Source organism: Dermacentor variabilis, chromosome 3, assembly GCF_050947875.1.
Source record: "Dermacentor variabilis isolate Ectoservices chromosome 3, ASM5094787v1, whole genome shotgun sequence".
Classification (NCBI taxonomy): domain Eukaryota; kingdom Metazoa; phylum Arthropoda; class Arachnida; order Ixodida; family Ixodidae; genus Dermacentor; species Dermacentor variabilis.
This window is the reverse complement of record NC_134570.1, coordinates 5331-149509: the sequence shown is the minus strand read 5'-3', so window position 1 is coordinate 149509 and position 144179 is coordinate 5331. Positions and strand designations below refer to the sequence as shown.

The 144179-nt window shown below is 46.8% G+C and overlaps 1 protein-coding gene and 1 pseudogene across 3 annotated transcripts; one reads left to right on the top strand and one right to left on the bottom strand.

The window, feature by feature from the left end:
- Window positions 1–33815: 33815 nt before the first annotated feature.
- Window positions 33816–112955, top strand: Aldh7A1 (aldehyde dehydrogenase 7 family member A1). 3 transcript variants are annotated; one of them, XR_012826552.1, is made up of 9 exons: window positions 33816–34044; window positions 46414–46659; window positions 47957–48235; window positions 59242–59547; window positions 84194–84370; window positions 97690–97896; window positions 98042–98134; window positions 99471–99552; window positions 112599–112955. XR_012826552.1 is itself a non-coding variant. In XM_075684032.1 (8 exons), the coding sequence occupies exons 1-8, from the start codon at window positions 33859–33861 to the stop codon at window positions 112716–112718; spliced, it is 1614 nt and encodes a 537-aa protein (XP_075540147.1). In that variant the 5' UTR covers window positions 33816–33858; the 3' UTR covers window positions 112719–112955. The 3 variants fall into 3 exon arrangements, 2 of the variants coding, with proteins under 2 accessions (XP_075540147.1, XP_075540148.1); XM_075684032.1 differs by lacking the exon at window positions 99471–99552; XM_075684033.1 differs by lacking the exons at window positions 33816–34044; window positions 99471–99552 and adding an exon at window positions 35053–35100.
- On the bottom strand, window positions 103671–104651 carry LOC142575070 (uncharacterized; annotated as a pseudogene).
- Window positions 112956–144179: the final 31224 nt, after the last annotated feature.

Genomic DNA, 144179 nt, shown 5'->3' with positions numbered 1-144179 from the left:
TCCGCTGTCTGGGGGTCGCCGAACCTTGTGGAATCTTATTTCATGTATGAGCGATGCGAATGGCGTAGAACTTTGTGGAAGACACGCGGGTCCGCTAGCGATTACTCTGGAACATTCGACGACTAATGATTAAAAAGCCGACGCGCTTGACCCGCTGATGAGATTTCCGACGATCGCCGACTGTGTCCGCCCCTACTATTGTGCTTTAAGTGTAACTTGCTTTTTTGGGCACAAGTTCGCCCAATGAAACGCTAGTTTCACCATTCACCGTTTTGCTTTCTTCACCGTCACTACCACGTGACACTATTGACCAGTCGCCTTCCCCCAAAAAAGAACTCACGCACTCTTGACATCTTTGGCAAGTCAGCGTGGAAAAAAGAATGCTTAGCATTGTGAATTGTCGTTAGGTATGTTTTTTCAGCTGTATAACATTTCAGCCACGCGTTTTTATTATCCCGCAGTTTGGCAGAGCAAAAGAGGCGTTTTTTTCTTGTTTTCTAGTCTTTTAAGTGTTTTAGTAAACCATGGTTTTTGAGAGCAGGCAGGAAACTAAATTTAGGGATGAATTTTTCGACTAATATATCTATTTTGTCCTTAAATAACGTCCAGTTTTCATGCACTGAGCGACAATAAAAATTTCCTTGGAATATTGAAAGAAAATGATTTAGTTCGTTATTTATAGCGGTGTAATTTCCCTTATCGTAGAGTCGTATGGACTTTTTGGTAATTTGTCATTTTAGTGGAGTAATTATAAAGTCGGAGTAAAGTTTCGTTCGTTCTCTGTCCTCGCTTCACCGCTGGAACTTGAAGCTTCTCGGACGATGATCGGCAGTTGTTGATCAAACGCAGGCAGGAAGCGATGAGATCAGATGTACAAGAAATATTTATAGGTAAACTTTTCTATATACGTGGCAGGTAAAACAAATACATTACAAACTTGAACAATTGAGAAACAAAGTCTCACACTTCGACTGTCTCAATGACTGTTAGAGCCCAGACTCGTTTTAACGTACATAGTACGGAGGCTCACTGATCTATCAGCAATCCTGATTTCAGCCAAGTCTGAGGGACAGCATGTCGTCCCTATTTTTATAGCCCAATTACACAAAGAAAAAAAAGGCGGTAGGGCCGTTGGCCCATCCCACAGGTTCAGTTGCCAATCAGAGTCAACCGTTTGTTAAGCCACAACCCACATGGATGGGCTTACTCTTCAAAATAAACATATTGGAAAACAAAGCTCTTTTCCTTCTTCCCTAAAACTCCGATGCCCTCTCATTTCTTCGTAGTTAGTGACGGGCTGAGCAAAACACGCCAGGCCCGAACAAGTTATCGCTAGGCCGCCTCAAATCCCAAGGGCGTCTCTGGGCCGCAACTGTCTCGGAAGCAGGGCCATCGATACCACGTAGTGCGGCCGTACTCAAAGTTTGTCCGCGTGGGAGACTGATGGCCCTCCTTGTCCTTCAAACTTATTGTCTACAAGACAAAGTTCTCCGAGTTCTCCGGGGGATTTGGAGCCGGCACGCTGGCTGACGCGCAGCTAACACTACTGTTGGTTATGCAGGTCCTTATTGCAATCGGATCAGCGATCCTGCTCGGTGTGGATGGCGACCGGGCACTGCTCCCACTCTCGCCGAAACCGTCTTCATCAAGCGAAATCGGATGGACCACGACGACAAACAACTTTAACAGCGGATTGCCAGTTATCACCGGTTTACATCACCGTTTGAAAGAGCCGCTCGTCGACGATGAACTACCAGTCCCTGTTGAGCATCGAGGACCACGTGACACCAACCGAACCTACTTAACCGTGCAGCATTTTGGCTTCGTGGGATTTGGAGCCGGCACGCTGGCTGACGCGCAGCTAACACTACTGTTGGTTATGCAGGTTAGTACTTACTATCCAATGCAACTTCATGGTCCGCTATGTGCGTTGCCGGCTCCTCTCACGATAATTGCTACTGCGCACCGTCGCAGACGAATGTGCGCGCGAGTGTCTTGCCGAAATTTCCGCCTCTTTGTGAATAGAGTGTTGTACTTGATTCTTCTTTTGTTGCTATCGGGCGATGTCGAGCTTAATCCTGGACCTCTCACCGAAGCAGCAATGGAGGTACTTAAAAGTTTACAGGCTGGTCAGGCAGCAATCATGAGCAAGCTAGATACCATCGATACCAAGTTAGCCAAACACGAGGCTATGCTGGCGGAGGTAAACAGTAGGCTTGGTGTAACTGAGGAACGGGTTGGAACGGTAAATAAATTAGTGTCAGATCAAGGAAATGCAATAAGATCACTTGAACAACAAGTATCTGCCGTGCGAAAGAAAAACGTCGATCTTGAAAACAGAAGTCGCAGGCTTAATCTTGTCTTCTATGGAATAGATGACGGAAACCATTCTGAAACGTGGATTCAATCAGAAAACTTGGTTAAAGATATTTGCAAAACTAACCTGGGGATCGAACTGAATTCGATACAAAGGGCACACCGAGTAGGTCGTTACAGCGATAGGTTCAAAAGGCCAGTCATAGTAAATTTTTCTTCATATAAGGAAAAACAGGACGTCTTGTCAAATGCCAATAAGTTCAAGGGGTCGCCCTACAGTGTGGATCAGGATTATTCATCCGATACCCGAGAAATACGGAAGCATCTGTGGGAATACGCAAAAGTTAAAAAAGCGGACAGCAATAACAAGGTAAAGCTAAACTTCGACAAACTTATTATTAACGGAAAGACCTTCACGTGGGACAAAGAAAAAAAAGAAGTTGTTCCATTCAGGGAACGATGGCGCAATAGAAAGGAAATGAAACAAGTGTGTCGTAACCTCGTTGCCGTTGTAGTAAACTGTAGGAGTATAATAAACAAAGTCGATGAATTCGCTGGTCTGATAGAGTCTGTCAAGGCTGATATCGTTTTTGGCACAGAATCGTGGCTGAACCCGTCTATCGCGGATAGTGAAGTATTCCCTAAAGAATTCATTACTTATCGGAAGGACAAGCCCCGCCTCGGTGGAGGGGTGTTTTTGTTAATTCACTCTTCTCTTAAATCATTTATGCTAGATCTTGATACCTACGATGTTGAATCAATTTGGTGCTCAGTCACCCTACCTGATAACTCCTCATACGCTGTTGGATCATTCTACAGACCACCGAACTCAAATTTAAAATTGTTGCAATCTTTGTTTGACATCGTTTCGGAGGCATCCCGGCAGCCTATTTTGCTTGCGGGTGATTTTAACTTACCTGACTTGGAATGGCTAGAAGGTGATTGCGTATGCAAAGTTGACAGCCGTATTAACCTAGAAATGAAAGACATTGTAAACACCTTCGGACTGTTACAGTATGTCAATGCTCCAACTCGGAATAGTAACATTCTGGACCTTTTGTTCTGCAGTTCACCTACCCTTATTAGCTCGGTTTATATAATACCAGGAATAAGTGACCATCACGCCGTCATTGCAAACATTAAAACAGATATTAACCGATCAACGTCACCCACTTCAAGGAGAGTTTTTTTCTTCGAAAAAGGTGATTATCCTAGTATCTCCCAGGAGCTCCTCGATTACTTGCCGGTTTTTGAATGTCTTGCTGAGGATTACGACATCCATGATTTATGGCGGGTATTTAAAGATAAACTGCTTGAGCTTACGGACAAGTATGTTCCAAGCATAGACTCCACCAGACTCAAGAAACGTTATTTTAATTTTTAAAATTTTTTTTAAATTAAAAAAAAAAAAAAAATTAAAAAAAAAAAATTTAAAAAAAATAAAATTTTTAAAAAAAATTTTTTAAAAAAAATATTTTTTTTTTTTTTATAAAATAAAAAAAAAAAAAAAAATTATAAAATTTTTAAAATATTTTAATTTTAAAAAAATAAATTAAATTTTTATTTAATAATTTTAAATATAAATAAAAGGATGCGGATCAGATTTTGTAGGAATAAATGAAATTGTTTGTAATCAACAAATAATTGCAGACGATATTGAAAAGGCAACGTGTTTGAATACATATTTTCATCTGTCTTCCTACCTAAATGCAATCATAGCTCTACACCACAAGGAAGCAGATTTCCTTTAATGGAACAAGTTGAATTAAGCGTTAGAGGCATCGAGGCACTCCTAAAGGTCATAGATGAAACCAAAGCAAACGGTCCGGATGGTATATCTCCACGTATACTAAAGCGGTGTGCTGCACCTATCTCGATGTACCTTTATTTAATCTATGTGAAATCGCTATCCACAGGACTCTTACCTAATGATTGGAAAACCGCTCAAGTTGTACCTATTCATAAAGGGGGTTCGAAAAGAGATGTCGCAAATTACAGGCCTATCTCACTAACATCCATCTCGTGCAAGATCATTGAGCATATTATATATGCTGAGATAATGCGTCATATAACAAATAATAATATACTGATCAAAGAACAACATGGGTTTCGGAAAGGTCTATCTTGCACAACACAATTAATTGAATTTTATCATGAATTGGCACTCGATGTTGACGAGGGAGGACAAACAGATTGTGTCTTTTTAGACTTTCGCAAGGCTTTCGACACAGTGTCACATCCACTTCTTCTTATTAGACTTAAGATGTTAAATATTCACTCAAGCGTACTCGCTTGGATTGAAAATTATTTGTCTCAGCGCCGACAATGTGTTGTTTTGAACGGCAAAAGCTCGGCATACGCTGATGTGACGTCAGGAGTCCCACAGGGCTCAGTCTTAGGGCCACTTTTGTTTTTACTTTATATAAATGATATCTCTGTTGGTATTTCTTCATGTATACGGTTGTTTGCCGACGATTGTGTTGTTTAGGAAATTAAGAGTGAACAAGATGCTGCCATGTTACAATCTGACTTAGAATGTATTAATACTTGGTGTTCCACTTGGAAGATGAATTTGAATTTAAAAAAGTGTTCATGTATCTTTTACAAGAAAGAAGAAACGGATTGTAAATCTTTACCAGATAAATAATACCCTGATAAAAAACGAACCTATATACAAGTATCTAGGTGTGACGCTATCATCCGACTGCTCATGGTCTGCTCATGTGGATGACGTCATTGTAAAAGCTGGTAGCGCACTCAATTTTATTCAGAGGAACTTGAAATGTTCACAGCCGAACCTGAAGAAAACTGCTTACCTAACATGTGTTAGACCAATCTTGGAATACGCCTGTGCCGTCTGGGACCCCGCGCAAAGAACTTGATTGATAAGCTGGAAAGAATTCAAAACCGAGCTGCTAGGTTCGTCTGGGGCGGTATGGGCGGAGAGAAAGTTGTACTAAAATGAAACTTGAATTGCATTGGGAACTGCTTTCTTCTAGACGGAAAAAGTTGAGACTGAAGTTTTTATACCTCATATTTAATAATAAGACTGGAATTAGTAGTAAAGCTATTTGAAAGAACCACATTATATTTCTAGGCGTAATGACCATTCACTTAAAATCCGCGAATACCGTGCCAGGGCGTACTTGTTTGCGGATTCCTTTTTTGTCAGAACTATTGTGGAGTGGAATCAGCTGTGTGAAGAGCAAGTGTGCTGTACGAATGAAGATTTGTTTTTTTCCCTGCTGTAACCCCCCCTGCTATAACGCCTTCGGGCAATGCGGGGTAATTCTTGAATAAAGAATAAAGAATAAAGAAAGAGTGCGTGTTTCCAAGACGCCGTCGTCCGAATGCACTCTTTACGTGTGCACCGCATTCCTACAGCGTGCACTGAAAGCTGGCCTTCGACACCACACAGGCAGTCGCACCCAACAACAAGGCTGGCGATTGCGTTCCGGACGCGTAGAAGATTAGGTCCATGCTCACTGCATGCGGCACGGGGTCAGAGTTGCTAAGCCCTTCTTAACCTCGGCGGCGCCTCCACTTAGTCAGGTACTCGGGCGCCAGATCCACAATACCGTGTACAGCGGTCCCTTTCAAGGCTGGTCTGTGTGGACTCGTGTGACTGTCGGCGGACTGCCAACACCGTGCGCACAATACCGACTTCCCGGAATCGGCACTCGCCCTCCTGGCGCCTGCCGCGACGCGTCACCCACACCGCGCGGTCCGTGACCCCACATAACACAGAAACGGTTGCCCCGCTGAAATGGGGGGGGGGAGGAGCGCACCCCCTCTCTATACACACAGCACGTGGCCGATTCGTGACACTTAAGAACACGAACAATCAGAGCGACCTTACACGTCCCTCCTAAAGAGTATACTGGGCTCACAATGTGCCCAGCTATACTACAAGAGCCAAAGGGCGCTGTATCGTAAAATTTAGGCTCTGAAGGTTCCGTCAAAGAAAATTGACATACGCTGCCCAACACGGTGCTGCGGAGCCCGTAAGGAACAGGAAAATGAACTAAAAGGACCACGAAAAAAAAAAACAATTTTCTCACAGCGATAAAAGAAAAGGGCGAAGGCTCAACACATTCATGGCAGTGAGCATGCAAAAGAAATACTCATGTAAGTACAGGAACACTTTCCAACGCGCTGCACTGTACAACAGCAGAAAAAGTGTCATATACAGGGTATATACATAGTATGTGCACAGTCTTATAACCCTCACACACATGGACGACAACAACCATCGAAAGTTCCATCAAGGCTGAACTGTCCCACGCACACTTCCTTCGGTGAACGGGAACATTCACGCCTGTCCTAGCTGGCATGGCTGTTTCTGTCTATCCTCTCTTTTCTGCTGTTTACTCGATTGGCTCCCATGAACGATTCGAGAGCCTTGACAATGCATCAGCATTGGCTTTACATGTTCCTTTCCGGTGACGCACCGTTACATTGTAGCGCTGTTGTGAAAGCGACCATCTTGCTAACTTGGCCCCCTGCGGGGTGCTGGTTGTCAAATATGACAATGGGTTGTGATCAGAGACAACATTCACCACTGCCCCGAAAAGCCAGTAGTCAAATTTCTTGAGTGCCCAAACAATAGCAAAGGCTTCTCTCTCTATAGTCGACGAGCGCGCCTGTGTCGGGTTGAAGCGATGGCTAGCAAAAGCGATCGGCTTTTCTTTTCCGTCCGCTGACATTTGAGCTAAACAGGCACCGGTCGCCGTCGCCGACGCATCAGTGAATAGCCAGTACGGCTGATGAGGCTCAGGAGTGTTCATGGCGACAGCCTGACAGAGAGCTAATTTTTGACTTTCGAACGCGCACTGCGCATCTTCCGACCATGGAATTGAATTAGGAACCCCTCGCCTTGTCAAAGCTGTAAGCGGGCTCGCCACGTCGGCGTAGTTTGAGACATAGTCCCGATAATACCCACAAAGCCCAACAGACTTCGCAACTCTTTCTTTGTGTGAGGTGGCACAAGGCCTTCTATGGCAGCTATCTTGGTTGCCCGATCTGTGTCAAAGAGGAGTACTTGGTCCCGACATCAAATTCTTCAGTCCGTGCCCTCTTATTGTAAACTTCAGCATATTTGCTCTGGCACTCGGTGCTTGTCAACTCAGCTACACTCGCGGCTAGTTCTAGTTGCTCCCGCCGCTGCTGCAAATACTTGGCAGGTTTCTCTCTCAGAGTTGAGAGTACCGCGATTTCACTCGTCCAAGTTTGCTGCAATATTGATAGGGGCCCATTTGGGTTTCTACCGTACAATATCCTGAACGGCGCCACTCCGGTGGTATCATGCGGCACTTCGTGATACGCCCACGGAACAAATGGGATCAGCTTGTCCCACTCTTCGGTCCGTTCCCTTGCATGATACAACTTATTTTTGAGGACTCTGTTCCATCTCTCAACCACTCCATTGCTCTCAGGGTGTTCAGCAGTGGAGAACCTGGGTGAGCAACCCAGTTTTTCCAACATTAGCTGTGTCAGTTGAGCTTTAAAGTTCGTGCCTTGGTCTGAACAGATCGTTTCCGGCACTCCAGTACGGCTGAAAATCTCCAGTAAAGCCTCGCATGTGGCCCTCGCTGTCAGGGATGGGAGCGGCACTACCTCAGGCCATCTCGTGCAAAGATCGACAAGACACAAAGCATATTTGTGGCCCCTCGCAGATGGCACCTCAATAGGCCCAATGATGTCCACATTGACCACCTGAAATGGATGCTCCGGTCGCGTAAGCGGCGTGATGCGGACTTTATCGCTCTGACGGCTATCTGAACGTGTTTGACACGGTGGCACGTCTGACAATGCCCAGCGATTTTCTTCTCCATTTCTGGCCAGAAGAAACTGTACTTTATCCGGAGCTTTGACTTTTTCGCCCTAAGTGTCCACCCCACAATGACTCATGCGCGAGCTGCAATACCTCATTGCACTTTCTTCTGGTGGGACCAGTTCGTCTGACCTTGACTCCCGCTAAGGAATCCCAATGGTACAAAAGTCCATCTGACACGAACATGCCAGCTTTACCGTTTCTCGCATCATTCCAGGCCTTTTTCAGGCTTTCATCGGCAAGCTGAGCAGCTCGAAATTTCTCCCGCTGACTGCGCACCCCTTGACATCTTGTATCAAACTATTCCCTTGCAATTTAGGGATTTCATCTGTCGTTTCTTCGCAACTTAGACCGCAGTCTGGCTCAGTGTTATCGACCATTTCAACTGATCGGACCCCAACGGAATTGGCCACCCGCGGACTATTTTCTCCTCCAAACTCCTCTTTTTCCTGCGCCTGTAGTAGTTCCCAATCTCCCTTTGACAGCAGGCAGTCAACCCCGTTTGCAAGTTCGTCTGTAACCGCGCACACCAGATCGATCCTCTGCGGTTGTATCACAGCCCCCAGGCGATGCATGCCTACGGGCAGCGTAGCTAGGTTAGCTCGAATGGTGTTTCCGAATGCCGACTCGAGTTTTACTGTTCGTGATGGCTCCTGTAAAACGACGGGCAACATACTTTTACGGACCACCGTTATCTCACTACCTGTGTCCAACGCAGCTTCTGTTGCTACATCCCCGCACACGATAGGGATGAGGTCCAGCTTTGACCTCCCCTGAACTAGCATTTGAGCTAAGACTTGTACTCTAGCGCTTAGCACCCTTTCTTGCTCTGGTGGAGGTTCTTCACTTACAACAGCAACCTTCTGTACCCTTTGTTTTTGCACAGTCGGCGCCTTCCCCTGCTGTTCTTTATTTGAAGCTTTTGGGCAGTCTCTGGCTAGGTGACCCTGTACATGACACACGTGGCATTTTAAGTTTGTCCTCTGCGGGCTAGCTAGTTTTGAGTGCTGCAGCAGTGAGGCTGTTGCGGCTGGCTTAGTTGCTCGTCCTTTCCCTTTAGCTTGCTCGAAAGTCTCGAGCACTTTCGCCACCTCCACTGGCTTAAACCAATCTTCGCCCTCCCGCAAAAGAACATATTCAAGGGCTTCTGAGCTTAGACTGGCTTTCATACGGTCAGCGACCATAAGCGGCCGTCATAGCTTCTTTGGAGTTTGCATTTCGAGATTGAAGGTAATAGGCCAAATAAGTTCTCGCGCGGGACGCGAACTGAGCCCAAGTTTCCTCCTTTCGTTTAGATGCCTTTTCAAACCTCTCCAAGTATTTAGCTGGCGTGAGCCTAAGTTCATCTAATACCGCCTTCTTTACAGTCTCATAATCTGTACATTCCTCGTCATTGAGGCCACGCAACAGATAACGAACCCGCTCGGCCAGCGCAGGCGTGATCAAATATACACGGCTATGTGCTGGTACTTGAAAAGATGCAAACAACTTTTCGACCTCATCAAACCATATCGGAACGTCAGCGTCACACGGCAACCGGTATGCCTTAAGCACTTTAGCACATTGTGCTATTCCATCCGTGATGGCACCGCGCCGATCGCTTCCTTCCGATACCGAAGGCGGCCTGCTCGACTGCTCAAGCTCCACTCTTCGTAGAGCAATGCGCTCGCACTCTAGCTGTAGGCGCACCTTTTCCAGCTCCAGCTCCACGCTTCTCACCGCCATGGCTTCTGGATCCGTCGTGCTCGGAGCCTGCGCAGCGCCTTGCGCCTTTTCCATTTCGGTATCCGACGTCTCAGACTCGGTCTCTCCGACGCGTTGCAGCTCCTGCCGTCTCTGACCCTCTGTTTGTTCAGATGCAGTATCAATGTTTACGTCAGCCTCAATCGCATTTGCTGTTCTGCGCGTGAACACCATTAACCTCACTGAACAACAGCCATGCCAACCTAGACAAAACGCAAGGAATCCCGCTCACCCGTTGCTGCTGGGGGCGCCGCCTGACGTCCTTGTCCAGATGAATTGCAACCCTTGCGGAATTCGCTGGTGGCCCTCTGATTCCTTGCGCCTGGCTCGCTGCTCGTTGCTCGTTGTGGGGCTTGCCGATCCTGTCGGCTGCGCCAGTAAAGTTTCGTTCCTTCTCTGTCCTCGCTTCACCGCTGGAACTTGAAGCTCCTCGGACGATGATCGGCAGTTGTTGATCAAACGCAGGCAGGAAGCGATGAGATCAGATGTACAAGAAATATTTATAGGTAAACTTTTCTATATACGTGGCAGGTAAAACAAATACATTACAAACTTGAAGAATTGAGAAACAAAGTCTCACACTTCGACTGTCTCAATGACTGTTAGAGCCCAGACTCGTTTTAACGTACATAGTACGGAGGCTCACTGATCTATCAGCAATCCTGATTTCAGCCAAGTCTGAGGGACAGCATGTCGTCCCGATTTTTATAGCCCAATTGCACAAAGAAAAAAAAGGTGGTAGGGCCGTTAGCCCGTCCCACATGTTCAGTTGCCAATCAGAGTCAACCGTTTGTTAAGCCACAACCCACAGGGATGGGCTTACTCTTCAAAATAAACATATTGGAAAACAAAGCTATTTTCCTTCTTCCCTAAAACTCCGATGCCCTCTCATTTCTTCGTAGTTAGTGACGGGCTCAGCAAAACACGCCAGACCCGAACAAGTTATCGCTAGGCCGCCTCAAATCCCAAGGGCATCTCTGGGCCGCAACTGTCTCGGAAGCAGGGCCATCGATACCACGTAGTGCGGCCGTACTCAAAGTTTGTCCGCGTGGGAGACTGATGGCCCTCCTTGTCCTTCAAACTTATTGTCTACAAGACAAATTTCTCCGAGTGCGTGTTTCCAAGACGCCGTCGTCCGAATGCACTCTTTACGTGTGCACCGCATTCCTACAGCGTGCACTGTAAGCTGGCCTTCGACACCACACAGGCAGTCGCACCCAACAACAAGGCTGGCGATTGCGTTCCGGACGCGTAGGAGATTAGGTCCATGCTCACTGCATGCGGCACGGGGTCAGAGTTGCTAAGCCCTTCTTAACCTCGGCGGCGCCTCCACTTAGTCAGGTACTCGGGCGCCAGATCCACAATACCGTGTACAGCGGTCCCTTTCAAGGCTGGTCTGTGTGGACTCGTGTGACCGTCGGCGGACTGCCAACACCGTGCGCACAATACCGACTTCCCGGAATCGGCACTCGCCCTCCTGGCGCCTGCCGCGACGCGTCACCCAACACCGCGCGGTCCGTGACCCCACATAACACAGAAACGGTTGCCCCGCTGAAATGGGGGGGGGGGAGGAGCGCACCCCCTCTCTATACACACAGCACGTGGCCGATTCGTGACACTTAAGAACACGAACAATCAGAGCGACCTTACAGTCGGCTTGAACTTCTTTGTGGTCACTTATTTCTGGCAAGTATGAGATGGATTTTATGGTTTCAGGGATACTGGTTAGTATTAACTCTAAAATGCTTTCACAATCTTGGGTTACGCGGGTTGGTTTGGATGATTTGAGTAAGGTTAAAATTAAGGCAAACATCTATAAACTCGATTGCCTCGCTGTGGCTTCCTCCGTCAACAGTTAGGTTAGGCCGATCAATGTTAGAAAAATTAAAGTCACCAAACTAGATAATATGTGTATTAGGGTGCTTAGTCCATGCACATATGGAATTTTTGTAGAATTATTTTTGGCATCCGCAACTTCAGGTCCGCTTCTGCTTTCTTGTTTTCTTTTAATCTTCGCTATGATGCCTTCAGCTATGCTGCATAGCATTGACGCGGGTACCTTGCATTTTTCAGCCTACTTAACTGCCGCTGAAAACTTTGTTCCGTTTGATGCTGGCATGATTTCTTTAGTGCTGAACTAAACGCTGCACTCGCTATTCCCTTTTTTACAGTCTTGAAATGGCTTGACATGAAGGGAAGAAATTGTTTCTGTGCTCTGGGCTTGTACCCCCAGCATAAATGTCCCGGTTGGAATTCTAGTAAAATGTCGAAGAACTGCAGGGAACTGTGGTTCTGACGCTCATAAGTGAAGTTCAGCTCTGGGCACGTTGATCGAAAGGACTCCAGTATGGTGTCATTAAGTTTTTGGTAATCGGTTGCATTCTCTGTTTGGCACAGTATCAAGAAGTCGTCCACATATCGATAGATCAGTGGGACGCGCCTTTCCTTGATGGATCCTTGAATTTTCTTATCGCATGCTGCCAAGTACAAGTCACTCAGGATTGGTGTTATTTTTGATCCAATGCAGACCCCTCTTTTTGGACAAGCAAGGTACCATCATGTACAGCTATTGTGGCAGCGAGATAGGTGCTCAACAGCTCCAAGAAGGTTTCCACAGACATTCCTACTGAGTTTTAAAATGGAATGGCTCCTTGCTCTTCGATGGCCTCTTTCAGCACATTCATCAAATCCGTGTGCGGTATTGAATAATACATGTCTTCGATGTCAATCAAGAACCCGTACCAATAATTCATTTCGTACATTCTTATCTCGGAGGTTAGTTCTTCAGAGTTCCTAATCATGAGCGGATCTTCTACCCTAAATTAGGAAAGTTGCCTGAAAAGGTGTGCCGAAAGCAGCGATTGCCACGTGTCTGCTTCCGATAAAATGGCGTGGAAGGGGGTACCATTTTTATGGCTTTTTCCACTGAAGAACACCGACAGCGTGGTAGTTTTTGCTGCTTTAACCTTGTTGCACAGCTGGCTACCATTACTTGTTTCTCCTAGAAGCACCTTGACCTTTCTTTTCGGTTCCTTTAGGCCTTCATTTTCTACCTTGCGGAAGTTCTTGTTGATGGCTTCTAATGCTCTTGTATTGTAGCTGTTGGCATCAAATACTACAAATTCCCCTTCTTTGTCTGAAAGGCACAATATGAAGTTTTCTTTTTTCAATTCCTTTACAGTTTAAACAAAACTGGGCACATGGTGTTTGCATTCTTTTGAACGAGCCAGTGTATTTGCTCCTTCAGCCACACGTCTGCTAGCGTCCTCTTCATTCGCTTTTGCTGCGACTCGTCTGATAATGGCAAGCTTCCCTGCTGCGTGTAGTCTTGGGGGAAGTGCAAATTTTGGACTGAGTTCCAATACTTCCTTAGAAAATTGTGAGAGCTGCACTTGGTCCCAATGTGACCACTGGGTTCTTGCTTATCTTCTCGTACTCTTTTTGACCTTGTATTGTTGACTTCAAAATTGGCAGGAACCACTTATTCCACATGTGTTCAGTGCTAAAACTACCGCTGGCCAAGGGAAGACGACAGAATTTTTTGCCAGAGGATCTCACCTTGAGAAAGTCGGTGAGTAGGCGAATCTGTTTGCACATTGCAGCCCGCATTATCTTCATTATTCTTCTTGTATATCCTTGGGAAGACAATGTGAAGACATTTGTTGCGAGTCAAGCAAATGCGGGAAACAAGTAGTAACGCTCGGAGTGCTGAAAATGAATGTCAAAATGGTGTTTAACTAGGATAATTGGTTCGTTCTTCGAGGATTGTGGCAGCAGAACTTAAAGAACACGGACACAGAAGGAACAACTAGACGAGGACGCAACTGTACTGCCAATTGATTTCTTTATTAAAATTCCCTCTCCTATTTTTTTCGTCGCCATATCTCTTCTCTTATATATCTGAGGCTGTCTCAAAAAGGTGGCTTCCTTTTTTTGTCAAGGCCATTGACGGTGTGTTTACACGTTACGCTCAGCTGTTTTACTTATCTCAAATGCTTCAAGAAACTCCCGAGTTAGTCTATCGTCATTCCTTTTCAGGATTTGCATTTCATGAAATTAGGGGGTGCACATGCTTACTTGGCTATCTTGTCCCTTCTTGTTCATTTCGATTTGACTGCGATTGCGTCAAAGGAGTAGTGTACGCCATCCCCCTGTCCTACGGAAAACAATACATAAGGCAAACAGGAAGGTGCCTTAATGATCGAACAAGAGAGCACACATCATCACTTTCAGGGACCCGTGGCAGCAATCTGGCCTTGCACTGCAAACGTTGCGAAATGAATAAGAAGGGACAAGATAGCCAAGTAAGCACGTGCATCCCCAAATTTCATGAAGTGCAATACCTGAAAAGGAACAACGATAGGCTAACTCAGGAGATTCTTGAGACATTTGAGATAACTAAAACAGGAGTGCAATGTGTAAGCACACCCGTCAGTCGCCTTGACAAGAAAGGAAGTCACCTTTTTGAGACAGCCTCAGATAGATAAGAGAAGAGATATGGTGACGAAATAAATAAGAGTGGGAATTTCAATAAAGAAATCAGTTGACAGTGCAGTTGCGTCCTCGTCTAGTCCTTCCTTCCATGTCCGTGTTCCTTAAGTTCTGCTTCTACAATACTCGAAGGACGAACCAACTAGCCCAGTTAAACACCCTTTTGTCCATATATGATGTACTGTTGGCTGCTGGAGCATGTAGTGTGTACGTAAGCGTCGAAACCATTATTTGAAGCTGTTGATATTGCATAGGGATGTGCGAATATTTGCAACTTTGTAGTAATGCATTGAATAGTGCCCTATTCGATTCGGTGGTCACCTTTTGTAAATGTGAATATTTTTTGCATACCGTTCGGGTATTTCAAATTGCCAACCGCACCCGCATAAACATTACATTGCAGGAAAGTACGGTAAATTTTCACCACGACAGGCATACTATAGCCATAAAACATGAGAACTTGCGTAGTAGAGCAGGCTAGGTCACTCGGGTAGCCACACTTTACAGGCTCTACAGGGATTATTTGCATCCTCTGAAGAGCCCTGTGCATGTGAATAAAGTACTTGTTTGCTAGTAATGCTCAGTTTGGGCTTTTTAAGTACATACTTAAGAAGGTACTATATGATGACAGAAACTTGCTAACTTCAGAAATACTGGGATGTAAACATCAGTTTATATTATGTTAATTGCTATTCATTTTTAGAAAAATATTCGATTCAATTAGCTTCTGGAACTATTCGGTTCCAAAAATCCCTATTTGCTCACCTCTAATATTGCATCTTTTTGCGCTGTCTTTCCCATGTGCATTGCAAACAAGACTCACATAAATGTGCACTCGAGCATGTTATAAATAATTAAAGAAAATTTCCCAGTGGGCTAGTTGGTTCGACATAACACTGTTGCGCAAAGTAACGAAGGGACCGGACTTAAGAGAGAAAAACAATGCACGACACCTGAATGCAAATCAACAACTGTTTTATTTTTCGCAAAATGAGACCTTCATATAGCCTACTCGCATGTGCAGGGATGCTCTTCTCAGTCGACCCATGCCATCTATCGTCAGTCATTAAGGTAATCTCTTTGCTGAGTCATATAGATGACACATGGGGTCATCTTGATGTTGGCTTCCACGATTTCTTTTTCTTTGGTTACTGCATTTCAGCAAGATCCCCATCCTGTGGAAGGTACGGCATGAAGCGCAATATATGGCAAGGTCTCTAGGTGCTTGTATCAGGCTGCCGTTATATCAATGTTCGCACAGTCAATCATTTACGCACCTGTCTGTTTGGCCCACCTTGCAGTCACTTGAATGAACAGCAAGGATGAACGCCCTCATAAATGTTCACTTGCGGCACAGCGTCTGCTCGGCGTCTACTTGCTGGAATGAAAGCAATAATCTTAGGAAATTTAGGAAATTTAGCAATTTAGGAAATAATCTGAAGCTCTATTTTACTAATGGATGGATGGATGGATGGATGGATACAACTTTCTTGTACGTCCGGCAAGGTTTAACGCGACCCGGGCTCAGGTCTCCCACGGGGGAACGTCAAGGCCCTGCCTCAACGCCGCCTTCAAGCTACTGCCTATTGCCTACAAGCTACTGCATGTTGGAATTGGTGTTACAGCAGGCATGACAAATGTTCTCCCTTACTTGTGTCTTGTGCACCATATGAGCCGGCATTTCACTTCATTGTTGCGTACCTGTTTAAGCAGTTACTGATTAAGAAAGGCAAATACAAAACGACGAACTACGTCAACCATTTCACATGCAAGATCACTGCAGTCATTTCAAAGCTTATTAGAGAGTTTTAGATCAGGCGGATGCAATCGTTGGGGCCTCAAGTACTAGGGGGCCTCAACGCTTGCGTTCCCTTAATCTAGATCTCTATAGTCGCTTGATAATCTTGGTTTGCTTTGAGGTGAACTACAGGTACTGTGCACCTGTTTGTTAGCCTATGCACTTCTCTTACTTTTTAATGTGGCTGTGCATTAGCTAACTAGGTTTTCACTACATGAATGACATTTGGGCCATGCCCTACGCAATCAAATAGCATTGATATAGCTCACTGATTTCATGCATGTTGCGCAAGCTTTTTTTTATCTAGGGAAATGAATAAAAAGAGAATGCATGCATAAATGATATTGACAGCATCAAACGGTCTCAAGGCAATCATCCTTGATTGTCGCCATTGTTGAGAGAGTAAGCATGCCTGCATTCACTTTGACCACAGCCTGTACATCGTTTAAATACTGATAGAGGTATGGACAAATAATGAAGGGGCAGCAGATTGGCCACACAGGCCTTTATGCATTGCCGTTGCTGCCTTGCGTGCTCCCGTAAACCTCTGTCATCTCTCAAGGCATGAATGACATAACACTACTTCTATTTGCAGGGAAATGTTTAGCACCAACAAGAAATGGAAACATTACGTGATTTGACGCCTATACGGGGTGTCTTTTCAGCAACATCAATTAATATTTGTTTTCATGCAAACATTCTTCTCTTGAAAACATATCTGACAAGCATCTCTGCCTGAAGAAGTAACTATGATATGTATATATCACTTTTATGTCTGTCGTAATTGTAATCAACTGCTTAAGACGTACTGGTGGGCTTGTTGGTTAGTCATGACGTAATATGGCAGTGCATGTTGAAACAATGACGTAACATAGAATGAACAAATACTATCTCTGTGTGTGTGTGTCGCACAGCGCTCCTGTACGTTCATTCGGTGTTACATTATTGTTTCGAAGTGCGATGCCATATTACATCATGTAATCAATTGTAGACTCACTGTTAACTTGACAGCTACTAAAGAGACCTCAGCAACAAAGTGCAACCAAATCAACAAGCCATTGTAGAAGATTCACACGCGTGCTCGGTGATGAAGGAACTTGTCAATCAACACAGCTGTATTCCGTGATAATAGAACCATCTGAATAGGAGTATGTTAATAGATAACGGTGCGGCGCTTCAGCGTGCTATGCGGTTGCTACGACAGATCCCTTGCACATTGGCTTCGATACACATGTGTGTTCGTGCATGCATATTATTGCAATTTTTTACGTACATGGGCTGGCCCCATCCATGAAAGGAATGCGCATCGGTTGGTGGCGGGAAACAGACCGAGTTTATTTTCTACAAAAGACGCAGATGAGAGCCGCATGTGTTCGAGGTGGGAACCTCTCGGTCCCTGATGGTGGTCGAGACGCTGGGGGTGATGGAGAATTCTTGGCACTCGACTTGGGGTGGGGTCGCTTCCTGTTTCATCCGCACTGGTGCTTTGTCCAGACGAGGAGCGGTGGTGCGTCGTTTGTACACAACAAACACTTTCCTCCCTTCTCAGATGGAGTCGCCGTAGCGATCCGGAGGGCGTCGTTACCGTTGCGGGTATGACTCTGCAGTCGTGTTTGGCACGGTCTCAGGGGCAGTGCCAATCTCTGGTTTGGTGACCGATGATTGCGAAGGCTTCAGCGTTCCTGAGAGAGTGGCCTCCGACGACGTGGAGTTTTCTGCTTTTGTCGCAAGCATAAATGGGAGCGGGACACTGCTCGCGGTTAGCGTACAGCCCTTATCCTGTGTCGCCGAATCTTCTGTGGGGTGTCTTAAAGCGTCGGGCTTGATATGGTCACATTGTCATCGCACTAACCTGTTAGGGCCTTTAATGAGCCACGATCTGGGGCCTATCTTTTCCAAAACCGTTCCCTCCGTCCAGATTGGTTCCCTCCGAAGTTTCGAAAGAAAACTGCTTGTGCGACAGCGAGTATACTCTCGACTTTATGTCCCTGTTGCAGTTGGTGTGGATTTTGTTCGCTTTTGCTTGGGGCTGAATACGCGTGAGAGCTGTATCCAGCTCACGCCCGAACACAAGTGCTGCTGGTATTTCGCCCGTTGATGTGCAGATGGTGGTGTGTTACTTTAGCAAAAACTAGGCCAGCCTACATGCGAATGCTCCGTCCTTGTTTTCGGATAATGCTCGTTTTGTTTCAAAAACCATCCTTTCTGCTTGGCCATTCGTTGTAGGATGATATGGTGCGCTTGTTACATGGGTCACCCCATTCTTCTTTAGGAAGCTCTCAACTTCTACTGAAAAGAAGGATTGTCCGCTGTCAGTCACAAGCTTTTTGGGGAGCCCAAAAGCTGCGAAAAGGTTTCGGAGTTCCTCAATCAATGTGGCAGATTATGTACTGCGCATGGAGCACACTTCCAACCATTTGATCTATGCGTCCACAACAATTAGCAGCATTCTGCCTTCTACTGGACCAAAGAAGTCTGCGCGAACTGTGTCCCAAGGCGTTCTTGTGCGTTCCCATTTGGGCACTGGTGCTTTGGCTGGTGTCCTTTGGTGTTGATAACAAGTTGCAGTTTTTAGCGAGCCGTTCGATATCTGCGTCAATGCCTGGCCACCAAATGTACCTTCGTGCGCATGCCTTCATGGCCACAGTTACGCGGTGGTTTGCAGGTGCGAGCTTAGGAAGGTAACTCCTCGCCTTTGTTGAAGTTATTACCATCCGGCATGATGAAAACTGTTCTTTCGGCAGTTTATGAACTTCACCGTTTGAGACAGCCTCCAGCACTTGGCACAAAACTAAGTCCTCTCGAATCATTCGTGCTAGTTGACGTGGTGAAAGCTCGAAGTTGGGCATGGTAGCCAACATGAGCACGTCTCCCGGGGGATAAGGCTCATCACCTTGTGCCGGTAGTGGAAGTCCGCTTAGAGTGTCCGCATTTTTATGCAGTAGCCCTGGCCAGTACACCAACTTAATTGTAATCGTACGTTGCTAGTTTAAGGCACCATCGCATTATCCTTGATGAAAGAACCTGGGGTACTTGCTTTGTTTCACTCAAAATTCCAATCAATGCCTGGTGATCTGTTATTATGGTACATGCCGGCCAGCTTTGTACTTATGAAAATGACTGATGCCGTAGATTACTGCTACACTTTCTTTTTGAGCTGGGAGTAGTTCTTTCTGGCGCTTCCCAGTGTTCATGAACCGAATGCAGTGGGCACGTCTCGGCAAATAGCATCTTCCTGAGCGAGGACGGCACCAACGCCGTACGGCAATGCGTCCTCGGACAAAAGAAGGGGCTTCGTCTCGTCGTAGCGAGCAAGCACTGTAGATGCATGGATCATCTCCTTAAGCGCCTCAAAAGCGGCTTGATGCTTGCTCTTCCACTTCCAGGGCGTGTTTTTCTCTAGGAGCCTATAAAATTCCACCACGACCATCGCTCTGTTCTCCAAAAGGCAGTCATCAAATGAAATAAGGCCCAGAAAAGCCCTTAGGGATGGCTTGTCAGATGGTTTGGGTGCTTGAACTATAGCCTCAACCTTTTTCTCGGTGTTGTGAACACCATTGGCGTCAATTTGATGTCCCAGAAACTCAACTGACGTAACTCCGAACGTGCACTTTTCTTTCTTGAGGTGTAGGCCTTTCTCAGTTAGCCTCGACAGGACCTGATTCAGACGCTGCGCATGCTCATTTGCACCATTCCCATTGACGATGTCGTCAAGGTGAACACTCACCCCTGGAACTCCAGATAAAATTGTCTCCATCATGCACTGGAAGATAACTGGTGCAGCGGAAATTCAGAACGGGAGGCATTCCACCCTCGGTGTTGTGAACACCAAAATACTCATTTTTGGTGTTCACTGTGAGCAGTGCTGCTGTTTCTTCGTCAACTTTCAGTTGTTGATATGCTTGATAAAGATCCGACATTGAGAAGAGGGTTCCAACATGTAGGTTTGCGAACACTTCATCTGTAGTTGGTAGCGGGTACGATGGCTTCTTCGCTGCTGCATTAACAGTTTTCCTGTAGTCACCACAGACACTGAGTGTCCCGTCGGTCTTCCGAACAAGTACCAATGGGGTTGCCCATTTGGTATGCTGCATTGGTTCTATAGGATGCCTTGGCGCTGTAGACGATCAAGCTCATGTTCCATAAGCGCTTGCAGCGCCACTGAAGGCGGACAACCCTTGAAAAACTTTGCTATCGCACCGTCTTCGAGTTACAGGTGAACTAAAGGACCCGTATATCTGCCAATGTCTTCCTTGAATGCATCTGGGTGTCATCCCAGTACTTCTGTAATTTATGGTGCTGGTCCTCCAACGTATTTGATCCCCTTCACCTGAATGTGAAGTGCCGAAAACTAATCTCTTTCTAGGAGGTTGCACCCGGTGCCCGTCATAACCAACAACGGCAGCAGATAGATCTTTTGATCTCAACCTCACACGAACTGTAATTCTTTACCTGACCATGCGCGCAAATCGAGTGACTTGCTTGAAAGCCGCGGAGTGTTTTTCTTCCCCATTCTGTAGTCGGTGTCCTCGCTTATCAGGGAGCATGCTGTACCTGTGTCCACCTCAAATTGGACTGGTTTTCCCTCCACTCTCAAGTCCACGAGGAACTTGGGGCATTGTGTACGTACACTCACTGTGTGCAGCTTGCAGCAGGACTTACTGACTGGTGGTGGGTTGACACTGTGTGCCCGTAGCTGCTTGTTGTCGGAGCGTGGTTCCATGTTTTTCTTTTTCTTTGAGAGAGATAAAACTTTAGTATGTCCTTGATGGGGTTCAGGGGTGGCGGGGGTCGGGAGACTAACCCCCAATACCCCCCCCTTCCTCAGACGGCGGCCAGTCCTTGCTTTCTGGCGGCGTCTTCGGCCATCCGGACGGCCCAGAGCTGCTCCTCTGGGTCCAAGCTGAGCAGCAATGTCTCCCACTGCTCGGCCGTACTAATGATGCGGGTGTTAGTGCGGGAGGTGTTGGTGGGTGAGGCTTTGGGGCATTGCCAGATAATATGATCGAGGTCAGCGCGGGCCTCGCACGCTTTTTTAAGAATGCGGTTGTAAAGCACGGGGCTCGGAAAACTCCTTCAGACTTTTCCGAACCCCGTGCTTTACAACCGCATTCTTTTTCTTTGAGATGCAGGCACGCTCGACATGACCTTCCTTGGAGCAGAAACGGCACTCTGCTGTCTTTAATTTGCATGTTTCAGGGTCGTGCATGCCGTCGCATCGATAGCGATGTCGTGTCGACGTATGTCGTGTCGACGATGCTTGCCTCCGGGCTTGATTTGCGACATCCTGTTAATTTCCCCTGAGTACTCCCTTGATTCCTCGCTGATGCCTTGACGCACTTTCGGCTGACAGGGCTAAGTCCAGAGCGTGTTGAAATGTCAGGATTTTTCTGCAAACAGTCTCAGCGGAAGATGTTCATCCCAGATGCCGCGGACAAACCTGTCCCGGAGCATCTCATCTTGGGGCAGCATAGTTGGGTTCGCTGCTGAAGCGGTCGTTTGGGTGTCAGGTGGCGTCGTCGATATTGTAGCCGAAGGCAGCGTTCCGAAGTTGGAGTCGGCTGTTGCCATTTCCTCCTCCGAGAACGAGCCGCACGTTCGGCTTGCGCGCTTGTCCTCACCTCTGAGCTCGGGGCACGCCGGATCTGCCCGACTCTCCCTCGGGAGATGGAGGCGACCAGTCGAAGATACCAATAGTGACCTAGGCCGTGACACTGATAACATCGGACCGGTCGTCTTTTCTCGAACTCTCGCGTATCAACCTTCTTTGTCCCCTCTTCTGGAGGGCTGCTAGCTCCATTATCGTTGTTCCCTTCCTGAGTTTTTTTCATCGACTCGGCCCTCTAGGTAGCTTTTAGCTGTGTCTGTTTTTTGTGGTGGATATACCTTCTCGGATTATCCCTTCCATTTGAACGCTCGTCGTCGGTAGCGAGTTTTCGTCGCATCATGTGCTCATCAGATAGCCTAGCCACCTTATCTACCGTGTCTGCGGCATCTCTAGCCTGCACCCAAAACCTCACACTCTGTGGAATGCTGCAGTAGAATTGTTCGAGACAAATACGCTCTATAATTTCGTCTCTACTTTCGTAGACTTTGGTACCCTTAAGCCACTCAACAAGGTTCTTTTTAAACCCGTACGCAAACTCTGAGTAGCCCTCGTCGCTCTTTTTGCTCGCTTCTCTGAATCGCTGCCTAAATGCTTCCGGGAAATTCGGTACCTCCTCAACAGCACTGCCTTTACTTTCCCGTAGTCTTCCGCATCATTCGCCGTTAATCTTGCGGCTACATTCGCTGCCTCACAAGGCAACAAAGTCACCAACCGCTGTGACCAGGTGCCCTGAGCGAAATTACACCTTTTACAAGTTATCTCGTAATTAACCAAAAATAAGGCAACGTCCTTCCAACCTTGTACAATTTCATCCACTGGTCCATCCGACATGGCTCGACCTCGCTTGATCTGCTACGGTTGTCCCCTTCACTGCCCACCGCTAGACGTGATTTCTGAAGTTCAACCTGTAGCTCTACCATTTCTTTCTCGTGCTTTTCCCGTTCTCGCTTACGCTCACTCTCACGTTCTTGACGCTCACGCTCCCGTGTTTGTCATATCACCTCCCAAGCAATTTTAATGCTGTCATCATCATTGCCACTATCTTGAATGCTATTTGGATAGCTGGCATTTTCATCTTTTCGTCCGCCTCAACTCCCAACTCGTCGCACAATGAAGAGGTCAGACTTGTTGGATCTTAGAAGGTTGCAACCTTCTAAGATCCATGGCAGCGGCCCCGACTGATGGTTAGAACTGTTTTCCTTAAATAATTTGTGCAAACACAAAATATGGAACAAATTCCCGATTCCTAGAACCATGAAAATAAACACGCAAAATTTGAAGTCTGGAGAATGAAAAGGAAAAAACCACGCGCTCATTCACGGATGCAGCACCACGCCATCCAGTTCATCGGTCCGCTGTTCCCGGTTCCTCAGGACTCCCTGGGTCGAAGGCTCTTTCTTCTTCGCTGTTCCCAGTTCCTCAGGCCTTCTTTGGACGAAGGTTCTTCCTTACCGCTGCCACCAGTTATTATATATTGCCGTTGAGTGCGGTAGTTGGCCGACGTTGAAGAGGATTTTGAGAACTCAAGGTTTATGTACATTATTTACAGTAATAACACAAAGTAATTAACAGTCATAAAGTCATAGACGGCCGGCAACAAATTGGACGCAGCGGCCCGTGGCAAGAAGAACGAACAAAAAAACTCTTCTCCCTGTATCTCGCTTTTAACCCCTTCGGTCTCTCGGGGTCACGTCATTTTCTGCCAATCGTCGAGCCAGCTCAGGTGTCATCATTTTCCTCCAATGGTAGGCGCCCGTGCAAGTGCCGTCACATTCGGCCTATGGGAACGGTCCAAGGGCTCCCTTGTCCGAGGGTTGACTTGCCTCCGTTCCTTCGGTGGCGCCTCCTCGCCTGGAAGCCCTCAGCTGGAGGAGACGGGTTAATTTCGAATGACCTTCCAGAGCCGCAAAACAGCTTTGCTCAGGACTAGATGAGCTACCTGGAACCGTGCTAGCCTCCCGTTGCACTTTCGGGAAGAGTCAAGCAGAGGGCAGGGGAGAGACAATAACTCGACGTGCGGCGCATGAGGTGGGGGTCGCCAACCTGTTTGATGGGTCCGGTAATGTGGTAGACGCGCCCCGGCGCACCATAATTGGAATGTGACGGCGATTGGATGTGGTCGGGGAACTTGAGTGATTCCAGGAAAAGGATGCGTATCCAACAAAACCAAGTTGGTCATGGAGCTAAAATCGTGCAACAGACCTTTCAAACCAGGTACAAAGTTCGATCATTTACCCAAATGGAGCTGCGCCTACAGCACAGAGAGACACCGTATAGGCGATGCGCGCGCAGAACAAATCCGTTGAACACGTTAAAAAGCGCGGTAGTCAAGCGGATGCAATCCGAATAATGCAATACACGGGAGCATTATTGTATGAAACTCTATGCATGGGTGTGCCAGTGTTGGAAGCGGCCAAGCCACAGTAGCGCACTTATTGTTGGATCATGGCATGTTGTATTAGACATGCTTTTTGCCTCAATTTAACTCACACAAAAAGAAGACACATTAAGACAACACGAGCGGCCTCCCGTGTGTCTTTATGTATTTTCCTTTTGTTTGTATTAAATTGCGCAAAAAACATGTCTTTTAGCAAGCACCAACTAGGCCAACAAGCAGTTCTGTTGCAAAATGTGGTATTAGCTTGTGAAACTTCATTAGAATATTTTTATTAAAACTTCTACAAATTAAATAATAACTTTACACATTTTGAAAGTTTTTGTTGTATTGTGATCAAGGACACACGAAACCTTGGCGTGGCTTTAGTTTCGGATGACGCGGTAAATTTAAATTGGCAGATATTGATATGTGCGCTGTCACCGACAACGGTGTTTGCGAAATAATCTCGTGCATAGGACTTGTAGTACACTTTATGATTATTGTATATTGCGCAGCGCTTTTATATGACGATAACATACCGATGTAATCATTTCACTGATGGTGTTGTCGAACGAATCGTTGCAAGCCAGAGGTAAAAAAAAAATTGGCGTAAATTTTGCTTGTAAGACTTGGAGATCGACTTTAAAAACGTACTAGAGCTTTTACGTCTCCATCAGATCTTACAGCAAAAGTCTTGAAGGCATTTACTATAACCTGTACAGAAGACGTCTAATTTGGAGCTTAACTTAGCACTAGCTGGGCCAAGCTGGGTCAAGCCGAGTCTGTAATGCTTGTAGCCGACTTTTGCTTCCTGGGCAGCTTCTGTATTATAAACGGCTGCTTTCAGTTATCCGGTGCTCTATCACAAGGACAATAATGAAGCATTTAAAGGAGCGGCATGCCTCTCATACACGTAGAGATATTCGTAGATCTGCTGTGTTCGTTGAAAAAGATAAATGTGGTACCACATTAGACACCTAGTTTTGATGGGTTGCAGTTTTGCAGGCATGGTGACAGTGTCAAAAAAAAAAATGTTTTCCTTGCCTGAATCAAGTTTGCAGATTTACAGGCTGTACCAAAACGGGGTGGTTATATTGAATGACAGCTAGTAACTTGTTCAGCTGAACCGATTAGCACCCGTGCGTTATTTCTGTCAGGAACTGATGCGCCTCTGCGCAACAACCACGGCTCTCCAACAGCACAATCACTCGGAATAAGAGTCATCATGCACTTGCGTCAGCCCCTCACCTTCGAGACTTCAAAAGTGCTGTTATTCGTTACATTCGTTGCTGCTATATAGTCATTTTTAATAATAAATTCTTAAGTCGGATACGATCTGAATAGCAAATACCATTCGATTAGACTAATATATGTTTATACTTCATCTCGCCTGCTTGCACGTTGAAGGAGATCGCCAGACAAGCCACGGAGATTACATTGGTAAACAGGGGCGTAGCCAAGGGGGGGGGGGGGGGGGCTTATGGGGCTTCAGACCCCTCCCCCAAATGTTTTCGTGCTGTCCATGCACCGCCGACCAAAGCAACCCCCGCAGCCGGAGATCATTCTGGATTTTGTCCAGAATGTCTTTTTCGCACTTGAAAGAACATTCCACCGCGAACATTGCGAACTCGGGCGTGATTTCGCGACAACACGAAGTTTCAAGGACGTTCTGATGGCGAACGGACTCGCCGCGGCATCTCGCGGAGGCCGAGGAATCTGCGGAACGCATGGATGTCAATTCCGAAACATTATGGATATAAAGTTCTCATAAACTTCTGATGTGAAAGGTGCATTGGCATTTCCAAAGTTGTGCTTTCGATTTTCGATTGCGGAACCTTGTGGGTTTAATGCTGTTATAAACATTTGACGCCAAAGGTGCATTCACTTTTCTAAAGTCGTACATCGGAACGTACAACGCAAGCCAAATCAACACACTATCAGACAAGTTGACAAAGCACGCAGCGAGGTTCGACGAGACGAAGCATTGTGGTGGTTCATTTGTGCCGCCATCTTACACAAAAAATGTCAACATATTCTTCACTTACTCCAAAGCATCCATGTCAAGACACTAAAGCCAGCAAAGGTAGCTACGTTCTTATTTATTTTTCTCTACTTTGACTTTGATTCACGAGGACACATTGAGCCTCTTCAATTCTTTTTTTCTTCTCGCTACCTTACCCGCGGTCTGCCAGAGCCAGCCAGAGCGCATGCGTTGTTCTCGTGTTGCCCCGACAACCGCGCGGCGCACAGAGGTGCGCGTTCGGTTTTCTCTGGCCGAGTGGATTTTCGCCTAGCAGAGTTTTTGGACGCTTCCTGGCTAGCAGACGAGAAAACGAAACAATGGTCGCTCGCCGCCATCACTGTGGGGACTCGACGGATTGCACCGCGTTCGCTTGAGAGCAACATCTCCGGAACGTCTTGTCCAGCCAGTGTAGGATACCGAGCAGTATGCGTATGGTTCTCGGTGGACCGAACGTCTCAGGTTTTCTTCGATATTCCTTCGGTAGCCACATTAGGGGCCCAAAGTAGGCATTCGATTGTGGCCAAGATGTTTTCCTTTGCGTTATTTTTTTTTTCATTTCGGTGGCCCCGCTCCGATAAAAGAAAAAAAAAGAAATTGTTGTGGCGCAGCGAATTGTCGCGTGGTGAAAGTTCGAGTTTGTTACGTCTTCTTTTACGGAAAGGAAAGCTATGGGCCGCGGGACCCTTCACCTGCCGGATACTCTTATTATATTATTGCGATAGCCATTATACGGACACTTCCGGCGCATTCCTGCCGTCGCCCTCATGTTCCGTATAAAGTCCAAGGGCGATAACATCGGGACCACGCACCGCATGCTGTGTGAGCGAGTGAAAGCGTATGGGGGAGGGGGGTGGCATGGGTTGGCCGTCGATGGTGGCTCAGTCTTGTGTGCGCAGAGGAGAAAAAGCTGGGAGGAACCGCACCGCCTTTCATCGCGCACGATACATCGGGGGGAGTGGATGAAATGGGGGCGGGATCTAGGATTCCGTGAATCTGTCATTGCGCAACATGTTTATTTGCCTTACTTGATGCTTTATATACAGTTGGGTTTTTTTCTTAGATACGTAGATTTATTGAAGACTTATACGTATGGTTAAATATATTGGTGCGAGGTTTTATGTATACGCGTGCAGCGAACTTTGTTTCCAGTGACACATTTTGGTCCTTTATCAAGCTGTATCTTCGCATTTGCATATTCCATTGTATCTTCTCATTTCTAATGTACGAAGGCAAGTCAAATGAAAGTGAGCCAACCCACCCTGCGCAATAACGGTTCGGTTCATTATTTGCGAGGCATGCGCGTGGCACAGAGGAATCTCTTATTTACAAAAGTGACACGCAGGTGTCAGGATAAATGTTCTTTATTGCGCTCACACACTGGGTTGAACTTGGTTGCGTGACGTAATGGACGCTCCAGAAGTTGAGCAGAGTGGTGCCGTGAGGTTTTTGACTGCTGAAGGTGTTTCCTAAAAAGAAATTAGTCGCCGTATGACTGCGGTGTACCTTGAACATTGCATTTCATTGGCCACTGTGAAGAGTTGGAGCAAACGGTTCTAAGGAGGACGTGAAAGTTGCAAAGGCAATACAAGACGGGACTAAAGCCATCGTGAAATCACCCTTCACTCACTTCAATCACTCCGACGCGATCTATTCAGATATATGTAAAACACAGAAATGCTTTTCTGAGATAACCCGCGGATCGCATTTAATGAAATTTGTTGCATTTGAGAGAGATAGTTCTACAGGTTTTCCCGCTCAGTTTAATCCAAACGCCATTGAAAATAATCCAGGTGCCAGGCAATTTAATCTGAGCGCCAGTATTTTTAGTCCCAGTGCCAATAATTTAATCCAGGCGCCACCACATTTAATCCCAGCGCCATCCGAATTAATCCGCGTGCCAACTCATTTAATCCTTGCGCCAACCATCTTAATCCAAGTGCCAGACATTTTAATCCCAATGCCAGTCAATTTAATCCTGTTGGAAATTGATTGAGAAACAAATAATTCTTGCAGAAGAGCTCGTAACAGGTTTCATGAATGCCGTATATTCATTGATGTGATAACTATATTGGCGTCAGCACTATAGGAGCACAGTTTCCACGCTACCGGTGTTGTTATGGTTGCTTCAGAAACACTTACGTGTGCTATACCGCTCGCTCATTTCCTCCTTTTCAAGTCGCATTTCCGAGTGACAAGAGACTCACATTGGTGAGGCAGAATCGTGACGGATATTATGCGACTTGGGTTGCGATCATGACATGCGATTTCCTTCCCTATCGTCTTGCATATCGATCGACATTGTTCGCAAGGGTAAAAACTTGCTCATCAATACTCAGGCACTTGGCATAATCACAAAGCGATTCAATATAGCTCACTAATCTTGTATTTTGCATGCACTCTTATGCTTCCGTCATGCATCCCTAATGAAATGCTTCTAAGAATATAACAGCTTATTTTTGAGTGACATGATTAGCTCACTTGTGACTCGCTCGACGCCACCGCCGTCGCACCTCTCCTAACCTGCCTACTAACATAGCAAAGGAAATCGCTTTCAAAGCTCAAAAACATGCTTCCTATCAATGACTCAAGTGACGTGATCACTAGTGACTGGTGTGACGTCACCACGCGTGCGAAAGCGGGGTCCTCCGTTCAAGGATCAAAATAAGCCAGCAAGGAAAAACAACAAACTGTCTGACGTCGACCGATCAAGAATCGTCGATACCTCAAGGCGCGGCGGAGATTTGAGACAACTCGCCGAGACGCTGGGCATAAATCTAAATACTGTAAGGTCGATTGCAGCGACAGACCGTGAAGTGTCTCTGAAAACGGGGGGCTCCATCAGAAAGTTTTGTGCCGACGTTGTCGCCGTCGTAACAAGAACTGTCGACGAGAACCCAGCGTTCATGCTGAAACAGATAAAGCGAACCGTTGAACAAGAAATACCTGGCCTCACAATCACCACCAGTTCTGTTGACCACCTCCTCGACGCACACACATACTCCATCAAATTAGCGACCCAGAGGCCGGTGGACCGCAACCGCTGCGACGTGAAGAAGCGCAAAGAGTATGCGCAATGGTTACAAACCAATGGGCCCCGAGTTTGCCGCTTTTATGTCGACAAAACGAATTACAATATATGGTGCTCAAGAAAATTCGGCCGCGCAAAAAAGGGCACGGCAGCGCTCCAGACGACGACTTCGACGAAAAGCGCGAACATCAACATCATCGCCTGCATGTCGGCAAACGGTGTGCTGCACTGGCGAATTGTCGAAAGAGTCCATTGGATCGTATTCAATGACTTTCTCGCCGACGTTTCCGCCCAGGTTGACTCTGAGGAGCCGGATACAGAGGCCGTATTCATTTTCGACAACGCTCCTGCTCACAATCGCGCAGAACAGGCAAATCTGGTCAGCTCTAACCATTCCATCAAGCGCCTGCCGCCATACAGCCCTTTCTTTAATCCCGTTGAGGAACTTTTCTCCAAGTTTAAATGTTAAGTTAAACAGTACCTTAGTGAGCGGCGCGACGTAGTGCTGGTGACTCCACAAGGAGTCACACAAAAAGGAGCACAGGCGCTCGTTGCTTGTAAATGCTGCACAACATGCAATGGCACTTGTTCAGCGCGTGGATTGCGCTGCATTTGATAGGCACAACTTTTCTTTTGTTCAGGCTGCGCTTAGAGAGGAGGACATGTAGTTGTTCTCGGTTTGTTTCTATAATCCCATTCAGGAAGTGCCCTGGTATCTTGTGAAATTAAATACCGCATCGAATAAATTACATACTTTCGTTCAAAAGGCCTCACAGTATCTTTGTACATCTCGTGCCGAGTGAGATGTCTCATAAAATACATCACGGCGCTGTTTTTTCGGTTGTACTTCTTGCAGTCCATCCTCGAGCTTTAGGAGAAAAGAATGCGCACTCAATCCCACGCATCCGAGATTCAGCTATTCGTCAATTTTCCACTTATATTTGATTAACGCGAGGCAACCATCAAAGTTTAAGCCTATACAAGGATATTTTCTTTCGAGGTCGGTAACATGACAATGTTTCTGGCAATATTAGAACCACCGCTCCATAATGAATAGTTCATTTGTAAGAAAAAGGTGTGACTCAATTCGCATATTTCGCCTTTTAAAAATATTTTTGTATTATTGCAGCCCTTAATGAAGAGTGCGTGCTAAATAGTCTTCATGGTGACGTCATGTGAGTCACCATCATAACACGGTTTGCGCGTGTCGATGCGTCTCTTCTCTAACACGATATCTTGAGCGTGTTCCTCGGAACAGCGCATTGTAAGTCACTAGTGATCACGTCATGTAAATGAGCTATAGTAAGCAGTTACCTGCCCTTTGAAAACCATTTCTTTTGATATACGTACCGGCAGGTAAGGGGAGTTGACGCTCCCGTGCGAATGTAGTGACGTCACGTGAGTCACTAGTGATCACCTCCTTCTACTTTGTGATAATGAGGAGGTTGTTGCTCTTCAAAAGTAATTTCGTTTGATATGCATGTCGGCAGGTTAGGAGAGTGCATGGTTGGGTGAGAAACATGATGATGTCATGGGAGTCACTAGTGATCACGTCATTGGCTGGGTGATAGTGAGCCGGTTATTATCCTTTATAAGCCACTTCGTTTGATATGCATGCCGGCAGATTAGGATAGTGCATGCGTGAGAAGCCTGGTGACGTCACACCAGTCACGAGTGATCACGTCACTTGAGTCATTGATAGGGAGCATGTTTTTGAGCTTTGAAAGCGATTTCCTTTGCTATGTTAGTAGGCAGGTTAGGAGAGGTGCGACGGCGGTGGCGTCGAGCGAGTCACAAGTGAGCTAATCATGTCACTCAAAAATAAGCTGTTATATTCTTAGAAGCATTTCATTTGGTATGCATGACGGAAGCATAAGAGTGCATGCAAAATACAAGATTAGTGAGCTATATTGAATCGCTTTGTGATTATGCCAAGTGCCTGAGTAATGATGAGCAAGTTTTTACCCTTGCGAACAATGTCGATCGATATGCAAGACGATAGGGAAGGAAATCGCATGTCATGATCGCAACCCAAGTCGCATAATATCCGTCACGATTCTGACTCACCAATGTGAGTCTCTTGTCACTCGGAAATGCGACTTGAAAAGGAGGAAATGAGCGAGCGGTATAGCACACGTAAGTGTTTCTGAAGCAACCATAACAACACCAGTAGCGTGGAAACTGTGCTCCTATAGTGCTGACGCCAATATAGTTATCACATCAATGAATATACGGCATTCATGAAGCCTGTTACGAGCTCTTCTGTAAGAATTATTCGTTTCTCAATCAATTTCCAACAGGATTAAAGTGACTGGCATAGGGATTAAAATGTGTGGCACTTGGATTAAAATGGTTGGCGCAAGGATTAAATGAGTTGGCACGCGGATTAATTCGGATGGCGCTAGGATTAAATGTGGTGGCGCCTGGATTAAATTATTGGCGCTGGGATTAAAAATGCTGGCGCTCAGAGTAAATTGGCTGGCACCTGGATTATTTTCAGTGGCGTTTGGATTAAACTGAGCGGGAAAACCTGTAGTGTCTGTTGGAAGCGGACTTTGGATTTAGGGCCTGAATTTTGGTTAAAATATTTTGAAAAATTCGAAAGCTCGAAAAAAATAGAAGCACGATGTTTACAAACTAATAACTCTGCATCAAGAACAGATATCGCGGTTCTGTAAACGGCATCACTATAACAGTCAAAGCGGACAAATTTGATATGTCACTTTGTGCCTTATGTGAATAGGTTACGTTGTGTACAAAGGTTCTGCAAAAGCCGTATTTTCATAATACTAATTTTTTTTAGATTCATGAGTAACATATCAATTTTGTCCGCTGTAGATTTTCTATTAGATGCAATTCATATAATTGTGATATTATTTTTTATTGTTTAGTTACAGAGTTTTAAACTTGATAGTTTCGTTTTCTGAAAATTTGCGTTTTTCGCCAATTTTGATAAAGAATTGACAACCTAAATGAAAAATTCGAAACAAACAGTTACTAGAATTAGCTTTTCTTTTAAATGGAACGAACCTCGTCAAATTTGGTGCAGTGGTTGCCGAGAAAGACGAATTCTCCTTCTACATGTATTTAGATAGGAGCACCCGATCTAAAGCGGTCTCTTAAGGAGGATACCGAGGTGCAACGTGAGCCCCCACCCTCCCCCTCCCCTGAACAAGATTTCTGGCTACGCCACTGTTGGTAAAGGCTCCCCGGTCTCCCCGATTCAGTCTGAGTACACAGACACTCTCTTTTCCCTTGAAATGTTCATGTTAATGTCCAATAATTGCCTTTGGTTCTTTTCTCGGAAAGTCGATTGGTTCACCTGGGGCTGCTGCAGCTTTTAAAGGAAACAATTATTCCAGTCGGGAGTTCTCACTTTTTTCAACCAGTGCATTTAGCATCTTTGATCATTTTTATCTTGAATATATGTCGTGGATATACATTTCTATGTACTCTTAGATTTACCTAGAAGTGCATTGGTCCTCTGCATCTCTTCGCGCCACGCAGTTAATGAACCTGGCTTATTTCACTGTAATATTGTTTTCTTTGATCATTGCCTCTGATCAATATTCCACCAACAAGAAACGCGCGTCAAATGATACGATATCAATAACATTTTCTTACGTAGCTTCATGTTGCAGATTGGCAGCTTCTGTGGCAAAAGTTACGTGTTACCTATAGAAAACGATGTTAAAAGTACGAGTTCACCTGACTAAAACTACAATTGGTACCTGCCGACAAGAATCGTTGGCGCACCAATGCAAGTAAAACCACAAGAAATCTTACTGCAGAGACTTTCTGCGAGAAAAACTGAGCGTCTGCCAGCGTCCGCGCAACGAAGGCGCTCTCGCTAGCAGACGACGCACTTGACAACGGCAGCAAAATTGAATGCGTCATGTTGTATAATCCATGCCTCAAGTATGTGTACGTAGCAAAAGGTGTCAGTATAAATTTGCAATGGAAATAAAGCACGATTATGAGAGCGTACGCGCGCAATCGGTCTCAAGGCCCGCAGCGAAATTACGTTGAATATGCCGCGAAGCGCGTCCCCACCCCAATTCAGTTAGTGTTCCTGTATATGCTCCCGCAGGGAGCATATACAGGAATGTATATGCATATGTATATATATATGCATATGTATATGTATATAGGAATGTATATACATGTATATGCTCCCTGCGGGAGCATATACAGGAACACTAAATTCAGTTTGCTTGCAGCGCCTTGGCAAAATTTTTCCACACGCGGCGCCTCAGCGAGAGTGCCGTTCGGTCCACTCGGATATAGTCGAGTACACTCTAGGCGCAGGTGCAGTGTCTAGGCACTGTAGCGCAGGTGAAGGAAAAGCAGCCGGCAGTTGATTAGAAGAGCCGGCGCGCGCAAATCTTGGAGTCCATGGATCAGTGACCGCCACTGGGACGTGTACTGCAGAATAATTATATTGTATCCAGAACAGTAACGTAACTGCAGCAGACAGCATGATAATTACATTACTTAAAATTTAACGCGTTTTATTTTTTTATCATGTGTGGAAATTCTTGTGAGATGTTTTTGATGCGGCGTTGGTTTCTGCAGTGCTGCCATGCCTCCGCGAATCATTTCGCGGGTTCTGGGGCCTCTTTACGTAGTGTAGTGGGCGTGATGTGGCTGCTGCTAGTCCGTCGTGGCGTTAAGTTTACTGCTGCTTCGAGAGTCATTGGTAGTACTTCGGGTAGGAGAATGGCGTCGTTTCTGATCGACGAAGCCGAGTACTCATTTCTCAAAGACCTCGGCCTGTCGAAGAAGAATTTTGGAGTCTACGACGGGCAGTGGCGAGGTAGCGGTCAGGTGAGCTCACTTGACCTCTCTGGAGGTCGCCTCTGATAAGCGCACGTGCGCTACACGCCGCCGTGAGCGTGGACGTTCTTTAAGGCAGAAACATTGGGTCGTGCATTCCTGCTTATTCTATTTTGCATGCTTCGTCCGTTCTAAGTCTCAAGGTAAAAACTGTTGTAAAAAGTGAGTCACTCTTGCATACGCTGAGAGTATGAAGGCGAGAGCCTGCACGCTCTCGATACATTTATTAAATTACTTCACATTGTCATTCGAATGTGTTGTTACTTTCTGTGACTCGTTTACTCCCACCAGTGGTTGTGGGTGGCACCATCCATATTGGTGCCATTGAATTTTGGTGCCATAACGCCGGACAGTCGATTTTTGTGCCCATGAGCCATTTCGCCTTAATAACCGAACCTACATTGCTTCTGCGAAAAACGTCAGATTACTCGAATCTAAAACCTGATCTAGTGTGTGGCACAGTGCTTTAAATATGTGCTCAGCGTTTTCACACATTAAATTTCCATTGTACTTCCGAGGAAATCCTGGCGTCCGTGCGAGTCCTGCATCCTTCATATTCAGTAGGGCGTCAGTCAGAATTTCTAAGCGGCATTTCAATATAAGCGCAAGTGAATCAACACACGTCGCTGGGAGTGCGTGTGACGAGCAGAGGGTCGAGGAAGAAGCACCAAGTGTTGCCGTTCGGTAGACAAGAAAACGAGCGAAAACTGAAATGAAAAGCAGCCAAGTTGTTTAGTTTCGCGTGAAATTTGTCGCCATTATTAAAGAAGAAAAAAATACTGTCTGAATTACCGAGCATGGTGTCAGCGCGCACAGGCAAACATTAACACTTCCTACTCGATGACTGCGGACACTCGCTGTCAAGGCGCTGGCATGAGGAATCGCGGCAGCAGCCGCGAGCGAAGTGACTTCGTGCAGTCAGAAGACAGCGCACGCAAAGCTAGAGCGGTTGGCCTACCTACACTGTGCCCCCAAAGCAGATCGTATTCAAGATAAAGCCCACACAACTGTGCCATGGAACAGTATGGTGGCACAACTGGCATGGTGGTAAGGGGAGCATTCTCGCATTCTTCCCTCGTGACACCTAGTGCTTTGAGACAATGTCGTTGAGACGCTGTGCCTCTGGTCACAGCATCTGCGATCAAAGGCAGTGGCAGGCGCTGCGTGGTGTTCAGAATGCGCTGCTTGAGTAAGGGCTGCTCAAAGCCAAAGCCGGAAGCCAACCGTACGCGGTTGGCTTCCGCGTACGGGTAAGGCACGGTGGTAAGGGGGAGCACCCCCCATAACAGTGCAATATAGTGCTGCGAATAGCCACCTTGCAGTGCATGGTAAACATATTCATGAATAGTTAGCAAGTTGGTTCTTCATAAATTTTTTTTTTTATTCATTAATAGCAAACACTTCAGCAGTGCATTCAGGCATACAGGTGTCAGACTTTGTCTTCAAAGTGTTAGTTTAAAGAGTGTGATGCTTAACAATTTTTATCCTCGAATTTCTGCATTTTCGTTGCCCATAGTGCTAATTAAATGCACAGACGAAACTTGCGGACCAATCAGAGCCAGCACGGAGGCCCCGGCGCCTTCCTCATTCGCTTGCTTTGGGGATTCAGACAAACACTGGCAATTTGACGAGCTGGCCAGTTGTGCTTGCGCGTAAAAAGGAAGTCAAGGCTATGAATGCACACAATCACTCATAAATGCTGCCCCATCTTCGATTCTTTTTTTTTAAGTATTCAATGGGGGTATGTCATAGTTTGACATTGTTCCATGTTGCAACTGCATCCTAGACTTTATTCTAAGAATTGTTCTTTGTTTGAAACGCTTGTGGTGGTAACCGGAAGCCTGTTTGAGGTTTCCTAATGGTTTTTTTTGAGGCAGTTTTCATGTGGATTGTATGTCTCCATTCAAAATGTATGCAGTGCGTTTGAAGTGTGAGCACCCTTTCATGAAGCACCCCTCAAAAATTTGTGGGCTATCTTTTCAGGCGGTGTAAGGAAACGTGGATAGCTGCTGCTTTCGGAGGGTTTGAGCGCTCCTCATCATGGCTTATGATGCCAAGAAAAATTATAAATCCCACATACAGTGGGAATAGGTTTAAGCAAAGCTTTCATATATGTATTATGAGGAACGGACACATTTTCAATGGGAAATGCTTTGTTTGGCATAAACTTGTAGAGCTGCAACACCAGACATGCAAGAGAAACCAGTCTATAGTACACACCAGGCCGAACTTGTGCTGTCTGATGTATTTGTCATAATACTTGTTTGCATCCATAAGGCAACTTGGTAACATTCCACTGCTGTCCCATCTCTGTATATCGATGACGCCTGTCATTGCTTTTGCAAGCAAGTGTGCAGTGGCATTCAAAGCCAGTATTTGTTGTGTATCAGTGCTGCTCCATTTGGTGTTTGTCAAAATGTTCACCACTTCTCCCCTCTGTGCTTAGCATGTATAGATGCTTAGATGGCAATGGATATGATATTCAGATGGGAGCCATGGCGTAGCACCTACATATTCTAGCGTCTTCTTTCTTTTCTTTGCCTACACTGGCTGGCCGCATTTAACTTCATCATTTTCTACATCCTGCCCCACCCGAAAAGCAGTGGGCATCTCCAGGTGATGCGTGACGTGAATAGGCCTTTTAAGTATTTTGCCGTCTTGTGTTTTGATGTAACAAGCCCGTACCAATCCATCATGGCCTGGATATACTTGGAGTACTTGAGTCAGTGGCCAAAGATATCTTTCTGTCTTCTTCCATTAAAATGACGTTGTTGACCTTCACACTTTGGTTGGAGCTTTGCGGGTACTGATGCAGAGATCGTAGCCTGTGGCCAGGACAAGGTGTTGCAGAAGCTGGGGTCCGGATTAGTGAGGAATGAGTTGCCAACCAGGAAGTGTGCTGGACATACCGGCGACCATTCTCCTGCTTGCGAGTACGTATAAGTCAAAGGATGGGAATTGATCAAGGCTTCCACTTCCAGCAGTAAAGTCCTTAACTCCTCACTTTCCAGACTGCTCTTCCCGAGAACTTTGCACAGAGCTGACTTGATTGACCGAATCAGCCTTTCCAACTCCACCATGGCGGGTTGGGCACTAGAAAACTCTACAATATTCTATGTTTGGTGAGAAATGAAGCAAATGGAGAACCATTCATAATGCGCCCCATGTCACATCTCTGCTTGCCCTCTTGAAGGTCAACACCTTGTCCGAATACACCATAAGAGGCACTCCCCTACGAGCAAGGAAAGTGTCAGACGAGAGACCTACTGTCATTCCTAGATGCACCGCGTGAGTCGTTGCGCAGGTAAAAGGCACAATGTAAACCTTTGGGCACAGAGTTTGTTTTGCTGCACTTTGCATATAATGGGCTGACGTAGTCAATTCCCAACACGTAAAATGGACGAGACATAGTGGCTTGGTGTGTTGGTAGTGGAGCATGAGCGATGCTCACGGGCTTGGGGCGGAATCGATTGTAGAGAAAGCAGTTGTTTGTAATATTTGTCATCTCCTGGTGGGTATGAACAATCTAGAGGCACTCACGAATTTGCGTCAGTATGGTTGATACTCTGCCATGTAGGACACTACAGTGTGCCTCCATAATACCAGTCTCATGAATTGAGGATTCTGAGGCAAAATCGCAGAATATTTTTCTTGATCGTAAAGTTGCATTTTCTGTAGATGTCGACCCAGTTGATGTTGTCATTTATCTAAGAATGAATTTAGGTCACGTAGAATGGAGTGTCTTGAGAGTGTGACCACCAGGCAGCTGCTTGATTTCCTGGGAGGAGCCGAAATGCTGAGCTTGCTTTGTCCAAAATGCTTCGGCAATATTTTGTTTCCACTGTTATAGGCCTGGTATGCACTGTCCGGGCGCACAGTCCTTTCCACAAATCTGGATACTAATGCCATGACTCATAGAAGCTTGGATAAGCTGCTCTACCTTTTCACGTTTATGACGTCTTCATGTTGTTCTTGTATCTGCAGAACTTTCTCTGATGCTATTTTTAGTTCAGTTTCACATTCAACTTTTGTGACGCAAATGGCAGTTGGTTCGGTTGGCCACGTGGTTTCAGACTGCGGCAACCAATCTGGGCCGAGCCACCAGCTGTGGTTCTCTCGCAGCGATATTGCAGATAATCCTCGTGTCAGTGAGATGGATTTTCCTCACTAGGACAATAAAGCCACGTATCTCTATTGGTACCTTCAGCTATCTCAGCCACTCTGTTCTTCACGAAAGGACTGAGTTCGTAGTTTGCCTGTGAATCCAGCTCAGCACAATTGTAGAGTTCGACTACATGACATGTGAGAAACATATGGTGGCCCATGATTTCCTTAGGTAATTCAGTAGTTTATCACCCATCAGTTCCAACTTTGGCAGTGTCAAGGCTTTTGTAGGTGCAGCATTCGACTTTGCTACGATGGGTGCCGTAGCACAACAGCTATAAAGATCAACTGTTTTGAGGTACGTGCATGCTCCTTAAGCTCTGGGACTGACATCTACGAAGATATGAAGTTGCGTCATTGTGATTTCTCATGTTAATTGACGCCTGACGCATCTTCGAATCTTGATAGATCTGAGATTAGCTACTTCAGCGCACCGCTCCTTCCATGTTGCTTCATTTCCTTCGGTATTTCAGCATTCCATGGGATTTCCGAGCACCATAACTTTTGGAATATCAGCTTGGTGGTTACTGTGAAGGGTGAGAGAATGCCAAGGGGATCAGATATCCTGGACACTGATGTAATAGCTCTGTGGAAATCCGCAAGGTGGAGAGAAGTAATTAATTAATGGAAATGAGACAGCCACCCATTCATAGCAATTGCTACAAAGGAAACCCATACGGGTTCCTTGAAAGAAAAGCTTCGCAGTTGAAGAAAAATTCGTCCTGATCCAGGACTCGAACCCGGGACCACTGCCTTTCCGGGGCATCCGCTCTACCGTCTGAGCTAACCAGGCAGCCAGTAGATGGCAGGGCGAGCATGAAAGCATTAGAGTTACTGTATATGCTACCGTAGGTAGCAGAGTTGCGCGTAGGTCCGCCATCTTGCCTGAGAAGCAACCAAGTCTGTGCGGCGAAGCCGCACTCCATTTTTGCAGGCGACATGCCTAGCGTATCGTCGATCGACCGTGGGCGCTTTTGCATCGCTTGTGCACCGCTTTTCCGCCAAATCGCAAACAAAGCGCATCGAAACAGCTGACTTGATTAGATTGTGAAGAAAAAGGCGCTGCCCTTTTTTAGCGTGCGGCGTAAGATGCAACGCGTATATTGGTTCTTTTTTGGAGTTGCATTCACCTGTGCACCTTCTCCGCCCTAATAATGTATGGGCACTCACGTATCTAGAATAGATTATGTATTCTATATACGCCGATCAGATGCAGCATTCGTGAACCGTGACGGTAACGATTAGATCGCACCGAATAAACTTAGGGAATATGGTGATGTTATTTCATAGATTCCGGAAATCCTACAAAATTTTAGTGCGAAAAAGCTACTTCACAAGGTAGTATAATGTTCGAGATAAGATAGCGTATTAAAAAACTGGAGAAACTTTAGTAATTGAGGTAAACAATTAGATACTTTAATAACTTTCCTTCTCTTGAATACTGCTTGGCACTCAGGTTTTGTTTCAACAGAGATAAATACGCTACTAAGAGCTGTGCAGTGCTCTTTTAGCATGTAAACAGTAACAAAAAGCACCGAGCCGCAACTACCTCTTTTTTTTGGCAATAAAATCACAATGCGAATTTCAGAGAAAAAACAAACACTAGTATATGCGTGTGCAAATATTTTGATATAGTGAGCTTTATAAAGTGGTGCTCTTTTACAAAGGGAACTGTACTAAATATAATGAGGCTCATACTTGCTTATGTGCCATAGCTCTCAATATGTAGCCAGTCTAAAATATTACTGGTGAATCAATGACTAACCATTGCTATTTCGACTCTGGTACCCCATTAGATCTTGTGTAGGAACATATCCATCTACCAGCAAGCAATATATATCAGTTACACCTGCAAGTGTGATTTCATTATGTGCCTTTTCACTGCAGGGATTTCAAAAGTAGCCTTCTGTGGGAGTGTAGCGAAAGTTTTTCTCACAGGATTGACATAGCTACATTATAGGGAATAATTCAAAACACAGTCAGGCCCTTACCGTATGCTAAATGACGACATTCATTCCTCTTGCATCCTGGTTCACATAAGCTGTAGTAGATTAAATATCTTTACTTAGTAGCAACCTCTTTCATATTCAGAAACAACCCAAGCAGTGCATAATCATGAAAATGTGAGCTGGCTTTTTTACGACACTTCTGTGAAAGCAGTGTCATGCATCACATGCAGAAAACTGGTAATTCCAGCTAAATCTTCTGTATAACTCTACGTGCTTCCATTATTTAAAAATATCCAGACTTGCAGTAGCTTTTAATATTCCAGCTGTGATTTTTAGCACAACCCAAAAAGCACGTAGCTGTTAGTCAAGCAATTTCATCTCATACACACTTGACGCAATAGGCAGTTGGCTGAAAATTTGTTTGTTCATGTGTCTTTACCTGAACACCGTTCACTAGTTTTACAAAGGAAGAAAAACAATTACTGCAGTAAGGTGTCACGAGGCAGGCCGACGAAACAAACGTGAGATGCGCTGCGCACGTTGCGTTGTTGCTACGCAGCTAGCACGCACGTGGACAGCGAACGGCAAGATCGGCCAGATTGGATTTGAATTTGACTGGCGATAACTTGTGTCAATCCAGTTCGCCGCAGCGGCGGCGTCGGGAAATACAAAAATTGGCCCGAACATCTGCTTCTCTGCAATGCACGGTTGCTTGGCTACCACGTGAAGACGTTCTGCCAATAGAGGCGCTAGCGGCGTGATAAAACAGACGCGCAACTATGCTACCTGCGGTAGCACATACAGTAACTCTAGAAAGCGTGAAAGCGCATGAAAGAGACCCAGGTGGAAAAGGAGCTGGTGCTGACAAATTTAAACTAGAAGAAAGCCGAAGAGAAAATTCCTAAGCGCACAACAACAGGGCTAGACGAGGTTCCCGTTAGGCTGATTAATGAATTAGGACCAAAAAGTAAGGAAGTTCTGGTGAAAGCAGTGGAAACAAACTTTAAAAGATAGACGAATACCTGACAGTTGGTGACAAAGTAGGATGAATTTAATTTATAAAGGTAAGGGGGAGAAAGAATTCACTCGTATAGACCGTTGACCATTACACCGGTAATATACAGGTTAGCAATGCAGGCAATCAAATTAAAGCTGCAAGCATGGGCAGAGAATAATGGCATTTTGGGGGAACTTCAGAATGGCTTCAGAATAGGTAGGCCTTTAAATGGTAACTTATTTGCTCTTACTCAGTATTGAAATATCAAAAGTAGAAAGCAGACCTTTATATGTGGCCTTTTTAGACATTACAGGAGCCTATGACAACGTAGACCGCAACATTTTGTGGGATATTCTGGAAGGGGAAGGCTTAGGTGACGATTGTCTACAGCTTTTGAGAGAGATTTACCTAGAAAATACCGTTTGCGTAGAATGGGAAGGGATGAGCAGCGAGGAGAAAGTTCATATCAACAAGGGACCGAGGCAGGGGGGCCCTTTATCCCCACTGCTGTTTATAATGTATATGGTGAAGATGGAGAGGGCTCTAGAGGGAAGTAATATCGGCTTTAATATCTCATACAAACAGGCGGCTACAGTAGTAGAGCAGCAGCTTCCAGGTTTATTTTATGCGGATGACATTGTGTGGCTAGCTAACAAGGAAAGTGATTTGCAATGTCTGGCTTTCTTTGGACATCTGTGGACTTATCTGTGGACAGGAAGGCAACAATTTAGGTTTTAAATTTAGTGTTAGAAAATCAGGTGTTATGGTATTCAATAAAAACAGTGAACAGACAGTGGCGATACAGGGCCAGGAAATACCTCGTGTAACAGAATATAAATACATTGGTATATGGATAAACAAAGGCAATATATATATGGAAACACAGGAAAAAACAATAACAGAGAAGGGGATGATAAATGGCAGCCATAAGAAAGCACAGAGCACTATGGGGATACAATAAGTACGAGGTGCTTCGGGGTCTGTGGAAAGGTGTAATGGTTCCAGGACTTACTTTTGGAAATGCGGTCGTTTGCTTTAAATCAGGGTTACAATCAGGACTCGATGGGAACCACAGGTCGGTGGGTCACCTCTCATTGGGCGCTCACGGGAAGACTAGAAATGAAGCTGTGCAGGGTGATGTGGGCTGGACTAGTTTTGAAATGAGGGAAGCTCGCAGTAAAATTGAGTATGAAGAACGACTGAGGAATGTGGAAGAAAGTAAATGGTCTGGGAGAGTGTTAAGGTATCTGTACAGGAAAAACATTGATTCACAGTGGAGGAAAAGAACTAGGAAGCTTACCAGCAAGTATGTGGCCTGTAGGGCAGGCAACACAGCAACAAAGAACGTCAAGTGGAAACTCAGAGAGGCTGAAATAATCTGATGGGTGGCGGCAATGGAAGAGAAACCTGCCATAAGTAACTACTTAAGAGGGAAAAACGAAATTAGGAAAGAAACAATTTATGAAAGCTCAAAGGGAAGCTCATTACTTTTCGAAGTGAGATCGGGGTGCCTTAGAACATGCACCTATAAAGCGAGATATACGAAGGAAGAAGAAGCATGTGCTTGCTGCGGTAAAGCTAGGGAGACTATGGAGCATGTTTTATTAGAATGTGAAGACGTCTACCCAGCGGTTGATTTAGGCACCACAGGCCTCCTTGAAGCCCTTGGGTTCAGCGAGAGCAGTGGAAAAGTAAACATGTCCGCAATAGGGATTAGTAAGAGGCGATTGGACGATTGGTGGAATAAAAGTAGGGAAACGACAAACAACGGAGACGTACAAAAGAACAGATTGCAATAGCGGATCAGAAAATTTGGTTGTAGGAGTTCAGTGTTTTTTTGTTTGTTTGTTTGTTTTTCATGGTTTAACCTAGGTAGGGCATTAGACAGTATAATGGCAAGAGCTTGGTGGCGCAAGCCACCGCCCCGTTCCAAAGGGGACACTCATAACATCGATCCATCCATCCATCCATCCATCCATGTCAACAACTCGAAGCAAAGGCAAGAGTTTGACATAATAGTTCAGCGGAAACTAGCAATTAATTACTTCTTTCCACCTTGCGGGTTTCGGCAGAACTGTTAGGTCAAACTCTTGCCTTTGCTTCGAGTTGTTGGCAAATTCGACTTCGCCGTGCCATCTGCTGGCCGCCTGGCTAGCTCAGATGGTAGAGCGGTCGCCCCGGAAAGGCGGTGGTCCCGTGTTCGAGTCCCGGACCAGGATGAATTTTTCTTCAACTGCTATCGCTTGAGCCGTTGGCACTTAGGTGCACGTGTGAAAGGATTATAATGTTGCACAAAATTGCACATGCTTATGTCATTGTCGACATACCTGTGACATTTGTTAGCTCCTTGTCACATGTAGCACGAATAGCACAAGAATATTCAATTCTTTGAATATTGTTCCCTTTCGAGCTCACTTAGCTTAAATTTTCTTTCTTTCCATGTACCATCGAATTCTGGAATAACCTACATACTCATCTCCGAGAATTGCCTCATGAGCGTTTTGTAGACAGTTCGTTTACATGTGACATGTTCAGTGTACGTTGTCTTGATGTACTTAGCCACTCCTGCTATGTCTCAACTCTGAGACAGCAGTATTTGTAAATAAATAAATAATTTCTTCCATGTCTTGTATGGTTATATTTTTAGGGCATAGTCGTAGCTCATTTGATACTTTCAAGGAAAAAACTGAGGTGATGAAGTTATTAAAGGAATTGGCTTTATTATTTCATCATTTAGCTCAAGCGGTTCAATAGACCCTATGTTTCTGGTTACGTCTGACATGCTTCCAGAATTCCTTCGAGTTTATTTGCAACCACGTGTTAAGACTAAAAAAAGATCCGCTTTGCTTCTATCGTTTTCTTTTGCGATTCCTTGGTAATAGCTTGCAGTCTTTCCTTCAATAAGAAGTTTCTTTTTTCCTGAACTTAGCATATATTCTTTGCCTTTCATATACAAGAGAATGTAATGTTGCATTGAACCAGGGCTTGCTTCTAGAACGCTGGGCTGTCTGAACCCATGACGGTATATAGTGGTCTCCTAGCTCCAAAATTTTCATTTTAAATGATACCCATAAATCGTTCACACTGGAAGTTTCTGAAAGCAATTCATAAATTATTAAATATTCTTTTAGTGCAGAACCTATACCTGTAACATTGGCTTGTGTGTAATCTTACATCTTTCGGTCAGTGTAGAATTTTTCTTTGACATAGGTTATGTCAAAACAGAAATCAAGGTTACCCAATCGGGCCGATTTGTTGTAAATAAGTCCTAAACGTTACTTTTTCTTGTTGTCAGAGTCAACATGTGTTAGATGAAACATTTTTACTATATTCATAATTTCTTTTGATGACCCTGAAAGGTGAGAACTTTGACTACAAAGTCGCATGGAACCTATGTGCCAAACGTCTCAAATAGCTTGTCAGCTTCAGCATGAGGGGAGTACGCGTGCGATTGTACACTGCTGGTTAGAGCATTGAGCTGCTCTGCTCAAAGGCAGAGGTTTGATTCCACTGTCAGTAATTCGTTTATTACAGAGGTCCGAAATGTGGCAAGACATGAAAGACCTACTTGCCTACCAACCTCCTGCCAAGTTCCTGACATGAGGCAAAGAGTGCTTTGCATCAAAACAAATAAGTGTGTAGTGCTGACACAGAGCAGAACTCGATACACATTGTGTGACATGTTAAGCAAGATGGGCCAAGATGTCTGTTGAATACAACTTTTTCTGAGGATCTTTGAATGGTAAAATTTCCATATTAAATCAAACACGAATATTCAAAGAAAGAAAACAACCTCGCAATACTGAATCAAATATAAAATATTTTCACATTTCTAAACAAAGTAAAAGATTTATATGGAGGCTGTATCATAAAGTAAACTTATTTTGAATTATTTGATACATACGTGTAAAGCGGTAAAAAAAATATTTGTTTGCCAAACTTTGAGACAACAAATTTGTATATCATAGGCTGCTTTAGTGAGGCAGCCTTGCTGAATGACTGTAGCTTATCGAGCAGTAGTTATTTGGCCCATGCATTCACGCACAGACTGGTGCCCCTGTGCAACAAAATATGTGGGTTTCTTGCAGGTGAATCATTCGGAACAGTCCTGTCTTTCGCATCTCTGGCTCCATCGAGTCTCCAATGAGTGTGTTTATCTCATATTCAAACAGAAACGAATATTCAATATCGAACAGTGAATTCTCGAATTAAACACAGATTAAATAGCAAGGGATATTATTTCTTCATTTTATTGTATTTAAGGAAATACTGCCAGTCTGAATGCCAAAGCTTCATATCCTAAATTTTGAATTTTCACACATTCCATAACGAGACACGTTTTTTTCCTGGATTTCTCCAGAGCACTTGCGCAGACTGCCTCAAAACAGGGATGCCATGTAAATGTTACAGAAAGAGCTTACAATTACATAAATTTGTAATCTGCTTATTAATATCAGAGCAACGCAAAACAGTCCACGTACCCTCTTTATTGAGTTGTCTACATCTGTGCTTTATCGTGGAGAACCAGAAATTAAGTACAAATTGCAATAAACATAAATGCCTCGATCACAAGTGGTATCCTAGACTACGCAACATCGGCAACGATCTATCAATGCACACTGACTATGCGCAAAGTGTATGGTTGAGTGAGCCAATTGTGGCGAACCACATGACAATTCTCGTGGCAGTTACGCCGCATGTATCGCTGAATAGATGCACGAAACGACTGCTCCCATAGGATTTAAGCTACAAGACCCTATGCTGAACCTGTGCCTCCAAAATGTTTCGGTTCGGGTATGGCTCTGAGACAATGGAAAAAAAATATCAATTTGATTTGGTTCTGCTGCTGTCTGGTTCAGTTTGACACCCTGGTAAGAACACTGCAAAAGTCATAAAAAGCTGCCAAGTGCATGCTGCAAATGTACATTTGCACTTTAAAGTGAAAGCATTTGCATTTAAATACCTGTGAGGCTGATTCTTGGGCTAGTTGGTACAGTTGACTCATAATGGCAAAGCCTTTAGCGCAATTCTGCAAATCCAATAGTGCTGTCCTGTGTCTCTGTCACGTCCCTGTCTTTTTGAATTTCGCTAAAGGCTTTGCTATTATGAGTAAATACCTGTGCCAGATATGAATTGGGTGTTTGACCAAGTTGCAGAAGCATTTTCAGAGTAAACTCAAGAGCACGTGCTCTCTGGTCCGAACTAGCCTGCCATTTTGAGAATGGTCTTATGTGCGCTTCTCTCCTGTAGGTGCTGACATCCTACTGCCCAGCCAATGCTCGACCCATCGCTGAGGTGGTCCAGGCTACACCAGCAGACTATGATGCTGCAGTGGCTGCAAGTTTTGCAGCTTGGCAACAATGGGCAGACCTTCCAGCCCCCAAGCGGGGTGAGATTGTCCGCCAGATGGGCGATGCACTTCGCCGCTACAAGGAGCCACTGGGCAAGCTAGTGTCCCTGGAGATGGGCAAGATTCTCGCTGAAGGCTTGGGAGAGGTACTTTTGCTCTATTCTGCTCTGGCATTGGGCACTGTGCACAGAAAGTGTGCACTGCTCACGGCATTGGTTTCAGTTTATACTTCCATTTCATTTATTAACTTGTCAAAGCATGCAGGCAAGAATATCAGACATCAATTCGCAGCTCATGTCAAGAGTCATGAGTTGGGTCAGATTCAGAATCTGTGAGCCTGGCTGAGAATTTGTCAGTCACCGTGTCAACCATTGTGATGCCTTGCACCATGCAGAGTGGTACACAAATGACAACCACCTTTGATGATGCACCAAAAGCTGCTCCATGCCTGAACACTTGGTATACATCTTAAACTGGTTAACAGAGCCTTGAAGCACTTCTTATTCAAGTCGAGCAATGCATTTGAAGTTGAACTAGACTGTTTCAGGAACACTTTACAGCAACAAGGGCGCACTGTCCAAGTCCTATTTTTGATGTTCATGTAGATGACACTATTTCCGATTTTGGCACCTACGACATGCCAAATGGGGTTGACCTTGGCAAGCTGCAGTGCGCTCAGCGAGCGCGCTGATTGCGGTATCTGCACTACATAGCTGAATGCAGCTACATGCAACTTTAGTGCCTATGCGCAGCGTTTGCATTGTACGCGACAAGGCTGGAGTGCGTACTCAAGCTCATATGTTCCTGTCCTCGCATGGTGCTATTTAGACATGTCATTGCATTGGCATTGATTCCTGCAGCCTGGCCGCATGAACGGTCCTCAAGACTAGCCTTTCTCAAGCTAGAACAATGTGCAATATAGCATCAGTTAATCAGCACAGCTATTGTAGCAGTGGTCTGTACTCTGTGTGATTACTGTGTGAAAATGACATTTGAAAAAACAACACTCTATACCTGCTCTCCATACATATTTGCTGCAGTGTTCATTGCAGAGCAAGTCTCTGGAAAATGTGCTGTACCAGGTGAGACTAGCTTATTAAATAAACATTCTGTGAGTTGCTGAAGCTATAACTTAATGCTAAACTGCTCTTAAGTGATGAGAAAAAGTGATTTCAAGCATCACCAACAGTGCTTTACGGTTTTAATAGTGTGTAGATAGTAAATTTCATGAAAATGTATTAACTACAAGGAATAAAAATCTGAAGACGAAGCTTCAGCCAATCCATGCTCTTATTTCACCAATATTTGAGTCTGTGGGTATGTTGTTCAATGCAAGCTAAGGAGTTGAGGATTGGTGATTATTAAATGATTCCTAATTTTGCAACATCTTGTACTTTTTTCTGTCTTGCACACAAGTATATTTACCGCTTATGTGTTATGCAGGTTCAGGAGTATATTGACGTGTGTGACTATGCTGTTGGCCTGTCGCGCAACATTGAGGGAAAGTGGCTTCCTAGTGAGCGGCCAGGTCACGCTCTCCTCGAAGCCTGGAATCCGCTGGGCATTGTGGGTGTCATAACAGCCTTCAACTTCCCAGTGGCTGTCTATGGTTGGAACAGCGCTATTGCCCTCGTCTGTGGCGACACACTCCTTTGGAAGACAGCCAGCACAACTCCACTATGTGGTGTTGCTGTGACAAAGATTATCGCCCAGGTCCTTGAGGTGAGGTGGTCTATTTCTGTGGTTCCTGGTGCAGTACTAATTGACCAATATAAAGTCGTGTGCAAATCTAAAGCAAACTACACTGCAGAAGCTGGGAATCTTGACGCTTTCTTAAAATTTGAAATTCCTTGTCATGTGTACTTCTGTCATGCGTAGCGCAGTGGCCATGGCGTTGTGCTGCTGAGGTTATGGGTTCGATCCCCACTGTGGCTGCCACATTCTTTGGCGATCTTCCAGTCAGTGGGCAGTAGACCAGCTGACAAGGACTGCTGAAAATAATTATGCTAAATTTCAGTGAACAAAGCTTATATGTTTTCAGTATGTTATTATTATCAATACCAGGCAGCATATACTCCATTTCTGTAGTTCCTCGAAGCAGTGCTGAAGCTACGAGGCCTGCAAGTGCAGATTCTTTGCATCGGGATGTAGTGCCATAGTTTATAACCTGTTGCTTCACTAAATGGCCTTGACAAGTGTTCTCCTCTGCAGGACAGCTTTGATTTTTTGTGCATTGTTTCTCTCCACTTCTTCGAATAAAAACATGCAAAGAATGAAAGAAATCAATGCAACACTGTCTTATAGCCATTAATTTCAATTTAGTGTTTACAAACACTCAGTTGCTTTGACTTCAACTAAATTCATATGTGTAGTCAGCACAGCCACAGTACTGCTGTGGGCTCCCTCTTGGGTCGGGCTTTGTCCTTTGCGAGAATGCCATCTTCAGGCTCGCATGTGTGGTATCATTTCAAGCTGCTCTCTTACGTGAAATAGATACCGTGTTTACACGATTGTAAGTCGACCACTTTTTTAAAATTTGGAAATCTGAAGTGGGGGGTCGACTTACAATCGAAACCAAAAAATGGCACCGCCAAAAAAGCAAGACCAACGGGAGCTACAACGTAGTTACAATTTTATGTTTGCTCTATGGCCCCACCCATAGCTTTTTGCTATCCCGCGTGTTTGTTCGCTTTTCGGAAGGGTTTTTTAACATTTTTGAGAGTTTTACAATGCACACAACACTCATGAGGGGGTGTCGATAGTTGATAGAAGCGCTGCTGTTCCATTTGCGGTGGCACCCTCAGAATAGCGGCGCTTGAGGGGAGCATCAGTAGTGCATGGAAGAGCAGACACCGCTTGTGGGTTTCTCTGTGCCTGTTGCGCATAGCTTTCTTGACGAAAGGCATTGGTTTGACGCGTTTCACTTGACTGCCGGCTATGTGCTACTTCTATGCTTCCTCAGTCGTCATGATTGCTCGAGGCCCACTAATCATTCGGCACTCGTTCACAGCAGCGTTCAAGAGGGCTGCCATCCTTTACACCAAAGAAACAAAATCGCTCCGCAGCAGGCCGCAAGTTCGATGTTTCTGAACGGGTGGTGCGAGAGTGGCGACTGCAGCGAAGCGAAATTTTCACTTGTGACGGCAAGTGAGGAATTTCCCACGTGCCGATGTCTGGATGCTTTCCGGAGCTGTAGGCTAAGCTTGCGGCATATGTCGCTGAAATGCGCGATCGGTCCCTGCCAGTGAAGTGCGACATGGTAATGAAACAAACCCGGATCTTCGCCTTTTAAGGACCTGCTCTGCTGTGAGTATGAGTGGCTGGCGGCAGAAGACCGCGAAGTTACGCCAACTGGACCTGTCAAAAGAGCCTCCCTGACGGCTGCGTGTGGTTGGGTGCATTCGGCGTGGGCTGCTGTTCCACAAGGTGTCGTGGTGCAGTCGTTTGCCAAATGTGAAATTTCGCGGGACGACGACGCACTGTGGGACTGTAGCAACGATGATGATGGCAGCACAGTGAAGATTAGTAGTCCAGTGACCATGTCAGCTACTAATAAATTTTCGTTATCGAATGCGCCCTCGGGTATGCTCTTTTCTTTTTTTTTTTTCCTGTCACACGATACGGGGGGGGGGGGGGGGTCGACTTACAATCGTGTAAATACGGTAGTGCAGCTGGTGTTGAACATGCTTTAAGCATTGCGGAAGAAGTGCCATAAAAGTGCACAAACGCTGTAATTAAGGAAGCAGCAGCACTGACAAGCATCAATGAGTGCAGTGTACTAGTGTATCTTACAAGATGAGTCAAGAGATAGTGCCACTATCCCATGCTACACGTTGGCCGAGTGCTCCTTCTGAATCCTCCACCTTCTGTCTCTGCAGCCATTCTTCTCCTCTGTATCTCGCTGTATCTTGAAGACGCATGCCTTTTCAATGTCGGAGCAAATTTTCTACCGCTGCTATCAGAGTAGGTGTCTGACTGTGCAGTTGCAGTATTTGTATGTGCTGCCACCCTGTGTGCTGCAGTGGTTGCCGCTAGAAAACAAGGCACAGGAAGGATGCGTTCACTGTTCTGATTGGCCTAAGAAGCGTGCAGCCTCCACAGTGCTGCAAAAGGCATTGAATGTTGGCACACTCTCCAATCTAAAAACAGACAGTCTGCCAAAACTTTTTAGGGTTTGAGTGTAAGACTGAAGACATTGGTTGTTCATTTCGATTGTTGTCTTCATCTTCTTCATGCTGCTTCAAGTTTTAATCAAGATGAACCAACTCGCCCAAATCAAGTTGTTGGAAAAATGTTTGCACTGATGGTAGGCTGTTTCCAATATTGTGAACATGGATTAAGTTTTATATCTGATTGTAACACAAAGGCAATATTTGGACCAAATATCCTGAAAAAAATAGTTCAGGTTAATAGTAAAACCTCATCTATATATATTGTAAAAATATATCTGAAAAAAAAATATATGCGAACCGGGAAATGTGCTATCCCAAGTCACTAAAAAGTTTGACTCAACTGTAATTGTCATCTATGTAATGCGAAGTGTTGCAATATGAAATGCCGATGCATGTGGAGTTTGTTGAGCCCGAGCAACCGAAGACGTGCATCTCATTTTTTAGTCTTTGGCACGCTTACGTTTGTGGTCCTCGAATTTGGCCTGGGTCAGCAGCTTCAAGCAGGGCATTGTGCAGGAAGTTTTGATGTGCTCACTTGCCTCGAATCATTGCATAATGAGACTTGCATTGAGCTGGTGGGGCCCAAGTGACCCTAGATGCACATTGTTGTTCTTCTATTGCATAGTGTTTTAAAACGGTGACAGAAAACTGAAGCTAAATCGAGGGGGGGCAGGGGGTGACACCAGTGAAATACAATGTCTACGATGCAGGCAGAGCTAAGCATGACACTCACTTAGCGCTGCCTGCTGCCAGGAATGGCAGTGTGCTTCCTACAGAACTATGTCCATGAAATGTAAAACAGCAAAGCGGTGAACTGGGCTAGTTGGTACATTGTAAAATTGATAAAAAGCCAGCGGAAACACAAGACACCAGGTGAAGATGGGACTATAGTCGGATGCAACTTTAGAAAAAAGGGGAGGCCCCGCCCAGATGACCGAAGTGTGACAGCTGATTGCCTCCGCGACTAAAATAGTCCCGCTCGAAATATTGTGCTCCTGAAACGCGCGATTCTTGGTATAAGTAAAGACTTTTGCATTTTGATGACTGGTTTAGCAGAGCTCTCATGTGCTACAGCACATGCCGGATAGAGACAGAAAAATAACCCCATGCCTTCTACAACGCTGCACGTCGTCTGCTCTTTAGCTTCTGTGCAAGTGACGAACGTAGAGAGAGCAGCTCTGCCTGACTTCTGCGCTTGTTCGCATGTACATTGTGTATTTACTACTCGTTTTCTAAGATTAAATTGAATCAGTTGCTATTGAAAAAGTATTTATATAAAACAATGCATTTATCGCTGAAGCACACAGCTGACGCGAGTTGGCCCAGTTCGAAGCGCGGGCGGCCATCTTCTTCGTCTGCGGGGTCACCGGTCGTCCGGCTCATGACGTCAGTCCAGAGTGCGTGCCCATTGGTGGATGCTCGTGTGCATCCGCGTCGGAGGAGTCAACACCCCCTTTTTTCTAAAGTTGCATCCGACTATAGCTAGAACTTACAACTGAAAGATTGACACTTGAATGACAAAATACCTGCTGGCAGACCACGTGGTGCATGTGCAAACTGCAATTGCAAGAAGCCAATTATTTGATATAGTATCTAAGATCAGCAGTGGCACTAAGGAAATTCATCTCTTTATCAGTGAGGCACAGAGACGTGCAACTAACACAAGTGGCTTTTCTTTTTTCCTAATTATGGGGAATGCCTCCAGAATCATTCATTCCTCATTTTCCTGTGGCCTAAGATACTTCTGTTGCCAAGCACAGCTGCGCACCTGCACTGTCTACAATTCTTCAGCAAACGAGCGTCATCTGCTGTGGAAAGGGAAGCCTTGTGTTGACTATTGCAATCTGGAGGCACTCCACATAATTAGGAAAAAACCACATGTGTTAGTGACACATTTTCATAGTGCCACTGTTTATTTTTAATAGGTAAGAAATTGGCCTTTTGCAATAAGTTTGTGCAACCATACCTTGATTTGGGCGATTTGGTTCATTGGGCGGTTGACAGTTCTCAAAAAGCACACACCACGTGGCCTGCCGGCAGGTATATTTTCGTCATTCGTCTCAATATTTCCATTGTAAATTCCAGCTAGTCCTGTCGTCTTCATCTGGTCTCTCATGTGTTTCTACTGGTTCTTTTATCAGTTTTACTGTGAAACATATAGGCAAAGATGCTTATTATATACGGTTGTCGGCAGTAGCTGTGATTGCAGCATGTGATGACCCTGGATGAGATGTGCTAGTGCCGAAATAAGAAACAGAGTGCACGTCAGCGTTTTCATGTGAGGTGAGCAGGCAAGTACATATTCTTTTTCCTGTTTACATGGGATCTATTGGCCAGAACAGGTCTCAAACAAACGCGGTTTGCTGTACTGAATGCTGCTACCGACAGATCATGTTTTCCAGGAACATATGAACCAGCAAAAAAGAAGCCTAATTGTATTGGGTCATTGTGTCCTTGATTGTGGATATTGGTGCTGGGAAATTATATATAGCAGGATTGTATCAATGAGGTTCTACTGTATCCGGTAAATACAGTTATCAATCACTGTGAGCTGCTGGTTTAGATAGAGTGGACTGAAATCTTCATTTTTGGTGAGAGATGATGTGTTCTTCAATGCATTCAATATTTTCTAAGGCTTCCAAGACGCACTACATTTGAGGCAAGGTCCTTACATGTTAAGATTGAATTATCCAAAAAGGGCCAGTTCTTCTAATTCAAAAAAAAGATGTGTAGGTGCAAGTGAAGAGATTCAATGAGCGAATCATTAGCCCCACAAAACCTGAATGCCATTTTACATCAGAGCGAATAGAAACAGCTTGTTCACATTTATTTCTGCCCATGGAGCAGTGTTGCCAACTGTAAAAAAAATGCCTATCAAGACCTAGAAAAACTTCGAAACGTGATACAGCGTAGGACTGCTTTTAATAATAATAATAATAATATTTGGGGTTTTACGTGCCAAAACCACTTTCTGATTATGAGGACTGCTTTTAGGTACGTTGGTGGAGTCTCTAATTTCTGCACTAACATCAGTACCGCACTATAACCAAAACATTTTTTAAAGGCATGTACAGTCGAGCCCGCTTATCACAATACCGATTTTAATTATATATTGGTTATAACAATGAGAAGCTGCTGCACTCTCACCTTTTGTATGTTTTCTATGGTGAAATAAACTGCTTACTGCAATGCCCCCTTGCTGCGTTATTGGTTATAACGATAGTCTTGCTGCTGGCTGTCCGTGCTGAAAGTTGATGAAATGCGAAATCCTTGAAAATAAAAGTTATGCAGATCCCATACACAGTGGGAATTGATTTAAGCAAAGCTTTCTGTGCTGTTTGCTTTGATCGACGATAATTAGTGTTGATGTTGACGGCGAATGTTTTAATTCTGTCAATGTTTAGTCCAATATGAGAGTGGCGAGTTGATGTACCTTGCGTGCACCACTGCTGTTTATCTGCGTTATGCACGGGGGAAGTGTTTGACTGAGGCATTGTGTGCCATACTTCATAACCTCTGACAGGGTTGAGCTTATTCACTGCCTCGCATGGCATATCGCATCGTGGCAGAAGTATTAAACTTTAGTTGACTCATGGAGCTGTACGTGCCACAATCACGTAAGGCATGACATAATGGCGGACTCTGGATTACCGTATTTTTCTGCATACAACCCGCGCCCCTAATAACAACAGCCGGGAAAATAATAGCTGCTTGTATCGCCTTGGAAATAACTGCATACAATAACGCTCAAATCTTTACAAAAACCGTCCATTCACGGATGCACGACTCGTCTGCGTCGTATCTTCGGCCAGCGGCTGTTCCATCCTCCTCTTCCCCCCTTCTTTGGCGATGCTGATAAAGCTCGATTCGTAAGACAGACATGATAGTAGACGAATCAGCCACGTGACATCTGACGTCAATCGGATCACTTCGCAGGCATAGCTAGCATTCATGCGACAGAGCATGGCAGTGCAGACAGAGCAGTCCTTGCATGGGCACCGCCGTGGAGCAAATGAGACCTAGCCGAAAATCCCAACGGTGCTTTCGCTCACCGCCGTATCGTGAAGCACTTCGCGTGGACCGAGGGAGCACCGCGGGAACAGGTGATGTACGAGTTCGCCGGCGCCGCATGCACTATTCGCTATAGCTAAAATGGCAACCCGTAATGAGATTTTGAAACTACATGGGGGAGAACTTTGCCTCGAGGTGTAGCTATAAGGCAGAGCATGCCTCGTTGTCGTGAAGCCACATCTCCAGGCGAAATTCGCGTAAAACCTGCACCCTAACGTTACTGTTAGTTTTTTCAAATTCTTGGTATGGATTATATATGCACAAGTATGGCAATTTTGGCACCGTGGTATTCTTTAACGGGTCCCTAAATCCTAGTACATGAGCATTTTTTTATTTCGCCCCCGTTGAAATGCGGCTGCCGGGGCTTTTAGAGAAAGTAATTTCATCTTAGCACTGTGCATGGCCTACGAGGTGGCAGTGGTGTACTCCCTAGTTCAGTCTACTGCAGCTGCCATGGGGTGCTGCGACAAGCCCTTGTGCCACTGTGACACTGACGTTTTTGCTGGGGCTTTGCTCCTTTTGGCTTCTCCACTGTGTATCTTCCAGCGCGATAGCAGAGATGAAAATAGAAAGCCTGGTATTGGTGTGACAATCTTACTTACAGTTGAAGTATTTTTGACGGCATAATTTGCGAGACAACATTCTTTAATATTGAGGCCATTCTATGATTAGTCAGAAAACTTTGTGTTTCAGTATCATCATAAGGCAAAGTTTAGAAATGTGGCCAAAGCATAGCATTCCCACTAGCATATACAGCTGGTCATCATCATCATCATGTTTTATGTCCACTGCAGGACGAAGGCCTCTCCCTGCGATCTCCAATTACCCCCGTCCTGCACCAACCGATTCCAACTAGCACCCACGAATTTCCTAATTCCATCGCTCCACCTAGTCTTCAGTCATCCTCGATTGCGTTTCCCTTCTCTTGGTACCCATTCTGTTACCCTAATGGTCCAACGGTTAGCTAACCTGCGCATTACATGACTTGCCCAGCTCCATTTGTTTCTTTTGATGTCAATTAAAATATCGTCTATACCCATTTGCTCTCTGATCCAAACCGTTCTCTTTCTGTCTCTTAACGTTATGCCTAGCACTTTTTGTTTTATCGCTCCTTGCGCAGTCCTTAACTTGTTCTCAAGCTTCTTTATCAGTCTCCAAGTCTCTGGCCCATATGTCAGCACTGGTAAAATGCGCTGATTGTACACCTTCCTTTTCAATGATAATGGTAAGCTTCCAGCCAGGAGCTGGCAATGTCCACCATATGCAATCCAACCCACTTTTATTGTTCTGTAAGTTTCCTTCTCATGATCAGGGTCCCCTGTAAGTACCTGATCAAGAGAAGCATACTTCTTAACAGACTCTAGAGGCTGATTGACGATCCTGAACTCTTGCTCCCGGGCCAGGCTATTGAGGAGGAGGAGGAAAAACTTTATTTGCTCTAATTTGTTAGAAATTAGCGGTGGCAGATGCGGTCGGCCGTCTTCACGGTCTTCTTCCCCATCTGCGCAGGGTCAACGCCCCTATTCCAGGGCACCACTGAGGGTGGCTACTCGGCGAGCGTGCCTTACTAGTCCATGCTGGACTTTCGGGTCGCTGCTGGAGAGCACCCTCTCCCACTGCTCCGCACTCGGGTCTTTTATTTGAAGGAATTGTTGATTCTGAACGCATTCCCATGTAATGTGATATAAGGTGGGCTTGGCGCCGCACCAGGGGCAAATGTCTCTATACTGGGTGGGAAACATCTTGCTTAGTGTGTTTAGGTTTGGATATGTTCCTGTCTGCAGCCTCCTCCAAGAGGTTGCTTCATGCTGATTTAGGCTGTTGTGGGGTGGAGGGTATTTGATTCGGACCCCCTTATAGTAATTCAAAATGTCTGAGTAGCTTGGGTTGACTGGTATGGGTTCCTCAGGGTCGGTGCTTGTGGCCGCACGGTTTGTGTGCTCTCGAGCTGCCTTGTCCGCCCTTAGGTTCCCTTCTATTCCAGCGTGTCCCGGCGAAATACGTCGAAAAGTACCTGGCCACAAAAAACACAACAGTATACACAGATGCTGCAGTATACGCCAAGCAAAGAGGCACAAACATAGTAAAGACAGCTGCGATAGTAATAAGCCAGGTCTACAAAGAGATCAGCAGCGCGTCAATGAAGGACTGCTCGGTAACGGAAGCTGAGGAAATAGCCGTAGCTCTAGCGGCAGTGGAGGGCTACCGATCCGAAAGGTCTTTAACAATACTCACCGACTCGCAAACTACGTGTCGGAATTACATGAACGGCAGAATAGGACGCAGAGCGCTTCACATCCTCCGCTCCTGCAGGGCTAACAAAAAAGTCAGGCATACAATTTTCTGCCAGGCTATTGAACATTCTTTGTCTTCTGCATATTAATCTTCAATCCCACTTTTACACTCTCTCTGTTAAGGTCCTCAATCATTTGTTGTAACTCATCTGCATAGTTGCTGAATAGAACAATGTCATCGGCAAACCGAAGGTTGCCGAGATATTCGCTGTCGATCTTTACTCCTAAGCCTTCCCAGTTTAATAGCTTGAATACTTCTTCCAAGCATGCAGTGAATAGCATTGGAGAGATTGTCTCCCTGTCTGACCCCTTTCTTTATAGGTATCTTCCTGCTTTTCTTATGTAGAATTAACGTAGCTGTAGAACCTCTGTAGATATTTTCTAAGGTATTTACGTAAGCGTTCTGTACTGCTTGATTACGTAATGCCACTATGATTGTTGGTATCTCTACTGAATCAAATGCCTTTCCATAATCTATGAAAGCCATATAGAAAGGCTTACTGTACTCTGTGGATTTCTCAATAACCTGATTAATGACATGGATGTGATCCATTGTAGAGTATCCCTTCCTGAAGCCAGCCTGTTCCCTTGGTTGACTAAAGTCTAGTGTTGCCCTTATTCTATTGGAGATTATTTTGGTAAATATTTTACATAATACTGGGAGTAAACTAATGAGCCTATAGTTTTTCAATTCTTTAACGTCTCCCTTTTTGTGGATTGGTATAATGTTTGCATTCTTCCAGTTTCCTGGGACCCTTGCAGTCGATAGACACTTCGTATAAAGAGCTGCCAGTTTTTCAAGCATTATGTCTCCTCCATCTTTTATTAAATGGACTGTTATTCCATCTTCTCCAGCCGATCTTCCTCATTTGATGTCTTGCAAGGCCCTTCTGGCCTCATCGCTAGTTATAGAAGTTTCTGTATCCTGTTTACTGTTTCTAATTGAGGTATCCTGACTCCTCTGGGTACTGTACAAGTCAGTATAGAATTCTTCCGCTGCTTTTACTATATCTTCCAGATTGCTGGTGATATTACCCTGCTTACCTTTTAGTGCAGACATCTCGGTTTATCCTAGGCCAATTTTCTTTCTCATTGATTTCAGGCTGCATCCATTTCTTACGGCTTCTTCAGTCTTTCTCACGTTATAGTTTCGAATATGGCTTATTTTCGCCTTGTTGATCGGTTTTGACAGTTACGCAAATTCCATCTTATCTCTTGAGTTGGACACTTTCATTTTTTGTCGTTTCTTTATTAGGTCCTTTGTTACTTGGGAGAGTTTGCGTACTGGTTGCCTTGGTGCCTTGCCTTCCACTTCAATTGCTGCCTCTGAAGCCAACCTAGTTACGGGTTCATTCATTAGCTCTATGTCATCATCATCTCTCTGTTCTAAGGCTGCATATTTGTTTAGAGCTGGTCACCCCTATATAAAGCTTTGACTGAAACCCCATTGCGACCTGTACCTACTTTCCAGGTTGTACTCATGCTGAGGCCAGACAAAAGCGCATAAAAAGTGATCCTCACTGACCATTCTCGTGATGAACAAGAAGGATGTGTATTTGTGATGTTGCACAAAAGGTAGAAAGTGATTGTGCTAAAGTTCCCATACCCTCGAGAGACCACCAACCAGAGCCTCTTGGCACTGTTTTGCATTCAGTTGTTGGAACTAGGAGCCCTTTCAGAAAGGCAATGTCCCTTTATATCTATTAGAAAAGAGGCACAAATTAATATATACAGTACACATACACTTGCCCGACAAAATGTACTCTTATACTGTATTATCCGTTTGATGATCACTCACTGAGAAACATACCTGAAGCAAACCAGTAAACCTTTTCGACTGTGTAATGGCTTGGGATGCCAGCAAAAAAAGAATATACTAAATTATTGCATGTATAACGGCTGTTAGCTGAAAATATAACGCGGACGAGTCATCCATGCGTGAATGGATACTGTTTTTGCAAAGCTTTGAGCATTGTTGTATGCAGGAATTTCCAAGAGCTACGCAAGTACAAATTCTTTCCAGGCAGTTGTAATCGGGGGTGCGGGTTATACGCGTTAGCGAGTTATACGCGGAAAAATATGGTGGGTCATGTTGAAGGTCAAGCTAAAATCAGTCAGTTGAAGCCTGTGCGACCACGTTTCTCTGGAGGCGGACTGATTTATGGAAGCCTTGTGCAATGCCCTGTTGCAGGCTAACCAGCTTCCGGGTGCGGTGTGTGCACTCACTGTCGGCGGGCCCCCCATTGGCAACGCTATGGCTGAGGACAACCGTGTGCGTTTGCTGTCCTTCACGGGTAGCACCCACGTTGGGCGTCAGGTGGCTCTCAAGGTGCAGGAACGCTTTGGACGTCCTCTGCTCGAGCTGGGCGGGAACAATGCCATTGTGGTGGACGAGGACTCTGACCTAGACATGCTTGTGCGGGCCGCCCTGTTTGCCTGTGTGGGCACAGCTGGTCAGCGCTGCACTACCACGCGCCGAATCATCGTCCACCACAAGGCAAGTGCAAAAATGCTTTTACGTGCGGCCTCAGACGAGGCGAAACAGAAGGACCACAGGGGTCCTGCATATTTACAGGAGCACTTTGCAAGTCCTAGCTTTGCAGGTCAGTTCTGGAATGCAGTCACTTAAGCATGCCTCCCAAGTACATGATCACGCCAAACAGTTATGTATGATCTAAAGCTATCTTATGTGTATACACAGAAAGTTTATCATCAAAGGTGGCCACAACTGCTGTGGTTACTTCTGAAAACATGTGAAATTTTAAGCATCAACACTGGCAAAATTCTTAATTAGGACTGATAGCAATAGAATGCAACAAAAGTGTGGCTGTAGACAAGTTTGGCAGGAAGAAGTGCTTTGAACCATGTAGAATAAAGTTGAAAGAAGAAATCTACAACTTGTTACAGGTTCATGATGTAATATTCTTTGGTGAGGCACTGTTGTAATAAGTGCCAGACATGGTTGCAAACTATAAATGCGCAATGTTTCCAAAACTTCAGCCTTGGTCGGGGTTTCAGGAAGCGGTGCAGGCACTCTTCAAGGCCCTTAACAGCTGTGAATGATTATTGAAGGGGCCAGAGGTCTTTCTGGAAAGATCTTTAAAAAACTACATTTCTAGCACCTGCCGCAAGAAGTGCTGCTACTTTGAAACAGCAGTACACTAAACCCTCATTCTAATGACACATAAACTCAAGTAGAGCATACCAGAATGAGAATAGTACTAAATTCTGAGGGACAGTGCACAGACAGAACGCAGACGACAAATCCTGCACTTGCAACTACAGTCGAACCCGGCTATATCGAACTCGCAAAAAAACGCCTATCAGTTCGATATAGAGCATAATTCGATATAAGCTTGCTAAATAATTGGATGTCATAAAAGCACATATTATTTATAAAATCACTTTATTGATAGAATTAGTTTCGCGTGAAATAGTCCTGCATTTTCTTCTGCTTGGGAAATTTCGCTGCCTGTGACGTGCACACTTCTCCATGTTGTCTGAGTCGGAGCAGCTGAGGCCGCCACCTTCTGCATTCGCATAGAAGCACTGGACTAGTGCGAGCGCACCAATCACTTCGGAGGACGTGGGTAAAGGACCGTCATGGCTTTCCTCATTTTGCCCAATTTCTCTTGTGCTCGGTACGATGTCGGCAATGTAGACTACGTTTTCTGGCTCTGCCGTGGTCCCGACACCATCATTTGCACTCACGAACTCGTCCACCGGTGATTCGCCAACAGCTTCCGGAAATTCTGACAGCTCGCTCCAAACTTCGCCAACACCGGCAATGGCTTCGCTGCATTCATCAGAATTTAGTCATCACCGAGCATGCGGAAGCCGGCACGGCTGAAGCAATTTCGGATGAACCACTTGTACACGGCCGTGCGTACGCATCGGGCGCCACGAGCACCAGGTCATGAGTTTGGCCGCTTTAGCCCTAATCTCCCCCTTATTCTTCAAGATCGTGCTGAGAGTGCTCCTTGGACTCTTGCATGCTGAGGGGACATCCGACTTGTCACCGCGTTCGATCCGCTTTATGATTTCGAGCTTCACGATGAAAGGCAAATTCTGCCGCATCATCACGGCAACAATGTTGGAGAAGGCCCACAAGACCCACACACAATGAACCAGAAAAGCAGCGAGACAACTCACACTTTCGCCATCTTGCACAAAGAGGGCACGAAAGCCTGCGATTGGCTGTCTGAGCAAGCGCTGCAGGTGGGCCAGGATCATTTTTTGCAGGGAGGTGTCGATGGCTCGCTCAACACAGCGCGGTCACTGTAGGGAGAGCGGTTGGATGGAGTCGCGCTGCCGGGTTTCCTCGCCACCTCGAGGGAAAGCCAACTTCTGGGGGCATTTTTCTGCCGCTTGACATTCGATATATCGGGAGTCGCTGCTATTTTTGTTCGATGTAAGCGGAATTTTTGCTATATATACTCATTGTAACTATACCTTGTCCAGAAATTGTTCAATATTGTCACGTGGTAGTGACGGTGAAGAAAGCGGCAATACGGTGAAATACAAAACTAACTTTTATTGGGCGAACCTGTGCCCACAAGAACAGGCTACACTTATAGCACAACAATAGCTGCGAACACGGTCGGCGATCGTCGGAAATCTGATCAGCGGGTGAAGCGCGTCGGCTTTTATACAGCAGTCGTCGAATGTCCCAGACTAATCGCTGGGACCCGCGTGTCTTCCACAAAGTTCTACACCATTCGCGTCACGCGATGAAATCAGATACCACAAGGTTCGGCGCTAACAGACAGCGGATAGAAGCATCGATAACATTCCAGAAACTTCCTATACATGCAGGCGCGTCCTGCGCTGTGCGATAGCATTTCTTAAGCGGTGAAACATGGTCACCTGGGAAAGATCAACATGTACACGTGTCAATACCCCCCTCTTAAACAGCATCGACCCGATGCTGTAAACAAACGAAAGTAATAAACAAAAATACCCGTAGCAAAGAAATAACAAAATAAGGAAGTTCATCAGCGTGCGTGGAAGGGTTTAAGACGCACTACGTGGACCACTTCTGATCGTGCCCGGCGCCGCTGTGACTGCGAAATGCCGTCTGGCATGACCTCATAGTCCAGTTCGCCAACACGAATGATCTTGTAGGGTCCGAAATAATGTCGCAGTAGTTTCTCACTGAGTCCTCGTCGACGTACAGGGGTCCAAACCCAAACACAGTCACCGGGCTGGTACTCGACGAAGCGTAGTCAGAGGTTGTAGTGTCGGCAGTCGGTATGCTGCTGGTTCTTGATCCGTAGGCGGGCGAGCTGTCGGGCTTCTTCGGCGCGCTGAAGATAGGCAGCAACGTCAAGATTCTCCTCCCTAGTAACGTGCGGCAGCATGGCGTCGAGCGTCGTCGTCGGGTTCCTGCCGTAAACCAGCTTAAACGGCGTGATCTTTGTTGTTTCTTGCACCGCCGTGTTGTAAGCGAAGGTTACGTACGGCAGGACGGCATCCCAGGTCTTGTGTTCGACGTCGACCTACATTGCTAGCATGTCAGCGAGGGTTTTATTCAGGCGCTCCGTAAGACCATTCGTCTGTGGGTGGTAGGCAGTTGTCCTCCTCTGCCTTGTCTGACTGTACTGAAGAATGGCTTGGGTGAGCTCCGCTGTAAAGGCCGTTCCTCTGTCGGTGATGAGGACTTCTGGGGCGCCATGTCGCAGCAGAATGCTTTTGACGAAAAATTTTTCGACTTCGGCTGCGCTACCTTTTGGCAGGGCTTTAGTTTCAGCGAAGCGGGTGAGGTAGTCCGTCGCCACGATGATCCACTTATTTCCGGATGTTGACGTCGGAAACGGTCCCAACAAGTCCATCCCGATCTGCTGAAAAGGTCGGCAAGAAGGCTTGATTGGCTGTAGTAATCCGGCTGGCCTTGTGGGTGGTGTCTTGCGTCGCTGACAGTCTCGGCATGCCTTGACATAACGGGCAACGTCGGCGGTTAGGCGCGGCCAGTAATAACTTTCTTGTATCCTCGATAGCGCCCGGGAGAAGCCGAGGTGCCCGGCGGTCGGATCGTCATGTAGGGTGCGCAGTACTTCTGGACGCAGCGCCAACGGAACAAGAAGTGTAGTTCGCGCGGACTGGTGAGAAGTTCTTCACGAGTACATTGTTTTGAAGCATGAAGGAAGATAATCCGCGCTTAAACGCCCTGGGGACAACGTCGGTGTGCCCTTCCAAATATTCGACGAGGCCTTTTAACTATGGGTCTGCCCGTTGCTGTTCAGCAAAGTCTTCCGCGCTTATCATTCCAAGGAAGGCGTCATCACTCTCGTCGTCTTGTGGTGGCGAATCAATGGGGGCGCATGATAGGCAATCAGCATCGGAGTGTTTTTGTCCAGACTTGTAGGTTACAGGGATGTCGTATTCTTGTAGCCTGAGGCTCCACCGTGCCAGCTGTCCTGAAGGATCCTTTATATTCGCTAGCCAACACAACGCATGATGGTCGCTGACTACTTTGAATGGCCTGCCTTAAAGATAAGGGCGAAATTTAGCTGTAGCCCAAACGATGGTGAGGCATTCCTTTTCGGTCGTGGAATAGTTGCCTTCCGCTTTTGATAGCGACCGGCTAGCGTAAGCTATCACCTGTTCGACTCCGTTTCTTCTCTGGACTAGAACGGCACCGAGGCCTCGGCTACTGACGTCAGTATGGATTTCTGTACCGGCGTACTCGTCGAAGTGCGCAAGTACCGGCAGCGACTGCATGCGTCGTTTGGGTTGTTCAAATGCGTCCGCCTGCGGCATTTCCCACTTGAACTCAACATCACATTCAGTTAGACGTGTCAACGGCTCAGCGATGCGTGAAAAGTCCTTGACAAAGCTCCTGTAGTAGGCAGACATGCCAAGGAATCTACGCACTGCCTTCTTGTCGACGGGTTGCGGGAACTGTGCGATGGCAGCTGTCTTTTGCAGGTCTGGACGGACACCAGATTTGCTGATCACGTGGCCTAGGAACAGAAGCTCATCGTAAGCAAAGCGTCATTTTTCCGGCTTCAGAGTAAGCCGGAAAAATGAGCCGGAGTAAGACTTGATGGCCTCTAGTACTGTCGCAAGCCGCCTGAGGTGATCGTTGAAATTTCCGACGAAGACGACGACGTCTTCCAAGTAAACGAGACAGGTCTGCCACTTCAATCCTGCTAAAACCATGTCCATCACGCGTTGGAACGTTGCAGGCGCCGAGCACAGTCCAAATAGCATAACCTTGAACTTGTAGAGACCGTCTGGAGTGATGAAGGCAGTCTTTTCTCAATCTCTTTCGTCGACTTCTATTTGCCAATAGCCAGACTTGAGGTCCATCGACGAGAAGTATTTAGCGTTGGAGAGCCGATCCAATGCGTCGTCTATCCGTGGGAGGGGGTATACGTCCTTCTTCGTGATCTTGTTCAGACGACGATAATCGACGCAGAAACGTAGGGTTCCGTCCTTTTTCTTCACCAGGACAACAGGGTATGCCCACGGGCTTTTCGACGGCTGGATGATGTCGTCGCGCAGCATTTCGTCGACTTGTTCTCTTATAGCTTCACATTCTCGCGGCGAAACTCGGTAAGGGCTCTGACGAAGTGGTCGAGTGCACTCGTCGGTGATTATGCGATGCTTGGCGACTGGGGTTTGTCGAATCCTCGATGACGTCGAAAAGCAGCCTTTGTATCGTCGGAGCAGACATCTGAGGTGCTGCTGCTTAATCACGGGGAGACTTGGATTAATGTCGTAGTCTGGTTCGGGAACCATGGTCGTCGGGGTAGATGCGGCGGAATCCGAGAGCAAACGCATTACTGGTTTCCAGAATTTCCTCGATGTATGCGATCGTCGTGCCCTTGTTGATGTGCTTGAACTCCTGGCTGAAGTTTGCCAGCAACACTTTAGTGTTTCCTCCGTGCAGTCGAGCGATTCCTCTAGTGACGCAAATTTCATGGTCGAGCAGTAGACGTTGGTCGCCTTCGATGACGCCTTCTACGTCAGCGGGTGTTTCGGTGCCGACCGAGATAACAATGCTCGAGCGAGGCGGGATGCTCACTTGATCTTTGAGAACACTCCAGGTGTGGTGACTACGAGAGCTCTCCGGCGGTATCGCTTGATCTTCCGATAGCGTTATCGATCTTGACTTCAGGTCTATGATTGCGCTGTGTTGGTTCAGGAAGTCCATGCCGAGAATGACGTCTTGTGAACACTGTTGGAGGATAACGAAGGTGGCAGGGTAAGTCCGGTCATGAACGGTTATTCTTGCCGTGCAGATTCCAATCGGCGTAATGAGGTGTCCTCCAGCGGTTCGAATTTGAGGGCCTTCCCATGCAGTTTTAACTTTCTTCAACTGGGCGGTGATGTGTCCACTCATTACGGAGTAATCGGCCCCTGTGTCCACTAAAGTGGTAACTGCGTGGCCGTCGAGAAGCACGTCGAAGTCGGTGGTTCTTTGTCTAGCATTGCAGTTAGGTCTTGGCGTCGGATCGCGGCTGCGTCGCGTTGAACTGAAGCTGGAACGTCGCGTTGTCGGGTCGTCTTTCGTCGTCGTATTCTTTGCTTCCAGACTTCGTCGGGACGGTGGCATGTCGTTATGCCGTCGAGGTAGTTTCTTCGGTGTCTTCGTTGGCGGCGGAGGATCTTCGTCAGTTTGACGAACAGCAACTGCACCTCCATCGGCTGCTGCTTTTAGTTTTCCAAATATGGGCTCGCTGACCGGCCCCGAGCTGGGCCAGTGTATGGTTGGCGCTGCGGCGACAGGTACCGGCCTGGTGATGGCGAACGCGACGGTCGTCGAGAGCTCCACTGAGTAGCGGCGAGGTAGTCGGCGATATCGCAAGGGCATTCACCTTGCTGCGGGCACGAAGCATTCATGGCGAAACCTCGCAGTCCCATCTCCCGGTATGGGCATCATCGGTAGACATGACCCGCTTCTCCGCAGTGGTAGCAGAGCGGGCGGTGGTCAGGAGCGCGCCAAATGTCTGTCTTCCTCGGGTAGCTGCGCTGGGCGACTGGTGGGCGTGCTGGCGGCGGCGGTGGTGGTCGACGGAATTGCGGCGTTACGGGGCCCTGGCGCGGTCGTGGAGGGGGACCTTGACGGCGGCGTAGCTCATCGCTTGTAGCTGAGGCTGCAGCGGTTCAGGGGCTACGAGTTTTTGTTGGAGCTGGTCACGTACGCCGTCGGCAATCGAAACCACTTGAGGCTGTGATGATGGGAACAGCTTCTGTAGCTCTTCCCGCACGACCGCTCGTATAGTCTCGCGTAGGTTGTCGGTGGCCAGTGACTGAACTCCGGCGTAGTTTGTCGAGTTCGTGCGGCGGTCGAATTGCCGGTTTCGCATCTCAAGTGTCTTCTCAATGCTGGTGACCTTGCAAAGAAACTCGTCGACAGTCTTTGGTGGGCTTCGTACCATACCGGCGAAAAGTTCCTCCTTTACACCACGCATCAGTAGCCGAGCTTTCTTTTCCTCGGATCGGACATTTCCGGGTCGGCGTGGCAGAATAGGCGGCTCATTTCTTCTGTAAAAATCGCGGTGGTCTCATTAGGCAGCTGCACTCGGGTTTCTAGTAGGGCTTGGGCTCGTTCTCGGCGTACGTCGCTTGTGAATGTCTGCAGGAAGCCGCTTTGGAAAAGGTCCCTGGTCGTTAAGGTGGCTTCTCTGTTTTCAAACCACGTCCTGGCAGCGTCTCCCAATGCGAAGAATACATGTCGGAGTTTGTCGTCGCTGTTCCAGCTGTTAAATGCAGCGACCCTCTCGTAGGTCTCGAGCTAGGTTTCCGGGTCCTCCAATGTTGAACCGCGGAACGTCGGGGGCTCCCTGGGCTGCTGCAGCACGACGGGGGACGCTGGGGCTGCCATTGGGGTGAACTTGGTGGCAATCTTTGTGCTCGTCTCGGGTAGAAGTCCGTGCTCTGGGGGCAGTCCTTGCAGTCGGTGGCTAGCACGCTGGTCTTGGGCGATGTTAGTTTTGTCTTCGAGCTTCGGGCTTGGATCACCGCTATGCGGGGGCGTTCGGTAAATGAACGCACAAGCACCTCCACCAGATGTCACGTGGTAGTGACTGTGACGAAAGCAGCAATACGGTGAAATACAAAACTAACTTTTATTGGGCGAACCTGTGTCCACAAAAACAGGCTACACTTATAGCACAACGATAGCTGCGAACACGGTCGGCGATCGTCGGAAATTTGATCAGCGGGTGAAGCGCGTCGGCTTTTATACAGCAGTCGTCGAATGTTCCAGACTAATCGCTGGGACCCGCGTGTCTTCCACAAAGTTCTACACCATTCGCATCACGCGATGAAATCGGATACCACAAGGTTCGGCGCTAACAGACAGTGGATAGAAGCATCGATAACATTCCAGAAGCTTCCTATACATGCAGGCACGTCCTGCACTGTGCGATAGCATTTGTTAAGCGGTGAAACATGGTCACCTGGGAAATATCAAGATGTACACATGTCAATATATAGAATAATTCGATGTAAATGGGTTCAATATAGTCGTGTTCTACTGTAATATTTAATTTAATATGCAGTGTTAAAGAGGCGCTGAAACACTTTTTGGAAATTAGAATATTCTGCCGGTCTGTCATTGAGGCTGCTGTGAACATGAGCCAAATGATACTGCACTGCATGCAGCAGGGAATTTACAATCTTGTATCAGAGAGCTAAAAATCGCTTGCCCTCGCTTCCACAATGTCGTTGCACCGAGAGCAGCTGGCCAACCAATTCTGTTGGCTGATTTTGTGATCGCAAGAGCATTCTCAGTAATATAATTGCTTAATTTGAGTTAAATAAATGAGAGATGTATACGTTGGCAATCTCAAAAAGACAGAAAAATAATTTCATCTATCCATTGCGTGTAGTTGTGTGTACTGCTCATGGCCTTCGAAATGGCAGTGGCATGCTGTGTAGCTATAGTATGATACAACTTAAAAAAAACAGCAGTTGACAACCAAGGCACACAGACCATGTGAGATTGTTACTCCGCCAGCTAATCACAGAAGCAAATAAAATTGTTGTCATGTAACCATTTTAAAATGGCGTCATACTTGATACCTCTGGAACATCTGCTGTTCTTGAAGAGTCTTTTCATTGGCCGAAGCGATGAGGTGTGCAAGAGACATGGACAAAGTGTATGTAGTCTGAGCTTTTCACTCTTCAAAAGTCGGCGGCACAGTTCATTTCACTGCTGACCCTGTTTTACTCATGAAACTTCACTGCCAACTGAAGGGAAACTTGACAATAAATAGTTGTAGCAAATCATGCGTTTTATTTCACTTCAATAAAGAATTAGGCTTTCAGTGTTCCACTATAATAGACGAGTGAAAGCGTACAAAATTATGTACTTATAATTTTATTTTTGGGGTTACCGCCTTAGTTAGATAACAGGGAAAGTTTGAAGTCTGAACTATTTGCAGCCTCATGGAGGAGCAGTGGCTGGCGGTTAGGAGGGCGTGGGCGGGGCTTCACTGCAGGCTTGAGTTATATCAGACTATATTTAGAGTTAGCCATATACAGTAACTCTATAGCTAATCTACCGCGGCCGCCACAGGGTGCCACAGCAAGCCTTTTCGCTACTGCGACACTCAACTTTTGGCCAGAGCTTTGCCCTCTTGGCTTCTCCGCTGTGTAACTTACAGTGCGCTAGCGCAGGTGAAAAGAGAGTAAACCAGGTATCGGTGCGATAACTCCACTTATACTTAAAGGATCTGAAACATTTTTGTGGAATGACACTTGTGAGATGATGTCCTTAACAGCAAGCTAATTCTATGATTAGTTAGAAAAATGTTCTGAGGCCCCTTTAAATAGGTATATGGCTGAACCCACTCATAACGATCCCAGTTATAATGATCTATCGATCATGACATTTCAGTGCATTTACGATTTTCTGACCCTACCTACCGAAACTGCTTCCAGATATAACAAACGTTTTTTAAATTGCTGTACTGTTCTAACGAACGCTTCGAACCAAGTCAAGGTAAAAAGAGAGCACACTCGAAGTATCAATCCATGAAAGCGCAACCGAAGTGGGCGTACAGTAGCGCATTCACCGCTACAGTCCAACCGCGCCGATAATTGATTCCCTGCATAATTGATTCCCTGCAAAGCCTTACAGCAGATCAGAAGGAACTAAGTAAAAACATCACAGAAATCTCCGCCCGCCTTAACGCTGTTGAAAATAAATTGCAGTTGCTCGACGCAGTTCGGGAGGACATGACCACAGTGAGCGAAAATACTGAAAGAGCATTAGCTCAAAATGAGATACTAAAAATCCGTATAAATGACCTTGAGGATAGTCCTCGTAGAAACAATATTGTATTTTATAATGTTCCAGAGGGACCCAATGAAACATGGGCAGAATCCGAGGAAAAAATAAGAGGTATTGTTCAAAAGAACATGTCCTTAACCTTAGCCGAACTGGACATTGAACGCGCGCACAGGATCAGTAAGGCTGTAACGGGGAAAAAGCGACCAATAATTGTGAAATTCACACACTACAAAACTAAAGAACAGGTCATGGGCGCAAAAAGCGAGCTAAAAGTCTGATTTCTTGATTAATAAAGATTTTGCTCTGGACACCAGCCATGCACGGAAAAAGCTTGCTGAATTCGCAAAGCAAACTGAGCCCGGTGAACCGTTTAGTCTTCGTTTTAACAAGCTTATTCTGAAGAAAAAATGCTATACCTACTGCCCTATAACTGATAGCGTTCAAGAAAAAGATGAAAAACGTGTTGTAACTAACTCTGGTCCTTTGTCTCCTAGATAGCTCAACGAACATGAGCACCGACCTGCGCAGGCACCACATAACGTCTCAGTTCTTTTTACTAATATACGCAGTGTCATTGGCAATCGTGATAGTTTATCTTGCACGGCCGATACTACAGCAGCTGACATCATTGTACTAACAGAAACTTGGCTCAATGAAACTGTGCATAATAATGAAATATTTTCAACGGAAAAGTGTTACCGTGTATTTCGCTGTGACAGTTCTTTTGGTCGCGGCGGTGGTGTATTAATCGCTGTGTCCGACAATCTAAAATGCTTTGAAGTTAGTGTTGATACTACACTGGAGTTCAAATGTGTACAGGTAACAATTAACCATAAAGCTCTATTATTTTGTGCATGCTACCGCGCACCATCTACGCCCGTCGGCTTTTCTAACAACCTTCATGATATTCTGAACATAATTCAAACAAAGTTTCCTGGTCGTCCTATTTTTATTTTTGGTGATTTCAACTTCCCAAACATTAACTGGTCTAGCCCTGCAGTGGACAGTGACGGATCTTCCGAGTCGGCAAGTTTTTCAGCCCTCTGCTCCTTCTCGCTAACACGAATGGTTACCCAGCCGACAAGGACGACAGCTACCAGTTCTAATGTATTAGACCTTTTGCTAACGAGCGCCGCAGATTTTGTTCACGAGGCAAAATACTTGCCAGGCTTAAGTGATCATTGTTTACTGCACATCACGTTGAATTTACCGTCGAATAAAACGCCAAATAAAACGAAAACCATTTACAATTATGCTAAAGCAAATTTTTCTTCAATTAATGATGGCCTCCGGTTTTTTCTCGACGATTTCGTCCTGGCATTTGCCGAACGATCTGTTAACGACAACTGGTGCATGTTTAAAGAAAAACTGCATGAATTAATCGAATTGCACGTCCCTCGTAAAATTATCGCGACTAATCGTAGGTCCCCATGGTTCACTCGTTCCTTAAAGCGCCTCGGGAACAGAAAAAGGCGGTTATATGTCAGGGCGCGGTTGTCCGGAAGATCGGAGCATTGGTCAGCTCTAAGAGCCGCAGTTGGCACTTATAAAAAATCGTTAAAAGATGCTAAACATTTCTTTAATGTCACACTGCCATCATTCCTTTTAACTGTTACTAAAAAATTCTGGAACGTTGTTAATGGGTCAGATCAGCCATCAATCTCTCTCCTGAATTCTCAATCAAATCCCATCCCTAACAGTGATAGTGCTAATGTACTTAGCGAGACTTTTGGTAATGCATTTTCTGTCCCTTTTAGCGCATCACCACCAGGCTAACTCCCGATATCATATTTCCTATGGATCCCATTTGTTTTGACTTTGAAGGCATTATAAGTATCATAGATCGTTTAAAGTTATCCTCTTCATGTGGTCCCGATAAAATATCAGCACTAAAATCCTGAAAAACACTAAAGTATATTCTTCCATCATACTATCGAAAATATTTGAGCAATCCCTTCAAACTTGTGACCTCCCAGACGACTGGAAATTGGCTAAGGTGGTTCCACTCCATAAATCAGGCGACAAGCACCTATCACCCAACTATCGGCCAGTATCACTAACCAGCATTCCTTGCAAGGTAATGGAGCATGTCATCTTGTCATCCCTAGCAAACTTTCTTGAGTCATCATCCTTTTTTACTCATGCGCAGCATGGGTTTAGAAAACTCTTTTCTTGTGAAACACAGCTAATAAATTTTACACAATATTAACTTCATACTTGATCGTGGCAGTGAGGTTGACTGCATCTATTTAGATTTTTCCAAAGCATTCAACAAAGTCTCTCACAGCTTGCTTCTTCACAAACTAAGTAAACTTAACATCGACCAAAATGTACTAAGATAGATTGAATGCTTTTTGTCTAACAGGTTCCAGTACGTGCACGCCAACGGCATTAACTCATCACCAGTATCTGTGACCTCAGGCTTCCCACAAGGTTCTGTTATCGGTCCCTTGCTCTTTCTGGTATATATTAATGACTTGCCTAACAACGTAACATCTACAGTGCGACTTTTTGCGGATGACTGTGTGGTTTACCGGGAAATAAGAAATACTAATGACACTGTACTACTCCAGGAAGACTTAGCTACTATATCTAACTGGTGTTCACAATGGAAGATGACACTTAACGATACTAAATGCAAAGTAATGCGTTTTTCGCGACTCGTCAATCCGTGCCCCGCTCCCTACACTATTTGTTCTTCCCTGCTAACACCGGTAACATCTTACAAATACCTCGGTGTCATTATAACGTCAAACCTAGCTTGGAAGGAACATATTATTTCTATCATCGCGTCCGCTAACCGCATGCTTGGATATCTGAAACGGAATTTTTCCTTAGCCCCGACACCTGTTAAACTTCTTCTGTACAAATCGCTTGTCCGCTCCAAATTAGAATATGCAAACTCAGTATGGGACCCTTTCACTAACTCTCTTATCAACGCCCTCGAAGCCGTACAGAACAGAGCAGCCCGTTTCATCTTTCGTAACTATGATCATTTGTCCAGCGTCACAGAAATGAAAAACACATTGTCACTAACCCCTCTCTCAACGCGCAGAAAAATATCACACCTGTGTCTGTTTTTTAAAATTTACCACATGAATTCCACCCTTAAAGATACATTACTCACGCCGCCAACATATGTTTCATCCCGCTTAGATCATCCATGCAAAGTTGGTGTTTCACAGTGCCGTACAACATCCTGCAGTAATTCTTTCCAAAAACATCGTTGGACTGGAACCAGCTACCATGGGATATTGCACTTTCTTTCCAAAAACATCGTTGGACTGGAACCAGCTACCATGGGATATTGCACTTTCGAAAGATTTTGATGAATTTAAGAAGAAATTATCAACATATTATTGCTCGCCATAGCTTTGGTACCATTTCCATTTTTCTCGTTATCATGTGCATCCTTCTGTATTTTCCCCCCAGATTTGCTGTGTTCATGTTTGTGCTAATGGTGGCGTTTTGCAATTTTCAACCTTTCTGTGCGTGACTTAGCGTTTCTTGGTAATTGTATAATTTTGAACTCATTTCATGTTCCGGGTTGTGAATTATGTATTTGTTCCTGGTATATATATATATATATATATATATACATACATGTTTTATATATATGCGTTGTCTCCTTTTGTACAAATTTATTGAAATGTGTGTACCACTCCCCTCAATAATGCCCTGTGGGCCATGAGGGTATCTGAAATAAATAAATAAAATAAATGATGCGACATTCGAGATGAGCGAGTGACTGCCACATTCAGATTTTCGAAGCTGCGAAGGTCATGCGCTTTCAAGGCATGTCTCCAGCGAGGAGGTGTACAGCATAAACAGCATGAGCATGATACAGGGCGTGCACGGCGTGTGCGCCATTGGGATATCGGATGCCACAATGGTGTCACTGTCATTTCTGTGCCATTGCCCTTGCAGCACCACGTGCATGAAGCCTGTTTCAATGATTTTGAACGACAATATATGTCCTTCTGTCATGGAAATAACGGCCGCTCAAGCATTCCTGTCAACGCTGCCCGAGTCGGCGAGTGCGCTGCACCATGTGCTGCTGCCATGCAATGTTGTGAAGGATTGGCAGTTACTACGTCATTATCAAGAGATCACAGTTTGGCAACGCTTCGTTTGTGCGTCGCCAATTGCTGATAATGGTTCACAGTGCTGTTTGACCTTTCGAACATCGCATTTCTTTTCACCTGAAGTGACATCATGTAATTTTATGGCTCTTTCATGGCTGGCACGTGCCACTTGTAATGCCCAGACCATAGGGCTATTTTTTTTTTATTAAAACAATCTTTTTGCTTTTTAACTTGTGTGGAAAAAGTGTAGCTCTGCTCACATGCATGAACCAATATTTATAGCAGTAATGTAGCATGAAAACTACACTTTTTACACCACAGTTTCAATGAGTGTAGGTAGCAGACAAGCAAACAGGCTGGTGTGAACACATGGCACCATTTCGTCTGTGACTGTCAGTGCTGATATGGTGATGATCGTGAAGGTTCGCTGCAGGGACAGCAGCAAAGTACTGGCATGACCATGTGTCGTAGACGGTCACAAAGGAAGGTGGGCTAATCCTCCAAGAAGACAAAATTTTCTTATTTACAGATGATGCTCGCTGTTTCAGACTCCGCACTGTACTATATGCATATATAGGGAAGTTGTCTTCGTGCGCTGTGCACTCCTGATGTATTTGGCTGCAGTTTGTCTAGATTTGTTGCTGAAAAGAAACTCGTACATTGCCTTTTAGTTTCAGGCAAGGGCATATGTGAAGCCAGTAACTACAATGTCAGGCAAAGTGTGAAGTCAGTGAGTGAGTGAATAAACTTTTATTGGGTCCAGCAAAACGCGATAAAACATGCACCCAGCTAATCCCACAACGGGACTAACAGGTCTAGCCTGCCAGCGCGATCGCGGGCGCGCTGGACGGCCAGGATTTGGTCCTCAAAGACAGGACTTCGCAGGAGCACGTCCCACTCCTCCTTGGTGAACTTCAGGCCCAGCGACCCGCACTCCCAGAGCATATGAAGCAAAGTAGCAACCTCACCACAGGCCACGCAAGAACAATGCGGATAAATCTCTGGATATATGCTGTTAAGGGACGTCTCTGTGTGATAGAAGCGTCTCTATGTCCGGGGAGAGAGTCACCCGATTCGAGGGCAGCATGGTCGGTAAAGCCACACGCAGCCTCATGGGCAGACTTGTTGAGGTTCAGAGGAACCTCCTTAATTGCCCCGATGTGGGCAGGGAACCAAAGGATGGAGTGTATGGAAGTGTCGCTGTGTTTGGGGCCTTTCAGAATTTGAATTACCTGCCAGGCTACCCGGCCTTTCTGGAAGGCCCTTACGGCCACTTTCGAATCACTATACACCCTTTCTCTCCGACCGTCTTGTGTGGTGAGTGCAATGGCCACTTGCTCTGCCACCTCGGGGTTCGTCATCCGGACGGAAGCACAGTTGATGACTTTGCCCAGTGTGTCCACGACGGAAACCGCAAAAGCCTTGCAGTCTCGATGTGCAGCTGCGTCCACAAAGCTTGCTTCGATCTTTTCCTTGTTTATTTGCTCCAGTATATTCAATGCTCTTGCCTTGCAACGACCTGCATTGGGAACGGGATGAACGTTTCAGGGCAAAGGGGCAACCGTGATCTTCTCTCCTATTTCTCTGGGGATTTGGATGTCTTCAGCCAAGTTCTTCGTGGGTTCGAGTCCGATCTCCTCGAGGATACGCCTGCCGGCCGGCATGGTGGACAGCCGAGTTAGCTGGGCCCGTTCCTGAGCCTCAGCTATCTCCTCCATGGTTTTGTGTATACCGAACCGAAGGAGTTCCTCGGTATGCGTTCTGACGGGCAGCCCGAGGGCTCTCCTGACAAATTTTCTAATGAGGGCATTTTTCCCGCTCGGCTCGGAGCCACTTGTGCATGGCCACCGTGTAGGTGAAATGATACAGCACAAAGGCGTGAGCTGAAGCAGGTTGTCCTCCTTGAGGCCACGATGTCTGTTTGTGACCCTTTGCACGAGGCGAAAAACATTGTCAATCTTTGCAATTACCTTGCGCAACGCAGTGCCGTTGCCGTCACGTGATTCGATGAACATACCCAGGACTCTGATGGTGTCGACCCTAGGTATCGGGTCACCGCTCCGAGTGAACAGGTGAATGTCACTTTCCGAGACCAGTTTCCAGCCGTTGGGTCTGCCGCCTTTTTCTTTTCTACAAAGCAGAAGCTCAGATTTGGTCGGGGAGCATCTGAGTCCGGTGGGTAGCAGGTACTGCTCCGTGTCATCTACCGCCTCTTGCATGGCGCTTTACACTTGCCCTTCGCTACCGCTGGTGCACCACATCGTGATGTCGTCGGCGTAGATGGTGTGTTTGATACCTTTAACTTGGGCCAGATTCCTCGAGAGGCTGACCATGCAGATGTTGAAGTGAGCAGGCGAAATGACCGAGCCTTGCGGCGTGCCCCATGGGCCCAGGAGCACCCCATCGGATGCAAAGTCGCTGATCCACAGCTTCGCTTTCCTCCCTGTGAGGAACAAATGGACGTAGTTATATAGTCTGGGGCTCAGCTCGAGGTTTGCGACGGAGGCCAGAATGTATTCATGGAGAATGTTGTCAAACGCTTTCTCGAGGTAGAGTCCAAGCAGGGCCCTGGTGTCCCTGGTACTGCCATCGATGATTTGATGTTTGATCATCTTCATGGCGTCCTGCGACGAAAGGCCAGCACGGAAGCCAATCATGCTGCGAGTATAGATGTTGTTCTCTTCTAGATATCTGTTTAGTCTGTTGAGGACGACGTGCTCTGCCACTTTCCCGACACAGGAGGTGAGAGAGATGGGTCAGATGTTGTCCACGTTCGGAGCCTTGCCGGGTTTGGGGATCAGGACGACATTGGCGGTCTTCCATTGCTCTGGGACGCTGCCGTTTTTCCATGTCCCGTTGATCTTCTCGGTGAGGTATGTGATCGAACGGTCTTCAAGGTTCCGCAGCATCTTGTTGGTGATTCTGTCCGCACCTGGCGCACACTTGCCTTTGAGCGCAAAAATAGCTTGTCTAATTTCCCTCACGGTGAAGTCTTCATCCAATTCTGGATGGGCTGGGCCGAGGTAGTCGGGAAACCGGTCTTCCTCGTCTCCGTGCTTTATGGAAAGGTACTTCTCCATGAGCTTGGCAACCAGCTCGTGCCCGCAACAGGATGTGGTAGCTTTGTGTAGGGCTATAGCGAGTGTCTCTCTGACTGGATCTGGTGTGAAGTCGGGCGCTTTTTGTCTGCTCATGCGGAAGTCAATGTGTAGTCTGCGAGACCTTCTGGAAATGGTGGCATGACGCAGTAGTTTCCATAGTTCGCGCTTCCGGCCAAATAGAATGCCTGACTCTTTTTGTGCAGAATAGTCATGTCCCACTGGTAATAAAATATATCACAAGCTCGAATAAAAAATGGTGGCTGCGCTTGCAGTTTCACAAAAACAGTTGAACAAAACCAGATGCCACTTTGAAAGAGCTATATAATGCTGCATTTCATTCTTTTGATGGACGTTTCTAACGGAAGTTTGCAGCTAGGTGTGGGAACGCACTGAGAACAAAAGTGACACTGAAAATCTGGTTTTTGGACGGAAGTGCTGCCGAATTGTAACTGCTGATGCCACCTTCAGTGCGGTTCGTTTTTTAGTGTTTCTAAGCATGAGTCCATATATAACAATCTACCGTTATAACGACTTTTCGTGGAGCTTTAGAGTTCGTTATAAACGAGTTCGACTGAACCAGCACACAACCATGTGAGAGAGACTGTCATAAAATACTTTCACGCCACAGGGATCAGCAGTCTAGATAGATTATCGAGGCGTTCCACATTGTCAAACGTAACACCTGTATGATCCAGGCTTTAATCATGCTACACAATAAGAGTAATCTTTTCTGAAAGGCTTGCATGAACGTTGATGCCAACTTTTGATCCAAAAACACAGTACACACAAAGGTATGAACACAGCGCACACAGAGGTATGAGCCGTCTGCAGATCACTTTCAAGATACGGCGCGCGTGGCTGTACGAAGTATGCACTTGTTGGCGGAGTCGAAACCGCACCTCGCCCACTCATGCGCTGCTTCCCCACTTGCTTTCATGTATGGCATGCGAGATTGAGCCGCGATAGTCTATTCCCCTTGCGCTCGGTCTCGAAAGGAGCAGTTGCTGCCGAAGCGCAACGCCGACCTCCTCCCTCCCATCCACCCACGGCCTTTTGCACGATGGTAAACAGCATGTTTGCTCTCCAGTTTCTTCGTTCGCCTGCGCCAGATTGAGCCGCGATTGTCGGCTTCGCTCGTGTGCTTTCACTCGCACATACAGCATATACGTTGCGGCGCGACAGTGTTATCGCCCTTGGAATTTATACGGAACATCACAGCAACAGCAATGTTGAAAATGCGCTTCGAGTGTTCATATAATTGCTCTCGCAATAATATTTTGCTAAATTGTTTGCCACCGTTTTATCAACTAGCAATGATGATGATGAATCAACATTTATTGGGCCCGAAATAAATCGGTGGTGCATGCAGGCACCAGACGGGGTGGTTCTCTCGTTACAGGACCCATATGTTCCCAGCAGCTCCTGACCCCTGTCCGTCAGTGCGAGCTGAATCTGTAGGGCAGGGCTGGATAAGTCTCCCACCGTTCAAGGGGTTGGCGATTGGGGGTGTTGGTGGGAAGGGGAGGAAGGGGTGTCTTGAGTTCTGTGCACTCTGCCAAGACATGCAGCAGGGTGCCCTTTTTTCTTTTGCAAAAAGGACAGAGCATATCGTTTTCCGCAGGGTCTATGCGGTTCATCAGTACGGGATGCGCAAGCAATCCCGCCTGCGCTCGACGCAGGATTGTCTGTTGTTGCCTGGTGAGTTCGGGTTGCAGTTCTGGCAGTCTGCACCTTTCCTCTCAGTACATCCGGGTAATGTCCCAAAAGCTGGCAACCGGGTGCGGTAGCTCTTCCAGCTCGTGCCCGACCCGTATTGACATTTCTCGGGCATGGTAGTCGGCGATGGTGTTGCCTGCTACCTACGAGTGAGCAGGAACCCACACGAGCTCTACCCGGCTCTTCTCGGAGGCTTGCGCTTGGATAGAATGGCTCGGGCCGTGGAGGAGATTACCCCCCTGCGGAAGCTTTCGTAGGCTGTCTTTGAGTTGGTAACCATGGTGTCCACGCTTGGCTGTGAGAGTGCCAGGGCCGCGGCCACTTCTTCGGCAACTGTGGGGGCTGTTGTCTTCAGGGACACTCTGACGATCAGCCTGCCTTTCAACGTAACCACCACCACTGCACGGTCACTGTGTTTTCGGAGCGAGGCATCTGCGCAGAGGACCCTGGGGTTCTCTTCCAGCTTCCGGGCTATGGCTTTAGCCCGCGCTGTGCACCTGTCGTCATCCTTTGTCGGCGTCATGTTCCGGGCAAGCAACGAGGGCAAGAAACTGGGGGTTGGGCGAATAGCATGGAATATATTTTTGTTATTCGTATTCAACTCGGAAACTATTCATTCAAAATTTTCAGATATTCAGTTGGACACTAATATCCAAAACAAATCGAATACTGGTTGTGCAGGAGGAAGAACGGTTCTTAGCATTTGTTTCTATCAAATCTAAGAATGTGTCTGATATTGTGCTGAATTTTGTTACTGTTTCGTGCTGCTGGCAAAATTTTGCCTAACCCCTAGTGGTGATATAGTGGCTTCGGCATTGCACTGCTAAACCTGGGGTGCAGGATCAAATGCTGACCACGATGGCTGCATTTCGATGAGAACAAAAATGCAAAAACGACTGTATACTGTACATTGGGTGCACATTAAAGAACCTTAGGTGGCCAAAATTAATCCAGAGTCCCCTGACTATGGCTTGCTTCTACACCCGCCGTGGTTGCTCATTGGCTATGGTGTTAGGCTGCTGAGCACGAGGTCGCGGGATCGAATCCCGGCCACGGCGGCCGCATTTCGATGGGGGCGAAATGTGAAAACACCCATGTACTTAGATTTAGGTGCACGTTAAAGAACTCCAGGTGGTCAAAATTTCAGGAGTCCTCCACTACGGCGTGCCTCATAATCAGAAAGTGGTTTTGGCACGTAAAACCCCATAATTTGATTTGATGGCTTGCTTCGCAATATCATAGTTTTGGTACGTAAAACCCCCAAATTTAACTTGAACAAAATTTTGCTTGTAAAGTGCGCTCAGTGACCGAATGTCAAATGTATGTGGGAAAGCCAGCCTCTCGGTAACGAGAGGCACATGCTGGTGGACAGCGTGGGCATGTTTAGAGCTCAATGAAAAGGGGTGGGCAAGAACAAAACTACAATTATAATGCTCTTTCTAGTAGTATAGGTTGAGTGGGCTGATCTTCAGCAGTGATGCCCGCTTACGCAGTCTCACTATGCAAATATGCCAGCTTCCCGCCAAATGCCCATGTTGCACCTTCATGCAGTGTATCGCATGCCTGTTACATTTCAGAAAATAGTGATGGCCAATCTGCTGCCACAATGCATGCCCGAGGTAAACCTGGAAATTGTAGTACAGATCTCGCAGGTAATGAACATTCCGCGATGAGCATTACCACAATGCTTGTGTGCATCACAGTATGCTAAGAGGTGCTATTCTAAACAAGCACAGCTGCATTACTCATGTTTACTAGGAGTTATAATCACCTTTCTTTCGTGCAATCGAAGGTGCCCTTTCCCTTCTTCCTGCAGTATAATGCTGTACATGTAACATTATATTGGTGGTGCATTTATATTCTTGTAAATGCAGCAAGTCTACAACAGCCAGTGGGAATTACTTAATTTTCCACGTTGACATGAGTCAAATACACAATCTTCTAGTATAAAAGCTTACTTGCCTAATTTGTTAACCTAGACAATGTAATTGCATGTTTCAACAGGCTAAAAATAACTAAACTTGATAATAAATGAATGTGCATATCATTATTCAATATTCAATTCAATATTTGAAGCTAACTATTAATATTCAATCCATATTACAGCATTTTGATATTCAAACACCCCTACAGAAAGCCCCTATGATAAGCCTATGCTCACCTTAAACAGCAGACAGCTTTTGAAAACTGGAGCCAGGAAAGGTGGCCAGCAAAGTAATGAGTATATGGAGGGTTCGCAGCAGTATATTGCCACACGCTAGTAACGCTGGAAGCCGAGGACAAATATGTGTGTGTGGTAGTTCTGCACAAACGAACAGTAAACAACTATTTGCTTGGAACTGACTGCTTGCCTTTTCCTCTCGTGACAAACTGGTGGAAGTGCTGGGTACACATACGCGCTACGCCTGCTGGTCCTGAACCAGAAGCTACCGACACCAGTACCTCAAGAACGGCAGAAATTGGCAGACGTCTGTCGAAGCAGTTGATTTGACTAGGAGAGTGGTGAGCAGTAAATTTAATACTCAGGTGAAAGTGATTGAAATGGCTAATTAAGTCGGTCAACGCACTTGTGCCGTGTTTCCATATTATAAATATGTCACCAATGTAACGCAGATAGGTGTGGGGTGTTAAAGGGTAAGATTTTGCATATATATATATATATGTATATATATACTCTACCACTTTGAGATAGCAGTAGAGTATATATATGTTGACTGAAAGAATAAAGACACTTAGTTGTTAGTCAGCGCTGTGCGCTGTGTCCCCCTCTTCATCCTGTCATTTAGCACGGTTCACTGCTCGGATTTTAACAGGTCTGCTTCAAGCTGTCCCATGAAAATGTTCACATGTGTGGGAGCAAATGGTGTTCCCATGCTAGTGCCAAAAGTTTGGAGTTCTTTTCTCCCTTTCTTTCTTTTTTAAATTTTATATATTTATTCCATTTCAGTATTTTTTTCACAAGCACTGTTTTCTGTCGCTCCTTTTATTATTTCTTTCAGAGAGACAATAGCCCACAGCCTCCAGCAGAGCAGATAATAGGGGTGTGCAGTGCACATGGTCATTCATGTCACTGGCCTTGTGCATAACACCCCTTTATTCTCAATTCTATACCTTCACCACTAACACACCTTCGGTCGTTGCCACACCCACCCACCCACCTTTCCCCTCTCCCCTTTAGAAGAACCCTACCTATATATACTGACTGTGCCGAGAAAAGCATATGTTGCCTTGAAAAAACAAGTCCACTTTTTGAAATGTTGGCTCCCACTTTTACTTCGTTCTCGTTTTGCTCATCATATTTACATTTGGGTCGCGAAACCTGGGACTGCAACTGTGGTTGAATGATGGATAGTGGCAAGGGGGAAGCACCTTCTATCTGCATCGGCTCCTGTCAGACCTTGCCGTTCAGAACAATGGCCACAGATTCACAAGGCCAGGATGTCCATGGAAACACATTGTCGGTGCAGTCTATCGGTGCTCAAGGCTGCAGCATCTGGGAGGCTTGCAAGGTCAGCAACACCTGTCTTGTGGGTGTAGCCCTAAAGGTGAAAAGTACTTCTAATGCGGACATATTGGTGAATTGAGCTACTGCGCATGGGACAAGACAAAATAGAATGGGCCTATTTACTAGTACTCTAGCTTCAATCAACCTGCCCAAATTAGCACTGTTTTGCAAGACGTATTTCACCACTGTAATGCCTATGGCTTTAAGGTTTGCAAGTCTCATGCGGAAGCCTGATCCTGCAGGTCCCTTGAAACCAGCATCTGTGCCCATCTGCTGCATCACAGTGGCCATTCCAAGGTTTGAGTTTTCAATGGGAGTAATCATGGCCTTATTCTTTGTGCAGCCAGCACAGCTCCATTATTATTCGAGATTGCAGGAACTGTAAGCAAGTGTAACGAGCAAGAACTGCAGCACTTGTAGTCCTGGTTGCATATATAATTATGTAGCCTGAAAATTATGCTACCTCAATTTCCTACAAGTACCTGAAGCCATGAAGGAAAGTGACCAGCCTGTCGGGTACGTGACAGAAAGCTGGAGAAGATTTGCTTGCTTCAAGGGAGAAGATTATGAAAAGTACCAGGGTGTCTACTGACCGGGAAAACTGGGAATTCTCAGGGATTTTTAGTAGTCTGGAAATACTCGGGGAAAACTCGGGGAATTAGTGCCTCTATCAGGGAAAATTAGCTGTAATTTTATTGAAAGGGTCGATAGTCACGGTAATGTTGGCTCGAGTAACAGACAGGAATCGTAACGAATAGTCTTTGACGCCCTGTCGTTGACTGGAGGAGTTGCCAGTGTAGAGTCAACAACCGACTTTCCGGATTCCCGATCATTTGGACTGCTTAGTGGCACCACCACGTACCCCATAGAGTCAGTGTATCAGACCATCTGAAATTTCGGACACAAGAACCTTTTGCCGTCCAAGTTTACGAACGCTCTGCATGACCGCAGGTCCGAAACGGCATTAGTCAAAGCCACCACCACTGCCATTTTGATTACCTCGCCGCCTCGAACCGGCGCTATAGCATGCAGATCCGCTGGCAGCCGTAGCCACCACTGCGGCAACGCTACACCTAGCTGCTTTGACGTTCGCTATTAAGCTTCTTGCCGTTCGGTGCTGTGTTTCTTCATTTCTCTGCTGTCAGCAATAATTTTGGCTTCGAAGCTCGAAAAGCACGGCACATTCCATAATGCTGGTTCCTGAAAGTTTCGTCTCAGTACAGTTGTGTGACACGGTGAAGCATTAGCAAAAGTATTGCGGTGAAGCTTAGCAAGCCTAGGAAGGGGCAATTGTCACGGGACACAGTATGTATTCCTTAATTTTACACGCGTGCACGTGCCCTCTCCTGTCACAGTAGGAGCACTGCTATGCCTAATAAGTGTGCTGACAGGCATTCAGAGCTTTTCCAGATGTACCTGTGCCGATTTGAGCCCTTAAGAGCAGTAAAAGACATGCATTTATTTTTTCGGACAGCCTGATTTTTCGGAAGTTTTCGTGGCCCCTAGGGGGTCCGAAAAATTGGACGTTGACTGTAAACTGACCAAAAGTATGCTTCAAATGGTCCGTAGTGCTAACGCGTGAGAAAAGGAGCACGAGAACAGAAAGGACTGATGCATTGAGGAATGAAGGGGGAATGAAGTATGCGAGCACTTCTTTGAAGGAGCCTGAGCTCAAAAAGCACTCTTGGCTGACGCCGAGATGCAGGTGTCCCTCCCTACTAACCAAAATAAACTCTTTAAAGCAGTGAAACACAACACTGAGGCGTCGTGTGCGGGCTGAGAGTATGTCAGGACAATTGAGATTGACTTACGAGCTGTTGAGAGAGACTCTCAATTGTGACAAAATTCGGGCCTCATACCACTGAGCTTGCTATCAGTTGGTATAAATAGAAAAATTCGAAAATATTTGCTACTGTATGCATCTCCTTTTTATGTGTATTTGAGAATGTCTGACTCGATTTGCAACTTCTTTTGAAGACATTTTATTTGCTGTGCATTTTACTAACCCCTCCCTGCTATTCTTTTTTTGAATAACATAAACACTACTCAAATTCAAATTGGATTAAGTCGCTTCTTTTAAAAAAATTTTTTTCATATGCTTACTAAAGAGTGACAGCATCGGGCGGTATGGTTCCAGCCCGTCTTGACATACAACATAGTTCTGCGTTACTCAGAGAATTTCACAAAGGCACTCTGGGAAAACCTGGCAAACTAGGGGAATTTGGAAATGTCAACTTGGTAGACACCCTGAGTACAGATGAATAACTACTGTACTTGGATAGAATGGCCTGTCTGGCCACAGCATTTTGGGTTAGAGAACACTGCAACATTGTGAGTGCATCTGCGTGGTAATGCATGCCATGTTCAATATGACCAAATATATATGGCATTCTTGCTGTTATTCATAACTGCTGCAGGAACACCTGACTGGTTGTCACTTGTTTGACAATCAGGGGCACTAAAGTGCTGGCACTGCATCAACTGTGCAGGTATATGACCAAGTACTGTCGAGACTCAAAAATGCCTACAGCCAGGTTCGTCTGGGTGACCCTCTGCACTCATCAACCTTATGTGGCCCTCTGCACACTGAGCGTGCAGTGGAGGAATTCCTTGAAGCTGTTGCTGAAGCTGTCAAGTCTGGTGGCCGCATTGAGTGTGGTGGCAAGGTGAGGAAGCAATTATTTTCTGACTAACGTCTTCAGAAACTGTACGATAACATCAAGTTTTCTTTGTTTTCTGGAAATTTATAGCATTCATAGCTGAGTGATTAAAAAAAAACTGATCATACCAGCATGCTTCACCTGGCAATCTTGTGCGTCTGTGAAGGTACAACCACATGCACGTAATTTTTGAGTGACGGCGGCAAGTGGGTGGCAACAAGCGACAGGTTTTTTTCGTTGCAGAGATCAATCTTTCATGATCGCTTTTAGGGATGTTGGTTTTTGGCCAGCCAGAAAACTCTGCTTGTTGCCCGGAAGTGCATGCAGCAGCTTCTGCCAGTTACCACGTGATTGCGTAACTACATGGTAGCAACAAGTTTGCCCGCTTTGATCTGAATTGGCTCTTGCTACTTGCTCTCCACTGTGATGGCAAGAAATAAATGGTAAAATCAGCCATGGCTTCATCTCATCTTTCGCTGAGGACAAAGTATCAGCGGTGCTTTATGGCTATTATTAAGATCAGTTGTTTTGATGCTGTTAGGCCTGAGATGCCACTGAAACCTGCAGAAGTGTTTAGATCTTTATCTACCAGATAGGCACCACAGCATTTCACTCTTGTGACCTGGAACGCATTTCTATTGTCGGATGTCAGCAGAATAAAACTAGGTCTAAAAATTTTGGCAAAAACATTAGCCTTGTGGCATGTTTGCAATATTTTTACGAGTGGAATGATTGTACTTATTCAGACAATGAAAATTTGTCAAAACCTTTCTCGCAATGTCACGTCCATGAGGTTGCCTTGCCCTGTGACATGACAATGTGATGGGGTCTGTCAGCTTGACACTGTTGATTGAATATTGCATACATGTGGTCACCGCTTTAATCCTTTCAGGGTCAATCTTTTTCACCATATGCGACCGCCCAGGGTCTATTTTTATTTTATTTTTTTGCAGATACCAATTTTTATGAGGGATCTATTTCGAAAAAAATTTACCGTAATTTTTCTGCGGTGACCGTAAAGTGAAAAAAAAATATCTTGTGTTGGTATATATTGTTACGTGTGGAAAGACAAAGATGAAAGAGCCTATTTACAGGCTATTTACACTGGAGCCAGGCAGCCAGGCCGACACTCGCTCGCGCCAAGGGCACCGACCAACTTGATCTTTGTTCTCGCGGCGGTTTCTCTTGAGCATCTCTTGATGATATCGTGATAATATGTACTGTTTATTCATGAATAACAACAACAAAAAAAAGGAAATAAACTTATAATTAAAAATTTGATGCATTGTTATACACATAGTTGAAGGCATAGAAAATACGCACACGAGAATATTTCGCAAGTCTCAAATGTTCCTGCTCTTACACTAATATTTGCGTCCATAATGTAATCGAACTGTGTAGGTGAGCGCACTCAAGAAAACTGTGTGGTTGTGTGCCCATCGAAAAAGCAAAACATCTGACAAACTTCCACTAATCTTAATCTTAAACTAACCAGAGGCAATTAGTTATCGCAAGTCTCAAAAAAAAAAAAAAAAAGCTCATGCACGGCGCATCCTTCCTATGTGCCCTCCTGTGAGCGCTAAACGACCAAGAGACAGGCGGTCTCCCTTTGAGTGATTAGTAACGAGATAGCCATCAGTTTCACGAGCGTAAGAAGCTGAAACCACCTGCGGAACAAAACCCAAACCGCCGCCCGCCCGCACGCATGCCAATGCGAGAGTGCTAGTGTACAGGTGCACCAGAGCAAACTAGCTCTAAAACAAACCATGAAACGAAAACAGAGAGGGGGAGGCGTGAGAAAAAAATTTCCTGTATTCCCACATAGTGGCAGCACATGCCAGGGAAGAAAAGGTTAGGAAATTGGAGCACTTTTTAAACGTACAGACGGCACCGTAAATATATGGCATCGACCATTTTGGATTTGTTTGCGGCACCGTATATTTACGTCATTGACCCTGAAAGGGTTAAGCAGCAAGATTGGTTACTTCCAGCCTGTAGTATACAGTAAAACGTTGTAAACATGCACCCGCTTAATAAGCAATTCCTGTTTAATATAGTCATGATGAATCCCCTGCCCTTTCGCCATTGAACGAAAAGAACTACAAAAGCAAATTTGTAGATTGTGCTGAACCTGTAATTTATTGCTTAGCGTTGTCGTGTGGTCACAGCTATGTTGGGCGAACTGGCCCTTACCTCAACGGCCAATTGCATGAGCACAGTTCTGTCAAAACGTGGCCAGTGGCTTTCTAGCGACGCATTGTAAGAGTTACAGTTGCGTTCCGTTGTTTCACACTTGTAGAATTGTTGGCCAAAATAGGAATCGGCTTACAAGAAAGATAATAGAAGCAGAAGAAATAGAATAGATGGGTGAAATGTGCATAAGCATGGCGTCGATCACGCTGACAAGGAAAGAATTCGATTTTCTGGGTGTGCCATCCTCGCTCTTGTAAAAATGCTGACTCGTGGTGCCTTGGAGTTTTGCGCACTGATGTGCTCAGGTTATGTGATTTATAAAAAGTAGTGTCGGGACCAAAATAAACTGTTAGAAGTTGCGCCTACGTGTGTATATGTGCCTTTTTTCGTCCATGTTCGTGTGCTTGTACAGTTCTAAAAGGTTGGCGCTCTTTGGCCATACTTGGCCCTTGCGCCATAAAACATCAAACATTCATTCATTCAGTTCTAAAAGGTTTAGTCTTAGATTTATAAATACCAATGTCAGGAGGACAACAAATGTTATATATTAAATGTATCTTCCATATACGCGTCGTTCACTGCCTATAGAGTGCCACCTGGCAGGCGCTTCCAACAGTACGCTCAGAAGCAGTAGCAGACAACCCTTTGTGGCAAGGATGGCTGAAGTTCGCGGCTGCAGTTTCTCCTTTATTCGCATGCCAGACTACTTCTTCTACAGTGACAGCTGTAGGGAAGACGCTGTCCTCTATGGAAGCGGGCATGAACACAATGTTACCACTGTTTGGGACAACCCAATCCACTTCGTGCCAGGTGCGGCCCGCAGACAAATGCAATGAACCCCATATATACAAAGTGTAGCTATGTTAACTAGCCGCTAGGTTTTGTTGAGTAATGCATCGTCTCGATCGTGTCTTTTTTTTTTTTTATTCTAACCTAGCCATAATACTTTTTCTGTACCTCATTAGTAGCCACACATCGTTAGTGCAGACTTGTATCTTAAACAAATCTGCATGGTGTGATGTCTGCACGTGTCGTAGCTATCTTTATGCCGATGAATACACGTGACATCGCTGAATAAGTGCCATCAAAGTTGCCTCAACAGTAATTGTGAATTTATTGATGGGAATGCATACACTAGTCGACGAAGTCGCCAAACATAGGGGTTAATAAGAGAGGGAGTTAGGGCTCTAATTACAATTCTGCTGCATACGTCAATGAACTGCCGTTCCCGCTGCAGTTTTTGCAATTTAACATTCCCTAAGGGAGCTGCTTGGAAACGTACGAGGCCAAATTCTGACCTACTTTTCAGTAGCTTTTTTTTTCTTGAATGTTATTAGAGAGAGGTGCCACATGATATATTTAAAGGCAGAGCAGCGCCAGCCAAAGTAGATGGGCGCTGGCGGCAAGGCTGTGTTATTCGTTTGCGGGGTAAGCATAATAAGAAAATTCAGTCGAGTACAACATTCACATGCAAAAATGGACTATGTTATGAAACAAACAATTCACTTGGTGTGGTAAGTCTGTTCTGACAGCATCGAGGTGTGATGACTTCCCAAACGTGATGCAAACTTTTCAACGAAAATGGAACAGAAATACCATATGCAGCAAATATTAGCAGTAACACATTTCCCAAGAAACCACAATACCTAAGATGTCTTCGGGCGATAAAAATAAAGCTGTTAAAGAGGCACTTGCCTGGTATCATTCCAATAAGAAACGGCATGATTTACACCCTTTATAAATGAGGCAGGGTGAAAACCTCGCACCTAAAAAAAATCGACTGTTACGTATGAAGTAACTAGCAGCAGTTCAGCATGTGCGAAGCCACACATAAAGTGCATGCAAAAACATGGAGTACTTGACAGCTTCTGCGATGATTTACTGGGCCGCATAAAACCAACAATTTTAGTTCTTGCAAACTTCAGTAGCTTTAACATACAACACGGTGCACTTGTGCAGTCATGCCGCCTAGCTAACGCAATGTGGTAAAGAAGCGGCAAATGGCATTTAGACCATTGCTCCCACTGATGAGGCTTTGCAGGGAATGATTAGAACCGTATCGCTGGCACATTTTTGGCGGTATTCGAGCACCAAAAAGTGCAACAATTCTTCAACATTCCTTGAAGCTTTGGGCACCCCACACATGCGAAGGGGGTTTCTTATTTTGCTCTGAAAACGTGAATAAAACAGAAGCACGATCAACGACGTAGAAAACTACGGTGCAAGACTGCCTCCTTTGCTGAGCGCACTTCGCAAGGCTGCCACCAGTGGTGCATCTATCGGCGCACACTACACGTATAGCCACCTGAAGTGAAAACCAGCATCTATGGTGTTGCACAGCCAAGCTTGAGGTCATGTATTCGATCGTGGCTGCTGTGGCCACATTTCGTATTGCACAAAATGCAAAATCATTTGTGTATACTTCAGTTTAGGTGCATGTTAAAGAACCGCAGGTAGTCAAATTAATACGTAGTCCTCTACTATGGCATGCCTCATAATTAATCTGTGGGGTCTCAAATGTGCTCTTGGGACAAAGGGACCACAACACAGTTGTGCAAACAATCAAAGGTCATTTATTATGAAGTACATGTTGCTGGGCTAGTCAGTTCACACTGCTCAGTAGACCATAAGAAATTATGGTCGCTTAGCACGAACAAGGAAGGACGGAAGGGGGCAAGGGGAGCGCCAAATTTCGACTGTTTATTCTATGCCGTATACAATCCAATATATATATTAAACCTCGTTATAGCATAATGGTTTATAACGAAATAATCTTAATTCCCCTTGAAAGTCCCCATAGAAACCCACATGTCTAAAATTTCATTTTAACGATAAAGTTTTATAGTGATCAACAAATATAATGACAAATTTTCATTCCAAATTGACAATTAACCACCCGCTTTGCACACAACGTACCGATTTGTCAAAATGCGCAGCCCTTTGCAGGCCTCTTAATGTGGCAGTTTAATTCTCCCACGGCTGCACTACACCGGCAATGCTCCAAGCCACACTAAGCTTACCAAGCTAGCCAAGGCAAGCTGGCCAAGCCTAACTTGTGTTAGCGTACTGTGTGAACTCATTTGCTTTGTTTCATAAGCAGGCGTAGGTCAGCCAGCCAATTTGCTTTTTACACCGTGCTGCCAGTTACATGGCAGGAGAATGAATCATGGCAGCAGGTGCTCGAAACGAAAACGGAAAGTTGCCACTCTGGATCAGAGGGCAGCCATAATTGCAGCTGTCACATCAGGGACAAAGAAAACACAAATGGCCAAGGACTTTGGCATCGCGCCGACCTCACTTTCTACAATTCTCAGCAGCAAGGAAGTCAACACTGGCGCTGTTGCACGCAGCATAAAAGGTAGGGGGAGGAGCTGCAGTCCCCTGCCTTTGAAGCAGTGGATGAGGCGCCGTTCAAGCGGTTTTTGGATGCAAGGGCTGCTAATTTGCCCATGAGTGGGGCACCACTTCAGAGAAAAGCCAGAGACTTTGCTTGCATTATGAGCTTTGACAGCTTTGTCGTAAGCGACGGCTGGCTACAATGATTTAAGGGGCGCCGCGATATCATAGGGAGGGTCGTTACTGGTGAGTACCAGTCTGTCGTTGACGAAATAGCAGCGTCATGCGTGAAAGCCAACGTTGGATCCCTGCTACAAAAGTATGAAGAGAGATATGTTCAATGCTGATGAGGCAGCTCTCTTCTACCAAATGTTGCCGCAAAGGACCCTATCCTTAAATGACCCCTCACCAGGCCCCGTAGCAATTTTTGGTTATACGCTGGAAGTTGTTACGTGTTCTCTAGGGAGCGTTCTGCCGCAAAAACTTTACAAATCGGCTCATTAATAGCCGAGATGGAAACATTTCAGTGCCATGAACCCATGATTTCAGAAGGAGAGCTCCACTGCATATCGACTCTCCCCACTCACCCCGCCTAGCCTCCGCAAGCGAAATTCCTTCCCTGTGTTCTCCCATAGTGGAGCTCGAGGATCACGTGATGCGTATGTCACGGCCCCACCTTCATTTTTTTTCTCCTCACTTTTATTTTTCTTTTCTCTCTCTTCTTTTTCCCCGGCTCTGCGCACTTCCACTGACTGTGTTGTGTGCGGGCTCTTGTGATGTTTCATTTCATGCAGTGCACGATTTTGTGCGCTGTGCACTAGCGCTATGATTAGTGCTACACGAATACTGAGGCAGAACAAGTGGATCGCAGAGCATGATCAGGCGCTGGAACATGGTAGAAAATGGCGTAGTTTTGGTACCTGCGCACGTGACTGCACGACCGTGGGAATAAGTAGACGAAGCAGAAGTACACCTCTTGCTTCGGTGCGAAGTAAAACAAAAACCATGCAGACATTGTGTTTGTGTGTTTTATTATTTCTCTAAACTTCAGTTCGTCAATTGAAGCAACAGATCACACAAATAACCGATGTTGCCTTGAATAATTCTCGAAAGTCGCATGTCGCCACAAGCGGCGTCACACTGCGGACACGACTGCATAGCCATAGGGACACGACTACGTCATCGTCCGGCTTGGATCGCGGTGACCATGAGGGAAAGGGAAAATGGCGTTCGGATTGAAATTTCAGACCTTTCCGCGGCGCGTATCGATGCAATTCTTTGCAAACGAAATCGTTAGCACGTATTTTATGCTCTGCGCTTGTCAGCTCAAAATGGCCAGACCTGGTGAGGGGCCCTTTAAATCTTTTGATCCAGCCTTCCGATGCCTTGAAGTCTTCGATTCTGAGCTTCAGCGCATACTTTTTGGCATGTGCACAGATAAGGGGACCACTCTAAGGCAGCTGTGCGTCGCGCGAAACGGCAGTCCATCTTAACAACGCTTCAAGTTTCGGTTGCGCTGCCGTTCGCAGTCTCTTCCTCTTGTCAGTGAACTTGTTGCTGGCGCTGGGAAAACGTACGTAACGGGAATGCATCAAGGACGTTCTACTGTATATACGCAGGCAAATGCGCAACATACCAAAAAGCTTCAATCATGCCACAGCCCAATCGCAGCTGGCTTTTAAGAAACTTTCTGCATGCAAGAGCAAAACTGAATTATTGATAATGCACGACAAACCTTGTTCTTTAATGTGATGAGCCTCTAACAATGTGCCGTGATGTCCCTGCTTTTTCCAAGATTCTGTATCTTGTCCAGTCGTGGCTTGCACTGATGTAAATTGCAGCGCGTAGACAAATGTGCTCCATCTTTACCTTTTAGTGAAAGCTCATGTTCCCGCGCACGCTCATTCACATATGGCCCTGTCTGGCCGACGTATGTCTTGCCGCAAGAGAGCAGGACCTCATATATGACTCCAGTGGCACATTTTGTGTACGGTTTGCCTTGCTTCTTACTGCGACCACGTTTCTTGCTCCCATCAGAAAGTATGCGTGGGCACAGCTGGGGGAGCTTGTATGGAGCAGAGAATATGATTGGCACCCCATGTGTGTCTGCAACCTTCTTTAGGGTGTGGGTAACACAGTGCATACTATAAGGTAAGACCTCCGGCCTCACCATTCTGTGCGCTTGCTGAGCCCTTTTCCTGTATTCATCGCTCTTGATTTTCTGGAGGAGCAACTCTGCAACGGTGGCAAAGAGCATGCAGGGGAACCCAGCTGAAGACAGTCTATCCAATTGATTTTGAAAACTTGCCTGAATTGCGCAAGGACACGACCGTATAAGAGCGGACTCAAGGCAAAGTTTAGCTATGGCCCTCTTAAGTTTTGGAATCTGCTGATTCATATGGCAGCAATACCTTTGTCAGAGGCGAAAAAAGCCAGCAGGGGTGACCCTTCTGCAAGGTGATGTTGACATCTAAAAATTGCAAAGAATTTAGGGAAAGTAACTCGTGAGTAAAAAACCATTCCCTTCCCGAGATGGCAAAAGGCCACTAAGGCTTTGTCGACAATGGAATGATATGAGGCAATGGGTTGTTGTTCTAAAACAACTGAAAAAATCAACATATCTAAATAGGAGGGCAATTGTTATTCAAGGTCTAATCAGTTGCGAAATGAAAACCACAGTGAAAATCAACTGTTTTATTTGGAACATTTAGATACTTTCCAGTTATTACTCTGCATAGTTGCTGCTCCGATTGAGACATTTGTCGTAGCATGGTACCAACTTTCCTATACCCTCGCCATAGAAGGCAGCTGGCTGTGCTTTCAGCCAGTTCTGTAAACTGGTCGGCAGCTCGTCTGAGTCAAACTCTTGTCCTCCTAGCCAGGGTTTCATGTGAACAAAGAGATGGTAATCACGAAGCCAGGTCAGGGCTGTACAGTGGGTGATCACACTTGCCATCAAAAATGCTGCAGGAGCTTTGTTGCAGCTGCACGGTGTGGCCGCGCATTGTCATGAAGAAGGAGAATGCCTAATGACAACATTCCTCTTCACTCATCCAGAATTGCCTGACGTTCAGGAGTCGCACTGTACGAGGCTGCAGCGATGGTCGTGCCACATTTCATGAATTCCACCAAGAGAACACCATTCCTATCCAGAACACAGTAGCCATACATTTTCTGCTGGAGAAGGCTTGCTTGAACTTCTTTATTCAGAGAATCAGCTGTTGGTTTGCTCTTTTGTTTCTTCACTTTCGAAACGGACTCGGGTATCATCCCCTGTGATGATTTTCTTCAAAAAATATTCCTTGTGATAATGCTGGAGAAATGTTAAGTCTGTGCCCATTAGCTGTATTTTGTGATGGTCGGTGGTCGGCATCTTGGGAACCCACCTGGCACAGAGTTTACAGCACTGGAGTCTCTCACTCATGATGGTATAGAGCTGACCATGAAATTTTGGGAAACGAATAGCTCAATGCAGAAATTGTGAACCGATGATTTTCTCAAATCGCCTTATTCACTCTCTGAACAAGATCATCAGTTGCCACTCGCTTTCTTCCCCACCTGCCTGCATTATGAACATCTGTGCATCATGCTTCAAAGTTCCTGCACCATTGCCGCATTTTGCTGTCACACATGACAGTTGTGCTGCACGCATTACTCATTCATAGATTAATTTTGGCTGCATTGCACCCCTCAGCATGCAGAAATCGAATGACAACACGCACTTCACCCTTCGTGGGAGACTATTGTTCTAGGCATATTCACGTGCTCACTGCATGCTTAAAATTGACAACTGCGGACCTCACGCGTTCAACGGACATACTAGAGAGACACTGAGCAACACATCTGCGTACAGCGCTGTGAGATTTTCACTGTGGTTTTCATTTTGCAATCGATCGGACCTTGCCTTGAAGAAAAAGAAAAAACCTTGTACCTTCATTACCTCCCCCACATTAAAATGCTGGTACAAAGCACAGGAGCAACACAGGTACTAATACAAATGCCTTGTCTTTGTACAGGGTCGTCCACTCTTAAGGTGAACACGGCTCACCGTGGCTGCGCTCAGCGGGGCGCCAGTGCGTCCAGCGCGGCGGCGCATCGAAGCGAAGCAGCGCAGGTGCACACGGACCTCGGGGAGGCGCTTCGCGTAATCTGCTACAGCACAGGAGCACACCGCTCTGGCTTTGCTGTAAAGTACATTTCGCTAGACCCACACGTGACTGACTGCCAGAGGCGGCAGCGCGAGAAGGCACACTTCACTAACTGGAGCATTTTCCAGCTGGTTCGGTCTACAGCTTGTGAACAGCCTGCTTAATCAATATACATTACCAGAAATGAGCTTCTCACCACATAAATCACTTAGCATGTTATTTATAAATGATGAGGGTAAAAATAGTCATTTTTTTGTGCTATTTATTTGGCTGGGGCTATTTTATTTTACTCTAACAGCACTTGGTGCAGTGCATACCGAGAAACCTATTAGGCGGGCTCTTCTTGGTTGGAGTCATCATGTGATGAGCCTAGTGCGCCGTTTCACGCATGTCTTGATGCTAGAACGAATTTGCTTAATTGACTTAAGAAAACGACTGAAACCCGCAATAAATTTTGCAGAAAGTTAGAGAGCGATTGTTCAATCACGCATCATCATGTTTGCCATGAATTTTACTATTAAGGAGGGCAATGATGTTACTTCGACAGCAACTAAGAAGTGATATCCGTTGCTTTGCGAGTCTCTTATTGACGTGTTAATGTCGCGGGTAGGAGGGCATGGAGCGCTTTACACGATGTAGAAAAGGGCTCTCCCCGGCATAGCAACTGATTTGGCATTACGCCTCCTTTTCATCTTTCTACATCCTATAAAAAAACAAAATTCATCTTTGTTGTCACAGTTCGGGTAAAATCACCGAAGCGGTGCCGGTCCTTTGATGGCTACCTGACGCGAGAAGTCGCATTCTCATTTAGAGGAATCGTCGGTCAATTATTTGATTACATTGATTAGGTGAAGTAAAACATGTGACGCCAACGTTTCTTTGGTTGTTTGTTTTTTTCTTCTTGGAGTCAATGCACGCCGCATGCGAATGCTATTTCTGTCCGTTTTGAATAGGTAATTGGAGGGGAAAATCTATAATCTATATGCCTGTTTTCTAGCTTAAGTCTTGCTAATAAAGAGCCTAATAAAGAGCGCGAAAAAATGACTATTTTTACCCTTATCACTTATAAAAAACATGCTAAGTGATTTATGTGGTGAGAAGCTCGTTTCTGGTAATGTATATTGATTAAGCAGGCTGTTCACAAGCTGTAGACTGAACCAGCTGGAAAATGCTCCAGTTAGTGAAGTGCGCCTTCCCGCGATGGCGCCTCTGGCACTCAGTCACCTGTGGGTCAAGCGAAGTGTACTTTACAGCAAAGCCAGAGCGGCGTGCTCCAGCACTGTAGCAGACGATGCGAAGCACCTCCCCGAGGTCCGTGTGCGCCTGCGCTGCTTCGCTTTGATGCGCCGCCGCGCCGGACGCACTGCCGCCCTGCGGAGCGTGGCCACGGTGAGCCCTAAGTGTTCACCCTAAGAGTGGACGACCCTGTACATAAAATTTCGTTGAAATTGAAGGTGACTTTTAGATAAAACTTGAAGAGATAAAAACGCATCGACATGCCTATATTTTGAAGGCAATAGGGTCGCTCTCGTCGATGCCACTTCTGACACGGGAGAACAATTCATTGTGCAGGACAGCATAAAACAAATCCTCAATATCCACGGAAAATAAGTACCCTCTTGGAAAATTTGTCTGCAGGAAGTGTGTAACACATGAATATTCAGTCGCAAACGGGTCATTAACAAGAGAATTAAGCATCTTAATTAAAAACTGGCTAATCACATTCTGCCAAGTATTGTGTTCACTCATGGTTGTCCTATATAGAACCCCGGGCTTTTGTGTTTTAGCAGTGAAGAAAACAGAAAGGCACTTGCCTTTCTTATGGTCTACTGAGCATTTATTCCGCCCTCTATACACCAATGCCAGCTAGTCAAATCACTACCAATAAAACATGATGGGTACTAATGAAATGAGGAAGTCCAACTGACCACAACAGGATATTGAGTGAATGTGTTCACTACATGCCAGACACTAACACCTAATCATTCACATGTACAGCCAAATGAATGGTGGCACATTCGAACGATCGTGTTCGTCGATCCTGGCGCTCTGCATTGAAGCCTCTCACTGGATGCTCCCACAGAGCATGCCAATAGGCATGCGACAAGTGCACAGCCTCCATCGACTCCAAGCCAAAGAGCAAGAGGCTACTTCCTTTTGCGCCTGATTAAAGTCCTGCCTTTAGGTGGTGTTAACAGCGTAACATTTGCATCATCTCGTACTATTCTGCAACTACACAGACTCCCAGCGGCTCATAGCTACGTGGGGAATGCGTGTTAGATGCGAGAGCTATGCAGGAAAAACATCAGGGGACATGTGACATTGTTCTGTTTACTGCGCTATACTGGTAGTATGCAAAGGACAAAATAAACTGACATACACATGCTTTTTTGTCTTTTGTATAACAGTATAGTGCAATAAACAGAACAGTGTCATACCAACTAGCCCAAGTCGAAGTTTACTGACACGGGAGAGTTGAGCATCCCCATAAATCATACGGTAGTTTTGGCATGGAAAATCAAAGAGCATAATTCTTTCTAATAAAAAAATTCCTTTTGATATAACCACAGCCCTTGTAAGCAGGGACACTATCTCATGGCTCAGTGAGTGAATGAGTCTATGCAGCTCTGGAAATAAATCATGATTGCAGGGCTCATTTGCTAAATTTAGTGTCGACCAAGCGGCATTGTAGTTGAATACAAATTTTACATTTCTCTCACAATTTTAATCGCTTGGTGTTGCTATTTCTCACTATTTCTCTGGCAAGTGGTTTGTTTTGAATATTAGTTGCACCATGCTCTATCGTGTTGCGCAATCTTCAAGTATGTTTTACATTATTTTCTTGCAAATAAAGCTTATTACCACTTTCTTATGCAAAAATTTTGTTTGTTCAGGTTAGCTTAAGACTTTCTGTTAGCATGCATTCAGACTACTGGAAACCACTAGGAAAATATCGCTTTATCAACGTAAGGATAAATTGTTATAAAAAAAAAAGTTGGGAACATTATATTGCACCTTTGTATGTCTCCATGCTGTGTGTGTGTGTGTGTGTGTGTGTGTGTGTGTGTGTGTGTGTGTGTGTGTGTGTGTGTGTGTGTGTGTGTGTGTGTGTGTGTGTGTGTGTGTGTGTGTGTGTGTGTGTGTGTGTGTGTCGTGCTCCAGCTACTTATCCGGTCAAGTTCAAGCAAACCTAAATTTGTCAATTTCCTTGTTTTAGTTTTGAATACATATGGTGTGCTTACAAAACAAAATATATTAAAAACCTAAGCAAAGGTTGTTGCCTGTTTGTGTTATGCGATAGCACTAATTCTAATCGCTGGACGAATGATGCCCATGATATTTGCTCACTATCAATGGTAGGAGCAAAGAAAGGAAGGGTTACACTAAGCCAACTAACTTGCCTCACAAGCAGCCGCAACAGAAAGCTACGAATGCACTGTTTCAGTTCTTACTGACAACAAACCTGTGCGACCGACTCTAGCACTGTTACCCTCTGCTGTGAACAGAAGTGATCTTCCTATGCCCCCCAGTGTAGCAAACTAGATTTTTCTTCAGGTTGTGCCTTTCCTTTGTAGCAACCCTGTGATCTGATTGAATGGCCACTGTGTATGTGGTGCGTTCCCTGTGTGAGTGCCTCCTTTCGTGCAGCGTGTGGAGAGGGATGGCTACTTTGTGGAGCCCACCATTGTGACTGGCTTGCCACATGATGCACCTGTTGTTCACCGGGAGACATTTGCCCCCATCGTGTACCTTCTCAAATGCGACAATGTGGACCAAGCCATTGCATGGAACAATGAGGTGGAGCAGGGCCTCTCCAGCAGCCTCTTTACTGCCAACCTTGCCAACGTCTTTAAGGTGGGTAGCCAAGGTTGCATTCTAGATCATTCCTCTCACATTCCTACAACGATGTGCTAGAGAAAAAAATGTTCTCAGTATCCATTACAAATACTTGCTGGACACCATGCAATAGACTGTTATCTTTACATTTCTCATGAAATAGTGGCTGGGACCAAAGGGCTCGGACTGTGGTATTGTGAACATTAACATTCCAACAAGTGGAGCAGAGATTGGCGGCGCCTTTGGTGGTGAGAAGGTGAGCCCCTTAGCTTTGTCTGCTGATTTGTATTGCACTGTGCTGCAGCTTTTACAAAGCTGTGCTGTGAATGTTGTCATGAATGTTGCATCAGTGAAGTACTATAAGTATCATTAATAAAAGTGTCTGACTGGAGGCGATTATTTCAGGATACTCTCATGTAGGTTTGATAACTGAAGCGTGGTTACATAAAGATATCGACGATGCTGTTGTTTTCCCCCCCTTATCAGGCTTATTGCAAAGGCAGGTGTGCGAGAGGAGGTGGAGTGGCTATCTTGGTCAAAGAACATATTCCAGTTGTACTGTTGGGTCAGCAGAAAATATTAAATCCATCACTTTAAACCTTACATGCTGCAATATGTCATTGTTACTGTTTGGCTTCTACCACCCTCCTGACTCGCCACCGCAGTTCATGCATGACTTGCACGAACACATGCCAACGTTTCCTCATGACAAAATGCTTCTTGTTGGGGATCTTGAATCTCCCAGAAATAGTGGGAGCATGGTTTCTTTAACCCCGATACAAATTCAAACATTAGTTACTTAAGGGACACTAAAGAGAAAAATTATTTCTTCTGAATCACTAAGTTACCCTTCTACAACACCGAAAACGCCATTGTTACGACGATAAGACGCTTAGTAAGCAAGAAAAAGCACAAAAGTGAACTACAGGTGGCGATGCCTCCTTGAAGTTCCTGCACCTGGACATTGTGAAGTGATGGATATTGATAGTCTTCTAGGGCCTACTTACTTACTTAGCGGTACAGATTGACTGCATTGTGTTCCAAAAGAACCTAATATTAAACTTGGCAAGTTTGTGGAACATTTACTGAGCCAATGCGGCCCAAATACGAAAAGATACTTTGGAATTCCAGACGTCACACTGACGTACCGGCATCGGGGTTTTGGCACGAAATTCAAATACTGATACTTTGACCTTCATTTTTTTCATCTAACATTAAACTATTATGTTGAAATGACCGCCTGCAGAGTTCTCAAACAATGCTTTATTAGTCTAAACTGATTTATTGTTTTGCTTTAGTGTCCCTTTAAGTGGTATCGTATTTTGTCACAACTTGCAACAAATTGTTAAACAACCGACAGGCATTCGAGGCACTTCAGCGACTGTACTTAACCTTGTCTTCACCAGTTAAACCATTGGCGAATTTCTGTGTCGGTTTAGCCTGGCATCTCCGATCATTAATTGCATGGTGTACGTCTTTTTTTCTTTTCCTCTTTATTCGTGCAACAAAAATCGATGCAAGAAGGTTACTGTCAAAGACTTCTTGTGTACCAGGGACGAGAGTGTGTTATTCTATCTTGACTTCTGTTTCAGTGAATTTTGTGGCGATGGTGTTATTGACCTTTGGAGCAAGTTTAGAAACATATTGACACGTGAACTTGTTTATCTTTTACGGGTGAGCGCTCTTCACAGTCTAACAAATGTTTTCGCTCAGCACAGGACGTGCCTGCATGTATTGGAAGTTTCTGGAATGTTATCGATAGTTCTATCTGCTGTCTGGTTGTTGCCGAACCTTGTGTAATCTGATTGCATGTATGTGTGACGCCAATAGTGTGCAACTTTCTGGAAGACACGCGAGCACCAACAATTACTCTGGAATGTTCAATGGCTCATGTATATAAAGCTAGCACGCTTATCCGCAGATCAGATTTTGACGATCACCGACTGTGTTCGCCGCTACCGTTGTGCTTTAAATGTAGCCTGTTCTGCGGGCACAGGTTCGCCCAATAAAAGTTTCGTCATTCGCAGTATTGCTACTGTGTTCTTTGCCGTCACTACTACGTGACATCTGGTGGAGGTGGTTTGCGTTCATGTAGCGGACGCCCCCACAAAGGCGTGACCCAAGCCCGAACGTGCAAGACAACACCAGCATAGCCAAGAACCAGCAAGGTAGCCACAGGCTGCAAGGAGTGCCCCCAGAGCACGGACTTCTGCCTGAAACGACAAGGAAGATCGTCGCCAAGTCAACCCCAATGGCAGCCCCAGCATCCCCCATCATGCTGCAACAGCCCAGGGAGCCACCGACCTTCCGTGGATCATCGTGTGAAGACTCGGAAACCTGGCTGGAGACCTATGAACGAATCGCGACTTTCAACAACTGGGACTCCGATGAGAAACTGTGGCATGTATACTTCACCTTAGAAGACACCACCAAAATGTGGTTTTGAAACCGGGAGTCGACCCTGACAACATGTAACCTGTTCCGTAGTGGCTTCCTGCGGACATTTACGAGCATCATGTGCAAAGAAAGGGCCGAAGCTATGCTAGAAGCTTGAGTACACCTACCCAACGAGACCATAGTGATCTTCACCTAGGAGATGACGCGCCCGTTTCCACCACGCTGACCCGAATATGTCTGAGAAGAAAAATAGGTTCCTCATGCATGGGGTAAAGCAAGAGCTCTTCACCAGATTGATTCGGAACCCACCCAAGGCTCTTGCCGAATTTGTTTCCGAGGCCACAAGTATTGAGAAGAAGCTCGATATGTGGACAAGGCAATATAATCACCGACCGTTGACCGCAAACCATGCCAACGTTCAAGCACTTGGCCGCGACAACCTGCGGGAGACCATCAGAGTAGTCATTTGCGAGGAACTGCAGAAGCTCTTTCCATAGTCGCAGCATCAAGTGGCCTCAATTGCTGACATTGTTAAAGAAGAGGTTCTGCGATTGATGCTTCTGAATGGGTGTCCCCATTGTTGTTGTCAACAAGAAAGATGGTAGCATCAGGATATGCGTAGACCTTTGAGAGCCGAACAAAGCTATTGTTCCAGACAGTTTCCCATTGCCTCATACAGAGGAGCTACTTCGCGCTTTGGTAGGCCGCTACACACTTCTCCAAACTTGACTTGGCTTCCGCTTACCATCTGGTTCTCTTGCACCCTGACAGCAGGGATCTGACAGCTTTCATCACTCATGATGGCCTTTTCCGTTTTAACAGAGTTTGCTTTGGGTTGGTTTCTGCCCCAGCGGCATCTCAGAAGATGATGGAGACAATCCTTGACCGCTGCCCTGGCGTGTTGTTCTACATTGATGATGTCATCATTTCTGGCAAGACTGCAGAACAACACCTTTCAACTTGAAGACCATGCTGCAAAAGATCAAGAACGCAGGTCTGAAACTGAACTACAAATGCCTTTTCGACGTTCCAGAACTTGCCTTTCTAGGGCACAAGGTCACTGCACGTGGTATCTCGCCACTTCCAGAGAAAGTAGACTCCATAGTTAACACACCTGTGCCAACTGATGTGGCCACCCTTCGTTCATTCCTGTGCCTCGTAGAATACTACTCCAAGTTTGTTCCACACTTGGCACAAGTGGTTGAGCCTATGAGAGTCTTACTACGCAAAAATGAACCATTCATCTGGTCTGCCGAAGCAGACAGCAGTTTCCGGAAAATCAAGGAAATGCTTTCGTCGAGTACAGTCCTCCAGATGTTCGATCCGTCATTGCCAGTCATTGTGTCGACCGACGCGTCCGACTGTGGGCTGGGAGCAGTCCTGCAGCAACAGTGGCCACGAGCTCCGCACAGTCGCTTTCGCAACTCGTACACTGTCGCCTGCAGAGAGACAATATTCAGTCGGAGAACGAGAAGCTCTTGCGTGCATTTGGGCGTGTGAGCGATGGCACACGTACCTGTGGGGTCGCCATTTCACAATTCGAACAGACCACCAGGCACTGGTGTCCTTGCTGTCGTCACAAGGACATGGAAGACACCCACTCCGAATAGCATGCTGGAGTGCACGACTGCTTTGCTAGAATTTCACTGTTGAATACCGCAAGGGGTCCACAAACACTGTAGCAGATGCACTTTCTCAGCTACCAGCACCTACCTCGGAGGCAGAGATTGCTAAGGAGGAAGAAATTGTCTCGTTCATTGAGCCAGCCTGCGTGACTGTGGAGAAGTTCAGGCAGGCTGCCCTCGACAACAGTTGCCTGGAAACCATCAAGTCATTCGTGCTGAGTTCCTGGCCGCCAAAGAAGTCCATACCAGAAGAGGCGAAACCATTCTATGCCATTCGGGAGGAACTTTTTGTTGTCGATAACCTGCTACTGCGTGGAGAGTGCCTCGTTGTTCCGTCCTCCCTCACGGCTCAGATCATCGGCACCGCGCACAAGACACATCCGGGTATCACGCGCACGAAGGCGCGACTGCGTGAGCGGTTCTGGTGGCCACGAATGGATAAGCAAGTGGAAACGGCAGTAAAAACTGCCATATCTGCCTGGAGGCAGATAAGTCCGCCAAAACATCACCAGCACCGTTGCAACCTGTTGAATGGCCTGAGCGACCGTGGCATAAGCTTGGCCTAAACATTATTGGTCCTTTGGAGCATGCAGCTTGCAATAGCAGATTTGCTGGAACACTTGTTGACTACCATTCTAAATGGCCAGAGGTGTATTTTTGCAGCGAAGTGTCCACGAGCACCGTGAAAGACTTTTTAACAAGTGTTTTTGCCCATGAAGGCTACCCGGAAGAGATTGTTTGTGACAATGGACCTCAGTTCACTTCGCGTGAGTTCATAACTTTCCTGCAACACAGAGGCATCAGTCTTTCACATTCTTCAGTATACTACCCCCAAGCCAATGGGCAAATAGAACGTTTCAATCGCACATTGAAAAACTTCATTCAAGCCAATGGGCAAATATTACATTTCAATCGCACATTGAAAAACTTCATTCAAGGCTCAGCAACCTCTGAAGCTCATTTGATACTGGTGACCGGAGATAATACGGCAGACGGCGAAGCTTCGAAGTTACAGGCTGCACGCCTTGTCGTGTCTTGATGCAATGCGTGAACCTCTTAGCAAGACCCAACTCGGGACTGAAAAATCAACTGAACTCATGTGCTAAGGCTGGCGGAAGAGCTTCGTTACGGGGCTGCGTGCTTGACTGTGTGGAAATAGAACAGGATAGCGGGTCAACAACAGTTGACTGCGGAGCAATGGACGTGTATAAGCACTTGAGAGCAGAACCCTCAATGCGAAGATCCAAGGTTTTAATGCCGTCAAGATCGATCAGACAAGTTACTCGGTGAACAACATAAAAGCGTAGCGATGCTGTGTGGCCTTTAAACCGAACATCTGCCTGGAAACAACCTAGCACTGGAATCGGCCGTTGAGAGTAGTCAAACAGACTAACATGCGGAGCAGGCAGGAGCGGAACGCTCTGAAAATATCGACTGAATTCTTGCTCCGACAGGATTGAAACAGACGACCCTGAATCAACAAGGAATGTCAAAGTGATATTCGCGACTTGCACTTGAATATGAATTCCGCTACGCACGGAACATTGCACAGTCAAAACTTCCTCAGCACTGCTGGATGACGAAACATCTTCATGAAATTCAACTTCACGGACTCGGCCTTGCATTTGGGTTAGCTTGCGGTTGCATACCCTTTGAAAGTGGCCCTTGCGATCGCAAAACGAACAAGTCTTGCCATGCGCTGGGCACTGCGGCGCTGACGCGATGTGGTCCCGCGAGCCGCATCGGAAACAATGTGGCGAGCCGGAGCGGCTACTGTTCTCGGTTCTGCTGAGGGGGCCGGTTCCGCTGCGGCGCAAGTGAGCCGCCCGCGCCCCTCGTTAAATTCTGCTCTAAGGTGGCTGCCGGTTGTAAATTCCTTTTTTTTGAAGAATGCGACGATGGTTTTCAATGCTGCCGCAATGAAATTGCTTCGAGCGAAGCCGAAAGCTCCTTTAGCTCTTCAGCTGCCTGCTCAAACTGAAGTGCAATTCGAACAGAATTCTCGACTGAAAGCGTGGAACCCTCGAGCAGTAACTAATCACGTACGCGAGTGGAAGCTACGCCGGCAACGAATTGGTCCCGCAGAGCATCATCTTGCTAGGCAAACGAACAATGTGATGCTAGCTCCTGTAGAGCGGGAACAAAGTCATGAACGGACTTGCCTGTGTGTTGGCTGCGGTGGTGAAAGCGATGACGCTCGATGATAACGTTACGCGATGTCGAAAACTGGTGCCGTAATGCGGCGAGTGCAGAGTCGTATTCATCAGGAGGGGCCACGACAGACTTGTCATCGGCGAGTGCTGCGACACTTGGCGCGGCCAGTGCTGTGGCGCTGGTCCCTGCATGCAGCGTCTGATAAGTACACTGGCCCTCCACCCCCAAACAATGCAAAAGAATAGCCTTGCGTTGCTCCGGCTTGAATGCGGCGGCTCCGGATGCCAGCAAGTACACGTTGAACATCTGCTCCCACTGCTCCCATGGCAATGCGGGACGGCCGGGCGTCGGAAGGGAAAACGGTGGCGGAGCAAGCCCGGTGAAGCTCATGGTGGGCGGATACGGACGGCGCAGCGGGGCTGGGGGTACGTTCACGACATCTTCGTCGCCAATGTGGTATTGACTGAAGGTGGAAGTCAGACTCCAGCCGTCCCGAAGTAAAAAGCCGTTTATTTAACATATACAACCAATATATATAATGAAGAACAGAAGCGCCCCCTGGGGAATAAAGAACTGAAATGAATAACGAAACTGAATATAACAGCAACCACTATCAGTGCAGTCCCAGCCAGAAGCGATGACCTACGCCGCCATCGCCCGCCGTCAAGGTCCCCCTCCGCGACCGCGCCAAAGCCCTGTAATGCCGCGATTCCGTCGTTCACCGCCGCTGCTGCCAGCACGCCCACCCGTCGGCCAGCGCAGCTACGCGAGGAAAGCAGACATTTGGCACGCCCTCAACCACCGCCCACTCTGCTATCACTGGGGAGAAGCCGGCCACATCTACCGCCAAAGTCCTTACCACGCAATGGGACTGCAAGGGTTTGCCGTAAACGCACCATGCCTTCAGGAAGGTCAGCGCCCTCATGATATCGCTGACTACCTCGCTGCTACTCAGTGGAGCCTTCGACGACCATCCCGTTCGGCGTGACCAGCCCACTACCTGTTGCCGCAGCGCCATCCATACACTGACCCAGCCTGGGGCCAGTCCGTTAGCCCAGATCCGGAAAACTAAAAGCAGCAACCAATGGAGGTGCGGTTGCTGTTTGTCTAACTGAAGAAAATTTTCCGCCGCCACCCAATATGCAGAAGAGACTATCTCAACGAGATGACACGCCGCCATTCCGACAAAGCCTGGAAGCAAGGAACAGACCGACTAATGACCTGACAATGCGACATACCAGCCACACGTCAACACGACGCAGCCATGTCCGACACCAACACCTTACTGTAACACAAGACAAAGGACCACCGACCTCGATGTGCTTCTCACCGGCCATGCAGTCATCGCCTTAGTAGACACAGGAGCCGACTACTCCGTCATGAGTGGACCCACCGCGGCCTAGTTGAAGAAAGTTAAGACTGCATGGGAAGGCCTTAAAATTCGGACCGCTGGAGGACACCTCATTACGCTGACTGGAATTTTCACGTCAAGAATTACCCTTCATGATTGGACCTACCCTGCCACATTCATTATTCTCCAACAGTGTTCACGAGACGTCATTCTCGGCAGAGACTTCCTGTCCTTGAAGATCAAGGGAGCATCCCGCCTCGCTCCAGCATAGTTATTTCCGTCGGCACCGAAACACCCGCAGACGTAGAAGGCATAATCAAGGGCAACACGCGTCTACTGCTCAACCGTGAAATTTGTATCTCAAGAGCCAGTTCAAGCATATCAACAACGGCGCGACGATCGCGTATATTGAGGAAATTGTGGAAACTAGCAATGCATTTGTCCTCTTGGATACTGCCACATCTACCCTGGCAACCATAGTTCCTGAACCAGACTTCGACATAAATCCGTCTCCCTATGACTAAGCAGCAATAGCTCGGAAGTCTGCTCCGACGATAGAAAGACTGCTTTTCGACTCAAAGATTCGACCAACACCAGTCGCAAAGCATCGCACAATAACCGAAGAGTGCACTCAACCACTCCGCCAGAGCCCTTACCAAGTTTCGATGCGAGAATGTGAACCTATAAGACAACAAGTTGACGAAATGCATTATACTAATCCACAAAAAGTGCGATGTTACAGAACTGAAAAATTATAGGCCCATTAGCTTACTCCCAGTATTATATAAAATATTTACCAAAATAATCTCCAATAGAATAAGGGCAACACTGGACTTTAGTCAACCAAGGGAACAGGCTGACTTCAGGAAGGGATACTCTACAATGGATCACATCCATATCATTAATCAGGTTATCGAGAAATCCACAGAGTACAGTAAGCCTTTCTATATGGCTTTCATAGATTATGAAAAAGCACTTGATTCAGTAGAGGTACCAGCAGTCATAGAGGCATTGCGGTATCAAGGAGTACAGACCGCTTACGTAAATACCTTGGAAAATATCTAGAAAATATCTACAGAGATTCCACAGCCACCTTGATTCTACACAAGAAAAGTAGGAAGATGCCTATAAAGAAAAGGGTCAGACAAGGAGACACAATCTCTGCAATGCTATTCACTGCATACTTGGAAGAAGTATTTAAGCTATTAAACTGGGAAGGTTTAGGAGTAAGGATCGACGGTGAATACTTCAGCAACCTTCGGTTTGCCGATGACATTGTTCTGTTCAGCAACACTGCAGATGAGTTACAACAAATGATTGAGGACCTTAACAGGGAGTGTAAGAGTGGGGTTTTAGATTAATATGCAGAAGAGAAAGATGATGAATAACCGGCCAAGGGAACAAGTGTTCGGGATTGCAAGTCAGCCTGTAGAGTTTGTGAAGGAGTATGTTTACCTAGGTCAACTAATCACAGGGAACCCTGACCATGAGAAGGAAATTCACAGAAGAATAAAAATAGGTTGTATTGCATACGGCAGACATCGTGAGCTCCTGACTGGCAGCTTACTGTTATCATTGAAAAGGAAGCTATATAATCAGTGCATTTTACCAGTGCTGACATATGTGGCAGAGACTTTGAGACTGACAAAGGAGCTTGAGAACAAGTTAAGGACCGCACAAAGAGCGATGAAACGAAGAACGCCAGGCATAACTTCAGGAAACAGAGAGCAGTTTGGAGAATATGGACAATATTCTAAATGACATTGAGAAAAAAAAAAATGGCGCTGGGCAGGTCATGTAATGCGCAGATTAGATAACCGTTGGACCATTAGGGTGACAGAATGGGTACCAAGGGAAGGGAAGCACAGTAGAGGACAGCAGAAGACTAGGTGGTGCGACGAAATTGGGAAATTTGCGGATGCTAGTTGGAATCGGTTGGTGCAGGACAGGGGTAATTGGAGATCGCAGAGACATAAAAAAAAGCCTGATGATGATGATCATCATCATACTTTCACAATGCATTTTAATGCTCATATTACAGGTCATTAGTCATTGCCATAATCTTGTTACACATAGATTTTACACAATTAACAGCAACTATTTTAGGCCCCTTTACAACCACGTCACATTAACTTCACAGTACTCATCAGGCCACCACTGCGAACTCATTAAGAGGAAGCTTTAGCTCGGGTGCTCCTATCTAAATACATGTAAAAGGAGAATTCTTTTTCCTCGGTCACCACAGCACCAAATTTGACGAGGTAAAGCTTAAAATCTAGTGACTGATGGTTTCCAATTTTTTATTTAGATCGGCAATTTTTATTACGAATTTTCAAAAATCGGAAATTATCAGAAAATGAAACTATCAAGTTTACAACTTTCTAACTTGGCAAAAAAAAACCGTAACACAATTCTGTGAATTGCATCAGATAGTACATCTAAGGCGGACAAAATTGATATGTTACACATGAATGTAAAAAAAAAAAATCAGTAATATGGACAAAACGTAACAAATTCACGTAAGATATGAATTCACATATCGAATTTGTCTGCTTTGAATTATCTAATGGATGCCATTTAAAGAACTGCGATATCTGTTTTTACTGCAGAGCTATTGATTTACAAACTTCGTGCATCTATTTCTTTAGAACTTCCGAATTTTTCAAAAATTTTTTCACAATATCCAGGCCTTAACTTGCAATTCCCCTTCCAAGAATCACTAGAATTTAGCTTTCTCTCTAAAATGCAACAATTCGTTAAGACAGTCCAGGGGGTTTCTCAGAAAAGCGTTTTTGAATTTTACATGTATTTGAATAGGCCTCGTCGGAGTTTGGCCCGAGCTAAAGCTTCCTCTTAAGACTGGCATGGCGCTCTTTGGCCATACCTGGCCTTTGCGTCACTAAACATCACACATTCATTCAACCTGTTCGCGGCACACGGGAAACGCTCAGGCCGGTCGTCAGTAACAGCGACAGGCGATGATGGCCTTTACATCAAGCCGCCTTTTTCATATAAACGACTGCACCGCAGGACTGCATTTGTTGGTAGACACTGGTGCAGAGGTCAGCATAATTCCTGCATCCAAAGCTGACCGGTGTCTCCGCGCAAAGTCAACACCCCCTGCAAGCTATGAACTCTTCTGTTGTCACAATTTACGGACAGAAGTCTCTTAGCCTCAATCTCGGTCTTAAGAGAAGGTTGCCATGGCTATTTTGGATAGATGTCCGCTGTGCTATCTTAGGGTCTGATTTCCTGAGCCATTTTCATCTGCTTGTGGAAATGAGCCACTGTCGCCTAGTGGATAACATTACAATGCTGTCAGTCAACTGTTTTCTGTCGTACGCTGCTGCTCTCAACCCTATTTCTATCAGATTGCCTGCCTTACCATATGCAGCTCTACTCAACGAGTTTCCGGAGATCACTACACAGTCTCCGTTAGATAAAACCCCTAAACACACTGTAACCCATTGTATTGCTACCACAGACCCCCTGTTCACTGCCGCCCCTCCTGACTCGGTCCTGATAAACTTCGAGTTGCCCGCAATAAATTCAAGCATATGTTGCAACTAAAAATTGTTCGTCCATCGGTAATCAGCACTACATATGGTTCCTAAGAAGAAGAATGACTGGCGCCCCTGTGGTGACTATCGCACACTGAATGCAGTCGCTGTTCCCTACTAACACCCGCTACCCAATATTCAGGATTGCACTGCCTTTTTAACCAGCACAACAATATATTTGAAAATCAATCTTGTGAAAGCGCATCACCAGATCGACGTTGAGCCAGCCGACATTCCAAAGATGGCTATAACTACCCCATGTGGCCTTTTTGAGTATTTACGCATGCCTTTCAATTTGCGCAATGCAGCTCGAACCTTTCACCATTTTAGAGACGAAGTCACCAGAGGCTTACCGTTTTTTTTTGCCTACGTAGATGAACTTCTCGTCGCCAGCAGCGATGCTGAAACTCGCAAAGCACATCTACATCAACTTTTCACTCTACTTCGTGATTACGATCTCATCAAAAGTTGACAAATGTCAGTTTGGAGTTCGGGAGATGGATTTTCTCAGACATCACATCACCAATCATGGCATCACTCCACTGCCTGACAAGGTTCAGGCCATCATCGACTATCCGCCACCAAAGTCCACATGTAGCTTGCGACATTTTCTCGGACTCATAAAATTTTATTGCCGTTTCATCCCTGCATGCTCCAAGTTGGTGCAGCCTCTTGAAGCACTTCTTTCTATTTCAAAAGCTGAGTCTTCCTTGGGACGGGGTTGTTGATCAGGCTTTCACTGTCGTTAAGACCGCACTTGCACAAGCCGCCCTCCTGCATCACGCTTCAGACCGCTTCCACTAGCCTTATGGTGAACATTTCTTCGGAAGCTGCGGGAGCAGCTCTTCAGTGGATTAATGCTGCATGGGCCCCCATCTGCTTCTTTTCCCGCAAGTTACGCGACACTGAATGCCGGTACAGTACTTTCAGATGGGAGCTCCTCGCAGCCTACCTTGCAGTGAATCATTTAAGGTACTTTCTGGAAAGGCGACAATTTATAATTCTTACTGGCCACAAATCACTTGTTACGGCTTTATGTTCCCACAGTGCCACCCATACTCCTAGAGAGCTTCAGAATCTTGCTTTTATAGACCCTTTTCATGCTTACAAACATAGTTCCCAGAAGACTTCCAGTTCAACACTCCGGGAAACGTAAGTTATAATAGCCTAAAAAGTTATAGGACCTTACATCTGGCACCAGTTTTGTTGCAGAGTAGGAGTGTTTGACAAGTGAATTGCAGCAGTGTTCAATGCAACAAAAAATGCGTATACATGAGCTCGACATATGGCGCACATTTTTTATATCTGAAAACATCAACAATACGTGCCTACATTATACTATGCGACAAAATTCTTTTTTTTTATTGGCTAACCGGACTTTGAAAATGGCTGACCATAAGTTCTGTGGGGTCATGAACGCACTGATGCCACGCCACGGATGAAAAAGGTCTATTGCTGAATTCACAAAAGACATACGCTACGTCAAAGGCAGCCTTAACAGGGCAGCGGACACTGTCATATTACCATCAACACCACGAGAAGTTCTGTCCACCTTTCCTTGTCTTCACTCACGGCAGCTCAAACATCCAACGATGAACTTCCACGACTCCGATCTTCTACATCCCTCCGCTTGGAGCAAGTACACTTCCCCGACCATGACGTCACATTCTGGTGCGGTGTTTCACCGAACTGTACCCGCATTTTATGTTCCTGCTCTTCTTCGTCGTGCTATGTTTGATACACTGCACTCAATCTGCCTTCCAGGCGTACGTGCCATGCAACACCGTATCACCGAAGGTTATGTTTGGCCGTGCATACAAACTGATATATCTGCGATTTGGTCCGGACTTGTACACCATGTCAACATATCAAGGTGCAATGACACACCAAGCTTCCATTGGGCAAATTCCCTCTTCCCTATGCACATTTCGACACCATTCATCTGGACATTGTTGGCCCTTTGCCATCATGCCGTTGTTATACGTTTTTTCTTACGTGTATTTATAGGTACACCAAGAATCTCGAAAACAAGTTAAGGACCACGTGAAGAGTGATGGAACAAAGAATGTTAGGCATAATGTTGAGACAGGAAGAGAGCGGTGTGAATTAAAGAGCAAACAGGGATAGCCAATATTCTAATTGACATTAAGAGAAAGGAATGGAGCTGGGCAGGTGATGTATGCATACATTGGATAACTGGTGGACCATTAGGGTTACAGAATGGGTGCCAAGAGAAGGGAAGCGCAGCCGAGGACGCCAGAAGACTAGGTGGGGTGATGGAATTAAGAAATTCGCAGGCGCTAGCTTGAATCAGTTGGCTCAGAACAGGGGTAACTGGAGATCGCAGTGAGAGTCCTTCGTCCTGCAGTGGACATAAAATAGGCTGCTGCTGCTGATGCTGATGATGATGATTGGTAGGTACACACGGTGGCCGGAAGCAGCTTCAACGCCTGGCATTACGATGGAGACAGTTGCTCGTACCTTTCTGTCTACCTGCGCTGTTTTGGTGTGCCATGAACATTCACCATGATAGGGGCAGAGAGTTTTAATCAGCACTTTTCACGTCTGTAACATCCCTTCTGGGTTGTGCATGCGTTCACACAACTGCTTACCATCCTGCATCCAACGGCATTGTCGAGAGGCTACATCGACACTGTCCTGTGGAAAACAATACATAGGGCAAGCTGGAAGCTGCTTTAATGATTGAACAAGAGAGCACGCATATCACTTTTAGGGACCCCTGGCAGCAATCTAGCCTTGCACTGCAAACGTTGCGAAGAACAAGAAGGAAAAAGATAGCCAAGTATGCATGTGCAACACCAAATTTCATGATGTGCAAAGTCCTGAAAAGGAACGATGATAGGCTAACACGGGAGATTCTTGAGGCATTTCAGATAAGTCAAACAGGAATGCAATGTGTAAAGCACACCGTCAGAGGCCTTGACAAGAAGTCACCTTTTTGAGAGAAGCCTCAGGTAGATAAGAGATGAGAGGCGGTGACGGAATAAAAAGCGCAGGAATTCTAATAAAGAAATTAGCTGAAAGGGCAGTTGCGTCCACGTCTATTCGTTCTTTCTGTGTCCGTGTTCCTTAAGTTCTGCTGCTACAATCCCCGAATGTAGCATAATGTTGATAGTGCTATTAATATTTTATGTGCTTCTGTGTGTAACTAATTGGAGGTAATGCTGTTAGATTGTGGCCACTTTTGTTCTGGTGAGGGAAAACTTCAGCAGGCAACAGCAGCTTTGTCCCGAAAGTGAGCCATTCACAACAGAACATGAAATGAGTCTTTGCTTACATTACTGTTCGGCTTGCTTCATCTAATATTACAAATGCTGACAATATGAAGTTTTCAAGACTTTTCTGTGCAGCCAAGGACATTTTTATGCACTTGCATAGTCTAAATGATTGTCAAGTGGCTCGTGGCAATGAGGTGACCCTTTTTCGAGCTCTATGTAGCACAACTGGTAGCTGTGTTAGGTGGTTTAGGCCCCTTTAAGATTTAGGTCTTCCTATAGAACTCTAGCACAAAGTGGCATGCTGCGAAAGATGCAGCTGACCTACAAGTGGTTCTAGCCTCAGCATGCAGGCATTTTGGGAGGTGGGACTGACCATGGGTCCCATGCCATGCAGCACACTGGTGGTGGCCGGGAGTCTGGCAGTGATTCATGGAAACAGTACATGCGTCGCTCCACCTGCACCATCAACTACAGCAAGGAGCTGCCCCTGGCACAGGGCATCACGTTCCAGTGAGGCAAGGGGGATGAGACTGCATCTACATTCCATGGGAATTTTCAGAGCACTTCTATTATCACGGGAACACTGCCTTTTCAGTAATTCCCTTTTAAGATATGCATATTTTTGTATGTTCAATGCCATTTTTGCCATGACTGTTGCCTGCTACAGCTGTCTTGTCATAAAAGCCTTGATATCTACTCAAGATTGTTGCTCATATTCCACGGGCCAATAAACTTTGCATTACAGGTGAAACATTGTGCATTGCTTCCACAGTGCATTCTATATTGTTCTAGTGCTTCACTCTTAGTGCATTAATGCTCTTTGTGCCATACGTTGCTGTTGTGCTGTTTTGGTTGCATTTGTGATAACTCTTCAGTGCACACAACAAAAGTATGGATTTCTTTGTGTCTAATATTCGAAGGTATAACGTGAGAAAGACTGAAGAAGCTGTAGAGTATGGACGCAGCCTGAAATCAGTGAGAAAGATGCTTGGCATAGGACAACCCAAGATGTATGCACTGAAAGATAAGCAGGATAATATTGTTGCGGTGAAGGAAAAGGTGACATGAACTATCGGAACTCGAGGATGGCAGAAGACTAGGTGGAGCAATGAAATTAGGAAATTCGCAGGCGTTAGTTGGAATTGGTTGGCACAGGACAGGGGTAATTGGAGATCGCAGGGAGTGGCCTTCGTCCTGCGGTGGATATAAAACAGCCTGATAATGATGATTATAAAAGTATTACAAGCATGTTCTTGATAAGGCATTCCCGAAAAGTCAAATTAGAGAGCTGAGAAGCACTTTATAACATGGTAGAAAAAAGTCGCATTATCTGCTTAGGCCGTTTTGATCAAGGAGAGCATTACATCGCCTAGCTCCTCAGGCAGCCTGTAAGATTTCCAGAAGCAGCATGTGTACTTCAGTACGTTATGCAAGGAGCATGTATACACTGCATACTTTCTTTCCTGAGTAATCTCTCCACTGGCATCCTGTTTCTGTGTTGTCCAGTTTCACAGCAGTTCTTTGAATACAGATCCTGCTTGGAAGGCTTCAAAGGCTATGCGTTTTGACATTAGTGCTCTGGTGTGTGCATGTTAGTAAATGGTTAATTTACTGCTTAGATGGTGTATGGAAAATTGAGCTGCCTAACTTCGGCCAAGTCGTAAAATAAATTGGGGTGCGTGTATACCAAACAGTAACATCAAAAGCCGAATATTGTGTTGAATATAAAAGAATTCAACATTAATTTTAATGCCTACAAATTTCGTGCACGAAAGCCAGGTGCTACGTACGCTCAAGAGGCTTACTCTCGTGGCATAATGAGAATATTGCTAGCTGGTGACAATTTTTGTACATGGGTGCCTTTCTTCAGCATTCTTCCCTCTGAAAGCTGAAGAAATAGGGAGGGTATGTTCTGAATACCAGTGAGGGTTTTGGTTTTATAGTGTGCCATGGCAATCTTCTTTTGCTTAAGAAGTTTTGCTTTCCACTTCTCTGCAAAACCGTTCTCCCATCTTGATGGCAGGTGAGTGTCATCAAGATGGGAGAACGGAAGAGGAAGATGGAATAAACGCAGAGGATGAGTAATGTCTCCATTTCTGTCGTACTGAGTAATATGCACGATATAACAGTGAGTTTCATATATTATCATCCGCTGCGGGATGGAAAAGCGCAAACCGCGCATCACGTGACTGAGTGGTGGGAATGTTCGTCAATCGTACCAATCTGCGCCAACTGAAATTTGTTGCTTCATGGTACTCCAAAGATTTTTTTTTTAACTAGCCCAGCAGGGGTGCCTGCCTCGGCAGGCGCTTGGTGTGTTGCGATACCACGTACCCGAGCACACGAGGGTTGGACCCTCCCGCGTGTAGCTGTGCGCGGCTTAGCCGTGTCCGGGGAAAAGGGGACCCTGGGGGTTGAGCCGATGCCGGGTGTTCGGACCGTTCAGGCCCCCTGGCGAAGGCAACACACCTCTTTGACCTCTGCTTCACGTAGACGGCACCCCCGGACTGAGCTAAAGCCCCTCCATCCACGCGCCACCGCCGCTTTCTTAAGTAGCGACAACCTTTGTTGTGCGCCGCCTTTTCCTCTCACACTAAATTCGGTTCCGACATTTCCGGTTTAAAAATTTCCGGTTCCGGCGTTTCCGTTTTCTGGAGTTGAGCTGCGGGAATTTCCGCTTTGACTGCTGTTAGACGATGGTGAGACGCCCGCGCGTGCTTAGCAGAGCTCTGGCAGTCGCCATAAGAATGCAAAGGGGACAAGCTGTTGTATTCTGCGGAAGTAGTAGTTCGCGGTCGCTGTTTTCCAAATGCACGAAAAACTGCAGTGGTCTCCAAGCGCCCAGGCACTACGTTCCACTGTACGTTGTCGCTCGTGGCACAACCCGTCGCAGGTTGACGCGAAGCAGCGAACACTAGCATATCGCTAGTTACAATAGGCGGTGGTTCTTGGATGGAATCGCATTCACAGGTTAAACCGTAGGTGGTGCAATTAAAGCTTCTCCATCGACGCGAAAGTAAACAACGCTAAAAAACATAGCGTCACTTCCACTCGGAACAGGAAGCTGCAGCTACGCAAGTTCCGCTTGGCGCCGAAAGCTAAGGGGGTGAGTGGGAGAGTAGCGTGAAGGAGGAGGGCAGGTTGGCGGTACTTAACCTGGTCGGGGCAAATGTCTATGGAGGGGCTTTAGACTGACCCACCTGGAGGAAATCGGTAGTTGCCTTTTCGTGTCTCTGCCTCCAGCCATCGTCTTTCTCTCACTTTCCATCTTTCCTGTCTTCTCCTGGCTTAATTCCTTTTCCAATTTTTCCAGGCAGCAAGGGCTGACCTTGTGTGAATAGCCACACTAGATTATTTCATATTTGGTTATTGTAATAATGTAAATCTGGCATTTGCAGGACCTGTTTTTACAGCCTCTGTAGCCCTTGTAGGGCTCCATGGTGGGTGACTGGCGTTGTTGCCGAAAACTACACATTCCTCTATGGCTAGTTCCTTCCCCGACTCCCTGATCACTCTCAGAAAAGATGATGGCCCACCGATGTAGTATTGCAGGCTTTTGGTCAGCAAAAAGAATCCCCCGTTTTCATGTCATTCATTCTGAAAAACCAGATAAACCAGTGCGAACAATTTCACCGTTCTTCGTTTCTAAGTGTCTCACCGAAGTTTTGGTACAGGCTATAAAGCATCCAGGATGGCAAGCAGTGATCTCCTCTTGGAGCACCGCAACCAGAAACAATATGAAAAGCTACCAAATGTAGTCACATTTGGGGACGCCCGAGTAATGGTAACCCCCACACCGAACTATGAATACCACCCGTGGCGTAGTCTCAGATGATGATGAAGAAGACGACGGTGCGAGCGGTCGCATGTTGCCTCGGCTCCTGCATTTTTTTTTCTTTTTGTGCCTACCCAATCGCTTCAAGAGCCTGATTTCCTGCCTGGACCTATGTGAGTTATCGGCACTTCTTGACAGTTCTTTTAGCAACTCCGACGTCCCTTACGCGAACCGCAGCCCTTTTTAGGGCTCTCGGCTGACCGTCTCGCTGCTGGACCTAGCTCCGCCTAGCATGGGCGCAGGAACGGAGCGCGATGGCGCGCGCACCTGGCGCGAGATCCACAATAACCTCTCGCAACAGCGTCAGCATCCTTCGCCACCAGCATACCCCACAGTGGCTCATAGGACTCAATTAAGAGCTGAACCGAAGCCCCCGCCGCTGCCGCGCAGCGATTATAAGATCATCCTAAGAGTTCGTGGGGGCCTCAACTGCGCTGGAATCCATGCATGCATCCTCAGACAAGTCTTCAAGGCTGCGGGGCTCCCCATCACCGACCGCACCAGTTCTGACCAAATTCGTGTGAACACCATCAACAATACCGTTCTAATCAGCACACCAGACATGGGACGTGCAGATCTCTACCACAACATCCAGTCTGCAATTCAATGGTAACCCTTACGAAGTCGCCACCCATGTGGCCGATCCCGTCGATACCTGCAGAGGATGCATTCACTTGCCCCCAGATTACTGAGAAGATGACATCGCCTCAACCCTCCGCAGATGCAACCCAACATTGATTATTGGGGGTGCACGACGCCTGGGCAATACTGAAACCATCATGGTCATATTCCAAGGCAAAATCATCCCTTTCTACGTCAACTACGACGGCTGTTCACTTCGATGCCGCCCCTTCAGGCAGAAGGTAGAAGCCTGCACCCGATGCCGCGGGATTGGTCATCGCCAGGACGTCTGCACAAATGCCACCGACACACAACTGCCCCAAGTGTGGAATGAAAGGCGCACCCATGGACCACGAATGTGACCCGATATGTGTTGTGTGCAACGGAAACCATTAAACCGGCTCCTCACTGTGCAAACAAAGGTTCAAACCGCGCCCTACCCGTCCCAGGCATAAACAAGACACTTCACCCACCCACCGAACTCCCAGCCTCGACCGTACTCGCGACTCAAGCCAGCGAAGAAGTAGCAGCAAAAGCAAGGACCGTGGGCCTGGCTATGCAACCCAAGACGTCGCCTGGCCAGCTCTATCATCAAGCCCTACTCTCGCCAACTCCTCGCGCAACCCACCCCAGGTAAGCTGGGCTAAGGTAGCCTCTTCCAGCTGCTCCTCAAACCAGACTGCTAATAGTGAGTCCCTCCTTGAAGAAAATACAATTCTAAATGCCGAAATTCAGACTTAAATTAGAACTCCAATCTCGTCACCCCTCTACTTCAACCCCTGAAGCCCCTCTCTCTAACACGACCCTTTCGACTCATCATCCATCAGCCCTACCTGAAAGCTCTTCACACCGCCCCATGGACACTAGCCCCTCCACTGAACGGGAACCGCTTCACCCTCCCCCCAGCAAACGTAAAACTCCGAGCACTCCGCGATCAGAGGACACCCTGGACGAGACAATCTTAAATTATAACGGCAGGCTAACCGCTGTTACGACATCCCACCGCTGGCACCACTGTTACGACTTTGAGGTGGTCCCGTAGCGCTCGTCACCCGTTTCGTGACAGAGCGTTGGTAGCGAAGACTCCGAGTCAGGCGTCGGTGAGAATAACAAAAGGGACTTTATACACTATATACAGGTCATTATACAGGACATGAAGGGATCGGCACTGGGGCCGAGAGCTCACAGCAAACGCGACTGTTCTCGCACGGCGACGTCCGGCGAAAACGCGTGACACATCTCACTCCAGTCGAGAGCGGCACTCTGCTCCCGGTGGGTCGGCGGATCCGGTTTTCCAGGCGGCGCGCCGCGGCTTATAAGCCCCCAGAAACCATTGTCACTCAAACGGCCCAATACAAAGTGAGCACTCGACGGTCGTCGGAGGGGGTCCAACCAGCGACCACGCTCGCCCCCCCGTTCAAAACTGGCGGGCGCGGTGACCTCCAGGGAAGGGGATGAACGGCGCCGGGCTGTCTGGCACTTGGCGACACGTTTGAACATGTTGCCCGCCGATGCTTCTCCGGAGGACACCACTGCCTGACGGCTCAGCATCTTGACTTGTCAAGGGAGAATTAGGGCGCTGTGCCTTTCGGCGCAGCCCCGGGTTTGTCCAAAGGGCGCTCGCAGGAAAATTCTGCACCTTGCAGATTCGGAATCCGGGCTTGTGGTAATGGCACAACAGCATCCCCGCCCTCAGATAAGGCGCCGGGAAGACGAGCTGCCTCCACGTGGCTCGGATGCCAGGCGCGCACGTTCGTCAGGCTCGTCCAAGTTTACGTCCAGTGTCTGGACGCCAGGTCACTTCCCGTGCCCAGGTCCCACTCGCCAGGACAGGAGCTCGGCTCACCGCGTTGTCGCCAAGGCACCTCAACCAGCTCCGCCCGCGTCGTTCCTAAGCCCTTGCTTCTCGCCACTGGTCCCGATTGGTCGTTCTGCAGCTTGCAAAACCGACCGGCAAAAGGCAACACCCAACACGAACAAGTGCCCTCTGTCTCCCGTCAAACACCAGACAAGGCTATAATCCAAATCAACCTAACTGAATTGCTATCCCCCTTTTTGCTCCCGCTGCAACAAGAGGCAGGTGTACGATCCAGTATACAAGGCTCAAACAACCCTTTTTCAAATGAACAACACACCAAAATCAGGAACAATTAATAATCAGCAATAACAATGACAAATAGAATGGTCCCCTTGAAATCACTTGGACCGAAAACATACTACTGAGGAAGCAAATGAGGTCATTCATTTTTCCCGGCGATATTTTCGCGGAATCCGAAGCTGCTTATATTTGCGACCCTGCTTATCCGTGTAGCGGCGGTACAATAAGCCAGATTCCTTGCCAAATGAAACCCTCTTTTTTTCTACTCCCCGTTTGACGCTCTTCCTCAGATCGGCTAGTGAACAGTCTTCCTGTTGCTCGCGAATCAGAGTTTCTCTTTCAACTGCCGCCTGCTCCTGCCAGCTGGCGGAAACCGGAGCGAGTGTGGAGCCCGCGTCGCCTAATTGCGGCGTCGCGTCTATATCGCGGCTAGCACTGTACGCGTCACTCCCACTCACTTCCAGGACCCGCTCGCCTAGGCCAGCCTCCGAGCTCTGCCTCTCCCGTGACTGCTCGCCACTCAGGTTACCTTGATCAGTCCGTGTGCCGCACCGCCTTTCGCTCACCGACGCAAAGTCAAGTTCCCTCGACAGCGGGAGCGCTTTGGATCGCGTGAGCGCCATGTACGCCACGTCGGCAAAGAATGATTTGCCCTGATCCTTCAGCAGCTGCTCCGAGTTATTTGAGAAGAGGTAGGAAAAGTGCTCCGGGAGGGCGGCTGACACAGCGGCTTCGGTGTTAAGTTTCCCAAACGCTCCTTCAATGCTAACCGTTGCGATCGGTAAACTGACACTCTCCTCCTCGGCCACTTGCCGTATCCTAGCGCACTCTCCCGTAAGATCACTCGAGGAGACGAAAGACGGGTGAACAACGTCCATAGTTGCTGCAGAGTCCCTAAGTGCTCGGCACTTCTTACCGTTTACTTTAGTTTCCTGCACATAGGGCTCCAATAGTCGTATGTTCTTGTGCGTTTCCTGTATCGTTGCAAAAGCAATTTTCTCTTGGCAGTCCGCAGCGATGTGCCCTTGCTGTTTGCAATTGTAACAGGTTAACGGTTTCCGTTCTTCAAAATAACGCGTCGCATCGTTTCGCTGTTTTGTTGCAAAAGCAATTTTCTCTGGGCAGTTTGCAGCGATGTGCCCTTGCTTTTTGCAATTGTAACAATTTCGTTTTTCGGGCTTTCCGGAAAACCCATCTCTCCTATCTGCTTTTTCTACGCGCACTGCCTTGCTGTGCAAGCTGCGGCGGGTGTAATACTCTTCCGCTAATTCTGCTGCCTTGTTTAGCTTAACCACCTTTAGCCTATCTTGCAGCCAGAGCCGGACATCCTCATCAATGCAACGGTAGAACTGCTCCAACGCGATGCATTCGACAATTTTGTCGCGGTCGTCGTAAACCTCTTCGCCCTTCAGCCATTCCACCAAGTCGGCTTTTAGACGAAACGCGAAGTCAACATTCGACTCCTTGCCCTTTTTTGCATACCGGAACCTCTGCCGGAAAGCTTCGGGCGACAATTTGTACTTCCGCAGTAGCGCTTCCTTCACATCACTGTAGCTCTCAAACGCCTCTTTCGATAAGCAAGTTATTACGTCTGATGCCTCCCCAGGAAGCAAGGCTAACAGATTCTGTGCCCAGAGGGATCGCTCAATGCTATTCCGTTCGCACACGTGCTCAAATTTCACGAGGTATTTGGCCATATCCTCTCCGACGACAAAGGGTGGAAGTTGATCGCGTATTCTCGGAACATTAGAAGTGAGACCAGGCGCGGGCGAGTTATTTCGGATCTCCAACTCTTTCATTTTAAGCTCGTGCTCGCGACGTTCTCTCTCTCTCCTTTCCTCCTTTTCCTCCTCGCGACGTTCCTTTTCTCTCCTCTCCTCCCTTTCCTCCTTTTCTTTCCTTTCCCGCTCGCAACGACGTTCATTGATACCCGCCCAGGGCCTCTGCGGCTTCCTCAGCCGTTACGTCCCCAGTTTTCATGACCTCAAGGATCGCATTCTTTCTTTTGGTTGAGCCCAACTCAATGCCCAACTCCTCACAAATTTCGAGAAGTTCCTTCACCTTGTACTTCTCCATCGTTCACACTGTCCTCCTGCTGTTTACCCTTTTTGAATATACCTGCTGTACGCTACTATAATGCTACTAGTAAGACATATGCAAGTATTTCACACACTGCCCTGTTTACCCCCTCAGCATCCCCTGGTTTTCAAAACACTCTTACTAGGCTTGAAACACACAAGGTTATCACAATGCAACACCAAATCCTTCCCTAAGCTACTATAACCTGTGTCAGAGAAAGTCTGGTGTTTGAGGTAAACTTAAGGCACTCACCGCGCCGAGGTAGCTGATGCCGGTCAATCCCGTAGCTGCCATCCACTGTTACGACATCCCACCGCTGCCACCACTGTTACGACATCCCACCGCTGGCACCACTGTTACGACTTTGAGGTGGTCCCGTAGCGCTCGTCACCCGTTTCGTGACAGAGCGTTGGTAGCGAAGACTCCGAGTCAGGCGTCGGTGAGAATAACAAAAGGGACTTTATACACTATATACAGGTCATTATACAGGACATGAAGGGATCGGCACTGGGGCCGAGAGCTCACAGCAAACGCGACTGTTCTCGCACGGCGACGTCCGGCGAAAACGCGTGACACATCTCACTCCAGTCGAGAGCGGCACTCTGCTCCCGGTGGGTCGGCGGATCCGGTTTTCCAGGCGGCGCGCCGCGGCTTATAAGCCCCCAGAAACCATTGTCACTCAAACGGCCCAATACAAAGTGAGCACTCGACGGTCGTCGGAGGGGGTCCAACCAGCGACCACGCTCGCCCCCCCGTTCAAAACTGGCGGGCGCGGTGACCTCCAGGGAAGGGGATGAACGGCGCCGGGCTGTCTGGCACTTGGCGACACGTTTGAACATGTTGCCCGCCGATGCTTCTCCGGAGGACACCACTGCCTGACGGCTCAGCATCTTGACTTGTCAAGGGAGAATTAGGGCGCTGTGCCTTTCGGCGCAGCCCCGGGTTTGTCCAAAGGGCGCTCGCAGGAAAATTCTGCACCTTGCAGATTCGGAATCCGGGCTTGTGGTAATGGCACAACACCGCCTTGGAGACTAAATTCCATGATATACTCACTGCAATTGAAAAAAATCAATACAGATTACACAGCCAGGAATGAAAAGCTCGACAAATTGAATTCGTACAAGCACACATCCAACAAACTACAAGTTGGATAGCTGGATTCACCGCGAATCATCCAAACATAGTTGCACCTGCTCGATCCGCCTCCCCACCAGCTCCGCTTAACAATGGCCAATAACCCGACCCGCTCCGACTTTTAAGTGTGGCAGTAGAACTGTAGGGGGTTTCGAAAAAAGAAAGCACACCTCCAGCAGTTTCTAGCCTCCTCTTCTAATCTCCCAGCTGTCATTGCGCTTCAGGAAACTCACGGACTAATCAGCTTCCCAGGTTATAATGTCTGTCAGAACAATAAGGTCTCCCGGTCCGATACGGCAATTCTTATGCAAAAGCACCTCACTGCCAATCACTCCCAATTCGACAGCGTCGATATAGAGCACGATTTTCTAGAAATTATTCCTCGCAAAAATAATGCACCTGGCCTTTACATTCTCAATATCTATTGGCCTCGAGCTCCACCACTGGAAAAGCTGGCGCCACCGTCGGCGTGACGTGCTAGGAGGGATCACGTGGACATAGCGGCCGCGTCGGCTGCTTCGGGCGCGCCGAAGCGAGCTGAAAACGAGAGTTTAAATTCTCTCGTACGCTGCGGTCCTCATTTAGTGGCGAGATTTTCCAGATTCGAGTGTCTCCTTTACAACGCTTGAAAGCACTACAATAGGTAGTGGCTGCCTTCGAAGGTGCGTAACATGGTAGGCTACTGCTCGGTGCCGCAGGGCCGGACGCACTTAATGGAGGCCGGTGTCAGCCTTATTCACACGTAGCCGCAGGACAAGAAGCTGCGTGAAGCTTGGCTCGCGAAACATAAAACCGGCAAACAGTCATCGGCTACAACTCGGGTATGCAGCAAGCACAGACGCGAGGAAGATTTCTGCTACGGCGCCCGGTCTGCGATGTTCTGAAAACGCGCCCTGAGACGCTCGCCCGAGTCTGCTGCCCGACTAATGTCATGATGGTTTGGTCTATGAAGTTGTCGATGCTATAAATACTGGCAAGTTCAGTGGAGTGGAAAGGCAGCGGTAAGAAGCACATTTAAATAAAGCATGGCATATGGTCATGTTTGTGTTATGAATTAATGCACTGGATTACAAAAAACGAGCAGCGGGAAATTGCACGCTGAGAACACCGATAAACATACAGTGCGACGCAACTCGAGAAGTAATAATGAAAGGTCAAAGATTTTGGAAGAAAAAAAAGATTGAATCGTCGCGACGGCACGAAGTCTCTACAATGAAATTATTTTTGAACAGCTCTGATAGCGCCCACGCAACGATGGTTGCTTGTATACTGTCAAATGCTTATATTCTGCGGCCTAAAGCTCATGGCACGGTGCGAAAACGCGTGCGCGGAGAAAGCGAAACACTGCGCGGGCAAGCATGCAGACGCGCAGTCGGTTGCTGCGAATTTGCGCGATCGCTACATTGAGGCTTCGTTCTATTACGCTCCATTTAGTTATACAAACACTATAAGAACATATTTCAGATAGTTTGCTCTCAGCGTTTAGCTACCTTTCACGCAAGAAGCCGGTTCGGGAGACTCCATCGCGGCGACCGCGCGCAGTGGCGTTCACTGTACGTATTCGGTAAAGAGATAGCGTCTGTAAAGGATTGTGTGCTTTCAGTTTGCCCAAGGTTATTATTTAGACAGTAAGAAACTTCTCTCATTTCGAAAGTACTTACAGAAATGTCCGGGAGAGCTCGCGCGTGGTGTTTTCAGTGAGCGCTGACAGCAAAACCTATGAGGAGCGCGCCGCGTGATCCCTCATACTACGCCAGCGAGGCGCTTCCGATAGACGGCGACTCCGTAACTCCTCGCCGCCAATAGTCGTCCACAAGACAAACGTCACCGCTTTGACTCCCTTTTCGCTCAAGCTATTGCCGCTGCCACCAACCACCCCCTCCTAATCCTTGGAGATTTCAACGCACCCAACCATTTGTGGGGTCACTCAGTTTCTACTCCTAAGGGCAGAGCCCTATGCATCCACATACAATACCACAGACTCGCATTACATAACGACATCGATGCACCAACCAGGCTAGGCAATAGCGTAGCTAAGGACACCTCCCCCGAGCTTGCGCTTACACACAGAATCCAACACGTCACATGGCACAACTCACAAGTTGACCTCTGCAGCGACCATTACATCATTACCATCACACTACAATGAAAACACAAACCCTTTGCACCCAAACGCCTCAGCATTACCAATTGGGACAATTTTCGAGAGGCCCGCCATATATCAGCTCCCACAAACATTCAAGACATTTCAGAATGGTTTCAGCAACTGCACTCAGGCGCCCAGACGCACACTACCACTCTGCCCCCCGAAACCGCTCTCACTACGGTTGATTCCAAGCTTCTACACATGTGGGAAGCCAAACAGACCCTTCTCAAACGGTGGAAGAGGCAACGGTTCAACCGAAAACTAAGACTCAGAATTGCCAAATTAGACCTCCAGATCCAGGAGTACGCCACACAACTGGCCTGCCAGCAGTGGGGCCAGGTATGTGAAAGCATGCATGACAACCTCGATAACAAGCGCTTATGGCAGCTCTTGCGATACTTATTAGACCCTACCACATCGCGCACACACCACAACCATAGCATAAACAAACTGCTACATGCACACAAAAACACTCTCAACGGATTCTTCGACGACCTCCGCCATAAACATCTGCCTCCCGCTCAGAAGTATGACATGCCGAAATATACTGGCGAACCCAACGACCTACTTAGCGCCGCTATCACGGAAGCAGAGGTTCGCCATGCCCTCGCCACCCTGCGCACAATGTCAGCACCAGGCCCCGACCTTATTAATAATTAAATGCTCCGCACTCTAGACGACAACTCTGTCACAGCCATCACGGCGTACTTCAATCACTGCTTTGACACTGGCACCCTCCCTAGTTCGTGGAAAGATGCCAGGGTAATTTTTATCCCAAAGCCAAACAAACCACTCAACACTTCTAATCTCAGGCCTATATCACTAACCTCTTGTCTAGGTAAAACACTCGAACACGTCATCCTCAACCGACTCAGTAAATACATGGTGGACAACAATCTTTATCCATCAGAAATGGTAGGCTTTCGAAAATCTCTCTCATGCCAAGATATCATGCTTCGAAAGAAGCATGACATTACACCCAATAGCAGTCTAGATACGGAAGCAATTCTCAGTCTGGACCTCCACGGAGCCTTCAATAACGTTTCGCATTCCGCTATCCTCCGAGAGCTTAATCTCACTGGGGTTGGCGGAAAGACATATGACTACATATGTACCTTCTTATCCAACCGTACCGCAACGATACACAGGCACAGAGCAATCTATTTCATACGCTTTAGGTAGCTACGGCACGCCCCAAGGCTCAGTGCTGTCCCCTTTTCTTTTTAATCTTTCTATGATGCCGATGGCGCAAGCATTGCGGTCTATTCCCGATCTCAAGTTTTCACTCTACGCCGATGACATCACTCTTTGGGCGACTGGCGACTCCGATGGAGAGAATCAAGACACTACAGGCCGCAGCAGGCGCCGTCGTGGCTCATGCCGGGGCTATGAATCTCGCATGCTCCCCTCAAAAATCCGAGCTACTTCTGCCATCCCACCGGGGGGCCGGAAAACACGTCTAGTATAGAGGTAATCCTAAACCACATCCCCGTTACTAGAGTGGACAGGCTCCGGGTGCTCGGTTTACACATTCAAAGCAACCGGCTCAACACATATACCCTACATACACTCCACACCACAGTCGATCACACCCTGCGTCTTCTAGGGCGAGCCTCCAATAAACATGGCGGACTAAAGGAGGCCGAACTTCTCCGCTTGATTCAGGCCTTCGTTATCAGTAAGATTACATTCGCAACACCCTATCTACATTTCCTTAAATCAGATAAGATCGACACTCTTTTACACAAAATGTATAAATTCGCTCTGGGGGTCCCCATACGTACCTCCACTGAAAGGCTAATGCTTACTGGAACTTTCAACACACTTACTGAACTCACAGAAGCCCACCTCACATCCCAATATAGCAGACTTTCTAACACTGCAACAGGTCGACACATTCTACAAACTCTTTCTATCACTCCGGCACCCATCATCAAGAATAAATACACCATTCCACATCACATACACGAGAACCTCTGCATCCCCCCACTTCCTAAAAACATGCACCCTGTGCATCAGAAACAGCGCAGGAGGCAGCGAGCAAAGGCTCTCCAAAAACAATTCTCCACCTCTAAAGACGTGCTCTATGTTGATGCCGCCGAATATGGGAACAGAAATCATTACGCAATATCAGTCATTGACTCTCACGGCCAGGTCGCTGCGGCCGCCTCCATTCCTGGCTCTTCCTCGGAGGAGGCGGAGGAAGCGGCCATAGCCCTGGCCCTCACAATTCCAAATTCATCAGTTATCGTTAGCGACTCCAAACCAGCCATACCTAACTTCGGAACGGGTAGGGTCTCTAAGCTAGCCCTTTCTCTCCTCTTGGCCCATCCTTTCCATCAAACTGTGGCATTAATCTGGACTCCCGCGCATGCGGGCCTTGCCGGAAACGAGGCGGCTCATGCCAGTGCCCGAGGATTTACAGTCCGGGCTCAGGCATCAGATGTGTCGGACCTCGCCACGGAGGAGGCGCCGTTTACAGCGCGGGATCGACTTGTTACTTACCACGACATCTGCACGCACTACCGATTAGACCGCTTAACCTTTCCGCCACTCATGGGCAAATCCCCGCGTAGGTGTCAAGTTCTGTGGCGACAGCTGCAGACTCGCACCTTTCCGTCCCCTTACTTCCTCCACCGCATTCATCCCGCCATTTACATTTCTCCCTCTTGTAAATCCTGTATCTCTCCCAGAGCAGACTTAAACCACATCATGTGGGGGTGCCCTAAGCACCCCCTTCCCCCTTTCCTCAAGCAATTAATATCTAGTGAGGAGCAGTGGGAGGCTGCCTTGCGCAGCTCCAGGCCCGATCTTAAGGAGGCCATCCTGGAGTGGGCTGAGAGGATAAAGGAGGCCTACTTCAAGTAGTTCCTCCTGTTGCGTTTCGCCTGCGACACGTGGTTTTGCCGGCGCGACTGCGGCGGGGCGGCAGACATTTTGGCCCGATCGTCGTCGCCGCAACGCTCATCGGCAGGTGTTTCCAGGCGCGACTGCGGCGATGCGACCGCAAAGGATCACCGTCTCATTCCAGTCATTGTGCCCGAACCAGGCGATGCGAAGCAGGGATCATCCTCTCATTACAGTCATTGTGCCCGACCGGCAGCGCTACGACAGGGTGCTACGAGATCGTGCTCGACATGGTGCTACGGCAGCGCTACGACAGTGTGCGTCACCATTAGCCCATTGTACATTCACGTGCTCGTCTTTTGAAGGGTTCCTTCTTGCCCTCAACTGCGAGAGTATAAAAACAGCTGCCCCCGGACGACAAAAGGAGGGCTCCGATTTCTTCTGTTGAGTGAAGTGCTCTCCCGTCTCTCTACTTCGGTCAAACCTGACCGCCAACTCTTTGCGATGTTAAAATAAACAAGTTGTTTTGTTGTTACCAGTCGACTCATGCTTTGCCGGGACCTTCGGATGCTTCCAGTTGTACCCCAGGCCGCCAGGCCAACGCTACCCTTGGGGCTTGCGACCCAGGTACAGCCACGGGCGTCAGCGCCGAGTTCCCAACAGATCGTACCAGCGGTGCGATCCAAACATCTGGTTGGCAGCGGTGAGATCGCCTACGACTTCAAACAACTGTCTGCCAGCGGTGAGATCGCGACAACGGAGGCCAGCAGCGAAGAGATGCAGTTGACTGTATGCTGAGCAGCTCAACGACGATCCGGGAGCAGTGCAACGAGCCCTGTGTGACGACTGGTTGCCTGCAGCGGAACGACTGCGCGGAATTCCTGCCTGCGAGGTTTGGTGAGTGCGGGACTTTCTTCTTCTGAGCTTTGCCAGGCTTTTGTTAGTGTTAGAAACAGAGCTGGTAATTGTGGTTGTCGTTGCTGCCGGGTTAGTTTGCGGCAAGACAATAGTAAGCAGTAGAGAAAGCAGCATTCAGAGCAGCCATGGATTTGAAGTCGTTGCGCAAACCGAAATTGTTGGAGCTTGCAAGAGAGTTGGGTCTGGATGTCTCGGACAAACTCAGAAAACCAGAACTGCTAAAGGCTATTCTTGAGTTAGAGGCTGAGGATGACGAGCTGTCGGAATGCCTTGAGACTATTGAAGAGAGGGAGACTGCAAAAGAAAAAGAAGAGCGTGAACGTAAAGAACAGAAAGAGCGAGAGCAACAAGAGCGTGACCGTCAACACGCTTTGGAAATGAAGCGTTTTGTGGTAGAAATGGAACGCGCTCGTAATGGAAGTCAGGCACACGGTGCAGGAGAACGCGTATTGTTCAAAATGACTGACCTAATGCGGCCGTTTAAGCTTGGAGAGGACATTGGTTTGTTCCTGGTTAACTTTGAGCGAACGTGCGAGAAGCAGGGGTTCTCTCGGGAAACGTGGCCACAGCGCTTGCTCACTTTGTTACCCGGCGAGGCGGCCGACGTAGTCGCTCGCTTGGATAGAGAGGAAGCAGAGGATTTCGACAAAGTAAAATCGAGTCTGCTAAAAAAGTACCGGCTGTCTGCGGAGGCGTTCCGTCGGAAGTTTCGGGAAAATGAGAAAGGCAGAAGTGAGTCATATACAGAGTTTGCGTATAGGCTTATGTCGAACATGCAGGAGTGGCTCAAAGAAGAGAAAGCGTTTGGTGACCACGATAAAGTTCTGCAGTGTTTCGGGCTAGAACAGTTTTATAGTCGGTTACCGGAGAACGTGCGATACTGGGTCTTGGATAGGCCAGACGTTTGTACGGTGGCTAAAGCCGCTGAGCTAGCCGAGGAGTTTGTGACGCGTCGGGCTCGCGGAGCTAAGGACGGTCAAAAGGGTGAATTTGGCTCGAAGTTTGGGAGGCCGAAATTCACGCCCATGAGATTAAAGGGGGACACGCGTAGTGAGGATGCGAGCGAAAGCAGTCCGACCAAACGTAAAGAGACGGCGGCATCCAAACGCAGAAAGCGGTTCGAGATGAGGCGAGCGCGCGTTTGTTATACGTGCCAGAAGCCGGGTCACTTTTCGGCGCAGTGTCCGGAAACAACACCAAAAGTTGTGTTTTTTTCAATAGGCAGCACTGACGAGAACATGAAGCTTCTCGAGCCTTACATGCGAGACCTCCTCGTGAACGGGAAAGAGTGCCGAGTGCTTCGCGATTCCGCAGCTACGATGGATGTAGTTCACCCGTCTTATGTAGAACCCCATATGTTCACGGGCGAGTGCGCATGGATCAAGCAAGCCGTGGAAGCTCATAGCGTGTGTCTGCCGGTAGCAAAAGTGCTTATTGAAGGACCTTTCGGAGCGCTTGAGACGGAGGCGGCAGTGTCATCTATGCTGCCCCCCCAGTACCCGTACCTATTTTCAAACAGGTCCGATCACCTCCTGCGCGAGAAGGGGCTTTTGTTTGGTGAAGCTAGTGTTCAGGCCTTAACCAGATCGAAGGTTCGGGAGCTCGCTGCAAAGGCGGTAGTTGCGGGGCCGACGTTATCAAACAACGAAAAAGGGTCAGAGGCGCAGCAAGCTGATATTCAGAGCACGCCCGAACTGAATAAACTTGAGTCTGTAACGTTAAAGGCGCCAGATACTGGAGAGGAAACGCCCGACACGGGAAAGTTAGAAGAGCTATCTACTGATTTGCTCATCGCGCCTACGTCAGACGGACTTAATAGGTTGCTAAAAGTCAGCCGGTCGGCTTTGATAGCCGAGCAAAAGAAGGATGGTAGCCTAGAAAACATACGCTGCAATGTCAAAGAAGGTATCGCCAGGAAAACTGCGCGTTTTGTGGAAAGAGGTGGAGTCCTGTACCGGAAGTATCTAGACCGCCGAGGAGTGGAGTTCGATCAGCTGATCGTGCCTCAATGCTATCGTCAGGATCTGTTGCGCTTGTCACACGGGGGTTCGTGGTCCGGACACCTAGGAGTTAAGAAAACTAAGGACCGTCTCTTGCAAGAGTACTATTGGCCAGGGTGTTTTCGGGACGCAGAACATTTCGTGAGGACATGTGACACTTGTCAGCGGGTGGGCAAACCAGGGGACAAATCGAGGGCGCCGTTGAAATTGGTACCTATCATTACGGAGCCTTTTAGACGGCTCGTTATTGATACTGTGGGACCTCTGCCGGTAACAGCCACGGGGTACAGACACATTTTGACTGTGATCTGCCCAGCGACAAAGTTCCCTGAAGCAGTGCCGCTTAAAGAACTCAGCTCAGTTGAGATAGTCAATGCACTACTGTCCATATTTGCGCGAGTTGGTTTTCCTGCAGAAATCCAATCAGATCAGGGCACAGTGTTTACTAGCGCTTTGACGACAACTTTTCTCGAAAGGTGTGGGGTAAAGCTGCTACACAGCTCAGTGTACCACCCACAGTCGAATTTCGTTGAGAAGCTCCACTCCGTCATGAAGCGCGTGTTGAGAGCGTTGTGTTTTGAACATCGAACTGACTGGGAGCTGTGTCTGCCTGGGGTGATGTTTGCTTTAAGGACCGCGCCGCATGCGGCTACGGGGTTTTCGCCAGCTGAACTGGTGTACGGTCGCTCGCTTCGATCTCCGCTTCGCATGCTTCGAGAATCGTGGGAAGGTAGGGGCGACGACCCAGTCGTGGTGGAGTACGTGCTTAAGCTCCTCGAACGCTTAAGAAGGGCACAGGAGTTGTCAGGTGAAGCAATGACAAAGGCCCAGCAGAGGGCCAAGGTTTATTATGATCGGACAGCCAGGGCCCGTCGTTTTGAGGTTGGCGATGAGGTCATGATATTGCGCACATCGCTAAACAACAAACTAGACGTGCAGTGGGAGGGGCCAGCACGAATTGTTCAGAAACTGTCGGACGTTAACTACGTGGTAAGTCTGCCAGGAAAGCGGAAAGCAATGCAAGTTTACCACTGTAATCTGCTCAAACCTTATAGACAAAGGGAAGCAGTGGTGTGCATGATGGTAAACGTTCCTGAAGAGCTTCCGGTCGAGCTTCCGGGACTAGGCTCAGTGACGAACAGGGAAGACACCGGTCAAGTCATTAGTGACCTTATCAGTAAAGCACCGCTGTCGCTCGAGCAGAAAACCGGACTACACCAGCTATTACAAGAGTTTCAAGGTCTGTTCTCTGAGAGGCCTGGTAGGACTTCTGTACTTACTCATGGAATAGAACTTACCTCCACAGAGCCAGTACGATCCAAGGCGTATCGGGTGTCACCCCGCCAGAGCGATATTATGGAGGCTGAGGTAAAGAAAATGCTACAGCTCGGTGTTATTGAGGCAGGTGAGAGTGATTATACCTCCCCTTTGATTTTAGTTGAGGTACCGGGCAAGGAACCTCGTCCTTGCGTCGACTACCGCAGGCTTAATTCCATCACTAAGGATCAAATTTATCCGATCCCTAACATCGAGGAGCGCCTTGAGAAAGTTAGTAGCGCTCAGTTTATTTCCACCCTAGATCTTGTCAGGGGTTATTGGCAGGTTCCACTTACAGAAGAGGCTAGTAGGTATGCGGCGTTCATTTCACCAATGGGAACATTCCGTCCTAAAGTGTTGAGTTTTGGTTTGAAGAACGCGCCATACTGTTTTTCAAGTCTCATGGATAAAGTGTTGCGGGGACAGCAAGAATTCGCTTTACCGTATCTAGACGACGTAGCGATATTCTCCGTATCCTGGTCTGAGCATATGACACACTTGCGGGCAGTGCTAACCCGCCTGCGCGAAGCGGGCTTGACAGTAAAGGCTCCTAAGTGCCAGTTAGCACAGGCCGAGGTTGTCTACCTCGGTCACGTGATTGGTCAGGGTCGTCGCCGCCCCTCTGAAATAAAAGTGGCCGCTGTGCGAGACTTTCCGCAACCGCGCACCAAGACCGATATTCGGTCGTTCTTGGGTGTCGCCGGCTACTATCAGAGGTACATCCCTAGGTACTCTGATATCGCGGCTCCCCTGACGGATGCTCTAAGAAAAACAGAGCCTCAAACAGTCGTCTGGGACGAGACAAAGGAAAGAGCTTTTAGCGCCCTAAAGAGTGCCCTAACAAACCAGCCTGTGCTACGATCGCCAGACTATACAAAAGGGTTCGTTGTTCAGTGCGATGCTAGTGAGCGAGGCATGGGCGTTGTACTGTGCCAACGGGAAAATGGAGAAGTAGAACACCCCGTCCTGTATGCTAGTCGTAAGCTGTCCAGTCGGGAGCAGGCGTATAGCGCCACCGAGAAAGAGTGTGCGTGTCTCGTGTGGGCCGTTCAGAAATTGTCATGCTATCTAGCCGGCTCGAGGTTTATCATTGAGACGGATCACTGCCCTCTCCAATGGCTGCAGACCATCTCTCCCAAAAATGGCCGCCTCCTGCGCTGGAGCCTCGCTTTACAACAATATTCCTTTGAGGTGCGTTACAAAAAGGGGAGTCTCAACGGTAACGCCGATGGCTTAAGTCGAAGCCCCTAACGTAGGAATCAGCCTCAAAATTGTTTGTTACTGATGTTTTTCTTCCTGAGGCAGGATTTTTTTTTAACATATTGCTTTTGTTTAGTGTTTCAAAGTGATGATATGCTTTCTAGTGCAATTTTCCAATTTGTGGACGCGTTCTGAGTGATGCTAGACTACTGTAAGGAACTAGGCAGTGGTATAAAAAGGGGAAAGAGCCTGGCAGGGCTTAGTGAGGGTTGTGCCGTGCTTGCTGACTGAGCGGTTGAGTTTCAGCGTAGTTCTAACGCTTGCCGGGAACGAGAACAAAAATGTGAACTCTCCCGAAGTCACTTTGCAGTGTCCCGTGCGAACCTGAACAAGAGAACGAGGCCTTCTCTGTGCGCTGCGCTCAAGAAACGTCGAGGGACGCCCGACTTCGGTTATGAGCATCATCGAGCGACATCCCTCCGGACAGCGGATGCAGTCCCCTGTCCATCGGGATCTCCTTCCCCCGGCGGGGCGGTCTGTTGCGTTTCGCCTGCGACACGTGGTTTTGCCGGCGCGACTGCGGCGGGGCGGCAGACATTTTGGCCCGATCGTCGTCGCCGCAACGCTCATCGGCAGGTGTTTCCAGGCGCGACTGCGGCGATGCGACCGCAAAGGATCACCCTCTCATTCCAGTCATTGTGCCCGAACCAGGCGATGCGAAGCAGGGATCATCCTCTCATTACAGTCATTGTGCCCGACCGGCAGCGCTACGACAGGGTGCTACGAGATCGTGCTCGACATGGTGCTACGGCAGCGCTACGACAGGGTGCTACGAGATCGTGCTCGACATGGTGCTACGGCAGCGCTACGACAGTGTGCGTCACCATTAGCCCATTGTACATTCACGTGCTCGTCTTTTGAAGGGTTCCTTCTTGCCCTCAACTGCGAGAGTATAAAAACAGCTGCCCCCGGACGACAAAAGGAGGGCTCCGATTTCTTCTGTTGAGTGAAGTGCTCTCCCGTCTCTCTACTTCGGTCAAACCTGACCGCCAACTCTTTGCGATGTTAAAATAAACAAGTTGTTTTGTTGTTACCAGTCGACTCATGCTTTGCCGGGACCTTCGGATGCTTCCAGTTGTACCCCAGGCCGCCAGGCCAACGCTACCCTTGGGGCTTGCGACCCAGGTACAGCCACGGGCGTCAGCGCCGAGTTCCCAACAGATCGTACCAGCGGTGCGATCCAAACACTCCTCCCACCCTCTATTCCATTGCCCCCTTCCCTTTAAAGAAGGATAAATAAAGTTTTTCATCATCATCATCAGATGATGATCACTTGGAGATGACTGAAGCTGAACTCCTGGAGAGCTTCAGTGAGCAGAATGTCATCAACGTTAACTGAATTAAAATGAGGCGTGAGAATAAGAAATCCAGACCAAACATCTGATACTTTTGGCACAAGTGTTCCATCCGACTCCATGGAGGCCGGGTATGTCAAGCTTCGTGTTCGGCCATACATTCCAAATCCCGTGCGGTGTTTCAAATGTAAGCATTTCGGCCACAGTTCACAGAGCTGCCAAGGCCGCCAAACCTGTGCGAAAGGCAGTGTTTATGAGCACACCTCTGAATCTTGTAAAAACTCTCTCCACTGTGTAAACTGTGATGGGGAGCACGTTGCATACGCACGGTCGTGTCCATTCTGGAAAAAAAGAAAAGGAAATTGTAACAAAAGAGAAAACATAAGTTTCAAGGAGGCACGCAGGCGGGTATCCTTCCTGCCAAAGAACACCTTTGCCAATGTGACGCGTCAGGGGGCAGCGACACAACGGCTTCCGGCGGCTGTCCGGCACATGCAGTGAGCCGGCAGTGACGCTATCTTCCCCAGCAGAATGGGCCATCGACCTCCGGGCAGGTGGCCTCAACGCTCTCCTACCGAGATGAGGCCTTCACGTCAAACACCGCTCGCAAAAGCGCGTGCTCAACGCTTCGTAAGGGGCGATAGACACGATCCAGACGGCGCCACCGGCGCCTAAGGAGCGGCGCGATTCTTGTAATCACTCCAAAAAAGACAAACCTCGCGTCATGGCGCCTGGAAAGGGCCCATGAGGTAATCTCTGTCTCTTAAACACACACCAAAGACATTTATTATAATGGAAACACAAATACTACAATGGAATGTTAGAGGACTTCTTCATAACCTAAACGAAATTATGGAACTGCCACACAATCCAAAGTTGCTGTGTGTTCAAGGCTCATCTGAAACCTACGAACACAAATTTTCTTCTTAATTACATCTTCCGAAAAGACCGGGACAAGGCTAATGCCTCCGGCGGTGTAGCCATAGTAGCCGCCAAGTCCATAGCTTGCCGGCACGTCACACTTCAGACGCCCCTTAAGGCAGTGTCAGTTCAGACCATTCTTGTTTATAAATTGGTCCCCCCACTGTATGTTCCATTTATATACCCTCGAACCATCATCTAAAGAACACTTTTATCCCTAAAACACTTTTTTTAATGCGCCGATAACCAAAGTCTCCACGACGTTGTTATAGTTTGTACAAGTCATTTAAAGTTGCTGTACTGATAACTATTTTTATTTTTTGGTTTTTCCTGTGTTTATACGTTGATGCACTGTAATTAATTTTGTCCCAGTTTTGCTTTTGTATTGTATTTACATTTATGCACTTTTTGCCTCACCGATGTAACCTTTACCCTATGTAATACCATCCCTAGAGGGCCTTTAGGGTTATTGTGAAATAAATAAATAACCTCATTGGTCTACCCGAGCCTTACATACTCGTGGGAGATTTTAACGCTCGTAACACGATGTGGGAAGACTCTATATGCGACACGAGAGGTCGACTCATTGAAAATTTCATTTTAACCTCCGTTGCGTGCCTCTTCAATATGAAAGAACCAACATATTATAATCCACATCGTAATTCATATTCATCAATAGACCTGGCGATCGGCTCCGCTTCTACCTTAATTTAGGATGGGGTGTAATTACAGATCCATTCGGAAGTGATCACTTCCCAGTTACGTTGAACATGGTAAATGAACATGACTTCCCTCCGCACTTCCCTCACTGGAAATTGGCCGCAGCTGACTAGGAACATTTTAGTGAATCCACCTACTTATGAGATTTTGTAGAGATAATTTTAGTATAGACCATGCTGTTTCATACTTTACCGCTTTTATCATTGACGCCGCTGAAAAGCTCATTCCTCAAACAAGAGGCACTTCATACAAAAGACGGATCTCCTGGTGGAATGAAGATTGTAGAAAGGCACAAAAGAGACAAAATAAAGTTTGGGGCAAACTATGTGAATGTCCCACAGCCGAAAATCTAATAGAACTTAAACAGGTTAAATCAGGGAAGAAGGGCACGACGACAGGCAAAGAGGGCAAGCTGGTAAAGGTTTTTCTCAAGTATAAATTTGTATACTCAAGAAGCCAAAGTATGGGATGGGCTGAACAGGCTAAAGGGACAAGAAATTTATCCGTTGCCCCGAGTGAACGATGAAGCGAACAGCGTGGAAGACCAAGCTGATGCTCTTGGTGAACACTTTCAGCGCGTCTCCAGTTCTAAACATTATTCCGAGGCATTCCTAAAGCACAAACAAGTAGTAGAACTCAAGGCTATCGACCGCATATGCAGACAGGACGAAGCCTATAACCTGCCTTTTAACATTGTCGAGTTAAGAGCCTCCTTGACTGCATGTCAGAGCTCTGCACCTGAACCTGACAGGATCATGTACGACGTGAATAAACACCTCCCCAGTGATACTCAAATAACTCGCACTTTTTAATGCTATATGGGCTGCGGGGTACCTCCCTACCGCATGGAAAGAAGCCTTTGTCATTCTGATTTCGAAACGAGGCAAAGATCCTACATTAGTAACAAGTTACCGCCCAATTGCCCTCACAAGTTGTATATGCAAACTTTTTTGAAAAAATGATAAACCGTCTTTTACACTTCCTTGAATCAAACAAAATTCTTGATTCATATCAGTGTGGTTTTAGAGTAGGAGGGTCTACAACCGACCATCTCGTGCGCATCGAAGCAAACATTCGCGACGCCTTCGTGCATAAGCGATCCTTATCCGTTTTTCTCGATATGGAAAAGGCGTACGATACAATTTGGCGTTACGGAATCCTGCGCGAGCTGTCGACGCTGGGTATCCGCGGCACTATGTTAAACATAATAGAAAGCTACCGACACGACTGTACATTCCGGGTGAAAATAGGTAATGCACTGTCGTGTGCATGCATACAGGAAACTGGGGTACCCCAGGAAGGCATACTGAGTTGCACGCTCTTTGTCGTTCAGATGAATATGCTTCGTACATTATTACCAGCGTCTATTTTTTATTCCACCTACGTAGACGACATACAAGTAGGTTTCAAATCTTGCAACCGAACAGTCTGTGAGAGACAAGTACAACAGTGCTTGAACAAAGTTTCTAAGTGGGCAAACGAAAACGGGTTCAAAGTGAACTCTGTTCTGTACAGGGGGTGCTGTCAATTATGTCATCTGTATATAAGCGATTGCCATCAGAATATATGGACTTACGTGGTTCTCCGTCAATGTAGAGTCTCGTCTTATCATTCGGCGCTTCGCGTCACCACAATCTGGCGCTGTCGGTGAAGTTAGCAAGCTAGCGACGAACTGTTTTCCTTTACCTGGCTTGCTGCTGTTCCAAGGGGCGTCACCTGTGAGATCGCAGCTTACGGACTACCACCATTACCGCCTTTCCTGGAGACTCCTGGAGGTGCGACAATTCCATGGGAGCAGTGGCGCAATTATTTCACAATTTTCCTTGAAGCGACGTTTATGGACGCGCAACCGCCACTACGGAAACAAGCCATTCGGCTGCAATGTCTTGGGGTCGAGGAACGCCGTGTTTCTCGCACATTGGGCCCAGAGCCGGCACGAACGCCAAACAGCAGTGGTGCACGCAAGGTAACGTTTAACATCAACTCACCACTCTCGTGTTAGCCTGAACGTTGAAGAAATTAATCTTTAGCCGTCAACATCACCGCTAATTATCGTCAATCAAACCATCCAGCACGGAAAGCATCGCTTACATCGATTCCCACAGTGCGTGGGATCTGCATATTTCTTGTGCATGCTTTGAGCTTGCTACTGTTTTAAAGCGAAGCTTTCTTGCCTCTCATTCGACTTTACCACTACTGCTGCTGCTGTGTCTGTTGTTGCGTGGCACACCACGTCGGGGGGTGGTTTAGAACCTGTATATACATGACAGGCGCAAGTCAGAAAGAAAAGGCGACGGGAGAAATTCGTTTGGACCTCACCGCGTCGAATCTGCACAATGCCCTCTGGAGCTCCATGGGTGTCACTGCATTAGCCTCATAGTAGCTGTAATTATCCGTTACCCGCCACAAAAGCATTGCAGAAACTGCAGCGCTTCCCTTTCTACTAAAGTGCGAGTCCAGAGAAGGCGTTGATAGACTTGTAGAGAGGAGGGAGGAGAAGAGGCAGTTCTCATACAGTGGGGGGGGGGGGGGGGTGGCGTGAGAAAACAAGGACATCCCACTGCCATACAACAGTGGTTGCGGGGAAACTGGATAAGCTTAAGTTCAAAGTATGGTACAGTAGTTCCTACTATTTCTGACAAATACACACCATGCAAATATGTCAAGTGAACAAATTACGCAGGGCGTGCAGAAGCAGAGCCGCATTATTTAAAGCGCACCGCAAGGTCCAGGCGACACTACGGAAGCGGTCGACCAGCAGATCAACACTTCTGTGCCCGCCGCAGTAGCTTTGCGGCTATGGCATTGCTAAATGTCGCGGTTTGATTCCGACCGCGGCATCCGCATTTCGACGGAGGCGAAATAGAAAATGCACCTGCACTTAGATTTTGGGACACGTTAAAGAACATCACCGTGCAAAAATTAATCCGGAGTCCGCCACTACGGCGTGCCTCATATTCCGATTGTGGTTTTGGCACGTACAACCCCATAACCCAACTCAACTTCAATACTTCTGCCACGATGCGGTGTGCCATGTGAGGCAATGACAACGCCTGCTTCACCTACGCCGCGGGTCGGCCCGGCATTGCACTATCGCCGGGATCGGCTCACGTATGTGGAGTTTTTTGCTTACCACAACGACACGAAAATTTCCTTGGACGGTAGAGGTATACAACTCCGCTGTAAAACTGTAGAAAAGCAGTTTAATAGATTGCAGAGCACCTAATCTCGCGTGCAAAGACATATGTACAGATACAATATTGTATAGACAACATTTGAAACAGAAATGGAGAAGGAATTCAGAAGCAAAGTCGCAACGGCCGCTAAAGAGCTTATCAAGACAACGCGAATCGCGCAAGTTGAAATAGCAGCCACGTGGCCGTCGCTACTTCAATTACCTGCAAAATCTAGAATAAATAACACTGCTGCTTCAACTACCAAGAAATAACAGAGGTGGCGCTCGTCGATGGAGCAACAGGCCAAAAGTTGTTGCTCAATTCGTAGAAAACATCCGGGGTGCGATCGGAGTTCGTTGTTCGGCGCGTTCGTTCATCTACACGACGGACCAAGTCTGCGGGCCGGTCGGTCACGTGATGCGACGTCACGGCCCGCCGCGGTCCGGTCCGGTGCAGAGCACATCCACACGGTGGACGGCAGAGCAGACCAACCAGCTACGCTCTTGACCACAGTGTTATTGTAATCATTCCGGCTCGAGTCCCACAAAGCCAGGAACTGCGCAACGAGGTATACGAAATAAAAAAAAACCTCGTCACTCCAAGAGACATGGTGCTTTAAAAATATATCTGCTGCACGCACGTGTAGGTGGAACGGCGGATATGAAACGGCTGGCTTTTGCTGAGCCGCAATCTAGGAGCGTTATTCTCGACACGCATGGAGGTTGCACGGCCGCATCATGCACGGCCGCCATTATCCGCCATGTTTACTCTCTGATTAGCTGTCGAGAGGTCACGTGCTTTGAAATCTGTGCCGGGAAGCGGAAGTATTGAAAAATGCAATTTTGCGTTTCTATCAAGATGACGAAACGTAACGTGGAGCTGCAAATTTTATGGACTAATACATTTTTTTTTGTTCCTTGGCAGCTACATTGCGACGTTAGCGCTTCAAAAAGAATGTGAGCGGTAGCATACAGAAGCCAGTGCAATGCATCTGCAATTTCACGAATCTGTGCTGGCGATCCAAGATATGCGCCATGCCAGCTTGCTGATTGGCTGAAGGAATCTCCCGTGAGGCGCGTCACAGGAAGGGCTGTTTCGTAAACGTCATTTTTACGATGCGTGACGTTGCGCTGGGCCGCCATTGCTGAGATTTTCCGCCATAATTTGTGGTGCGACGAACCGCGCGAATTATGCTAATGAGCAGCCATATGCAATGGCAGCCGAGAAAAATACGTATCGCCACATTTCCCCCGTCGTTTGGCGCCATGAAAATCTTTTGTTCATAACGCGTGCTCATAGTATTTGCATCGCTCTCCGGTGGTGTTGGCATTTCTGTTTGGGGCCATCATTTTTTAGAACAACGCGTTTATACGAAATAATACAGGTTGAACCTAGCAAACTTTTGACAATGTTGTCCACTTTTCACTGCTGCATTTGTACTGTAATCAAGATTAATGCCTTTTCGCACGATCAAAAGTTATGACAACGGCGTCTTTCTAATTTATAAAAAGAAATGTACGCAAGGCGGCGCCTTGAAGTTTCCACCTGTTCCGCCTGTAAAACCCCTTCGTAAAGTAGTGCCACGCTTTGAAGAATGCCGCCTCCTCGAGCGCTCTGGCCGAAGCCGACGCCGCGTCGCTATTGGCCTAATGGCATCACGTGGCCCCTTGCGCCGCCTTCGTTTTAGTCACGCTTCAGTGCCATTTTTGCTCGAGAAGCGGCGCCTGTTGGCGCCATTCCTTCCGTTCCTATTCTGTGTTGTTTTGATTTTGTGAACGCCTTGAAGGATGTTTTGTGGCAAGTGCGGCGTCGCTTCACATCATTTTCTGTGACGATGACCTACTGCGCGTTCGGATGCGAATATAGTTTTAGCAAAGGTAAGAATTTGTTCGCGATACCGTCCGGTAAGCGCGACGGGTTAAGAAGAAAGACATGGCTTCACCGAATCGGGAGGGAGAACTTCCGACCAGCTTCCTCCGCGCGACTATACGAGGTAAGTTGTCTCTCAGAGTATAGTATGTGCCAGGCTTGCGTATTGTGCTGCGGGCAATAACGTAGTAGATATTTCACAGTTCACTGTGCATGTTGTCATTTGTACGCACGCTTTAACACGATTTTTACGCAACGTCTGCTTTGTTTATATATGCACTACGTGGTCGTGTTAGTCGTATTTGGTGCGCTTAATCGTATTATCGCCAACGGGCTTGAGTTCGCGGGCACGCGAGGTTTCGTGCGATAACATGATTACGAGATTTTTAAGATTCCGCGCAGTCCTTTTCACAAAATTTCAGTCTCGATCATGAAAGCGCCTCAGGAGAGTAACTCTCTGCCTTTTGTGGTTACTTACTAGCCTTCTTTAGATAGAATAGCTTTGTTTGCCTCATTTGTTCATATTGCTCGTTGGCGGTCGCCCGGTGGATTTGCGATACAGGGGCACCGATGAAAAGCGTGCGTGCTCTCCCGAAACCGTGTTACGCGGTGCGTTCGTTGCCGAGCGACAGCATCATAGGTAATTGAGACGTATTTGCTAATTCGCGTGAGCTTTAAAGTGTGGGAAGCTTAAGATGCGGCGGTGGAGCGCTCGCAAAGAAAACTTGCTGTCGCCCGCCCGTTCCCTGGCTGGTTTAGTCGTCGTTCGTGCTTAGTCGTTTGCTCGTTCGTTCGCACGCTCGTTTAGTCGCTCGTTTAGTGGTTTGCTCGTTCGTTTAGTTCGCGCGCTCGTATAGTCGTTCGCTTGCTCGTTCATTCCGCTGTTAGTTTCTACAGTCACTATGCCTAATTGAGACGCGCTTCCTGTAGGAATCTTAGGCTGGTGCGTTTATTTACGCAATGAGACAATAAATGGTGCACGCGGACTTGTGACTGCAAAGGCAAATCAGTAATGCATCTATGCTGAAAATAAACTGTTAACTTCCAACTCGAATGCCGTTTCATGTCATTTTGACCTATAGATAAAACATAATTTCACTTGCCGCAATTTCGGTCGCGTCATGGTGGGGGGATTCTTTGCGCGAACGTGACTTCACTATATAAAGTCATGTATCGCAAATGTTACTTCGAAGGGAGCGCAACTGTCCTCAATGCGTGCACCTCAGTGCAAGTCGGTTCGCGACAAGTACGTCACTTAGTGAATGGACGAACCAACGCACGATGAAGTGTTATTCGTAATAAGTCACTAACCTGAAAAAAATTACTCAAGCCCACTATGTTCTTGTTTGAGAGTGAGTTAAGCATTGTTATCGCGCTCCCGCTTCGCGCACAAATGCTAAAAACTTATTTTATTTTCTTGTGTACGCAGAGTCCTGACTCGATGATCGGCCGCGGTATTTCTGTCAACGTTGAGACACGAGAAACATAATAGCACCAGTGCCCACTTCTGAGCCTTTGCACGCGCTTAGATTGGCAAGCACACACGTTGGCGGCACTGTAGCTTGTAATGCACTTTCGAACCTTCAGAGCAGTGACCTCCGTCAGCTTTTGTACGTCATAGCTGATACGCGCCGCGAATTCACATGCTAAGGGCGGCGCGGATTCTTTAGGCTGAGGGCTTGCTGGCAAGATGTTGTCATTCGATCGTAAACGTGTTATTTGCAACCATTCGCAACAAGATCTTGCGACACGCCCTTGACAAATGTTGCGTACGTAATTGTAGGGCATGCGATACATTCACAGTCGTCAACGCACAGCGTTTATCATCAAAGGTGGCCACAACTGCTGTGGTTACTTCTGAAAACATGTGAAATTTTAAGCATCCAACACTGGCAAAATTCTTAATCAGGACTGATAGCAATAGAATGCAACAAAGGTGTGGCTGTAGACAAGTTTGGCAGGAAGAAGTGTTTTGAACCATGTAGAATAAAGTTGAAAGAAGAAATCTACAACTTGTTACAGGTTCATGATGTAATATTCTTTGGTTAGGCACTGTTGTAATAAGTGCCAGACATGGTTGCAAACTATAAATACGCAATGTTTTCAAAACTTCAGCCTTGGTCGGGGTTTCAGGCAGCGGTGCAGCCACTCTTCAAGGCCCTTAACAGCTGTGAATGATTATTGAAGGGGCCAGAGGTCTTTCTGGAAAGATGTTTAAAAAACTACATTTCTAGCGCCTGCCGCGAGAAGTGCTGCTACTTTGAAACAGCAGTACACTAAACCCTCATTCTAATGGCACATAAACTCAAGTAGAGCATACCAGAATGAGAATAGTACTAAATTCTGAGGGGCAGTGCACAGAGAGAACACAGACGAAAAATCCTGCACTTGCAACTACAGTCGAACCCGGCTATGTCGAACTCGCAAAAAACGCCTATCAGTTCGATATAGAGCATAATTCGATATAAGCCTGCTAAATAATTGGATGTCATAAAAGCACATATTATTTATAAAATCACTTTATTGATAGAATTAGCTTCGCGTGAAATAGTCCTGCATTTTCTTCTGCTTGGGCAATTTCGCTGCCTGTGACGTGCACACTTCTCCACGTTGTCTGAGTCGGAGCAGCTGGGGCCGCCACCTTCCGCATTCGCACAGAAGCACCGGACTAGTGCGAGCGCACCAATCACTAAGGAGGACGTGGGTAAAGGACCGTCGTAGCTTTCCTCATTTTGCCAAATTTCTCTTGTGCTCGGTACGATGTCGGCAATGTAGACTTCGTTTTCGGTCTCTGCCGTGGTCCCGACACCATCATTTGCACTCACGAACTCGTCCACCGGTGATTCGCCAACAGCTTCCGGAAATTTTGACAGCTCGCTCCAAACTTCGCCAACACCGGCAACGGCTTAGTTGCATTCATGAGAATTTAGTCATCACCGAGCATGCAGAAGCCGGCACGGCTGAAGCAATTTCGGATGAACCACTTGTACACGGCCGTGCGTACGCATCGGGCGCCACGAGCACCAGGTCATGAGTTTGGCCGCTTTAGCCCTAATCTCCCCCTTATTCTTCAAGATCGTGCTGAGAGTGCTCCTTGGAATCTTGCACGCTGAGGGGACATCCGACTTGTCACCGCGTTCGACCCGATTTATGATTTCGAGCTTCACGATGAAAGGCGAATTCTGCCGCTACATCACGGCAACAATGTGGGACAACGCCCACAAGACGCACACACAATGAACCAGAAAAGCAGCGAGACAACTCACACTTTCGCCATCTTGCACAAAGAGGGCACAAGAGCCTGTGATTGGCTGTCTGAGCAAGCGCTTCAGGTGGGCCAGGATCATTTTTTGCAGGGGGGTGTCGACGGCTCGCTCAACACAGTGCGGTCACTGCAGGGAGAGCGGTTGGATGGAGCCGCGCTGCCGGGTTTCCTCGCCACCTCGAGGGAAAGCCCACTTCTGGGGGCATTTTTCTGCCGCTTGACATTCGATATATCGGGAGTCGCTGCTATTTTTGTTCGATGTAAGCGGAATTGTTGCTATATATACTCATTGTAACTATACCTTGTCCAGAAATTGTTCGATATTGTCACGTGGTAGCAACGGTGAAGAAAGCAGCAATACAGGGAAATACAAAACTAACTTTTATTGGGCGAACCTGTGCCCACAAAACAGGCTACACTTATAGCACAACGATAGCTGCGAACACGGTCGGCGATCGTCGGAAATCTGATCAG

Excerpts from the sequence above, each read along its gene's own strand:
- Aldh7A1 (XM_075684032.1), top strand. The coding sequence starts at position 33,859 with ATGTGGCTGCTGCTAGTCCGTCGTGGCGTTAAGTTTACTGCTGCTTCG. Across the intron at positions 59,548-84,193 it reads GAATCATCGTCCACCACAAG|GTATATGACCAAGTACTGTC; the intron begins GCAAGTGCAAAA and ends TCAACTGTGCAG. Across the intron at positions 97,897-98,041 it reads ACCTTGCCAACGTCTTTAAG|TGGCTGGGACCAAAGGGCTC; the intron begins GTGGGTAGCCAA and ends CTCATGAAATAG.